This window comes from Symphalangus syndactylus, chromosome 4 (assembly GCF_028878055.3).
Source record: "Symphalangus syndactylus isolate Jambi chromosome 4, NHGRI_mSymSyn1-v2.1_pri, whole genome shotgun sequence".
Taxonomy (NCBI): Eukaryota; Metazoa; Chordata; class Mammalia; order Primates; family Hylobatidae; genus Symphalangus; species Symphalangus syndactylus.
Genome location: NC_072426.2, coordinates 164941539 through 165085717, shown reverse-complemented (window position 1 = coordinate 165085717; position 144179 = coordinate 164941539).

Sequence of the window (144179 nt, the reverse complement as noted above, 5' to 3'; positions counted from 1 at the left end):
CTATTACCCTCTTAGCGCTCCGAATCTCCACTTGCATTTTCTACAAAAAGTGTGTTTCATAACTGCTCAATCAAAAATATGTTTTATCTCTGTTAACTGAATTTACAGATCAGAAATAAGTTTCACAGAATGCATCTGTGTAGTTTTTATTTGAAGATATTCTTTTTCCCAATGTAGGCCTCTTAGCGCTTAGCATGTCCAATTGCAGTTTCTACAGAAAGAGTGTTTCAGAACGGCTCAATCAAAAGTAAGGTTCAACTCTGTTAGTTGAATGCACAGAACAGAAAGAATTTTCACAGAATGCTACTGTGTAGTTTATATTTGAATATATTCCTTTTTCCACTATTACCCTCTTAGCGCTCCGAATGTCCACTTGCATTTTCTACAGAAAGAGTGTTCAGAACTGCGCAATCAAAAGTATGGTTTAACTCTGTTAGCTTAATGAACATATCAGAAATAAGTTTCACACAATGCTTCTGTGTAGTTTTTATTTGAAGATATTATTTTTCCCAATAGAGGCCTCTTAGCGCTCAGAATGTCCAATTGCAGTTTCTACAGAAAGAGTGTTTCAGAAAGGCTCAATCAAATGTAAGGTTCAACTCTGTTAGTTGAATGCACAGAACAGAAAGTAATTTCATACAATGCTTCTGTGTAGTTTATATTTGAACATATTCTTTTTTCCACTATTACCCACTTAGCGCTACGAATGTCCAGTTGCATTTTCTACAGACAGAGTGTTTCAAAACTGCTCAATCAAAAGTATGGTTTAACTCTGTTAGCTGAATGCTCAGATCAGAAAGAAGTTTCACAGAATGCTTCTGTGTAGTTTATATTTGAATATATTCTTTTTTCCACTACTACTCTCTTAGCGCTCCAAATGTCCAGTTGCATTTTCTACAGAAAGAGTGTTCAGATCTGCTCAATCAAAAGTATGCTTTAACTCTCTTAGCTGAATGCACAGATCAGAAAGAAGTTTCACAGAATGATTCTGTGTAGTTTATATTTGGAGACATTCCTTTTTCCACTATTACCCTCTTAGCGCTCCGAATCTCCACTTGCATTTTCTACAAAAAGAGTGTTTCATAACTGCTCAATCAAAAATATGTTTTATCTCTGTTAACTGAATTTACAGATCAGAAATAAGTTTCACAGAATGCATCTGTGTAGTTTCTATTGGAAGATATTCTTTTTCCCAATGTAGGCCTCTTAGCGCTTAGCATGTCCAATTGCAGTTTCTATAGAAAGAGTGTTTCAGAACGGCTCAATCAAAAGTAAGGTTCAACTCTGTTAGTTGAATGCACAGAACAGAAAGTATTTTCACAGAATGCTACTGTGTAGTTTATATTTGAATATATTCCTTTTTCCACTATTACCCTCTTAGCGCTCCGAATGTCCACTTGCATTTTCTACAGAAAGAGTGTTTAGAACTGCGCAATCAAAAGTATGGTTTAACTCTGTTAGCTTAATGAACATATCAGAAATAAGTTTCACACAATTCTTCTGTGTAGTTTTTATATGAAGATATTATTTTTCCCAATATAGGCCTCTTAGCGCTCAGAATGTCCAATTGCAATTTCTACAGAAAGAGTGTTTCAGAAAGGCTCAATCAAAAGTCAGGTTCAACTCTGTTAGTTGAATGCACAGAACAGAAAGAAGTTTCATACAATGCTTCTGTGTAGTTTATATTTGAACATATTCTTTTTTCCACTATTACCCACTTAGCGCTACGAATGTCCAGTTGCATTTTCTTCAGACAGAGTGTTTCAAAACTGCTCAATCAAAAGTATGGTTTAACTCTGTTAGCTGAATGCTCAGATCAGAAAGAAGTTTCACAGAATGCTTCTGTGTAGTTTATATTTGAATATATTCCTTTTTCCACTACTACTCACTTAGCGCTCCAAATGTCCAGTTGCATTTTCTACAGAAAGAGTGTTCATATCTGCTCAATCAAAAGTATGGTTTAACTATGTTAGCTGAATGCACAGATCAGAAAGAAGTTTCACAGAATGATTCTGTGTAGTTTATATTTGAAGATATTCCTTTTTCCACTATTACCCTCTTAGCGCTCCGAATCTCCACTTGCATTTTCTACAAAAAGAGTGTTTCATAACTGCTCAATCAAAAATATGTTTTATCTCTGTTAACTGAATTTACAGATCAGAAATAAGTTTCACAGAATGCATCTGTGTAGTTTTTATTTGAAGATATTCTTTTTCCCAATGTAGGCCTCTTAGCGCTTAGCATGTCCAATTGCAGTTTCTACAGAAAGAGTGTTTCAGAACGGCTCAATCAAAAGTAAGGTTCAACTCTGTTAGTTGAATGCACAGAACAGAAAGAATTTTCATCAGAATGCTACTGTGTAGTTTATATTTGAATATATTCCTTTTTCCACTATTACCCTCTTAGCGCTCCGAATGTCCACTTGCATTTTCTACAGAAAGAGTGTTCAGAACTGCGCAATCAAAAGTATGGTTTAACTCTGTTAGCTTAATGAACATATCAGAAATAAGTTTCACACAATGCTTCTGTGTAGTTTTTATTTGAAGATATTATTTTTCCCAATAGAGGCCTCTTAGCGCTCAGAATGTCCAATTGCAGTTTCTACAGAAAGAGTGTTTCAGAAAGGCTCAATCAAATGTAAGGTTCAACTCTGTTAGTTGAATGCACAGAACAGAAAGTAATTTCATACAATGCTTCTGTGTAGTTTATATTTGAACATATTCTTTTTTCCACTATTACCCACTTAGCGCTACGAATGTCCAGTTGCATTTTCTACAGACAGAGTGTTTCCAAACTGCTCAATCAAAAGTATGGTTTAACTCTGTTAGCTGAATGCTCAGATCAGAAAGAAGTTTCACAGAATGCTTCTGTGTAGTTTATATTTGAATATATTCTTTTTTCCACTACTACTCTCTTAGCGCTCCCAATGTCCAGTTGCATTTTCTACAGAAAGTGTGTTCAGATCTGCTCAATCAAAAGTATGCTTTAACTCTGTTAGCTGAATGCACAGATCAGAAAGAAGTTTCACAGAATGATTCTGTGTAGTTTATATTTGGAGACATTCCTTTTTCCACTATTACCCTCTTAGCGCTCCGAATCTCCACTTGCATTTTCTACAAAAAGAGTGTTTCATAACTGCTCAATCAAAAATATGTTTTATCTCTGTTAACTGAATTTACAGATCAGAAATAAGTTTCACAGAATGCATCTGTGTAGTTTCTATTGGAAGATATTCTTTTTCCCAATGTAGGCCTCTTAGCGCTTAGCATGTCCAATTGCAGTTTCTATAGAAAGAGTGTTTCAGAACGGCTCAATCAAAAGTAAGGTTCAACTCTGTTAGTTGAATGCACAGAACAGAAAGTATTTTCACAGAATGCTACTGTGTAGTTTATATTTGAATATATTCCTTTTTCCACTATTACCCTCTTAGCGCTCCGAATGTCCACTTGAATTTTCTACAGAAAGAGTGTTTAGAACTGCGCAATCAAAAGTATGGTTTAACTCTGTTAGCTTAATGAACATATCAGAAATAAGTTTCACACAATTCTTCTGTGTAGTTTTTATTTGAAGGTATTATTTTTCCCAATAGAGGCCTCTTAGCGCTCAGAATGTCCAATTGCAGTTTCTACAGAAAGAGTGTTTCAGAAAGGCTCAATCAAAAGTCAGGTTCAACTCTGTTAGTTGAATGCACAGAACAGAAAGAAGTTTCATACAATGCTTCTGTGTAGTTTATATTTGAACATATTCTTTTTTCCACTATTACCCACTTAGCGCTACGAATGTCCAGTTGCATTTTCTTCAGACAGAGTGTTTCAAAACTGCTCAATCAAAAGTATGGTTTAACTCTGTTAGCTGAATGCTCAGATCAGAAAGAAGTTTCACAGAATGCTTCTGTGTAGTTTATATTTGAATATATTCTTTTTTCCACTACTACTCTCTTAGCGCTCCAAATGTCCAGTTGCATTTTCTACAGAAAGAGTGTTCAGATCTGCTCCATCAAAAGTATGTTTTAACTCTGTTAGCTGAATGCACAGATCAGAAAGAAGTTTCACCGAATGATTCTGTGTAGTTTATATTTGAAGACATGCCTTTTTCCACTATTACCCTCTTAGCGCTCCGAATCTCCACTTGCATTTTCTACAAAAAGTGTGTTTCATAACTGCTCAATCAAAAATATGTTTTATCTCTGTTAACTGAATTTACAGATCAGAAATAAGTTTCACAGAATGCATCTGTGTAGTTTTTATTTGAAGATATTCTTTTTCCCAATGTAGGCCTCTTAGCGCTTAGCATGTCCAATTGCAGTTTCTACAGAAAGAGTGTTTCAGAACGGCTCAATCAAAAGTAAGGTTCAACTCTGTTAGTTGAATGCACAGAACAGAAAGAATTTTCACAGAATGCTACTGTGTAGTTTATATTTGAATATATTCCTTTTTCCACTATTACCCTCTTAGCGCTCCAAATGTCCAGTTGCATTTTCTACAGAAAGAGTGTTCAGAACTGCGCAATCAAAAGTATGGTTTAACTCTGTTAGCTGAATGCACAGATCAGAAAGAAGTTTCACAGAATGATTCTGTGTAGTTTATATTTGGAGACATCCCTTTCTCCACTATTACCCTCTTAGCGCTCCGAATCTCCACTTGCATTTTCTACAGAAAGAGTGTTTCAGAACGGATCAATCAAAACTAAGGTTCAACTCTTTTAGTTGAACAAACAGAACAGAAAGAAGTTTCACACAATTCTTCTGTGTAGTTTTTATTTGTAGACATTCTTTTTCCGAATATAGGCCTCTTAGCGCTCAGAATGTCCAATTGCAGTTTCTACAGAAAGAATGTTTCAGAACGGCTCAATCAAAAGTAAGGTTCAACTCTGTTAGTTGAATGCACAGAACAGAAAGAAGTTTCATACAATGCTTCTGTGTAGGTTATATTTGAACATATTCTTTTTTCCACTATTACCCACTTAGTGCTACGAATGTCCAGTTGCATTTTCTACAGACAGAGTGTTTCAAAACTGCTCAATCAAAAGTATGGTTTAACTCTGTTAGCTGAATGCTCAGATCAGAAAGAAGTTTCACAGAATGCTTCTGTGTAGTTTATATTTGAATATATTCCTTTTTCCACTACTACGCTCTTAGCGCTCCAAATGTCCAGTTGCATTTTCTACAGAAAGAGTGTTCAGATCTGCTCAATCAAAAGTGTGGTTTAACTCTGTTAGCTGAATGCACAGATCAGAAAGAAGTTTCACCGAATGATTCTCTGTAGTTTATATTTGAAGACATTCCTTTTTCCACTATTACCCTCTTAGCGCTCCGAATCTCCACTTGCATTTTCTACAAAAAGAGTGTTTCATAACTGCCCAATCAAAAATATGTTTTATCTCTGTTAACTGAATTTACAGATCAGAAATAAGTTTCACAGAATGCATCTGTGTAGTTTTTATTTGAAGATATTCTTTTTCCCAATGAAGGCCTCTTAGCGCTTAGCATGTCCAATTGCATTTTCTACAGAAAGAGTGTTTCAGAACGGCTCAATCAAAAGTAAGGTTCAACTCTGTTAGTTGAATGCACAGAACAGAAAGAATTTTCACAGAATGCTACTGTGTAGTTTATATTTGAATATATTCCTTTTTCCACTATTACCCTCTTAGCGCTCCGAATGTCCACTTGCATTTTCTACAGAAAGAGTGTTCAGAACTGCGCAATCAAAAGTATGGTTTAACTCTGTTAGCTTAATGAACATATCAGAAATAAGTTTCACACAATGCTTCTGTGTAGTTTTTATTTAAGATATTATTTTTCCCAATAGAGGCCTCTTAGCGCTCAGAATGTCCAATTGCAGTTTCTACAGAAAGAGTGTTTCAGAAAGGCTCAATCAAAAGTCAGGTTCAACTCTGTTAGTTGAATGCACAGAACAGAAAGATGTTTCATACAATGCTTCTGTGTAGTTTATATTTGAACATATTCTTTTTTCCACTATTACCCACTTAGCGCTACGAATGTCCAGTTGCATTTTCTACAGACAGAGTGTTTCAAAACTGCTCAATCAAAAGTATGGTTTAACTCTGTTAGCTGAATGCTCAGATCAGAAAGAAGTTTCACAGAATGCTTCTGTGTAGTTTATATTTGAATATATTCCTTTTTCCACTACTACTCTCTTAGCGCTCCAAATGTCCAGTTGCATTTTCTACAGAAAGAGTGTTCAGATCTGCTCAATCAAAAGTATGGTTTAACTCTGTTAGCTGAATGCACAGATCAGAAAGAAGTTTCACAGAATGATTCTGTGTAGTTTATATTTGGAGACATTCCTTTTTCCACTATTACCCTCTTAGCGCTCCGAATCTCCACTTGCATTTTCTACAAAAAGAGTGTTTCATAACTGCTCAATCAAAAATATGTTTTATCTCTGTTAACTGAATTTACAGATCAGAAATAAGTTTCACAGAATGCATCTGTGTAGTTTTTATTTGAAGATATTCTTTTTCCCAATGTAGGCCTATTAGCGCTTAGCATGTCCAATTGCAGTTTCTACAGAAAGAGTGTTTCAGAACGGCTCAATCAAAAGTAAGGTTCAACTCTGTTAGTTGAATGCACAGAACAGAAAGAATTTTCATCAGAATGCTACTGTGTAGTTTATATTTGAATATATTCCTTTTTCCACTATTACCCTCTTAGCGCTCCGAATGTCCACTTGCATTTTCTACAGAAAGAGTGTTCAGAACTGCGCAATCAAAAGTATGGTTTAACTCTGTTAGCTTAATGAACATATCAGAAATAAGTTTCACACAATGCTTCTGTGTAGTTTTTATTTGAAGATATTATTTTTCCCAATATAGGCCTCTTAGCGCTCAGAATGTCCAATTGCAGTTTCTACAGAAAGAGTGTTTCAGAAAGGCTCAATCAAAAGTAAGGTTCAACTCTGTTAGTTGAATGCACAGAACAGAAAGAAGTTTCATACAATGCTTCTGTGTAGTTTATATTTGTACATATTCTTTTTTCCACTATTACCCACTTAGCGCTACGAATGTCCAGTTGCATTTTCTACAGACAGAGTGTTTCAAAACTGCTCAATCAAAAGTATGGTTTAACTCTGTTAGCTGAATGCACAGATCAGAAAGAAGTTTCACAGAATGATTCTGTGTAGTTTATATTTGGAGACATTCCTTTTTCCACTATTACCCTCTTAGCGCTCCGAATCTCCACTTGCATTTTCTACAAAAAGAGTGTTTCATAACTGCTCAATCAAAAATATGTTTTATCTCTGTTAACTGAATTTACAGATCAGAAATAAGTTTCACAGAATGCATCTGTGTAGTTTCTATTGGAAGATATTCTTTTTCCCAATGTAGGCCTCTTAGCGCTTAGCATGTCCAATTGCAGTTTCTATAGAAAGAGTGTTTCAGAACGGCTCAATCAAAAGTAAGGTTCAACTCTGTTAGTTGAATGCACAGAACAGAAAGTATTTTCACAGAATGCTACTGTGTAGTTTATATTTGAATATATTCCTTTTTCCACTATTACCCTCTTAGCGCTCCGAATGTCCACTTGAATTTTCTACAGAAAGAGTGTTTAGAACTGCGCAATCAAAAGTATGGTTTAACTCTGTTAGCTTAATGAACATATCAGAAATAAGTTTCACACAATTCTTCTGTGTAGTTTTTATTTGAAGATATTATTTTTCCCAATAGAGGCCTCTTAGCGCTCAGAATGTCCAATTGCAGTTTCTACAGAAGGAGTGTTTCAGAAAGGCTCAATCAAAAGTCAGGTTCAACTCTGTTAGTTGAATGCACAGAACAGAAAGAAGTTTCATACAATGCTTCTGTGTAGTTTATATTTGAACATATTCTTTTTTCCACTATTAGCCACTTAGCGCTACGAATGTCCAGTTGCATTTTCTTCAGACAGAGTGTTTCAAAACTGCTCAATCAAAAGTATGGTTTAACTCTGTTAGCTGAATGCTCAGATCAGAAAGTAGTTTCACAGAATGCTTCTGTGTAGTTTATATTTGAATATATTCCTTTTTCCACTACTACTCTCTTAGCGCTCCAAATGTCCAGTTGCATTTTCTACAGAAAGAGTGTTCAGATCTGCTCAATCAAAAGCATGGTTTAACTCTGTTAGCTGAATGCACAGATCAGAAAGAAGTTTCACAGAATGATTCTGTGTAGTTTATATTTGAAGACATTCCTTTTTCCACTATTACCCTCTTAGCGCTCCGAATCTCCACTTGCATTTTCTACAAAAAGAGTGTTTCATAACTGCTCAATCAAAAATATGTTTTATCTCTGTTAACTGAATTTACAGATCAGAAATAAGTTTCACAGAATGCATCTGTGTAGTTTTTATTTGAAGATATTCTTTTCCCAATGTAGGCCTCTTAGCGCTTAGCATGTCCACTTGCAATTTCTACAGAAAGAGTGTTTCAGAACGGCTCAATCAAAACTAAGGTTCAACTCTTTTAGTTGAACAAACAGAACAGAAATATGTTTCACACAATTCTTCTGTGTAGTTTTTATTTGTAGACATTCTTTTTCCCAATATAGGCCTCTTAGCGCTCAGAATGTCCAATTGCAGTTTCTACAGAAAGAGTGTTTCAGAACGGCTCAATCAAAAGTAAGGTTCAACTCTTTTAGTTGAATGCACAGAACAGAAAGAAGTTTCATACAATGCTTCTGTGTAGGTTATATTTGAACATATTCTTTATTCCACTATTACCCACTTAGCGCTACGAATGTCCAGTTGCATTTTCTACAGACAGAGTGTTTCAAAACTGCTCAATCAAAAGTATGGTTTAACTCTGTTAGCTGAATGCTCAGATCAGAAAGAAGTTTCACAGAATGCTTCTGTGTAGTTTATATTTGAATATATTACTTTTTCCACTACTACGCTCTTAGCGCTCCAAATGTCCAGTTGCATTTTCTACAGAAAGAGTGTTCAGATCTGCTCCATCAAAAGTATGGTTTAACTCTGTTAGCTGAATGCACAGATCAGAAAGAAGTTTCACCGAATGATTCTGTGTAGTTTATATTTGAAGACATTCCTTTTTCCACTATTACCCTCTTAGCGCTCCGAATCTCCACTTGCATTTTCTACAAAAAGTGTGTTTCATAACTGCTCAATCAAAAATATGTTTTATCTCTGTTAACTGAATTTACAGATCAGAAATAAGTTTCACAGAATGCATCTGTGTAGTTTTTATTTGAAGATATTCTTTTTCCCAATGTAGGCCTCTTAGCGCTTAGCATGTCCAATTGCAGTTTCTACAGAAAGAGTGTTTCAGAACGGCTCAATCAAAAGTAAGGTTCAACTCCGTTAGTTGAATGCACAGAACAGAAAGAATTTTCACAGAATGCTACTGTGTAGTTTATATTTGAATATATTCCTTTTTCCACTATTACCCTCTTAGCGCTCCGAATGTCCACTTGCATTTTCTACAGAAAGAGTGTTCAGAACTGCGCAATCAAAAGTATGGTTTAACTCTGTTAGCTTAATGAACATATCAGAAATAAGTTTCACACAATGCTTCTGTGTAGTTTTTATTTGAAGATATTATTTTTCCCAATAGAGGCCTCTTAGCGCTCAGAATGTCCAATTGCAGTTTCTACAGAAAGAGTGTTTCAGAAAGGCTCAATCAAATGTAAGGTTCAACTCTGTTAGTTGAATGCACAGAACAGAAAGAAATTTCATACAATGCTTCTGTGTAGTTTATATTTGAACATATTCTTTTTTCCACTATTACCCACTTAGCGCTACAAATGTCCAGTTGCATTTTCTTCAGACAGAGTGTTTCAAAACTGCTCAATCAAAAGTATGGTTTAACTCTGTTAGCTGAATGCTCAGATCAGAAAGAAGTTTCACAGAATGCTTCTGTGTAGTTTATATTTGAATATATTCCTTTTTCCACTACTACTCTCTTAGCGCTCCAAATGTCCAGTTGCATTTTCTACAGAAAGAGTGTTCAGATCTGCTCAATCAAAAGTATGGTTTAAATCTGTTAGCTGAATGCACAGATCAGAAAGTAGTTTCACAGAATGATTCTGTGTAGTTTATATTTGGAGACATTCCTTTTTCCACTATTACCCTCTTAGTGCTCCGAATCTCCACTTGCATTTTCTACAGAAAGAGTGTTTCAGAACGGCTCAATCAAAACTAAGGTTCAACTCTTTTAGTTGAACAAACAGAACAGAAAGAAGTTTCACACAATTCTTCTGTGTAGTTTTTATTTGTAGACATTCTTTTTCCCAATATAGGCCTCTTAGCGCTCAGAATGTCCAATTGCAGTTTCTACAGAAAGAGTGTTTCAGAACGGCTCAATCAAAAGAAAGGTTCAACTCTTTTAGTTGAATGCACAGAACAGAAAGAAGTTTCATACAATGCTTCTGTGTAGGTTATATTTGAACATATTCTTTTTTCCACTATTACCCACTTAGCGCTACGAATGTCCAGTTGCATTTTCTACAGACAGAGTGTTTCAAAACTGCTCAATCAAAAGTATGGTTTAACTCTGTTAGCTGAATGCTCAGATCAGAAAGAAGTTTCACAGAATGCTTCTGTGTAGTTTATATTTGAATATATTCCTTTTTCCACTACTACGCTCTTAGCGCTCCAAATGTCCAGTTGCATTTTCTACAGAAAGAGTGTTCAGATCTGCTCCATCAAAAGTATGGTTTAACTCTGTTAGCTGAATGCACAGATCAGAAAGAAGTTTCACCGAATGATTCTGTGTAGTTTATATTTGAAGACATTCCTTTTTCCACTATTACCCTCTTAGCGCTCCGAATCTCCACTTGCATTTTCTACAAAAAGTGTGTTTCATAACTGCTCAATCAAAAATATGTTTTATCTCTGTTAACTGAATTTACAGATCAGAAATAAGTTTCACAGAATGCATCTGTGTAGTTTTTATTTGAAGATATTCTTTTTCCCAATGTAGGCCTCTTAGCGCTTAGCATGTCCAATTGCAGTTTCTACAGAAAGAGTGTTTCAGAACGGCTCAATCAAAAGTAAGGTTCAACTCTGTTAGTTGAATGCACAGAACAGAAAGAATTTTCACAGAATGCTACTGTGTAGTTTATATTTGAATATATTCCTTTTTCCACTATTACCCTCTTAGCGCTCCGAATGTCCACTTGCATTTTCTACAGAAAGAGTGTTCAGAACTGCGCAATCAAAAGTATGGTTTAACTCTGTTAGCTTAATGAACATATCAGAAATAAGTTTCACACAATGCTTCTGTGTAGTTTTTATTTGAAGATATTATTTTTCCCAATAGAGGCCTCTTAGCGCTCAGAATGTCCAATTGCAGTTTCTACAGAAAGAGTGTTTCAGAAAGGCTCAATCAAATGTAAGTTTCAACTCTGTTAGTTGAATGCACAGAACAGAAAAAAATTTCATACAATGCTTCTGTGTAGTTTATATTTGAACATATTCTTTTTTCCACTATTACCCACTTAGCGCTACGAATGTCCAGTTGCATTTTCTACAGACAGAGTGTTTCAAAACTGCTCAATCAAAAGTATGGATTAACTCTGTTAGCTGAATGCTCAGATCGGAAAGAAGTTTCACAGAATGCTTCTGTGTAGTTTATATTTGAATATATTCCTTTTTCCACTACTACTCTTTTAGCGCTCCAAATGTCCAGTTGCATTTTCTACAGAAAGAGTGTTCAGATCTGCTCAATCAAAAGTATGGTTTAACTCTGTTAGCTGAATGCACAGATCAGAAAGAAGTTTCACAGAATGATTCTGTGTAGTTTATATTTGGAGACATTCCTTTTTCCACTATTACCCTCTTAGCGCTCCGAATATCCACTTGCATTTTCTACAGAAAGAGTGTTTCAGAACGGCTCAATCAAAACTAAGGTTCAACTCTTTTAGTTGAAGAAACAGAACAGAAAGAAGTTTCAGACAATTCTTCTGTGTAGTTTTTATTTGTAGACATTCTTTTTCCCAATATAGGCCTCTTAGCGCTCAGAATGTCCAATTGCAGTTTCTACAGAAAGAGTGTTTCAGAACGGCTCAATCAAAAGTAAGGTTCAACTCTGTTAGTTGAATGCACAGAACAGAAAGAAGTTTCATACAATGCTTCTGTGTAGTTTATATTTGAACATATTCTTTTTTCCACTATTACCCACTTAGCGCTACGAATGTCCAGTTGCATTTTCTACAGACAGAGTGTTTCAAAACTGCTCAATCAAAAGTATGGTTTAACTCTGTTAGCTGAATGCTCAGATCAGAAAGAAGTTTCACAGAATGCTTCTGTGTAGTTTATATTTGAATATATTCCTTTTTCCACTACTACGCTCTTAGCGCTCGAAATGTCCAGTTGCATTTTCTACAGAAAGAGTGTTCAGATCTGCTCAATCAAAAGTATGTTTTAACTCTGTTAGCTGAATGCACAGATCAGAAAGAAGTTTCACCGAATGATTCTGTGTAGTTTATATTTGAAGACATTCCTTTTTCCACTATTACCCTCTTAGCGCTCAGAATCTCCACTTGCATTTTCTACAAAAAGACTGTTTCATAACTGCTCAATCAAAAATATGTTTTATCTCTGTTAACTGAATTTACAGATCAGAAATAAGTTTCACAGAATGCATCTGTGTAGTTTTTATTTGAAGATATTCTTTTTCCCAATGTAGGCCTCTTAGCGCTTAGCATGTCCAATTGCAGTTTCTACAGAAAGAGTGTTTCAGAACGGCTCAATCAAAAGTAAGGTTCAACTCTGTTAGTTGAATGCACAGAACAGAAAGAATTTTCACAGAATGCTACTGTGTAGTTTATATTTGAATATATTCCTTTTTCCACTATTACCCTCTTAGCGCTCCGAATGTCCACTTGCATTTTCTACAGAAAGAGTGTTCAGAACTGCGCAATCAAAAGTATGGTTTAACTCTGTTAGCTTAATGAACATATCAGAAATAAGTTTCACACAATGCTTCTGTGTAGTTTTTATTTGAAGATATTATTTTTCCCAATATAGGCCTCTTAGCGCTCAGAATGTCCAATTGCACTTTCTACAGAAAGAGTGTTTCAGAAAGGCTCAATCAAAAGTAAGGTACAACTCTGTTAGTTGAATGCACAGAACAGAAAGAAGTTTCATACAATGCTTCTGTGTAGTTTATATTTGAACATATTCTTTTTTCCACTATTACCCACTTAGCGCTACGAATGTCCAGTTGCATTTTCTACAGACAGAGTGTTTCAAAACTGCTCAATCAAAAGTATGGTTTAACTCTGTTAGCTGAATGCTCAGATCAGAAAGAAGTTTCACAGAATGCTTCTGTGTAGTTTATATTTGAATATATTCCTTTTTCCACTACTACTCTCTTAGCGCTCCAAATGTCCAGTTGCATTTTCTACAGAAAGAGTGTTCAGATCTGCTCAATCAAAAGTGTGGTTTAACTCTGTTAGCTGAATGCACAGATCAGAAAGAAGTTTCACCGAATGATTCTGTGTAGTTTATATTTGGAGACATTCCTTTTCCACTATTACCCTCTTAGCGCTCCGAATCTCCACTTGCATTTTCTACAGAAAGAGTGTTTCAGAACGGCTCAATCAAAACTAAGGTTCAACTCTTTTAGTTGAACAAACAGAACAGAAAGAAGTTTCACACAATTCTTCTGTGTAGTTTTTATTTGTAGACATTCTTTTTCCCAATATTGGCCTCTTAGCGCTCAGAATGTCCAATTGCAGTTTCTACAGAAAGAGTGTTTCAGAACGGCTCAATCAAAAGTAAGGTTCAACTCTGTTAGTTGAATGCACAGAACAGAAAGAAGTTTCATACAATGCTTCTGTGTAGTTTATATTTGAACATATTCTTTTTTCCACTATTACCCACTTAGCGCTACGAATGTCCAGTTGCATTTTCTACAGACAGAGTGTTTCAAAACTGCTCAATCAAAAGTATGTTTTAACTCTGTTAGCTGAATGCTCAGATCAGAAAGAAGTTTCACAGAATGCTTCTGTGTAGTTTATATTTGAATATATTCCTTTTTCCACTACTACTCTCTTAGCGCTCCAAATGTCCAGTTGCATTTTCTACAGAAAGAGTGTTCAGATCTGCTCAATCAAAAGTATGGTTTAATTCTGTTAGCTGAATGCACAGATCAGAAAGAAGTTTCACAGAATGATTCTGTGTAGTTTATATTTGGAGACATTCCTTTTTCCACTATTACCCTCTTAGCGCTCCGAAACTCCACTTGCATTTTCTACAGAAAGAGTGTTTCAGAAGGGCTCAATCAAAACTAAAAGAGTTGAACAAACAGAACAGAAAGAAGTTTCACACTATTCTTCTGTGTAGTTTTTATTTGTAGACATTCTTTTTCCCAATATAGGCCTCTTAGCGCTCAGAATGTCCAATTGCAGTTTCTACAGAAAGAGTGTTTCAGAACGGCTCAATCAAAAGTAAGGTTCAACTCTGTTAGTTGAATGCACAGAACAGAGAGAAGTTTCATACAATGCTTCTGTGTAGTTTATATTTGAACATATTATTTTTTCCACTATTACCCACGTAGCGCTACGAATGTCCAGTTGCATTTTCTACAGACAGAGTGTTTCAAAACTGCTCAATCAAAAGTATGGTTTAACTCTGTTAGCTGAATGCTCAGATCAGAAAGAAGTTTCACAGAATGCTTCTGTGTAGTTTATATTTGAATATATTCCTTTTTCCACTACTACGCTCTTAGCGCTCCAAATGTCCAGTTGCATTTTCTACAGAAAGAGTGTTCAGATCTGCTCAATCAAAAGTATGGTTTAACTCTGTTAGCTGAATGCACAGATCAGAAAGAAGTTTCACCGAATGATTCTGTGTAGTTTATATTTGAAGACATTCCTTTTTCCACTATTACCCTCTTAGCGCTCCGAATCTCCACTTGCATTTTCTACAAAAAGAGTGTTTCATAACTGCTCAATCAAAAATATGTTTTATCTCTGTTAACTGAATTTACAGATCAGAAATAAGTTTCACAGAATGCATCTGTGTAGTTTTTATTTGAAGATATTCTTTTTCCCAATGTAGGCCTCTTAGCGCTTAGCATGTCCAATTGCAGTTTCTACAGAAAGAGTGTTTCAGAACGGCTCAATCAAAACTAAGGTTCAAATCTTTTAGTTGAACAAACAGAACAGAAAGAAGTTTCACACAATTCTTCTGTGTAGTTTTTATTTGTAGACATTCTTTTTCCCAATATTGGCCTCTTAGCGCTCAGAATGTCCAATTGCAGTTTCTACAGAAAGAGTGTTTCAGAACGGCTCAATCAAAAGTAAGGTTCAACTCTGTTAGTTGAATGCACAGAACAGAAAGGAGTTTCATACAATGCTTCTGTGTAGTTTATATTTGAACATATTCTTTTTTCCACTATTACCCACTTAGCGCTACGAATGTCCAGTTGCATTTTCTACAGACAGCGTGTTTCAAAACTGCTCAATCAAAAGTATGGTTTAACTCTGTTAGCTGAATCCTCAGATCAGAAAGAAGTTTCACAGAATGCTTCTGTGTAGTTTATATTTGAATATATTAATTTTTCCACTACTACGCTCTTAGCGCTCCAAATGTCCAGTTGCATTTTCTACAGAGTGTTCAGATCTGCTCAATCAAAAGTATGGTTTAACTCTGATAGCTGAATGCACAGATCAGAAAGAAGTTTCACAGAATTCTTCTGTGTAGTTTATATTTGAATATATTCCTTTTTCCACTACTAGTCTCTTAGGGCTCCAAATGTCCAGTTGCATTTTCTACAGAAAGAGTGTTCAGATCTGCTCAATCAAAAGTATGGTTACCTCTGTTAGCCGAATGCACAGATCAGAAAGAAGTTTCACAGAATGATTCTGTATAGTTTATATTTGGAGACATTCCTTTTTCCACTATTACCCTCTTAGCGCTCCGAATCTCCACTTGCATTTTCTACAAAAAGAGTGTTTCATAACTGCTCAATCAAAAATATGTTTTATCTCTGTTAACTGAATTTACAGATCAGAAATAAGTTTCACAGAATGCATCTGGGTAGTTTTTATTTGAAGATATTCTTTTTCCAAATGTAGGCCTCTTAGCGCTTAGCATGTCCAATTGCAGTTTCTACAGAAAGAGTGTTTCAGAACGGCTCTATCAAAAGTAAGGTTCAACTCTGTTAGTTGAATGCACAGAACAGAAAGAATTTTCACAGAATGCTACTGTGTAGTTTATATTTGAATATATTCCTTTTTCCACTATTACCCTCTTAGCGCTCCGAATGTCCACTTGCATTTTCTACAGAAAGAGTGTTCAGAACTGCGCAATCAAAAGTATGGTTTAACTCTGTTAGCTTAATGAACATATCAGAAATAAGTTTCACACAATGCTTCTGTGTAGTTTTTATTTGAAGATATTATTTTTCCCAATAGAGGCCTCTTAGCGCTCAGAATGTCCAATTGCAGTTTCTACAGAAAGAGTGTTTCAGAAAGGCACAATCAAAAGTCAGGTTCAACTCTGTTAGTTGAATGCACATAACAGAAAGAATTTTCATACAATGCTTCTGTGTAGTTTATATTTGAACATATTCTTTTTTCCACTATTACCCACTTAGCGCTACGAATCTCCAGTTGCATTTTCTACAGACAGAGTGTTTCAAAACTGCTCAATCAAAAGTATGGTTTAACTCAGTTAGCTGAATGCTCAGATCAGAAAGAAGTTTCACAGAATGCTTCTGTGTAGTTTATATTTGAATATATTCCTTTTTCCACTACTACTCTCTTAGCGCTCCAAATGTCCAGTTGCATTTTCTACAGAAAGAGTGTTCAGATCTGCTCAATCAAAAGTGTGGTTTAACTCTGTTAGCTGAATGCACAGATCAGAAAGAAGTTTCACCGAATGATTCTGTGTAGTTTATATTTGGAGACATTCCTTTTCCACTATTACCCTCTTAGCGCTCCGAATCTCCACTTGCATTTTCTACAGAAAGAGTGTTTCAGAACGGCTCAATCAAAACTAAGGTTCAACTCTTTTAGTTGAACAAACAGAACAGAAAGAAGTTTCACACAATTCTTCTGTGTAGTTTTTATTTGTAGACATTCTTTTTCCCAATATTGGCCTCTTAGCGCTCAGAATGTCCAATTGCAGTTTCTACAGAAAGAGTGTTTCAGAACGGCTCAATCAAAAGTAAGGTTCAACTCTGTTAGTTGAATGCACAGAACAGAAAGAAGTTTCATACAATGCTTCTGTGTAGTTTATATTTGAACATATTCTTTTTTCCACTATTACCCACTTAGCGCTACGAATGTCCAGTTGCATTTTCTACAGACAGAGTGTTTCAAAACTGCTCAATCAAAAGTATGTTTTAACTCTGTTAGCTGAATGCTCAGATCAGAAAGAAGTTTCACAGAATGCTTCTGTGTAGTTTATATTTGAATATATTCCTTTTTCCACTACTACTCTCTTAGCGCTCCAAATGTCCAGTTGCATTTTCTACAGAAAGAGTGTTCAGATCTGCTCAATCAAAAGTATGGTTTAATTCTGTTAGCTGAATGCACAGATCAGAAAGAAGTTTCACAGAATGATTCTGTGTAGTTTATATTTGGAGACATTCCTTTTTCCACTATTACCCTCTTAGCGCTCCGAAACTCCACTTGCATTTTCTACAGAAAGAGTGTTTCAGAAGGGCTCAATCAAAACTAAAAGAGTTGAACAAACAGAACAGAAAGAAGTTTCACACTATTCTTCTGTGTAGTTTTTATTTGTAGACATTCTTTTTCCCAATATAGGCCTCTTAGCGCTCAGAATGTCCAATTGCAGTTTCTACAGAAAGAGTGTTTCAGAACGGCTCAATCAAAAGTAAGGTTCAACTCTGTTAGTTGAATGCACAGAACAGAGAGAAGTTTCATACAATGCTTCTGTGTAGTTTATATTTGAACATATTATTTTTTCCACTATTACCCACGTAGCGCTACGAATGTCCAGTTGCATTTTCTACAGACAGAGTGTTTCAAAACTGCTCAATCAAAAGTATGGTTTAACTCTGTTAGCTGAATGCTCAGATCAGAAAGAAGTTTCACAGAATGCTTCTGTGTAGTTTATATTTGAATATATTCCTTTTTCCACTACTACGCTCTTAGCGCTCCAAATGTCCAGTTGCATTTTCTACAGAAAGAGTGTTCAGATCTGCTCAATCAAAAGTATGGTTTAACTCTGTTAGCTGAATGCACAGATCAGAAAGAAGTTTCACCGAATGATTCTGTGTAGTTTATATTTGAAGACATTCCTTTTTCCACTATTACCCTCTTAGCGCTCCGAATCTCCACTTGCATTTTCTACAAAAAGAGTGTTTCATAACTGCTCAATCAAAAATATGTTTTATCTCTGTTAACTGAATTTACAGATCAGAAATAAGTTTCACAGAATGCATCTGTGTAGTTTTTATTTGAAGATATTCTTTTTCCCAATGTAGGCCTCTTAGCGCTTAGCATGTCCAATTGCAGTTTCTACAGAAAGAGTGTTTCAGAACGGCTCAATCAAAACTAAGGTTCAAATCTTTTAGTTGAACAAACAGAACAGAAAGAAGTTTCACACAATTCTTCTGTGTAGTTTTTATTTGTAGACATTCTTTTTCCCAATATTGGCCTCTTAGCGCTCAGAATGTCCAATTGCAGTTTCTACAGAAAGAGTGTTTCAGAACGGCTCAATCAAAAGTAAGGTTCAACTCTGTTAGTTGAATGCACAGAACAGAAAGGAGTTTCATACAATGCTTCTGTGTAGTTTATATTTGAACATATTCTTTTTTCCACTATTACCCACTTAGCGCTACGAATGTCCAGTTGCATTTTCTACAGACAGCGTGTTTCAAAACTGCTCAATCAAAAGTATGGTTTAACTCTGTTAGCTGAATCCTCAGATCAGAAAGAAGTTTCACAGAATGCTTCTGTGTAGTTTATATTTGAATATATTAATTTTTCCACTACTACGCTCTTAGCGCTCCAAATGTCCAGTTGCATTTTCTACAGAGTGTTCAGATCTGCTCAATCAAAAGTATGGTTTAACTCTGATAGCTGAATGCACAGATCAGAAAGAAGTTTCACAGAATTCTTCTGTGTAGTTTATATTTGAATATATTCCTTTTTCCACTACTAGTCTCTTAGGGCTCCAAATGTCCAGTTGCATTTTCTACAGAAAGAGTGTTCAGATCTGCTCAATCAAAAGTATGGTTACCTCTGTTAGCCGAATGCACAGATCAGAAAGAAGTTTCACAGAATGATTCTGTATAGTTTATATTTGGAGACATTCCTTTTTCCACTATTACCCTCTTAGCGCTCCGAATCTCCACTTGCATTTTCTACAAAAAGAGTGTTTCATAACTGCTCAATCAAAAATATGTTTTATCTCTGTTAACTGAATTTACAGATCAGAAATAAGTTTCACAGAATGCATCTGGGTAGTTTTTATTTGAAGATATTCTTTTTCCAAATGTAGGCCTCTTAGCGCTTAGCATGTCCAATTGCAGTTTCTACAGAAAGAGTGTTTCAGAACGGCTCTATCAAAAGTAAGGTTCAACTCTGTTAGTTGAATGCACAGAACAGAAAGAATTTTCACAGAATGCTACTGTGTAGTTTATATTTGAATATATTCCTTTTTCCACTATTACCCTCTTAGCGCTCCGAATGTCCACTTGCATTTTCTACAGAAAGAGTGTTCAGAACTGCGCAATCAAAAGTATGGTTTAACTCTGTTAGCTTAATGAACATATCAGAAATAAGTTTCACACAATGCTTCTGTGTAGTTTTTATTTGAAGATATTATTTTTCCCAATAGAGGCCTCTTAGCGCTCAGAATGTCCAATTGCAGTTTCTACAGAAAGAGTGTTTCAGAAAGGCACAATCAAAAGTCAGGTTCAACTCTGTTAGTTGAATGCACATAACAGAAAGAATTTTCATACAATGCTTCTGTGTAGTTTATATTTGAACATATTCTTTTTTCCACTATTACCCACTTAGCGCTACGAATCTCCAGTTGCATTTTCTACAGACAGAGTGTTTCAAAACTGCTCAATCAAAAGTATGGTTTAACTCAGTTAGCTGAATGCTCAGATCAGAAAGAAGTTTCACAGAATGCTTCTGTGTAGTTTATATTTGAATATATTCCTTTTTCCACTACTACTCTCTTAGCGCTCCAAATGTCCAGTTGCATTTTCTACAGAAAGAGTGTTCAGATCTGCTCAATCAAAAGTGTGGTTTAACTCTGTTAGCTGAATGCACAGATCAGAAAGAAGTTTCACAGAATGATTCTGTGTAGTTTATATTTGGAGACATTCCTTTTTCCACTATTACCCTCTTAGCGCTCCGAATCTCCACTTGCATTTTCTACAGAAAGAGTGTTTCAGAACGGCTCAATCAAAACTAAGGTTCAACTCTTTTAGTTGAACAAACAGAACAGAAAGAAGTTTCACACAATTCTTCTGTGTAGTTTTTATTTGTAGACATTCTTTTTCCCAATATAGGCCTCTTAGCGCTCAGAATGTCCAATTGCAGTTTCTACAGAAAGAGTGTTTCAGAACGGCTCAATCAAAAGTTAGGTTCAACTCTGTTAGTTGAATGCACAGAACAGAAAGTATTTTCACAGAATGCTACTGTGTAGTTTATATTTGAATACATTCCTTTTTCCACTATTACCCTCTTAGCGCTCAGAATGTCCACTTGCATTTTCTACAGAAAGAGTGTTCAGAACTGCTCAATCAAAAGTTTGGTTTAACTCTGTTAGCTGAATGCACAGATCAGAAAGAAGTTTCACAGAATGATTCTGTGTAGTTTATATTTGGAGACATTCCTATTTCCACTATTACCCTCTTAGCGCTCCGAATCTCCACTTGCATTTTCTACAGAAAGAGTGTTTCAGAACGGCTCAATCGAAACTAAGGTTCAACACTTTTAGTTGAACAAACAGAACAGAAAGAAGTTTCACACAATTCTTCTGTGTAGTTTTTATTTGTAGACATTCTTTTTCCCAATATAGGCCTCTTAGCGCTCAGAATGTCCAATTGCAGTTTCTACAGAAAGAGTGTTTCAGAACGGCTCAATCAAAAGTAAGGTTCAACTCTGTTAGTTGAATGCACAGAACAGAAAGAAGTTTCATACAATGCTTCTGTGTAGTTTATATTTGGACATATTCTTTTTTCCACTATTACCCAATTAGCGCTACGAATGTCAAGTTGCATTTTCTACAGACAGAGTGTTTCAAAACTGCTCAATCAAAAGTATGGTTTAACTCTGTTAGCTGAATGCTCAGATCAGAAAGAAGTTTCACAGAATGCTTCTGTGTAGTTTATATTTGAATATATTCCTTTTTCCACTACTACGCTCTTAGCGCTCCAAATGTCCAGTTGCATTTTCTACAGAAAGAGGGTTCAGATCTGCTCAATCAAAACTATGTTTTAACTCTGTTAGCTGAATGCACAGATCAGAAAGAAGTTTCACCGAATGATTCTGTGTAGTTTATATTTGAAGACATTACTTTTTCCACAATTACCCTCTTAGCGCTCCGAATGTCCACTTGCATTTTCTACAGAAAGAGTGTCCAGAACTGCGCAATCAAAAGTATGGTTTAACTCTGTTAGCTTAATGAACATATCAGAAATAAGTTTCACACAATGCTTCTGTGTAGTTTTTATTTGAAGATATTATTTTTCCCAATATAGGCCTCTTAGCGCTCAGAATGTCCAATTGCAGTTTCTACAGAAAGAGTGTTTCAGAAAGGCTCAATCAAAAGTCAGGTTCAACTCTGTTAGTTGAATGCTCAGAACAGAAAGAAGTTTCATACAATGCTTCTGTGTAGTTTATATTTGAACATATTCATTTTTCCACTATTACCCACTTATCGCTACGAATGTCCAGTTGCATTTTCTACAGACAGAGTGTTTCAAAACTGCTCAATCAAAAGTATGGTTTAACTCTGTTAGCTGAATGCTCAGATCAGAAAGAAGTTTCACAGAATGCTTCTGTGTAGTTTATATATGAATATATTCCTTTTTCCACTACTAATCTCTTAGCGCTCCAAATGTCCAGTTGAATTTTCTACAGAAAGAGTGTTCAGATCTGCTCAATCAAAAGTATGGTTTAACTCTGTTAGCTGAATGCACAGATCAGAAAGAAGTTTCACAGAATGATTCTGTGTAGTTTATATTTGGAGACATTCCTTTTTCCACTATTACCCTCTTAGCGCTCCGAATCTCCACTTGCATTTTCTACAGAAAGAGTGTTTCAGAACGGCTCAATCGAAACTAAGGTTCAACTCTTTTAGTTGAACAAACAGAACAGAAAGAAGTTTCACACAATTCTTCTGTGTAGTTTTTATTTGTAGACATTCTTTTTCCCAATATAGGCCTCTTAGCGCTCAGAATGTCCAATTGCAGTTTCTACAGAAAGAGTGTTTCAGAACGGCTCAATCAAAAGTAAGGTTCAACTCTGTTAGTTGAATGCACAGAACAGAAAGAAGTTTCATACAATGCTTCTATGTAGTTTATATTTGGACATATTCTTTTTTCCACTATTACCCACTTAGCGCTACGAATGTCAAGTTGCATTTTCTACAGACAGAGTGTTTCAAAACTGCTCAATCAAAGTATGGTTTAACTCTGTTAGCTGAATGCTCAGATCAGAAATAAGTTTCACAGAATGCATCTGTGTAGTTTCTATTTGAAGATATTCTTTTTCACAATGTAGGCCTCTTAGCGCTTAGCATGTCCAATTGCAGTTTCTACAGAAAGAGTGTTTCAGAACGGCTCAATCAAAATTAAGGTTCAACTCTGTTAGTTGAATGCACAGAACAGAATGAATTTTCACAGAATGCTACTGTGTAGTTTATATTTGAATATATTCTTTTTTCCACTATTACCCTCTTAGCGCTCCGAATGTCCACTTGCATTTTCTACAGAAAGAGTGTTCAGAACTGCGCAATCAAAAGTATGGTTTAACTCTGTTAGCTTAATGAACATATCAGAAATAAGTTTCACACAATGCTTCTGTGTAGTTTTTATTTGAAGATATTATTTTTCCCAATATAGGCCTCTTAGCGCTCAGAATGGCCAATTGCAGTTTCTACAGAAAGAGTGTTTCAGAAAGGTTCAATCAAAAGTCAGGTTCAACTCTGTTAGTTGAATGCACAGAACAGAAAGAAGTTTCATACAATGCTTCTGTGTAGTTTATATTTGAACATATTCTTTTTTCCACTATTACCCACTTAGCGCTACGAATGTCCAGTTGCATTTTCTACAGACAGAGTGTTTCAAAACTGCTCAATCAAAAGTATGGTTTAACTCTGTTAGCTGAATGCTCAGATCAGAAAGAAGTTTCACAGAATGTTTCTGTGTAGTTTATATTTGAATATATTCCTTTTTCCAATACTACTCTCTTAGCGCTCCAAATGTCCAGTTGCATTTTCTACAGAAAGAGTGTTCAGATCTGCTCAATCAAAAGTATGGTTTAACTCTGTTAGCTGAATGCACAGATCAGAAAGAAGTTTCACCGAATGATTCTGTGTAGTTTATATTTGGAGACATTCCTTTTTCCACTATTACCCTCTTAGCGCTCCGAATCTCCACTTGCATTTTCTACAGAAAGAGTGTTTCAGAACGGCTCAATCAAAACTAAGGTTCAACTGTTTTAGTTGAACAAACAGAACAGAAAGAAGTTTCACACAATTCTTCTGTGTAGTTTTTATTTGTAGACATTCTTTTTTCCAATATAGGCCTCTTAGCGCTCAGAATGTCCAATTGCAGTTTCTACAGAAAGAGTGTTTCAGAACGGCTCAATCAAAAGTTAGTTTCAACTCTGTTAGTTGAATGCACAGAACAGAAAGAATTTTCACAGAATGCTACTGTGTAGTTTATATTTGAATATATTCATTTTTCCACTATTACCCTCTTAGCGCTCAGAATGTCCACTTGCATTTTCTACAGAAAGAGTGTTCAGAACTGCGCAATCAAAAGTATGGTTTAACTCTGTTAGCTTAATGAACATATCAGAAATAAGTTTCACACAATGCTTCTGTGTAGTTTTTATTTGAAGATATTATTTTTCCCAATAGAGGCCTCTTAGCGCTCAGAATGTCCAATTGCAGTTTCTACAGAAAGAGTGTTTCAGAACGGCTCAATCAAAAGTAAGGTTCAACTTTGTTAGTTGAATGCACAGAACAGATAGAAGTTTCATACAATGCTTCTGTGTAGTTTATATTTGAACATATTCTTTTTTCCACTATTACCCACTTAGCGCTACGAATGTCCAGTTGCATTTTCTACAGACAGAGTGTTTCAAAACTGCTCAATCAAAAGTATGGTTTAACTCTGTTAGCTGAATGCTCAGATCAGAGAGAAGTTTCACAGAATGCTTCTGTGTAGTTTATATTTGAATATATTCCTTTTTCCACTAATACGCTCTTAGCGCTCCAATTGTCCAGTTGCATTTTCTACTGAAAGAGTGTTCAGATCCGCTCAATCAAAAGTATGGTTTAATTCTGTTAGCTGAATGCACAGATCAGAAAGAAGTTTCACCGAATGATTCTTTGTAGTTTATATTTGAAGACATTCCTTTTTCCACTATTACCCTTTTAGCGCTCCGAATCTCCACTTGCATTTTCTACAAAAAGAGTGTTTCATAACTGCTCAATCAAAAATATGTTTTATCTCTGTTAACTGAATTTACAGATCAGAAATAAGTTTCACAGAATGCATCTGTGTAGTTTTTATTTGAAGATATTCTTTTTCCCAATGTAGGCCTCTTAGCGCTTAGCATGTCCAATTGCAGTTTCTACAGAAAGAGTGTTTCAGAACGGCTCAATCAAAAGTAAGGTTCAACTCTGTTAGTTGAATGCACAGAACAGAAAGAATTTTCACAGAATGCTACTGTGTAGTTTATATTTGAATATATTCCTTTTTCCACTATTACCCTCTTAGCGCTCCGAATGTCCACTTGCATTTTCTACAGAAAGAGTGTTCAGAACTGCGCAATCAAAAGTATGGTTTAACTCTGTTAGCTTAATGAACATATCAGAAATAAGTTTCACACAATGCTTCTGTGTAGTTTTTATTTGAAGATATTATTTTTCCCAATAGAGGCCTCTTAGCGCTGAGAATGTCCAATTGCAGTTTCTACAGAAAGAGTGTTTCAGAAAGGCTCAATCAAAAGTAAGGTTCAACTCTGTTAGTTGAATGCACAGAACAGAAAGGAGTTTCATACAATGCTTCTGTGTAGTTTATATTTGAACATATTCTTTTTTCCACTATTACCCACTTAGCGCTACGAATGTCCAGTTGCATTTTCTACAGACAGAGTGTTTCAAAACTGCTCAATCAAAAGTATGGTTTAACTCTGTTAGCTGAATGCTCAGATCAGAAAGAAGTTTCACAGAATGCTTCTGTGTAGTTTATATTTGAATATATTCCTTTTTCCACTACTACTCTCTTAGCGCTCCAAATGTCCAGTTGCATTTTCTACAGAAAGAGTGTTCAGATCTGCTCAATCAAAAGTATGGTTTAACTCTGTTAGCTGAATGCACAAATCAGAAAGAAGTTTCACAGAATGATTTTGTGTAGTTTATATTTCGAGACCTTCCTTTTTCCACTATTACCCTCTTAGCGCTCCGAATCTCCACTTGCATTTTCTACAGAAAGAGTGTTTCAGAACGGCTCAATCAAAACTAAGGTTCAACTCTTTTAGTTGAACAAACAGAACAGAAAGAAGTTTCACAAATTCTTCTGTGTAGTTTTTATTTGTAGACATTCTTTTTCCCAATATAGGCCTCTTAGCGCTCAGAATGTCCAATTGCAGTTTCTACAGAAAGAGTGTTTCAGAACGGCTCAATCAAAAGTAAGGTTCAACTCTGTTAGTTGAATACACAGAACAGAAAGAAGTTTCATACAATGCTTCTGTGTAGTTTATATTTGAACATATTCTTTTTTCCACTATTACCCACTTAGCGCTACGAATGTCCAGTTGCATTTTCTACAGACAGAGTGTTTCAAAACTGCTCATTCAAAAGTATGGTTTAACTCTGTTAGCTGAATGCTCAGATCAGAAATAGGTTTCAGAGAATGCTTCTGTGTAGTTTATATTTGAATATATTCCTTTTTCCACTACTACGCTCTTAGCGCTCCAAATGTCCAGTTGCATTTTTTACAGAAAGAGTGTTCAGATCTGCTCAATCAAAAGTATGGTTTAACACTGTTAGCTGCATGCACAGATCAGAAAGAAGTTTCACCGAATGATTCTGTGTAGTTTATATTTGAGGACATTCCTTTTTCCACTATTACCCTCTTAGCGCTCCGAATCTCCACTTGCATTTTCTACAAAAAGAGTGTTTCATAACTGCTCAATCTAAAATATGTTTTATCTCTGCTAACTGAATTAACAGATCAGAAATAAGTTTCACAGAATGCATCTGTGTAGTTTTTATTTGAAGATATTCTTTTTCCCAATATAGGCCTCTTAGCGCTTAGCATGTCCAATTGCAGTTTCTACAGAAAGAGTGTTTCAGAACGGCTCAATCAAAAGTAAGGTTCAACTCTGTTAGTTGAATGCACAGAACAGAAAGAATTTTCACAGAATGCTACTGTGTAGTTTATATTTGAATATATTCCTTTTTCCACTATTACCCTCTTAGCGCTGCGAATGTCCATTTGCATTTTCTACAGAAAGAGTGTTCAGAACTGCGCAATCAAAAGTATGGTTTAACTCTGTTAGCTTAATGAACATATCAGTAATAAGTTTCACACAATGCTTCTTGTAGTTTTTATTTGAAGATATTATTTTTCCCAATATAGGCCTCTTAGCGCTCAGAATGTCCAATTGCAGTTTCTACAGAAAGAGTGTTTCAGAAAGGCTCAATCAAAAGTAAGGTTCAACTGTGTTAGTTGAATGCACAGAACAGAAAGAAGTTTCATACAATGCTTCTGTGTAGTTTATATTTGAACATATTCTTTTTTCCACTATTACCCACTTAGCGCTACGAATGTCCAGTTGCATTTTCTACAGACAGAGTGTTTCAAAACTGCTCAATCACAAGTATGGTTTAACTCTGTTAGCTGAATGCTCAGATCAGAAAGAAGTTTCACAGAATGCTTCTGTGTAGTTTATATTTGAATATATTCCTTTTTCTACTACTACTCTCTTAGCGCTCCAAATGTCCAGTTGCATTTTCTACAGAAAGAGTGTTCAGATCTACTCAATCAAAAGTATGGTTTAACTCTGTTAGCTGAATGCACAGATCAGAAAGAAGTTTCACAGAATGATTCTGTGTAGTTTATATTTGGAGACATTCCTTTTCCACTATTACCCTCTTAGCGCTCCGAATCTCCACTTGCATTTTCTACAGAAAGAGTGTTTCAGAACGGCTCAATCAAAACTAAGGTTCAACTCTTTTAGTTGAACAAACAGAACAGAAAGAAGTTTCACACAATTCTTCTGTGTAGTTTTTATTTGTAGACATTCTTTTTCCCAATATAGGCCTCTTAGCGCTCAGAATGTCCAATTGCAGTTTCTACAGAAAGAGTGTTTCAGAACGGCTCAATCAAAAGTAAGGTTCAACTCTGTTAGTTGAATGCACAGAACAGAAAGAATTTTCACAGAATGCTACTGTGTAGTTTATATTTGAATATATTCCTTTTTCCACTATTACCCTCTTAGCGCTGCGAATGTCCATTTGCATTTTCTACAGAAAGAGTGTTCAGAACTGCGCAATCAAAAGTATGGTTTAACTCTGTTAGCTTAATGAACATATCAGTAATAAGTTTCACACAATGCTTCTTGTAGTTTTTATTTGAAGATATTATTTTTCCCAATATAGGCCTCTTAGCGCTCAGAATGTCCAATTGCAGTTTCTACAGAAAGAGTGTTTCAGAAAGGCTCAATCAAAAGTAAGGTTCAACTGTGTTAGTTGAATGCACAGAACAGAAAGAAGTTTCATACAATGCTTCTGTGTAGTTTATATTTGAACATATTCTTTTTTCCACTATTATCCACTTAGCGCTACGAATGTCCATTTGCATTTTCTACAGACAGAGTGTTTCAAAACTGCTCAATCACAAGTATGGTTTAACTCTGTTAGCTGAATGCTCAGATCAGAAAGAAGTTTCACAGAATGCTTCTGTGTAGTTTATATTTGAATATATTCCTTTTTCTACTACTACACTCTTAGCGCTCCAAATGTCCAGTTGCATTTTCTACAGAAAGAGTGTTCAGATCTGCTCAATCAAAAGTATGGTTTAACTCTGTTAGCTGAATGCACAGATCAGAAAGAAGTTTCACAGAATGATTCTGTGTAGTTTATATTGGGAGACATTCCTTTTCCACTATTACCCTCTTAGCGCTCCGAATCTCCACTTGCATTTTCTACAGAAAGAGTGTTTCAGAACGGCTCAATCAAAACTAAGGTTCAACTCTTTTAGTTGAACAAACAGAACAGAAAGAAGTTTCACACAATTCTTCTGTGTAGTTTTTATTTGTAGACATTCTTTTTCCCAATATAGGCCTCTTAGCGCTCAGAATGTCCAATTGCAGTTTCTACAGAAAGAGTGTTTCAGAACGGCTCAATCAAAAGTAAGGTTCAACTCTGTTAGTTGAATGCACAGAACAGAAAGAAATTTCATACAATGCTTCTGTGTAGTTTATATTTGAACATATTATTTTTTCCAGTATTACCCACTTAGCGCTACGAATGTCCAGTTGCATTTTCTACAGACAGAGTGTTTCAAAACTGCTCAATCAAATGTATGGTTTAACTCTGTTAGCTGAATGCTCAGATCAGAAAGAAGTTTCACAGAATGCTTCTGTGTAGTTTATATTTGAATATATTCCTTTTTCCACTACTACGCTCTTAGCGCTCCAAATGTCCAGTTGCATTTTCTACAGAAAGAGTGTTCAGATCTGCTCAATCAAAAGTATGGTTTAATTCTGTTAGCTGAATGCACAGAGCAGAAAGAAGTTTCACCGAATGATTCTGTGTAGTTTATATTTGAAGACATTCCTTTTTCCACTATTACCCCCTTAGCGCTCCGAATCTCCACTTGCATTTTCTTCAAAAAGAGTGTTTCATAACTGCTCAATCAAAAATATGTTTTATCTCTGTTAACTGAATTTACAGATCAGAAATAAGTTTCACAGAATGCATCTGTGTAATTTTTATTTGAAGATATTCTTTTTCCCAATGTAGGCCTCTTAGCGCTTAGCATGTCCAATTGCAGTTTCTACAGAAAGAGTGTTTCAGAACGGCTCAATCAAAAGTAAGGTTCAACGCTGTTAGTTGAATGCACAGAACAGAAAGAATTTTCACAGAATGCTACTGTGTAGTTTATATTTGAATATATTCCTTTTTCCACTATTACCCTCTTAGCGCTCCGAAAGTCCACTTGCATTATCTACAGAAAGAGTGTTCAGAACTGTGCAATCAAAAGTATGGTTTAACTCTGTTAGCTTAATGAACATATCAGAAATAAGTTTCACACAATGCTTCTGTGTAGTTTTTATTTGAAGATATTATTTTTCCCAATAGAGGCCTCTTACCGCTCAGAATGTCCAATTGCAGTTTCTACAGAAAGAGTGTTTCAGAACGGCTCAATCAAAAGTAAGGTTCAAATCTGTTAGTTGAATGCACAGAACAGAAAGAATTTTCACAGAATGCTACTGTGTAGTTTATATTTGAATATATTCCTTTTTCCACTATTACCCTCTTAGCGCTCCGAATGTCCATTTGCATTTTCTACAGAAAGAGTGTTCAGAACTGCGCAATCAAAAGTATGGTTTAACTCTGTTAGCTTAATGAACATATCAGAAATAAGTTTCACACAATGCTTCTGTGTAGTTTTTATTTGAAGATATTATTTTTCCCAATAGAGGCCTCTTAGCGCTCAGAATGTCCAATTGCAGTTTCTACAGAAAGAGTGTTTCAGAAAGGCTCAATCAAAAGTAAGTTTCAACTTTGTTAGTTGAATGCACAGAACAGAAAGAAGTTTCATACAATGCTTCTGTGTAGTTTATATTTGAACATATTCTTTTTTCCACTATTACCCACTTAGCGCTACGAATGTCCAGTTGCATTTTCTACAGACAGAGTGTTTCAAAACTGCTCAATCAAAATTATGGTTTAACTCTGTTAGCTGAATGCTCAGATCCGAAAGAAGTTTCACAGAATGCTTCTGTGTAGTTTATATTTGAGTATATTCCTTTTTCCACTAATACGCTCTTAGCGCTCCAAATGTCCAGTTGCATTTTCTACAGAAAGAGTGTTCAGATCCGCTCAATCAAAAGTATGGTTTAACTCTGTTAGCTGAATGCACAGATCAGAAAGAAGTTTCACAGAATGATTCTGTGTAGTTTATATTTGGAGACATTCCTTTTTCCACTATTACCCTCTTAGCGCTCCGAATCTCCACTTGCATTTTCTACTGAAAGAGTGTTTCAGAACGGCTCAATCAAAACTAAGGTTCAACTCTTTTAGTTGAACAAACAGAACAGAAAGAAGTTTCACACAATTCTTCTGTGTAGTTTTTATTTGTAGACATTCTTTTTCCCAATATAGGCCTCTTAGCACTCAGAATGTCCAATTGCAGTTTCTACAGAAAGAGTGTTTCAGAACGGCTCAATCAAAAGTAAGGTTCAACTCTGTTAGTTGAATGCACAGAACAGAAAGAAGTTTCATACAATGCTTCTGTGTAGTTTATATTTGAACATATTCTTTTTTCCAGTATTACCCACTTAGCGCTACGAATGTCCAGTTGCATTTTCTACAGACAGAGTGTTTCAAAACTGCTCAATCAAAAGTATGGTTTAACTCTTTTAGCTGAATGCTCAGATCAGAAAGAAGTTTCACAGAATGCTTCTGTGTAGTTTATATTTCAATATATTCCTTTTTCCACTACTACGCTCTTAGCGCTCCAAATGTCCAGTTGCATTTTCTACAGAAAGAGTGTTCAGATCTGCTCAATCAAAAGTATGGTTTAACTCTGTTTGCTGAATGCACAGATCAGAAACAAGTTTCACCGAATGATTCTGTGTAGTTTATATTTGAAGACATTCCTTTTTCCACTATTACCCTCTTAGCGCTCCGAATCTCCACTTGCATTTTCTACAAAAAGAGTGTTTCATAACTGCTCAATCAAAAATATGTTTTATCTCTGTTAACTGAATTTACAGATCAGAAATAAGTTTCACAGAATGCATCTGTGTAGTTTTTATTTGAAGATATTCTTTTTCCCAATGTAGGCCTCTTAGCGCTTAGCATGTCCAATTGCATTTTCTACAGAAAGAGTGTTTCAGAACGGCTCAATCAAAAGTAAGGTTCAACTCTGTTAGTTGAATGCACAGAACAGAAAGAATTTTCACAGAATGCTACTGTGTAGTTTATATTTGAATATATTCCTTTTTCCACTATTACCCTCTTAGCGCTCCGAATGTCCACTTGCATTTTCTACAGAAAGAGTGTTCAGAACTGCGCAATCAAAAGTATGGTTTAACTCTGTTAGCTTAATGAACATATCAGAAATAAGTTTCACACTATGCTTCTGTGTAGTTTTTATTTGAAGATATTATTTTTCCCAATATAGGCCTCTTAGCGCTCAGAATGTCCAATTGCAGTTTCTACAGAAAGAGTGTTTCAGAAAGGCTCAATCAAAAGTAAGGTTCAACTCTGTTAGTTGAATGCACAGAACAGAAAGAAGTTTCATACAATGCTTCTGTGTAGTTTATATTTGAACATATTTTTTTTCCAGTATTACCCACTTAGCGCTACGAATGTCCAGTTGCATTTTCTACAGACATAGTGTTTCAAAACTGCTCAATCAAAAGTATGGTTTAACTCTGTTAGCTGAATGCTCAGATCAGAAAGATGTTTCACAGAATGTTTCTGTGTAGTTTATATTTGAATATATTCCTTTTTCCACTACTACGCTCTTAGCGCTCAAAATGTCCAGTTGCATTTTCTACAGAAAGAGTGTTCAGATCTGCTCAATCAAAAGTATGGTTTAACTCTGTTAGCTGAATGCACAGATCAGAAAGAAGTTTCACAGAATGATTCTGTGTAGTTTATATTTGGAGACATTCCTTTTTCCACTATTACCCTCTTAGCGCTCCGAATCTCCACTTGCATTTTCTACAGAAAGAGTGTTTCAGAACGGCTCAATCAAAACTAAGGTTCAACTATTTTAGTTGAACAAACAGAACAGAAAGGAGTTTCACACAATTCTTCTGTGTAGTTTTTATTTGTAGACATTCTTTTTCCCAATATAGGCCTCTTAGCGCTCAGAATCTCCAATTGCAGTTTCTACAGAAAGAGTGTTTCAGAACGGCTCAATCAAATGTAAGGTTCAACTCTGTTAGTTGAATGCACAGAACAGAAAGAAGTTTCATACAATGCTTCTGTGTAGTTTATATTTGAACATATTCTTTTTTCCACTATTACCAACTTAGCGCTACGAATGTCCAGTTGCATTTTCTACAGACAGAGTGTTTCAAAACTGCTCAATCAAAAGTATGGTTTAACTCTGTTAGCTGAATGCTCAGATCAGAAAGAAGTTTCACAGAATGCTTCTGTGTAGTTTATATTTGAATATATTCCTTTTTCCACTACTACGCTCTTAGCGCTCCAAATGTCCAGTTGCATTTTCTACAGAAAGAGTGTTCAGATCTGCTCAATCAAAAGTATGGTTTAACTCTGTTAGCTGAATGCACAGATCAGAAAGAAGTTTCACCGAATGATTCTGTGTAGTTTATATTTGGAGACATTCCTTTTTCCACTAGTACCCTCTTAGTGCTCTGAATCTCCACTTGCATTTTCTACAAAAAGAGTGTTTCATAACTGCTCAATCAAAAATATGTTTTATCTCTGTTAACTGAATTTACAGATCAGAAATAAGTTTCACAGAATGCATCTGTGTAGTTTTTATTTGAAGATATTCTTTTTCCCAATGTAGGCCTCTTAGCGCTTAGCATGTCCAATTGCATTTTCTACAGAAAGAGTGTTTCAGAACGGCTCAATCAAAAGTAAGGTTCAACTCTGTTAGTTGAATGCACAGAACAGAAAGAATTTTCACAGAATGCTACTGTGTAGTTTATATTTGAATATATTCCTTTTTCCACTATTACCCTCTTAGCGCTCCGAATGTCCACTTGCATTTTCTACAGAAAGAGTGTTCAGAACTGCGCAATCAAAAGTATGGTTTAACTCTGTTAGCTTAATGAACATATCAGAAATAAGTTTCACACTATGCTTCTGTGTAATTTTTATTTGAAGATATTATTTTTCCCAATATAGGCCTCTTAGCGCTCAGAATGTCCAATTGCAGTTTCTACAGAAAGAGTGTTTCAGAAAGGCTCAATCAAAAGTAAGGTTCAACTCTGTTAGTTGAATGCACAGAACAGAAAGAAGTTTCATACAATGCTTATGTGTAGTTTATATTTGAACATATTTTTTTTCCAGTATTACCCACTTAGCGCTACGAATGTCCAGTTGCATTTTCTACAGACATAGTGTTTCAAAACTGCTCAATCAAAAGTATGGTTTAACTCTGTTAGCTGAATGCTCAGATCAGAAAGAAGTTTCACAGAATGCTTCTGTGTAGTTTATATTTGAATATATTCCTTTTTCCACTACTACGCTCTTAGCGCTCAAAATGTCCAGTTGCATTTTCTACAGAAAGAGTGTTCAGATCTGCTCAATCAAAAGTATGGTTTAACTCTGTTAGCTGAATGCACAGATCAGAAAGAAGTTTCACAGAATGATTCTGTGTAGTTTATATTTGGAGACATTCCTTTTTCCACTATTACCCTCTTAGCGCTCCGAATCTCCACTTGCATTTTCTACAGAAAGAGTGTTTCAGAACGGCTCAATCAAAACTAAGGTTCAACTCTTTTAGTTGAACAAACAGAACAGAAAGAAGTTTCACACAATTCTTCTGTGTAGTTTTTATTTGTAGACATTCTTTTTCCCAATATAGGCCTCTTAGCGCTCAGAATGTCCAATTGCAGTTTCTACAGAAAGAGTGTTTCAGAACGGCTCAATCAAATGTAAGGTTCAACTCTGTTAGTTGAATGCACAGAACAGAAAGAAGTTTCATACAATGCTTCTGTGTAGTTTATATTTGAACATATTCTTTTTTCCACTATTACCCACTTAGCGCTACGAATGTCCAGTTGCATTTTCTACAGACAGAGTGTTTCAAAACTGCTCAATCAAAAGTATGGTTTAACTCTGTTAGCTGAATGCTCAGATCAGAAAGAAGTTTCACAGAATGCTTCTGTGTAGTTTATATTTGAATATATTCCTTTTTCCACTACTACGCTCTTAGCGCTCCAAATGTCCAGTTGCATTTTCTACAGAAAGAGTGTTCAGATCTGCTCAATCAAAAGTATGGTTTAACTCTGTTAGCTGAATGCACAGATCAGAAAGAAGTTTCACCGAATGATTCTGTGTAGTTTATATTTGGAGACATTCCTTTTTCCACTAGTACCCTCTTAGCGCTCCGAATCTCCACTTGCATTTTCTACAAAAAGAGTGTTTCATAACTGCTCAATCAAAAATATGTTTTATCTCTGTTAACTGAATTTACAGATCAGAAATAAGTTTCACAGAATGCATCTGTGTAGTTTTTATTTGAAGATATTCTTTTTCCCAATGTAGGCCTCTTAGCGCTTAGCATGTCCAATTGCAGTTTCTACAGAAAGAGTGTTTCAGAACGGCTCAATCAAAAGTAAGGTTCAACCCTGTTAGTTGAATGCACAGAACAGAAAGAATTTTCACAGAATGCTACTGTGTAGTTTATATTTGAATATATTCCTTTTTCCACTATTACCCTCTTAGCGCTCCGAATGTCCACTTGCATTTTCTACAGAAAGAGTGTTCAGAACTGCGCAATCAAAAGTATGGTTTAACTCTGTTAGCTTAATGAACATATCAGAAATAAGTTTCACACAATGCTTCTGTGTAGTTTTTATTTGAAGATATTATTTTTCCCAATAGAGGCCTCTTAGCGCTCAGAATGTCCAATTGCAGTTTCTACAGAATGAGTGTTTCAGAAAGGCTCAATCAAAAGTAAGGTTCAACTCTGTTAGTTGAATGCACAGAACAGAAAGAAGTTTCATACAATGCTTCTGTGTAGTTTATATTTGAACATATTATTTTTTCCACTATTACCCACTTAGCGCTACGAATGTCCAGTTGCATTTTCTACAGACAGAGTGTTTCAAAACTGCTCAATCAAAAGTATGGTTTAAGTCTGTTAGCTGAATGCTCAGATCAGAAAGAAGTTTCACAGAATGCTTCTGTGTAGTTTATATTTGAAGATATTCCTTTTTCCACTACTATGCTCTTAGCGCTCCAAATGTCCAGTTGCATTTTCTACAGAAAGAGTGTTCAGATCTGCTCAATCAAAAGTATGGTTTAACTCTGTTAGCTGAACGCACAGATCAGAAAGAAGTTTCACCGAATGATTCTGTGTAGTTTATATTTGAAGACATTCCTTTTTCCACTATTACCCTCTTAGCGCTCCGAATCTCCACTTGCATTTTCTACAGAAAGAGTGTTTCAGAACGGCTCAATCAAAACTAAGGTTCAACTCTTTTAGTTGAACAAACAGAACAGAAAGAAGTTTCACACAATTCTTCTGTGTACTTTTTATTTGTAGACATTCTTTTTCCCAATATAGGCCTCTTAGCGCTCAGAATGTCCAATTGCAGTTTCTACAGAAAGAGTGTTTCAGAACGGCTCAATCAAAAGTAAGATTCAACTCTGTTAGTTGAATGCACAGAACAGAAAGAAGTTTCATACAATGCTTCTGTGTAGTTTATATTTGAACATATTCTTTTTTCCAGTATTACCCACTTAGCGCTACGAATGTCCAGTTGCATTTTCTACAGACAGAGTGTTTCAAAACTGCTCAATCAAAAGTATGGTTTAACTCTGTTAGCTGAATGCTCAGATCAGAAAGAAGTTTCACAGAATGCTTCTGTGTAGTTTATATTTGTGTATATTCCTTTTTCCACTAATACGCTCTTAGCGCTCCAAATGTCCAGTTGCATTTTCTACAGAAAGTGTGTTCAGATCCGCTCAATCAAAAGTATGGTTTAACTCTGTTAGCTGAATGCACAGATCAGAAAGAAGTTTCACCGAATAATTCTTTGTAGTTTATATTTGAAGACATTCCTTTTTCCACTATTACCCTCTTAGCGCTCCGAATCTCCACTTGCATTTTCTACAAAAAGAGTGTTTCATAACTTCTCAATCAAAAATATGTTTTATCTCTGCTAACTGAATTAACAGATCAGAAATAAGTTTCACAGAATGCATCTGTGTAGTTTTTATTTGAAGATATTCTTTTTCCCAATGTAGGCCTCTTAGCGCTTAGCATGTCCAATTGCAGTTTCTACAGAAAGAGTGTTTCAGAACGGCTCAATCAAAAGTAAGGTTCAACTCTGTTAGTTGAATGCACAGAACAGAAAGAATTTTCACAGAATGCTTCTGTGTAGTTTATATTTGAATATATTCCTTTTTCCACTATTACCCTCTTAGCGCTCCGAATGTCCACTTGCATTTTCTACAGAAAGAGTGTTCAGAACTGCGCAATCAAAAGTATGGTTTAACTCTGTTAGCTTAATGAACATATCAGAAATAAGTTTCACACAATGCTTCTGTGTAGTTTTTATTTGAAGATATTATTTTTCCCAATATAGGCCTCTTAGCGCTCAGAATGTCCAATTGCAGTTTCTACAGAAAGAGTGTTTCAGAAAGGCTCAATCAAAAGTAAGGTTCAACTCTGTTAGTTGAATGCGCAGAACAGAAAGAAGTTTCATACAATGCTTCTGTGTAGTTTATATTTGAACATATTTTTTTTCCAGTATTATCCACTTAGCACTACGAATGTCCAGTTGCATTTTCTACAGACAGAGTGTTTCAAAACTGCTCAATCAAAAGTATGGTTTATCTCTGTTAGCTGAATGCTCAGATCAGAAAGAAGTTTCACAGAATGCTTCTGTGTAGTTTATATTTGAATATATTCCTTTTTCCAGTACTACGCTCTTAGCGCTCCAAATGTCCAGTTGCATTTTCTACAGAAAGAGTGTTCAGATCTGCTCAATCAAAAGTATGGTTTAACTCTGTTAGCTGAATGCACAGATCAGAAAGAAGTTTCACAGAATGATTCTGTGTAGTTTATATTTGGAGACATTCCTTTTTCCACTATTACCCTCTTAGCGCTCCGAATCTCCACTTGCATTTTCTACAGAAAGAGTGTTTCAGAACGGCTCAATCAAAACTAAGGTTCAACTCTTTTAGTTGAACAAACAGAACAGAAAGAAGTTTCACACAATTCTTCTGTGTAGTTTTTATTTGTAGACATTCTTTTTCCCAATATATTCCTCTTAGCACTCAGAATGTCCAATTGCAGTTTCTACAGAAAGAGTGTTTCAGAACCGCTCAATCAAAAGTAAGGTTCAACTCTGTTAGTTGAATGCACAGAACAGAAAGAAGTTTCATACAATGCTTCTGTGTAGTTTATATTTGAACATATTCTTTTTTCCAGTATTACCCACTTAGCGCTACGAATGTCCAGTTGCATTTTCTACAGACAGAGTGTTTCAAAACTGCTCAATCAAAAGTATGGTTTAAATCTGTTAGCTGAATGCTCAGATCAGAAAGAAGTTTCACAGAATGCTTCTGTGTAGTTTATATTTCAATATATTCCTTTTTCCACTACTACGCTCTTAGCGCTCCAAATGTCCAGTTGCATTTTCTACAGAAAGAGTGTTCAGATCTGCTCAATCAAAAGTATGGTTTAACTCTGTTTGCTGAATGCACAGATCAGAAAGAAGTTTCACCGAATGATTCTGTGTAGTTTATATTTGAAGACATTCCTTTTTCCACTATTACCATGTTAGCGCTCCGAATCTCCACTTGCATTTTCTACAAAAAGAGTGTTTCATAACTGCTCAATCAAAAATATGTTTTATCTCTGTTAACTGAATATACAGATCAGAAATAAGTTTCACAGAATGCATCTGTGTAGTTTTTATTTGAAGATATTCTTTTTCCCAATGTAGGCCTCTTAGCGCTTAGCATGTCCAATTGCATTTTCTACAGAAAGAGTGTTTCAGAACGGCTCAATCAAAAGTAAGGTTCAACTCTGTTAGTTGAATGCACAGAACAGAAAGAATTTTCACAGAATGCTACTGTGTAGTTTATATTTGAATATATTCCTTTTTCCACTATTACCCTCTTAGCGCTCCGAATGTCCACTTGCATTTTCTACAGAAAGAGTGTTCAGAACTGCGCAATCAAAAGTATGGTTTAACTCTGTTAGCTTAATGAACATATCAGAAATAAGTTTCACACTATGCTTCTGTGTAGTTTTTATTTGAAGATATTATTTTTCCCAATATAGGCCTCTTAGCGCTCAGAATGTCCAATTGCAGTTTCTACAGAAAGAGTGTTTCAGAAAGGCTCAATCAAAAGTAAGGTTCAACTCTGTTAGTTGAATGCACAGAACAGAAAGAAGTTTCATACACTGCTTCTGTGTAGTTTATATTTGAACATATTTTTTTTCCAGTATTACCCACTTAGCGCTCCAAATGTCCAGTTGCATTTTCTACAGAAAGAGTGTTCAGATCTGCTCAATCAAAAGTATGGTTTAACTCTGTTAGCTGAATGCACAGATCAGAAAGAAGTTTCACCGAATGATTCTGTGTAGTTTATATTTGGAGACATTCCTTTTTCCACTAGTACCCTCTTTGCGCTCCGAATCTCCACTTGCATTTTCTACAAAAAGAGTGTTTCATAACTGCTCAATCAAAAATATGTTTTATCTCTGTTAACTGAATTTACAGATCGGAAATAAGTTTCACAGAATGCATCTGTGTAGTTTTTATTTGAAGATATTCTTTTTCCCAATGTATGCCTCTTAGCGCTTAGCATGTCCAATTGCAGTTTCTACAGAAAGAGTGTTTCAGAACGGCTCAATCAAAAGTAAGGTTCAACTCTGTTAGTTGAATGCACAGAACAGAAAGAATTTTCACAGAATGCTACTGTGTAGTTTATATTTGAATATATTCCTTTTTCCACTATTACCCTCTTAGCGCTCCGAATGTCCACTTGCATTTTCTACAGAAAGAGAGTTCAGAACTGCGCAATCAAAAGTATGGTTTAACTCTGTTAGCTTAATGAACATATCAGAAATAAGTTTCACACAATGCTTCTGTGTAGTTTTTATTTGAAGATATTATTTTTCCCAATAGAGGCCTCTTAGCGCTCAGAATGTCCAATTGCAGTTTCTACAGAATGAGTGTTTCAGAAAGGCTCAATCAAAAGTCAGGTTCAACTCTGTTAGTTGAATGCACAGAACAGAAAGTAGTTTCATACAATGCTTCTGTGTAGTTTATATTTGAACATATTCTTTTTTCCACTATTACCCACTTAGCGCTACGAATGTCCAGTTGCATTTTCTACAGACAGAGTGTTTCAAAACTGCTCAATCAAAAGTATGGTTTAAGTCTGTTAGCTGAATGCTCAGATCAGAAAGAAGTTTCACAGAATGCTTCTGTGTAGTTTATATTTGAAGATATTCCTTTTTCCACTACTATGCTCTTAGCGCTCCAAATGTCCAGTTGCATTTTCTACAGAAAGAGTGTTCAGATCTGCTCAATCAAAAGTATGTTTTAACTCTGTTAGCTGAACACACAGATCAGAAAGAAGTTTCACCGAATGATTCTGTGTAGTTTATATTTGAAGACATTCCTTTTTCCGCTATTACCCTCTTCGCGCTCCGAATCTCCACTTGCATTTTCTACAGAAAGAGTGTTTCAGAACGGCTCAATCAAAACTAAGGTTCAACTCTTTTAGTTGAACAAACAGAACAGAAAGAAGTTTCACACAATTCTTCTGTGTACTTTTTATTTGTAGACATTCTTTTTCCCAATATAGGCCTCTTAGCGCTCAGAATGTCCAATTGCAGTTTCAACAGAAAGAGTGTTTCAGAAAGGCTCAATCAAAAGTAAGATTCAACTCTGTTAGTTGAATGCACAGAACAGAAAGAAGTTTCATACAATGCTTCTGTGTAGTTTATATTTGAACATATTCTTTTTTCCAGTATTACCCACTTAGCGCTACGAATGTCCAGTTGCATTTTCTACAGACAGAGTGTTTAAAAACTGCTCAATCAAAAGTATGGTTTAACTCTGTTAGCTGAATGCTCAGATCAGAAAGAAGTTTCACAGAATGATTCTGTGTAGTTTATATTTGAATATATTCCTTTTTCCACTACTACGCTCTTAGCGCTCCAAATGTCCAGTTGCATTTTCTACAGAAAGAGTGTTCAGATCTGCTCAATCAAAAGTATGGTTTAACTCTGTTAGCTGAATGCACAGATCAGAAAGAAGTTTCACCGAATGATTCTGTGTAGTTTATATTTGAAGACATTCCTTTTTCCACTATTACCCTCTTAGCGCTCCGAATCTCCACTTGCATTTTCTACAAAAAGAGTGTTTCATAACTGCTCAATCAAAAATATGTTTTATCTCTGTTAACTGAATTTACAGATCAGAAATAAATTTCACAGAATGCATCTGTGTAATTTTTATTTGAAGATATTCTTTTTCCCAATGTAGGCCTCTTTGCGCTTAGCATGTCCAATTGCAGTTACTACAGAAAGAGTGTTTCAGAACGGCTCAATCAAAAGTAAGGTTCAACTCTGTTACTTGAATGCACAGAACAGAAAGTATTTTCACAGAATGCTACTGTGTAGTTTATATTTGAATATATTCCTTTTTCCACTATTACCCTCTTAGCGCTCCGAATGTCCACTTGCATTTTCTACAGAAAGAGTGTTCAGAACTGCGCAATCAAAAGTATGGTTTAACCCTGTTAGCTTAATGAACATATCAGAAATAAGTTTCACACAATGCTTCTGTGTAGTTTTTATTTGAAGATATTATTTTTCCCAATTGAGGCCTCTTAGCGCTCAGAATGTCCAATTGCAGTTTCTACAGAAAGAGTGTTTCAGAAAGGCTCAATCAAAATTAAGGTTCAACTGTGTTAGTTGAATGCACAGAACAGAAAGAAGTTTCATACCATGCTTCTGTGTAGTTTATATTTGAACATATTCTTTTTTCCACTATTACCCACTTAGCGCTACGAATGTCCTGTTGCATTTTCTACAGACAGAATGTTTCAAAACTGCTCAATCAAAAGTATGGTTTAAGTCTGTTAGCTGAATGCTCAGATCAGAAAGAAGTTTCACAGAATGCTTCTGTGTAGTTTATATTTGAATATATTCCTTTTTCCACTACTACGCTCTTAACGCTCCAAATGTCCAGTTGCATTTTCTACAGAAAGAGTGTTCAGATCTGCTCAATCAAAAGTATGGTTTAACTCTGTTAGCTGAATGCACAGATCAGAAAGAAGTTTCACAGAATGATTCTGTGTAGTTTATATTTGGAGACATTCCTTTTTCCACTATTACCCTCTTAGCGCTCCGAATCTCCACTTGCATTTTCTACAGAAAGAGTGTTTCAGAACGGCACAATCAAAACTAAGGTTCAACTCTTTTAGTTGAACAAACAGAACAGAAAGGAGTTTCACACAATTCTTCTGTGTAGTTTTTATTTGTAGACATTCTTTTTCCCAATATAGGCCTCTTAGCGCTCAGAATGTCCAATTGCAGTTTCCACAGAAAGAGTGTTTCAGAACGGCTCAATAAAAAGTAAGGTTCAACTCTGTTAGTTGAATGCACAGAACAGAAAGAAGTTTCATACAATGCTTCTGTGTAGTTTATATTTGAACATATTCATTTTCCACTATTACCCACTTAGCGCTACGAATGTCCAGTTGCATTTTCTACAGACAGAGTGTTTCAAAACTGCTCAGTCAAAAGTATGGTTTAACTCTGTTAGCTGAATGCTCAGATCAGAGAGAAGTTTCACAGAATGCTTCTGTGTAGTTTATATTTGAATATATTCCTTTTTCCACTACTACGCTCTTAGCGCTCCAAATGTCCAGTTGCATTTTCTACAGAAAGAGTGTTCTGATCTGCTGAATCAAAAGAATGGTTTAACTCTGTTAGCTGTATGCACAGATCAGAAGAAGTTTCACCGAATGATTCTGTGTAGTTTATATTTGAAGACATTCCTTTTTCCACTATTACCCTCTTAGCGCTCCGAATCTCCACTTGCATTTTCTACAAAAAGAGTGTTTCATAACTGCTCAATCAAAAATATGTTTTATCTCTGTTAACTGAATTTAGAGATCAGAAATAAGTTTCACAGAATGCATCTGTGTAGTTTTTATTTGAAGATATTCTTTTTCCCAATGTAGGCCTCTTAGCGCTTAGCATGTCCAATTGCAGTTTCTACAGAAAGAGTGTTTCAGAACGGCTCAATCAAAAGTAAGGTTCAACTCTGTTAGTTGAATGCACAGAACAGAAAGAATTTTCACAGAATGCTACTGTGTAGTTTATATTTGAATATATTCCTTTTTCCACTATTACCCTCTTAGCGCTCCGAAAGTCCACTTGCATTATCTACAGAAAGAGTGTTCAGAACTTCGCAATCAAAAGTATGGTTTAACTCTGTTAGCTTAATGAACATATCAGAAATAAGTTTCACACAATGCTTCTGTGTAGTTTTTATTTGAAGATATTATTTTTCCCAATAGAGGCCTCTTAGCGCTCAGAATGTCCAATTGCAGTTTCTACAGAAAGAGTGTTTCAGAAAGGCTCTATCAAAAGTAAGGTTCAACTCTGTTAGTTGAATGCACAGAACAGAAAGAAGTTTCATACAATGCTTCTGTGTAGTTTATATTTGAACATATTCTTTTTTCCACTATTACCCACTTAGCGCTACGAATGTCCAGTTGCATCTTCTACAGACAGAGTGTTTCAAAACTGCTCAATCAAAAGTATGGTTTAACTATGTTAGCTGAATGCTCAGATCAGATAGAAGTTTCACAGAATGCTTCTGTGTAGTTTATATTTGAATATATTCCTTTTTCCACTACTACGCTCTTAGCGCTCCAAATGTCCAGTTGCATTTTCTACAGAAAGAGTGTTCAGATCTGCTCAATCAAAAGAATGGTTTAACTCCGTTAGCTGAATGCACAGATCAGAAAGAAGTTTCACCGAATGATTCTGTGTAGTTAATATTTGAAGACATTCCTTTTTCCACTATTACCCACTTAGCGCTCCGAATCTCCACTTGCATTTTCTACAAAAAGAGTGTTTCATAACTGCTCAATCAAAAATATGTTTTATCTCTGTTAACTGAATTTACAGATCAGAAATAAGTTTCACAGAATGCATCTGTGTAGTTTTTATTTGAAGATATTCTTTTTCCCAATGTAGGCCTCTTAGCGCTTAGCATGTCCAATTGCAGTTTCTACAGAAAGAGTGTTTCAGAACGGCTCAATCAAAAGTAAGGTTCAACTCTGTTAGTTGAATGCACAGAACAGAAAGAATTTTCACAGAATGCTACTGTGTAGTTTATATTTGAATATATTCCTTTTTCCAATATTACCCTCTTAGCGCTCCGAAAGTCCACTTGCATTATCTACAGAAAGAGTGTTCAGAACTGCGCAATCAAAAGTATGGTTTAACTCTGTTAGCTTAATGAACATATCAGAAATAAGTTTCACACAATGCTTCTGTGTAGTTTTTATTTGAAGATATTAATTTTCCCAATAGAGGCCTCTTAGCGCTCAGAATGTCCAATTGCAGTTTCTACAGAAAGAGTGTTTCAGAAAAGCTCAATCAAAAGTAAGGTTCAACTCTGTTAGTTGAATGCACAGAACAGAAAGAAGTTTCATACAATGCTTCTGTGTAGTTTATATTTGAACATATTCTTTTTTCCACTATTACCCACTTAGCGCTACGAATGTCCAGTTGCATTTTCTACAGACAGAGTGTTTCAAAACTGCTCAATCAAAAGTATGGTTTAACTCTGTTAGCTGAATGCTCAGATCAGAAAGAAGTTTCACAGAATGCTTCCGTGTAGTTTATATTTGAATATATTCCATTTTCCACTACTATGCTCTTAGCGCTCCAAATGTCCAGTTGCATTTTCTACAGAAAGAGAGTTCAGATCTGCTCAATCAAAAGTATGGTTTAACTCTGTTAGCTGAATGCACAGATCAGAAAGAAGTTTCACCGAATGATTCTGTGTAGTTTATATTTGAAGACATTCCTTTTTCCACTATTACCCTCTTAGCGCTCCGAATCTCCACTTGCATTTTCTACAAAAAGAGTGTTTCATAACTGCTCAATCAAAAATATGTTTTATCTCTGTTAACTGAATTTACAGATCAGAAATAAGTTTCACAGAATGCATCTGTGTAGTTTTTATTTGAAGATATTCTTTTTCCCAATGTAGGCCTCTTAGCGCTTAGCATGTCCAATTGCAGTTTCTACAGAAAGAGTGTTTCAGAACGGCTCAATCAAAAGTAAGGTTCAACTCTGTTAGTTGAAAGCACAGAACAGAAAGAATTTTCACAGAATGCTACTGTGTAGTTTATATTTGAATATATTCCTTTTTCCACTATTACCCTCTTAGCGCTCCGAATGTCCACTTGCATTTTCTACAGAAAGAGTGTTCAGAACTGCGCAATCAAAAGTATGGTTTAACTCTGTTAGCTTAATGAACATATCAGAAATAAGTTTCACACAATGCTTCTGTGTAGTTTTTATTTGAAGATATTATTTTTCCCAATAGAGGCCTCTTAGCGCTCAGAATGTCCAATTGCAGTTTCTACAGAAAGAGTGTTTCAGAAAGGCTCAATCAAAAGTAAGGTTCAACTCTGTTAGTTGAATGCACAGAACAGAAAGAATTTTCACAGAATGCTACTGTGTAGTTTATATTTGAATATATTCTTTTTTCCAATATTAACCTCTTAGCGCTCCGAAAGTCCACTTGCATTATCTACAGAAAGAGTGTTCAGAACTTCGCAATCAAAAGTATGGTTTAACTCTGTTAGCTTAATGAACATATCAGAAATAAGTTTCACACAATGCTTCTGTGTAGTTTTTATTTGAAGTTATTATTTTTCCCAATAGAGGCCTCTTAGCGCTCAGAATGTCCAATTGCAGTTTCTACAGAAAGAGTGTTTCAGAAAGGCTCTATCAAAAGTAAGGTTCAACTCTGTTAGTTGAATGCACAGAACAGAAAGAAGTTTCATACAATGCTTCTGTGTAGTTTATATTTGAACATATTCTTTTTTCCACTATTACCCACTTAGCGCTACGAATGTCCAGTTGCATTTTCTACAGACAGAGTGTTTCAAAACTGCTCAATCAAAAGTATGGTTTAACTCTGTTAGCTGAATGCTCAGATCAGAGAGAAGTTTCACAGAATGCTTCTGTGTAGTTTATATTTGAATATATTACTTTTTCCACTACTACGCTCTTAGCGCTCCAAATGTCCAGTTGCATTTTCTACTGAAAGAGTGTTCAGATCTGCTCAATCAAAAGAATGGTTTAACTCTGTTAGCTGAATGCACAGATCAGAAAGAAGTTTCACCGAATGATTCTGTGTAGTTAATATTTGAAGACATTTCTTTTTCCAAGATTACCCTCTTAGCGCTCCGAATCTCCACTTGCATTTTCTACAAAAAGAGTGTTTCATAACTGCTCAATCAAAAATATGTTTTATCTCTGTTAACTGAATTTACAGATCAGAAATAAGTTTCACAGAATGCATCTGTGTAGTTTTTATTTGAAGATATTCTTTTTCCCAATGTAGGCCTCTTAGCGCTTAGCATGTCCAATTGCAGTTTCTACAGAAAGAGTGTTTCAGAACGGCTCAATCAAAAGTAAGGTTCAACTCTGTTAGTTGAATGCACAGAACAGAAAGAATTTTCACAGAATGCTACTGTGTAGTTTATATTTGAATATATTCCTTTTTCCACTATTACCCTCTTAGCGCTCAGAAAGTCCAATTGCATTATCTACAGAAGGAGTGTTCAGAACTGCGCAATCAAAAGTATGGTTTAACTCTGTTAGCTTAATGAACATATCAGAAATAAGTTTCACACAATGCTTCTGTGTAGTTTTTATTTGAAGATATTATTTTTCCCAATAGAGGCCTCTTAGCGCTCAGAATGTCCAATTGCAGTTTCTACAGAAAGAGTGTTTCAGAAAGGCTCAATCAAAAGTAAGGTTCAACTCTGTTAGTTGAATGCACAGAACAGAAAGAAGTTTCATACAATGCTTCTGTGTAGTTTATATTTGAACATATTCTTTTTTCCACTATTACCCACTTAGCGCTACGAATGTCCAGTTGCATTTTCTACAGACAGAGTGTTTCAAAACTGCTCAATGAAAAGTATGGTTTAACTCTGTTAGCTGAATGCTCAGATCAGAAAGAATTTTCACAGAATGCTTCTGTGTAGTTTATATTTGAATATATTCCTTTTTCCACTACTAATCTCTTAGCGCTCCAAATGTCCAGTTGCATTTTCTACAGAAAGAGTGTTCAGATCTGCTCAATCAAAAGTATGGTTTAACTCTGTTAGCTGAATGCACAGATCAGAAAGAAGTTTCACAGAATGATTCTGTGTAGTTTATATTTGGAGACATTCCCTTTTCCACTATTACCCTCTTAGCGCTCCGAATCTCCACTTGCATTTTCTACAGAAAGAGTGTTTCAGAACGGCTCAATCAAAACTAAGGTTCAACTCTTTTAGTTGAACAAACAGAACAGAAAGAAGTTTCACACAATTCTTCTGTGTAGTTTTTATTTGTAGACATTCTTTTTCCCAATATAGGCCTCTTAGCGCTCAGAATGTCCAATTGCAGTTTCTACAGAAAGAGTGTTTCAGAAGGGCTCAATCAAAAGTAAGGTTCAACTCTGTTAGTTGAATGCACAGAACAGAAAGAAGTTTCATACAATGCTTCTGTGTAGTTTATATTTGAACATATTCTTTTTTCCACTATTACCCACTTAGCGCTACGAATGTCCAGTTGCATTTTCTACAGAGAGAGTGTTTCAAAACTGCTCAATCAAAAGTATGGTTTAACTCTGTTAGCTGAATGCTCAGATCAGAAAGAAGTTTCACAGAATGCTTCTGTGTAGTTTATATTTGAATATATTCCTTTTTCCACTATTACTCTCTTAGCGCTCAAAATGTCCAGTTGCATTTTCTACAGAAAGAGTGTTCAGATCTGCTCAATCAAAAGTATGGTTTAACTCTGTTAGCTGAATGCACAGATCAGAAAGAAGTTTCACCGAATGATTCTGTGTAGTTTATATTTGAAGACATTCCTATTTCCACTATTACCCTCTTAGCGCTCCGAATCTCCACTTGCATTTTCTACAAAAAGAGTGTTTCATAACTGCTCAATCAAAAATATGTTTTATCTCTGATAACTGAATTTACAGATCAGAAATAAGTTTCACAGAATGCATCTGTGTAGTTTTTATTTGAAGATATTGTTTTTCCCAATGTAGGCCTCTTAGCGCTTAGCATGTCCAATTGCAGTTTCTACAGAAAGAGTGTTTCAGAACGGCTCAATCAAAAGTAAGGTTCAAGTCTGTTAGTTGAATGCACAGAACAGAAAGAATTCTCACAGAATGCTACTGTGTAGTTTATATTTGAATATATTCCTTTTTCCACTATTACCCTCTTAGCGCTCCGAATGTCCACTTGCATTTTCTACAGAAAGAGTGTTCAGAACTGCGCAATCAAAAGTATGGTTTAACTCTGTTAGCTTAATGAACATATCAGAAATAAGTTTCACACAATGCTTCTGTGTAGTTTTTATTTGAAGATATTATTTTTCCCAATTGAGGCCTCTTAGCGCTCAGAATGTCCAATTGCAGTTTCTACAGAAAGAGTGTTTCAGAAAGGCTCAATCAAAAGTAAGGTTCAACTGTGTTAGTTGAATGCACAGAACAGAAAGAAGTTTCATACAATGCTTCTGTGTAGTTTATATTTGAACATATTCTTTTTTCCACTATTACCCACTTAGCGCTACGAATGTCCAGTTGCATTTTCTACAGACAGAGTGTTTCAAAACTGCTCAATCAAAAGTATGGTTTAACTCTGTTAGCTGAATGCTCAGATCAGAAAGATGTTTCACAGAATGCTTCTGTGTAGTTTATATTTGAATATATTCCTTTTTCCACTACTACTCTCTTAGCGCTCCAAATGTCCAGTTGCATTATCTACAGAAAGAGTGTTCAGATCTGCTCAATCAAAAGTATGGTTTAACTCTGTTAGGTGAATGCACAGATCAGAAAAAATTTTCACAGAATGATTCTGTGTAGTTTATATTTGGAGACATTCCTTTTTCCATTATTACCCTCTTAGCGCTCCGAATCTCCACTTGCATTTTCTACAGAAAGAGTGTTTCATAACTGCTCAATCAAAAATATGTTTTATCTCTGTTAACTGAATTTACAGATCAGAAATAAGTTTCACAGAATGCATCTGTGTAGTTTTTATTTGAAGATATTCTTTTTCCCAATATAGGCCTCTTAGCGCTTAGCATGTCCAATTGCAGTTTCTACAGAAAGAGTGTTTCAGAACGGCTCAATCAAAAGTAAGGTTCAACTCTGTTAGTTGAATGCACAGAACAGAAAGAATTTTCACAGAATGCTACTGTGTAGTTTATATTTGAATATATTCCTTTTTCCACTATTACCCTCTTAAGGCTCCGAATGTCCACTTGCATTTTCTACAGAAAGAGTGTTCAGAACTGCGCAATCAAAAGTATGGTTTAACTCTGTTAGCTTAATGAATATATCAGAAATAAGTTTCACACAATGCTTCAGTGTAGTTTTTATACGAAGATATTATTTTTCCCAATATAGGCCTCTTAGCGCTCAGAATGTCCAATTGCAGTTTCTACAGAAAGAGTGTTTCAGAAAGGCTCAATCAAAAGTAAGGTTCAACTCTGTTAGTTGAATGCACAGAACAGAAAGAAGTTTCATACAATGCTTCTGTGTAGTTTATATTTGAACATATTCTTTTTTCCACTATTACCCACTTAGCGCTACGAATGTCCAGTTGCATTTTCTACAGACAGAGTGTTTCAAAACTGCTCAATCAAAAGTATGGTTTAACTCTGTTAGCTGAATGCTCAGATCAGAAAGAAGTTTCACAGAATGCTTCTGTGTAGTTTATATTTGAATATATTCCTTTTTCCACTACTACTCTCTTAGCGCTCCAAATGTCCAGTTGCATTTTCTAAAGAAAGAGTGTTCAGATCTGCTCAATCAAAAGTATGGTTTAACTCTGTTAGCTGAATGCACAGATCAGAAAGAAGTTTCACCGAATGATTCTGTGTAGTTTATATTTGAAGACATTCCTTTTTCCACTATTACCCTCTTAGCGCTCCGAATCTCCACTTGCATTTTCTAGAGAAAGAGTGTTTCAGAACGGCTCAATCAAAACTAAGGTTCAACTCTTTTAGTTGAACAAACAGAACAGAAAGAAGTTTCACACAATTCTTCTGTGTAGTTTTTATTTGTAGACATTCTTTTTCCCAATATAGGCCTCTTAGCGCTTAGAATGTCCAATTGCAGTTTCTACAGAAAGAGTGTTTCAGAACGGCTCAATCAAAAGTAAGGTTCAACTCTCTTAGTTGAATGCCCAGAACAGAAAGAAGTTTCATACAATGCTTCTGTGTAGTTTATATTTGAACATAATCTTTTTTCCACTATTACCCACTTAGCGCTACGAATGCCCAGTTGCATTTTCTACAGACAGAGTGTTTCAAAACTGCTCAATCAAAAGTAAGGTTTAACTCTGTTAGCTGAATGCTCAGATCAGAAAGAAGTTTCACAGAATGCTTCTGTGTAGTTTATATTTGAATATATTCCTTTTTCCACTACTACGCTCTTAGCGCTCCAAATGTCCAGTTGCATTTTTTACAGAAAGAGTGTTCAGATCTGCTCAATCAAAAGTATGGTTTAACTCTGTTAGCTGAATGCACAGATCAGAAAGAAGTTACACCGAATGATTCTGTGTAGTTTATATTTGAAGACATTCCTTTTTCCACTATTACCCTCTTAGCGCTCCGAATCTCCACTTGCATTTTCTACAAAAAGAGTGTTTCATAACTGCTCAATCAAAAATATGTTTTATCTCTGTTAAGTGAATTTACAGATCAGAAATAAGTTTCACAGAATGCATCTGTGTAGTTTTTATTTGAAGATATTCTTTTTCCCAATGTAGGCCTCTTAGCGCTTAGCATGTCCAATTGCAGTTTCTACAGAAAGAGTGTTTCAGAACGGCTCAATCAAAAGTAAGGTTCAACTCTGTTAGTTGAATGCACAGAACAGAAAGAATTTTCACAGAATGCTACTGTGTAGTTTATATTTGAATATATTCATTTTTCCACTCTTACCATCTTAGCGCTCCGAATGTACACTTGCATTTTCTACAGAAAGAGTGTTCAGAACTGCGCAATCAAAAGTATGGTTTAACTCTGTTAGCTTAATGAACATATCAGAAATAAGTTTCACACAATGCTTCTGTGTAGTTTTTATTTGAAGATATTATTTTCCCAATAGAGGCCTCTTAGCGCTCAGAATGTCCAATTGCAGTTTCTACAGAAAGAGTGTTTCAGAAAGGCTCAATCAAAAGTAAGGTTCAACTCTGTTAGTTGAATGCACAGAACAGAAAGTAGTTTCATACAATGCTTCTGTGTAGTTTATATTTGAACATATTCTTTTTTCCACTATTACCCACTTAGCGCTACGAATGTCCAGTTGCATTTTCTACAGACAGAGTGTTTCAAAACTGCTCAATCAAAAGTATGGTTTAACTCTGTTAGCTGAATGCTCAGATCAGAAAGAAGTTTCACAGAATGCTTCTGTGTAGTTTATATTTGAATATATTCCTTTTTCCACTACTACTCTCTTAGCGCTCCAAATGTCCAGTTGCATTTTCTACAGAAAGAGTGTTCAGATCTGCTCAATCAAAAGTATGGTTTAACTCTGTTAGCTGAATGCACAGATCAGAAAGAAGTTTCACCGAATGATTCTGTGTAGTTTATATTTGGAGACATTCCTTTTTCCACTATTACCCTCTTAGCGCTCCGAATCTCCACTTGCATTTTCTACAGAAAGAGTGTTTCAGAACGGCTCAATCAAAACTAAGGTTCAACTCTTTTAGTTGAACAAACAGAACAGAAAGAAGTTTCACACAATTCTTCTGTGTAGTTTTTATTTGTAGACATTCTTTTTGCCAATATAGGCCTCTTAGCGCTCAGAATGTCCAATTGCAGTTTCTACAGAAAGAGTGTTTCAGAACGGCTCAATCAAAAGTAAGGTTCAACTCTGTTAGTTGAATGCACAGAACAGAAAGAAGTTTCATACAATGCTTCTGTGTAGTTTATATTTGAACATATTCTTTTTTCCACTATTACCCACTTAGTGCTACGAATGTCCAGTTGCATTTTCTACAGACAGAGTGTTTCAAAACTGCTCAATCAAAAGTATGGCTTAAATCTTTTAGCTGAATGCTCAGATCAGAAAGAAGTTTCACAGAATGCTTCTGTGTAGTTTATATTTGAATATATTCCTTTTTCCACTACTACTCTCTTAGCGCTCCAATTGTCCAGTTTCATTTTCTACAGAAAGAGTGTTCAGATCTGCTCAATCAAAAGTATGGTTTAACTCTGTTAGCTGAATGCACAGGTCAGAAAGAAGTTTCACAGGATGATTCTGTGTAGTTTATATTTGGAGACATTCCTTTTTCCACTATTACCCTCTTAGCGCTCCGAATCTCCACTTGCATTTTCTACAGAAAGAGTGTTTCAGAACGGCTCAATCAAAACTAAGGTTCAACTCTTTTAGTTGAACAAACAGAACAGAAAGTAGTTTCACACAATTCTTCTGTGTAGTTTTTATTTGAAGATATTATTTTTCCCAATAGAGGCCTCTTAGCGCTCAGAATGTCCAATTGCAGTTTCTACAGAAAGAGTGTTTCAGAAAGGGTCAATCAAAAGTCAGGTTCAACTCTGTTAGTTGAATGCACAGAACAGAAAGAAGTTTCATACAATGCTTCTGTGTAGTTTATATTTGAACATATTCTTTTTTCCACTATTACCCACTTAGCGCTACGAATGTCCAGTTGCATTTTCTTCAGACAGAGTGTTTCAAAACTGCTCAATCAAAAGTATGGTTTAACTCTGTTAGCTGAATGCTCAGATCAGAAAGAAGTTTCACAGAATGCTTCTGTGTAGTTTATATTTGAATATATTCCTTTTTCCACTACTACTCTCTTAGCGCTCCAAATGTCCAGTTGCATTTTCTACAGAAAGAGTGTTCAGATCTGCTCAATCAAAAGTATGGTTTAACTCTGTTAGCTGAATGCACAGATCAGAAAGAAGTTTCACAGAATGATTCTGTGTAGTTTATATTTGAAGACATTCCTTTTTCCACTATTACCCTCTTAGCGCTCCGAATCTCCACTTGCATTTTCTACAAAAAGAGTGTTTCATAACTGCTCAATCAAAAATATGTTTTATCTCTGTTAACTGAATTTACAGATCAGAAATAAGTTTCACAGAATGCATCTGTGTAGTTTTTATTTGAAGATATTCTTTTTCCCAATGTAGGCCTCTTAGCGCTTAGCATGTCCAATTGCAGTTTCTACAGAAAGAGTGTTTCAGAACGGCTCAATCAAAAGTAAGGTTCAACTCTGTTAGTTGAATGCACAGAACAGAAAGAATTTTCACAGAATGCTACTGTGTAGTTTATATTTGAATAAATTCCTTTTTCCACTATTACCCTCTTAAGGCTCCGAATGTCCACTTGCATTTTCTACAGAAAGAGTGTTCAGAACTGCGCAATCAAAAGTATGGTTTAACTCTGTTAGCTTAATGAACATAATAGAAATAAGTTTCACACAATGCTTCTGTGTAGTTTTTATTCGAAGATATTATTTTTCCCAATATAGGCCTCTTAGCGCTCAGAGTGTCCAATTGCAGTTTCTACAGAAAGAGTGTTTCAGAAAGGCTCAATGAAAAGTAAGGTTCAACTCTGTTAGTTGAATGCACAGAACAGAAAGAAGTTTCATACAATGCTTCTGTGTAGTTTATATTTGAACATATTCTTTTTTCCACTGTTACCCACTTAGCGCTACGAATGTCCAGTTGCATTTTCTACAGACAGAGTGTTTCAGAACTGCTCAATCAAAAGTATGGTTTAACTCTGTTAGCTGAATGCTCAGATCAGAAAGAAGTTTCACAGAATGCTTCTGTGTAGTTTATATTTTAATATATTCCTTTTTCCACTACTACTCTCTTAGCGCTCCAAATGTCCAGTTGCATTTTCTACAGAAAGAGTGTTCAGATCTGCTCAATCAAAAGTATGGTTTAACTCTGTTAGCTGAATGTACAGATCAGAAAGAAGTTTCACCGAATGATTCTGTGTAGTTTATATTTGGAGACATTCCTTTTTCCACTATTACCCTCTTAGCGCTCCGAATCTCCACTTGCATTTTCTACAGAAAGAGTGTTTCAGAACGGCTCAATCAAAACTAAGGTTCAACTCTTTTAGTTGAACAAACAGAACAGAAAGAAGTTTCACACAATTCTTCTGTGTAGTTTTTATTTGTAGACATTCTTTTTCCCAATATAGGCCTCTTAGCGCTCAGAATGTCCAATTGCAGTTTCTACAGAAAGAGTGTTTCAGAACGGCTCAATCAAAAGTAAGGTTCAACTCTGTTAGTTGAATGCCCAGAACAGAAAGAAGTTTCATACAATGCTTCTGTGTAGTTTATATTTGAACATATTCTTTTTTCCACTATTACCCACTTAGCGCTACGAATGCCCAGTTGCATTTTCTACAGACAGAGTGTTTCAAAACTGCTCAATCAAAAGTAAGTTTTAACTCTGTTAGCTGAATGCTCAGATCAGAAAGAAGTTTCACAGAATGCTTCTGTGTAGTTTATATTTGAATATATTCCTTTTTCCACTACTACGCTCTTAGCGCTCCAAATGTCCAGTTGCATTTTTTACAGAAAGAGTGTTCAGATCTGCTCAATCAAAAGTATGGTTTAACTCTGTTAGCTGAATGCACAGATCAGAAAGAAGTTTCACCGAATGATTCTGTGTAGTTTATATTTGAAGACATTCCTTTTTCCACTATTACCCTCTTAGCGCTCCGAATCTCCACTTGCATTTTCTACAAAAAGAGTGTTTCATAACTGCTCAATCAAAAATATGTTTTATCTCTGTTAAGTGAATTTACAGATCAGAAATAAGTTTCACAGAATGCATCTGTGTAGTTTTTATTTGAAGATATTCTTTTTCCCAATGTAGGCCTCTTAGCGCTTAGCATGTCCAATTGCAGTTTCTACAGAAAGAGTGTTTCAGAACGGCTCAATCAAAAGTAAGGTTCAACTCTGTTAGTTGAATGCACAGAACAGAAAGAATTTTCACAGAATGCTACTGTGTAGTTTATATTTGAATATATTCATTTTTCCACTCTTACCATCTTAGCGCTCCGAATGTACACTTGCATTTTCTACAGAAAGAGTGTTCAGAACTGCGCAATCAAAAGTATGGTTTAACTCTGTTAGCTTAATGAACATATCAGAAATAAGTTTCACACAATGCTTCTGTGTAGTTTTTATTTGAAGATATTATTTTCCCAATAGAGGCCTCTTAGCGCTCAGAATGTCCAATTGCAGTTTCTACAGAAAGAGTGTTTCAGAAAGGCTCAATCAAAAGTAAGGTTCAACTCTGTTAGTTGAATGCACAGAACAGAAAGTAGTTTCATACAATGCTTCTGTGTAGTTTATATTTGAACATATTCTTTTTTCCACTATTACCCACTTAGCGCTACGAATGTCCAGTTGCATTTTCTACAGACAGAGTGTTTCAAAACTGCTCAATCAAAAGTATGGTTTAACTCTGTTAGCTGAATGCTCAGATCAGAAAGAAGTTTCACAGAATGCTTCTGTGTAGTTTATATTTGAATATATTCCTTTTTCCACTACTACTCTCTTAGCGCTCCAAATGTCCAGTTGCATTTTCTATAGAAAGAGTGTTCAGATCTGCTCAATCAAAAGTATGGTTTAAATCTGTTAGCTGAATGCACAGATCAGAAAGAAGTTTCACCGAATGATTCTGTGTAGTTTATATTTGAAGACATTCCTTTTTCCACTATTACCCTCTTAGCGCTCCAAATCTCCACTTGCATTTTCAACAAAAAGAGTGTTTCATAACTGCTCAATCAAAAATATGTTTTATCTCTGTTAACTGAATTTACAGATCAGAAATAAGTTTCACAGAATGCATCTGTGTAGTTTTTATTTGAAGATATTCTTTTTCCCAATGTAGGCCTCTTAGCGCTTAGCATGTCCAATTGCAGTTTCTACAGAAAGAGTGTTTCAGAACGGCTCAATCAAAAGTAAGGTTCAACTCTGTTAGTTGAATGCACAGAACAGAAAGAATTTTCACAGAATGCTACTGTGTAGTTTATATTTGAATATATTCCTTTTTCCACTATTACCCTCTTAGCGCTCCGAATGTCCACTTGCATTTTCTACAGTAAGAGTGTTCAGAACTGTGCAATCAAAAGTATGGTTTAACTCTGTTAGCTTAATGAACATATCAGAAATAAGTTTCACACAATGCTTCTGTGTAGTTTTTATTTGAAGATATTATATTTCCTAATATAGGCCTCTTAGCGCTCAGAATGTCCAATTGCAGTTTCTACAGAAAGAGTGTTTCAGAAAGGCTCAATCAGAAGTAAGGTTCAACTCTGTTAGTTGAATGCACAGAACAGAAAGAAGTTTCATACAATGCTTCTGTGTAGTTTATAATTGAACATATTCTTTTTTCCACTATTACCCACTTAGCGCTACGAATGTCCAGTTGCATTTTCTACAGACAGAGTGTTTCAAAACTGCTCAATCAAAAGTATGGTTTAACTCTGTTAGCTGAATGCTCAGATCAGAAAGAAGTTTCACAGAATGCTTCTGTGTAGTTTATATTTGAATATATTCCTTTTTCCACTACTACTCTCTTAGCGCTCCAAATGTCCAGTTGCATTTTCTACAGAAAGAGTGTTCAGATCTGCTCAATCAAAAGTATGGTTTAACTCTGTTAGGTGAATGCACAGATCAGAAAAAATTTTCACAGAATGATTCTGTGTAGTTTATATTTGGAGACACTCCTTTTTCCACTATTACCCTCTTAGCGCTCCGAATCTCCACTTGCATTTTCTACAGAAAGAGTGTTTCATAACTGCTCAATCAAAAATATGTTTTATCTCTGTTAACTGAATTTACAGATCAGAAATAAGTTTCACAGAATGCATCTGTGTAGTTTTTATTTGAAGATATTCTTTTTCCCAATATAGGCCTCTTAGCGCTTAGCATGTCCAATTGAGGTTTCTACAGAAAGAGTGTTTCAGAACGGCTCAATCAAAAGTAAGGTTCAACTCTGTTAGTTGAATGCACAGAACAGAAAGAATTTTCACAGAATGCTACTGTGTAGTTTATATTTGAATATATTCCTTTTTCCACTATTACCCTCTTAAGGCTCCGAATGTCCACTTGCATTTTCTACAGAAAGAGTGTTCAGAACTGCGCAATCAAAAGTATGGTTTAACTCTGTTAGCTTAATGAATATATCAGAAATAAGTTTCACACAATGCTTCAGTGTAGTTTTTATACGAAGATATTATTTTTCCCAATATAGGCCTCTTAGCGCTCAGAATGTCCAATTGCAGTTTCTACAGAAAGAGTGTTTCAGAAAGGCTCAATCAAAAGTAAGGTTCAACTCTGTTAGTTGAATGCACAGAACAGAAAGAAGTTTCATACATTGCTTCTGTGTAGTTTATATTTGAACATATTCTTTTTTCCACTATTACCCACTTAGCGCTACGAATGTCCAGTTGCATTTTCTACAGACAGAGTGTTTCAAAACTGCTCAATCAAAAGTATGGTTTAACTCTGTTAGCTGAATGCTCAGATCAGAAAGAAGTTTCACAGAATGCTTCTGTGTAGTTTATATTTGAATATATTCCTTTTTCCACTACTACTCTCTTAGCGCTCCAAATGTCCAGTTGCATTTTCTAAAGAAAGAGTGTTCAGATCTGCTCAATCAAAAGTATGGTTTAACTCTGTTAGCTGAATGCACAGATCAGAAAGAAGTTTCACCGAATGATTCTGTGTAGTTTATATTTGAAGACATTCCTTTTTCCACTATTACCCTCTTAGCGCTCCGAATCTCCACTTGCATTTTCTACAGAAAGAGTGTTTCAGAACGGCTCAATCAAAACTAAGGTTCAACTCTTTTAGTTGAACAAACAGAACAGAAAGAAGTTTCACACAATTCTTCTGTGTAGTTTTTATTTGTAGACATTCTTTTTCCCAATATAGGCCTCTTAGCGCTCAGAATGTCCAATTGCAGTTTCTACAGAAAGAGTGTTTCAGAACGGCTCAATCAAAAGTAAGGTTCAAATCTGTTAGTTGAATGCCCAGAACAGAAAGAAGTTTCATACAATGCTTCTGTGTAGTTTATATTTGAACATATTCTTTTTTCCACTATTACGCACTTAGCGCTACGAATGCCCAGTTGCATTTTCTACAGACAGAGTGTTTCAAAACTGCTCAATCAAAAGTAAGGTTTAACTCTGTTAGCTGAATGCTCAGATCAGAAAGAAGTTTCACAGAATGCTTCTGTGTAGTTTATATTTGAATATATTCCTTTTTCCACTACTACGCTCTTAGCGCTCCAAATGTCCAGTTGCATTTTTTACAGAAAGAGTGTTCAGATCTGCTCAATCAAAAGTATGGTTTAACTCTGTTAGCTGAATGCACAGATCAGAAAGAAGTTTCACCGAATGATTCTGTGTAGTTTATATTTGAAGACATTCCTTTTTCCACTATTACCCTCTTAGCGCTCCGAATCTCCACTTGCATTTTCTACAAAAAGAGTGTTTCATAACTGCTCAATCAAAAATATGTTTTATCTCTGTTAAGTGAATTTACAGATCAGAAATAAGTTTCACAGAATGCATCTGTGTAGTTTTTATTTGAAGATATTCTTTTTCCCAATGTAGGCCTCTTAGCGCTTAGCATGTCCAATTGCAGTTTCTACAGAAAGAGTGTTTCAGAACGGCTCAATGAAAAGTAAGGTTCAACTCTGTTAGTTGAATGCACAGAACAGAAAGAATTTTCACAGAATGCTACTGTGTAGTTTATATTTGAATATATTCATTTTTCCACTCTTACCATCTTAGCGCTCCGAATGTACACTTGCATTTTCTACAGAAAGAGTGTTCAGAACTGCGCAATCAAAAGTATGGTTTAACTCTGTTAGCTTAATGAACATATCAGAAATAAGTTTCACACAATGCTTCTGTGTAGTTTTTATTTGAAGATATTATTTTCCCAATAGAGGCCTCTTAGCGCTCAGAATGTCCAATTGCAGTTTCTACAGAAAGAGTGTTTCAGAAAGGCTCAATCAAAAGTAAGGTTCAACTCTGTTAGTTGAATGCACAGAACAGAAAGTAGTTTCATACAATGCTTCTGTGTAGTTTATATTTGAACATATTCTTTTTTCCTCTATTACCCACTTAGCGCTACGAATGTCCAGTTGCATTTTCTACAGACAGAGTGTTTCAAAACTGCTCAATCAAAAGTATGGTTTAACTCTGTTAGCTGAATGCTCAGATCAGAAAGAAGTTTCACAGAATGCTTCTGTGTAGTTTATATTTGAATATATTCCTTTTTCCACTACTACTCTCTTAGCGCTCCAAATGTCCAGTTGCATTTTCTACAGAAAGAGTGTTCAGATGTGCTCAATCAAAAGTATGGTTTAAATCTGTTAGCTGAATGCACAGATCAGAAAGAAGTTTCACAGAATGATTCTGTGTAGTTTATATTTGGAGACATTCCTTTTTCCACTATTACCCTCTTAGCGCTCCGAATCTCCACTTGCATTTTCTACAGAAAGAGTGTTTCATAACTGCTCAATCAAAAATATGTTTTATCTCTGTTAACTGAATTTACAGATCAGAAATAAGTTTCACAGAATGCATCTGTGTAGTTTTTATTTGAAGATATTCTTTTTCCCAATATAGGCCTCTTAGCGCTTAGCATGTCCAATTGCAGTTTCTACAGAAAGAGTGTTTCAGAACGGCTCAATCAAAAGTAAGGTTCAACTCTGTTAGTTGAATGCACAGAACAGAAAGAATTTTCACAGAATGCTACTGTGTAGTTTATATTTGAATAAATTCCTTTTTCCACTATTACCCTCTTAAGGCTCCGAATGTCCACTTGCATTTTCTACAGAAAGAGTGTTCAGAACTGCGCAATCAAAAGTATGGTTTAACTCTGTTAGCTTAATGAACATAATAGAAATAAGTTTCACACAATGCTTCTGTGTAGTTTTTATTCGAAGATATTATTTTTCCCAATATAGGCCTCTTAGCGCTCAGAATGTCCAATTGCAGTTTCTACAGAAAGAGTGTTTCAGAAAGGCTCAATGAAAAGTAAGGTTCAAATCTGTTAGTTGAATGCACAGAACAGAAAGAAGTTTCATACAATGCTTCTGTGTAGTTTATATTTGAACATATTCTTTTTTCCACTGTTACAAACTTAGCGCTACGAATGTCCAGTTGCATTTTCTACAGACAGAGTGTTTCAGAACTGCTCAATCCAAAGTATGGTTTAACTCTGTTAGCTGAATGCTCAGATCAGAAAGAAGTTTCACAGAATGCTTCTGTGTAGTTTATATTTTAATATATTCCTTTTTCCACTACTACTCTCTTAGCGCTCCAAATGTCCAGTTGCATTTTCTACAGAAAGAGTGTTCAGATCTGCTCAATCAAAAGTATGGTTTAACTCTGTTAGCTGAATGCACAGATCAGAAAGAAGTTTCACCGAATGATTCTGTGTAGTTTATATTTGGAGACATTCCTTTTTCCACTATTACCCTCTTAGCGCTCCGAATCTCCACTTGCATTTTCTACAGAAAGAGTGTTTCAGAACGGCTCAATCAAAACTAAGGTTCAACTCTTTTAGTTGAACAAACAGAACAGAAAGAAGTTTCACACAATTCTTCTGTGTAGTTTTTATTTGTAGACATTCTTTTTGCCAATATAGGCCTCTTAGCGCTCAGAATGTCCAATTGCAGTTTCTACAGAAAGAGTGTTTCAGAACGGCTCAATCAAAAGTAAGGTTCAACTCTGTTAGTTGAATGCACAGAACAGAAAGAAGTTTCATACAATGCTTCTGTGTAGTTTATATTTGAACATATTCTTTTTTCCACTATTACCCACTTAGTGCTACGAATGTCCAGTTGCATTTTCTACAGACAGAGTGTTTCAAAACTGCTCAATCAAAAGTATGGCTTAACTCTTTTAGCTGAATGCTCAGATCAGAAAGAAGTTTCACAGAATGCTTCTGTGTAGTTTATATTTGAATATATTCCTTTTTCCACTACTACTCTCTTAGCGCTCCAATTGTCCAGTTGCATTTTCTACAGAAAGAGTGTTCAGATCTGCTCAATCAAAAGTATGGTTTAACTCTGTTAGCTGAATGCACAGATCAGAAAGAAGTTTCACAGGATGATTCTGTGTAGTTTATATTTGGAGACATTCCTTTTTCCACTATTACCCTCTTAGCGCTCCGAATCTCCACTTGCATTTTCTACAGAAAGAGTGTTTCAGAACGGCTCAATCAAAACTAAGGTTGAACTCTTTTAGTTGAACAAACAGAACAGAAAGAAGTTTCACACAATTCTTCTGTGTAGTTTTTATTTGAAGATATTATTTTTCCCAATAGAGGCCTCTTAGCGCTCAGAATGTCCAATTGCAGTTTCTACAGAAAGAGTGTTTCAGAAAGGCTCAATCAAAAGTCAGGTTCAACTCTGTTAGTTGAATGCACAGAACAGAAAGAAGTTTCATACAATGCTTCTGTGTAGTTTATATTTGAACATATTCTTTTTTCCACTATTACCCACTTAGCGCTACGAATGTCCAGTTGCATTTTCTTCAGACAGAGTGTTTCAAAACTGCTCAATCAAAAGTATGGTTTAACTCTGTTAGCTGAATGCTCAGATCAGAAAGAAGTTTCACAGAATGCTTCTGTGTAGTTTATATTTGAATATATTCCTTTTTCCACTACTACTCTCTTAGCGCTCCAAATGTCCAGTTGCATTTTCTACAGAAAGAGTGTTCAGATCTGCTCAATCAAAAGTATGGTTTAACTCTGTTAGCTGAATGCACAGATCAGAAAGAAGTTTCACAGAATGATTCTGTGTAGTTTATATTTGAAGACATTCCTTTTTCCACTATTACCCTCTTAGCGCTCCGAATCTCCACTTGCATTTTCTACAAAAAGAGTGTTTCATAACTGCTCAATCAAAAATATGTTTTATCTCTGTTAACTGAATTTACAGATCAGAAATAAGTTTCACAGAATGCATCTGTGTAGTTTTTATTTGAAGATATTCTTTTTCCCAATGTAGGCCTCTTAGCGCTTAGCATGTCCAATTGCAGTTTCTACAGAAAGAGTGTTTCAGAACGGCTCAATCAAAAGTAAGGTTCAACTCTGTTAGTTGAATGCACAGAACAGAAAGAATTTTCACAGAATGCTACTGTGTAGTTTATATTTGAATAAATTCCTTTTTCCACTATTACCCTCTTAAGGCTCCGAATGTCCACTTGCATTTTCTACAGAAAGAGTGTTCAGAACTGCGCAATCAAAAGTATGGTTTAACTCTGTTAGCTTAATGAACATAATAGAAATAAGTTTCACACAATGCTTCTGTGTAGTTTTTATTCGAAGATATTATTTTTCCCAATATAGGCCTCTTAGCGCTCAGAATGTCCAATTGCAGTTTCTACAGAAAGAGTGTTTCAGAAAGGCTCAATGAAAAGTAAGGTTCAACTCTGTTAGTTGAATGCACAGAACAGAAAGAAGTTTCATACAATGCTTCTGTGTAGTTTATATTTGAACATATTCTTTTTTCCACTGTTACCCACTTAGCGCTACGAATGTCCGGTTGCATTTTCTACAGACAGAGTGTTTCAGAACTGCTCAATCAAAAGTATGGTTTAACTCTGTTAGCTGAATGCTCAGATCAGAAAGAAGTTTCACAGAATGCTTCTGTGTAGTTTATATTTTAATATATTCCTTTTTCCACTACTACTCTCTTAGCGCTCCAAATGTCCAGTTGCATTTTCTACAGAAAGAGTGTTCAGATCTGCTCAATCAAAAGTATGGTTTAACTCTGTTAGCTGAATGCACAGATCAGAAAGAAGTTTCACCGAATGATTCTGTGTAGTTTATATTTGGAGACATTCCTTTTTCCACTATTACCCTCTTAGCGCTCCGAATCTCCACTTGCATTTTCTACAGAAAGAGTGTTTCAGAACGGCTCAATCAAAACTAAGGTTCAACTCTTTTAGTTGAACAAACAGAACAGAAAGAAGTTTCACACAATTCTTCTGTGTAGTTTTTATTTGTAGACATTCTTTTTGCCAATATAGGCCTCTTAGCGCTCAGAATGTCCAATTGCAGTTTCTACAGAAAGAGTGTTTCAGAACGGCTCAATCAAAAGTAAGGTTCAACTCTGTTAGTTGAATGCACAGAACAGAAAGAAGTTTCATACAATGCTTCTGTGTAGTTTATATTTGAACATATTCTTTTTTCCACTATTACCCACTTAGTGCTACGAATGTCCAGTTGCATTTTCTACAGACAGAGTGTTTCAAAACTGCTCAATCAAAAGTATGGCTTAACTCTTTTAGCTGAATGCTCAGATCAGAAAGAAGTTTCACAGAATGCTTCTGTGTAGTTTATATTTGAATATATTCCTTTTTCCACTACTACTCTCTTAGCGCTCCAATTGTCCAGTTGCATTTTCTACAGAAAGAGTGTTCAGATCTGCTCAATCAAAAGTATGGTTTAACTCTGTTAGCTGAATGCACAGATCAGAAAGAAGTTTCACAGGATGATTCTGTGTAGTTTATATTTGGAGACATTCCTTTTTCCACTATTACCCTCTTAGCGCTCCGAATCTCCACTTGCATTTTCTACAGAAAGAGTGTTTCAGAACGGCTCAATCAAAACTAAGGTTCAACTCTTTTAGTTGAACAAACAGAACAGAAAGAAGTTTCACACAATTCTTCTGTGTAGTTTTTATTTGTAGACATTCTTTTTCCCAATATAGGCCTGTTAGCGCTCAGAATGTCCAATTGCAGTTTCTACAGAAAGAGTGTTTCAGAACGGCTCAATCAAAAGTAAGGTTCAACTCTGTTAGTTGAATGCACAGAACAGAAAGAAGTTTCATACAATGTTTCTGTGTAGTTTATATTTGAACATACTCTTTTTTCCACTATTACCCACTTAGCGCTACGAATGTCCAGTTGCATTTTCTACAGACAGAGTGTTTCAAAACTGCTCAATCAAAAGTATGGTTTAACTCTGTTAGCTGAATGCTCAGATCAGAAAGAAGTTTCACAGAATGCTTCTGTGTAGTTTATATTTGAATATATTCCTTTTTCCACTACTACGCACTTAGCGCTCCAAATGTCCAGTTGCATTTTCTACAGAAAGAGTGTTCAGATGTGCTCAATCAAAAGTATGGTTTAATTCTGTTAGCTGAATGCACAGATCAGAAAGAAGTTTCACCGAATGATTCTGTGTAGTTTATATTTGAAGACATTCCTTTTTCCACTATTACCCTCTTAGCTCTCCGAATCTCCACTTGCATTTTCTACAAAAAGTGTGTTTCATAACTGCTCAATCAAAAATATGTTTTATCTCTGTTAACTGAATTTACAGATCAGAAGTAAGTTTCACAGAATGCATCTGTGTAGTTTTTATTTGAAGATATTCTTTTTCCCAATGTAGGCCTCTTAGCGCTTAGCATGTCCAATTGCAGTTTCTACAGAAAGAGTGTTTCAGAACGGCTCAATCAAAAGTAAGGTTCAAATCTGTTAGTTGAATGCACAGAACAGAAAGTGTTTTCACAGAATGCTACTGTGTAGTTTATATTTGAATATATTCCTTTTTCCACTATTACACTCTTAGCGCTCCGAATGTCCACTTGCATTTTCTACAGAAAGAGTGTTCAGAACTACGCAATGAAAAGTATGGTTTAACTCTGTTAGCTTAATGAACATATCAGTAATAAGTTTCACACAATGCTTCTGTGTAGTTTTTATTTGAAGATATTATTTTTCCCAATAGAGGCCTCTTAGCGCTCAGAATGTCCAATTGCAGTTTCTACAGAAAGAGTGTTTCAGAAAGGCTCAATCAAAAGTAAGGTTCAACTCTGTTAGTTGAATGCACAGAACAGAAAGAAGTTTCATACAATGCTTCTGTGTAGTTTATATTTGAACATATTCTTTTTTCCACTATTACCCACTTAGCGCTACGAATGTCCAGTTGCATTTTCTACAGACAGAGTGTTTCAAAACTGCTCAATCAAAAGTAGGGTTTAACTCTGTTAGCTGAATGCTCAGATCAGAAAGAAGTTTCACAGAATGCTTCTGTGTAGTTTATATTTGAATATATTCCTTTTTCCACTACTACTCTCTTAGCGCTCGAAATGTCCAGTTTCATTTTCTACAGAAAGAGTGTTCAGATCTGCTCAATCAAAAGTATGGTTTAACTCTGTTAGCTGAATGCACAGATCAGAAAGAAGTTTCACAAAATGATTCTGTGTAGTTTATATTTGGAGACATTCCTTTTTCCACTATTACCCTCTTAGCGCTCCGAATCTCCACTTGCATTTTCTACAAAAAGACTGTTTCATAACTGCTCAATCAAAAATATGTTTTATCTCTGTTAACTGAATTTACAGATCAGAAATAAGTTTCACAGAATGCATCTGTGTAGTTTTTATTTGAAGATATTCTTTTTCCCAATGTAGGCCTCTTAGCGCTTAGCATGTCCAATTGCATTTTCTACAGAAAGAGTGTTTCAGAACGGCTCAATCAAAACTAAGGTTCAACTCTTTTAGTTGAACAAACAGAACGAAAGAAGTTTCACACAATTCTTCTGTGTAGTTTTTATTTGTAGACATTCTTTTTCCCAATATAGGCCTCCTAGCGCTCAGAATGTCCAATTGCAGTTTCTACAGAAAGAGTGTTTCAGAACGGCTCAATCAAAAGTAAGGTTCAACTCTGTTAGTTGAATGCACAGAACAGAAAGAAGTTTCATACAATGCTTCTGTGTAGTTTATATTTGAACATATTCTTTTTTCCACTATTACCCACTTAGCGCTACGAATGTCCAGTTGCATTTTCTACAGACAGTGTGTTTCAAAACTGCTCAATCAAAAGTATGGTTTAACTCTGTTAGCTGAATGCTCAGATCAGAAAGAAGTTTCACAGAATGCTTCTGTGTAGTTTATATTTGAATATATTCCTTTTTCCACTACTACGCTCTTAGCGCTCCAAATGTCCAGTTGCATTTTCTACAGAAAGAGTGTTCAGATCTGCTCAATCAAAAGTATGCTTTAACTCTGTTAGCTGAATGCACAGATCAGAAGGAAATTTCACCGAATGATTCTGTGTAATTTATATTTGAAGACATTCCTTTTTCCACTATTACCCTCTTAGCGCTCCGAATCTCCACTTGCATTTTCTACAAAAAGAGTGTTTCATAACTGCTCAATCAAAAATATGTTTTATCTCTGTTAACTGAATTTACAGATCAGAAATAAGTTTCACAGAATGCATCCGTGTAGTTTTTATTTGAAGATATTCTTTTTCCCAATGTAGGCCTCTTAGCGCTTAGCATGTCCAATTGCAGTTTCTACAGAAAGAGTGTTTCAGAACGGCTCAATCAAAAGTAAGGTTCAACTCTGTTAGTTGAATGCACAGAACAGAAAGAATTTTCACAGAATGCTATTGTGTAGTTTATATTTGAATATACTCCTTTTTCCACTATTACCCTCTTAGCGCTCCGAATGTCCACTTGCATTTTCTACAGAAAGAGTGTTCAGAACTGCGCAATCAAAAGTATGGTTTAACTCTGTTAGCTTAATGAACATATCAGAAATAAGTTTCACACAATGCTTCTGTGTAGTTTTTATTTGAAGATATTATTTTTCCCAATAGAGGCCTCTTAGCGCTCAGAATGTCCAATTGCAGTTTCTACAGAAAGAGTGTTTCAGAAAGGCTCAATCAAAAGTAAGGTTCAACTCTGTTAGTTGAATGCACAGAACAGAAAGAAGTTTCATACAATGCTTCTGTGTAGTTTATATTTGAACATATTCTTTTTTCCACTATTACCCACTTAGCGCTACGAATGTCCAGTTGCATTTTCTACAGACAGAGTGTTTCAAAACTGCTCAATCAAAAGTATGGTTTAACTCTGTTAGCTGAATGATCAGATCAGAAATTAGTTTCACAGAATGCTTCTGTGTAGTTTATATTTGAATATATTCCTTTTTGCACTACTACCCTCTTAGCGCTCCAAATGTCCAGTTGTATTTTCTACAGAAAGAGTGTTCAGAACTGATCAATCAAATGTATGATTTAACTCTGTTAGCTGAATGCACAGATCAGAAAAAGTGTCACAGAATGCTTCTGTGTAGTTTTTATTTGAAGATATTCTTTTTCCCAATATAGGCCTCTTATCGCTCAGATTGTCCAATTGAATTTTCTACAGAAAGAGTGTTTCAGAATGGCTCTATCAAAAGTAAGGTTCAACTCTGTTATTTGAATGCACAGAACAGAAAGTAGTTTCACAGAATGCTTGTCTGTAGTTCTTATTTGACGATATTACTTTTTCCACTATTACCCTCTTAGAGCTCCGAATGTCCACTTGCATTTTCTACAGAAAGAGTGTTCAGAACTGCTCAATCAAAAGAATGGTTTAACTCTGTTAGTTGAATGCACAGATCAGAAAGAAGTTTCACAGAATTCTTCTGTGTAGTTTTTATTTGAAGATATTCCTTTTACCAATATAGGACTCTTAGCGTTCAGAATTTCCAATTGCAGTATCTACGGAAAGAGAGTTTCAGAACTGGTCAATCAAAAGTAAGGTTCAATATTGTTAGTTGAATGCAAGGAACAGAAAGAAGTTCTACAGAATGCTTCTGTGTAGTTTATATTTGAAGTTATTCCTTTTTCCTCTATTACCCTCTTAGCGCTCCGAATCACCACTTGCATTTTCTACAGAAAGAGTGTTTCAGAACGGCTCAATCAAAAGTAAGGTTCAACTCTTTTAGTTGAATGCACAGAAAAGAAAGGAGTTTCACAGAATGCTTCTGTTTAGTATTTAGTTGAAGATATTCCTTTTTCGACTATTACCCTCTTAGCGTTCCGAATGTCCACTGGCAGTTTCTACACAAAGAGTGTTTCAGAACAGCTCCTTCAAAAGTAAGGCTCAACTCTGTTAGTTTAATGTAGAGAACAGAAAGCAGTTTCAGAGAATGCTTCTGTGTAGTTTTTATTTGGGGATATTCCTTTTTCCACTATTACAATCTTAGCGCTCCTAATGTCCACTTGCATTTCCTACAGAAACAGTGTTTAATAACTGCTCAATCAAAAGTATGGTTTAACTCTGTTAGCTGAATGCACAGATCAGAAATAAGTTTCACAGAATTCTTCTGAGTAGTTTTTATTTGGAGATATTCTTTTTCCCAATATAGGCCACTTAGCGCTCAGAATGTCCAATTGCAGTTTCTACAGAATGAGTGTTTCAGGACGGCTCAATCAAAAGTAAGGTTCAACTCTGTTAGTTGAATGCACAGAACAGAAAGAAGTTTCACAGAATTCTTCTGTGTAGTTTATATTTGAATATATTCCTTTTTCCTGTATTACCTTCTTAGTGCTCCGAATGTCCACTTGCATTTTCTTCAGAAAGAGTGTTCATAATGGCTCAATCAAAAGTATGGTTTTACTCTGTTAGTTGAATGCACATATCAGAAATAAGTTTCACAGAATGCTTCTGTGTAGTATTTAGCTGAAGATATTCCTTTTTCGACTTTTATCCTCTTAGCTCTCCGAATGTCCAATTTCAGTTTCTACACAAAGAGTGTTTCGGAACTGCTCCTTCAAAAGTAAGGCTCAACTCTGTTAGTTGAATGCAGAGAACAGAAAGAAGTTGCAGAGAACAGAAAGAAATTTCACAGAATGCTTCTGTTTACTTTATATTTGAATATATTCCTTTTTCCACTACTACCCTCTTAGCGCTGCAAATGTCCAGTTGCATTTTCTACAGAAAGAGTGTTCAGATCTGCTCAATCAAAAGTACGGTTTAACTCTGTTAGCTGAATGCACAGATCAGAAAGATGTTTCACAGAATGATTCTGTGTAGTTTATATTTGAAGATATTCCTTTCTGTTCTCTGCATTAAAATCAATCAAAAAATTATATTGAAATTGAAATACTGAATTTTATACTAAAGACAAGGCATACAACTGAAAATGAAATTTTCCAGGTGAAAATTTCCAAATCATAAATATGTAGGGACAAAAAACTTTATTTATAAAGAAAAAGATAATTCTAATTAATTGATGATTCAAAGGTTTACAACTTTAAAAGTAAATATTATCTTTGAAGTAAAGTCCATTTAAATTATTTATGCCGCCAAAATTTTAGTAATTGTATATGTATATCATGTAAACTTTTTCGAGAAAGATGGAATTGGAAATGTTAGAGTATTATGCGGAAAAAGTCACCTAAAGGAAAAAATTATCTCCTCATGAAATATTACTTTAGCCACTTTGACAGGTGTAGGTAAAAGAACACTTAATGCACATCAATATGATTAGGAGATGCGCGCTTAGAAATACGTTATCATTGAAAAGAGAATTGTATTATCAGGTTTGCAGGGGCCCTTCTTATCCTTCATATTTATGTAACTTTGTCATCTATAGAAAGATTATAAGAATTTTAAAAATAGCTGATAGTTAAGAAACATCACCATAACACTGTGCTGAATGCATAATAAAACATTTCCCTTCTCTCTAAAAGCCTTTTAAAATTATGTACCATAATCAGTATGGCCAGCAGAGGGTCATTTCCATGTTCAAGTTCCTCTGTTTCTCGAGGGTGAGAATCCTTCTATAGTCTTCTGAGGGTGACACTGTAGTGTTTTCTTAGCCTGATTATTTTTATCTATTTTTTCCGATCCTTTCCTTTGTATATTTACATTTTACATATTGAAAGTTATTTTTTCAAATATTTTATATGCAAATTTACAAAGTACAACGACTGTACATTAAAATAACTTATTTATGCCATATGGAAGATTAAATATAATTTTACAATATCTAATATTGATTGTTTAGTTTCTAATCATTGATACTTGACATGATTTTTCCCAGCATACCTCAAAATATTCTTCAAAATCCTGCGAATTAATTCCTGTAACACTTCTGAGGTGTATTAATAAGCTAGAGATGTAAAGAAGATTTGCAGAGAAAATTAGGTTCCCAAATTAGAAATTTTGTCCCACTATCGACTAGAAACCTCTTGAAATGATCAAAAACAATAATAATGCATGTCATAGAGGAAAACAAATAAGGCTGCTGCAGCATGACTACCTCTGTGACTTCATACAAGTTACGTGTGGGTCCCTACTTCTGTGACCTCAGACAAGTTACGTGTGGGTCCGCACTTATTTTCTTCATCTCTAATAAATATTTGACAAATCTCATTTTCAAAAGTCTTTTAAGGCCTATCCACCTTTATTTTTCAGATGGAGTTTTGCTCTCATTGCCCAGGCTGCAGTGCAATGTCATGGTCTCGGCTCACACAACCTCCGACTCCCGGGTTCATGTGATTCTCCTGCCTCCACCTCCTGAGTAGCTGGGATTACAGGTGTGCAACACAACGCCCAGCTAATTTTTTGTATTTTTAGTAGAGATGGGGTTTCACCATGTTGGTCAGGCTGGTCTTGAACTCCCGACCTCAGGTGATCTGCACGCCTCGGCCTCTCAAAGTGCTGGGATTACAGGCATGAGCAACCGCGGCCTGTGAGGGCTTTCTACTTTTAAGATGTCAGGACGTATAGCCTGGGAGGTAAATGGTAGTATATATATACATATATATATATATATATGTATATATATATACACACACACACTGTATATATATACATATATACGGTATATTATACTATATATACATATATACTGAATATTATACTCTATATATACATATCTACTGTATATTATATGTATATATATATACACATACACACATACACACATGAGACAGAGAGAAGAGATAGACAATTTCATGTGAAAATATAAACTGTTAACATAATATTTTGCTTCTCTGAGGAATATTTAGCATTGTTCTCAATCTTCTCTGCAGAATTTAAGCATTTTTCTCAGAACTCACCAGATAGAATGAGGGAGGGGCCATATGATACGAGCCAGAGATGAAGGGAGAACAATAGAGAGGGTGCTTTGGGAAAAATAGTACAGTAAGGCTAGGGAATACTTCTCTCCAACAAAAAGACCAAGGTCACAGCTGTATCTCTTCAGAAGCCAAACTTTCTTTTAAAATGTCAATTTCCATCTATTTCTTGCTTCACAGACATTCCATTCATTGCTGGATTTCAAATAAAGCCTTTCCATGTGCAACCTTTCTATAGAAAAAGAGAAATATGGGGGACAGTACAGTCTAAGAAGTGATTAAGAATATCTAGTGGACTTTCCCAGACTGTAAATCTTTACATATATCTGAGCCTAATGAGGTGATTTATTGTGCTATAATGCACAGTGAACTATACAGATGCTTCTTTTTGATCATGCTGCAGAATGGAACTAAATACTAAATACCAAATAGCACTCCCATGATTCTTATACATGTCATTCATATGGCATATTTATGCTTTTTTATATAGCAATTCTTATTCTTAGCTCTTAGGCAATTACGGAATCTTTTTGTCATTTTAATAATCATGCTCCATTTGAGTTATGCAAGGTAGAAATTCTAAGTAGAAAATCTTGTTTTTATTGAAAGTTTTTAGTAAACATTTTGGAAAAAGTCTGTTTTTTGATGCTACTTCTGCACGCTTTCTCAACATGATATTACTTGGTATTGTCCTTGTTAACCATAGTACACCATATTCTGCAAATGTTAGAGAGGGTTAAAAATCAGTCATGTATAAGTAAAGCTAATGAAATAGAAAGGAAACCATATTTAGGAAATGGAAGGCAGAAGCAAATGTATTAACCGTGAGTTAGAAACGGTTTAGTCTTTGGAATGAAGCAGCAAGAGTTTAAAAATCTGGTTTGTGATTCACTAGCTTTGTGACCTTGGAGAATTACTTCAGATTTCTGAGTATCAGTTTAGTAGGTGATATCAATTGCAACTTCGCAGAAATATCACAAGTATTAAATAAAGGACTTAGTATCTGGGAGAGCATAGAAAATTACTAATAGTTACATTTTTGTTAATATTACCGTTATTATTATCATACGTATAGTATTTTCTTTCACTGACAATGCATTTAGGACATAAGGAGAACTATAGAACAGTGCTTCTCCAACTTAAATGCAGAGCATGAATCACCTGGAGTTTTGTCAAAATGCGAATTCTGACTCAGTAGCCCTGCAAACTAAGGAAATCTTGATAATGCTGGTGCTGCTAGTTCACCAACAGACCACACGTTTTGCAACAGCTATATAGAATGTCCTGTTTCTTTTTTTAATCACAAAACATGGCAAGCTCTAAAATAAAGCAGAATAACAGATTTAAATGTTAATACTCATGTCCTCAATTTATAATTTCTCCCTCCCTAACAATGGTATAATTCTGATTAAAAATTAGCAAAGAAAAAAATGGAAATTAATCTTCCTATGTTTATTCTTTTAACAAATTCTGTGTGATTACTACTGGGTTACTTGCTGTAGGAAATAGAAAAATTGCTTTGACATAGATCCTCAAGAATCTGTCCCACTACAAGCTTATTTTTGTAGGAAGCTAAAAGATTTATATAAATAACCGTAATTAAAGAGACAAATGAAGAAGTGCAATGAAAGACGTAGGGAAAGTGCTAGAGGAGTTCGGGGTGGAGGAAAATTATCCTATAATAATATCTATGCGTAACATTATGCTATCTTCCCTAACCAGCGCTTGACCAGATTGTCACAGTGAACTTTGGTCCTTTCTTATATCTTAGTTTTGGTTCCCACATCCTTCTGTTTGGGGAAGTTCTTGTTTTCCTCATGTAATGACAACAACACTTAAACAATGTATACTAGATAAAAGGAACTATATTGCTTTATTTACATAGTTAATTTAATTTGTACAATGAACTATGAAGTAATCAGCATTATTTCCTTCATTTTACATATGAGAAAATGGAGAATCAGCGACATTGAATCATCTCAAGTTTCTAAAATATCCACTCTCACCAGGCTGTTTACCCTGTTTTTGTCTGTATGCTGCTATAACAAAATGCCACAGATTGAGTAATTCATAAAAAACAGAAATGTATTTCTCACAGTTCTGGGGCTGAGAAGTCCGAAATCAAGGCAGTGGAGATTTGGCAGTTGGTCCCGAGGTGGCACCTTCTTGCTTCGTCTTCACGTGACAAAAGTGGGCAAAAACGGACAATGTAACGACATGGCAGAAGAGACTGAGGAGCCCGGCATTCCTCTAAAGCATCTTTTACGAGGACGTTTATCTCATTCATGAGGGTGGATCCTTCTTCATTTAATCACTTAACCAAAAGCCCCATCTCTTGATGTCATTGTCCTGGGATTTTAGTTTCAACATACAAACTTTGGATGGGCACATAGGTTCAAATCATAGCACCCTCCAAATTATAATGCCTCTCTCATGCCTGTTCTCCTTGAAGTACCCTCTGGTTTTGCTCTCTTCATTCTTGCCATCACAGTTAACCCTTCAGTTCCATTTCTTTAAGTAATCTCTAAATTTGTAAGATGGTTCCATCTTTTTTTTTTGTATATGGCAGTCTCTCAAACATATTTGTCATATGAACTAAGCAGGTAAATATGTAAATGCCAGCTAAATTTTAGTGAATGATATAATGGCCTAAAGTTGTATCTACCCTTCAGCCAAATATATTTACTTTTAGTAGCAATCTCCTGTCATATACAAAGTCACGACTCTAGGGGTAAACATTTTAGCCTGTGGGTAAGATGTAAAGCAGTGGTATGTTATAGTGACAACTCACTGTCATAGCACTGGGACATGCTCCTCTATCTGCTACAAATTGAATCAACAAAATATATATGATTTTGTCAGATTTAAATGTATGCTCCTGTTAGTAAAATAAAAGTATGGGAAAACTTTACGGAGTAGATTTAATAGAAATGTTTTCCTGAGTTATCTGCCTTCTTTATTTTTATGTTATGCTTTAAGTCTATGGTCAATGTATAGAGCTATGATTGATGTGCTTTTCCAATTCTGTTCAGATCAGACAGGTTAATTTTCTTCTTTTAAATCTTCTTGAATTTTGTCTAACACTTTTTGTTCCAATTTCTTACTAGATTATACTCCCTTCCCTAACTGCTTCATGATTACTTATACACAAACAATATTATGATATTGACACATTGAATTCATTTTAGGTGATGATTTTGGTCATAAACATGAGCAGGTTGTGAAGTGTTTCAGCCATCCCAGGGCATGGCTGTCAGTCCCTTGTCTAATGTTTCAAAAAAATCTTGAATTTGTGATGATGCTGTGATGGTCCCTCAGATATTCTTACACACATCTTTGCCCCTTGTTCCCTCTAACTTTCCTCTTCTGATAAAAAAGCAAACACTGCCAAGCTCAAATGGAATTACATTTGGATGCAAGTGTCACTATGCAATGGTTGCCAATAAAAGTACACAAGGAATTTCATTATGGTGAATTAAAGGCAAACAGACTTCAGAGAAATGAGCACGAACATGAAAATGGCGCATGGTACGCGGATCTCACTGGAAAGTCATTCGGTACACAATGTTTTCACTAGAAAAATCCATTAGCTTTAGCTAGAAATTGAAATTACTTTGTAGGAAATCAGAATAAAATATGTGAAAACATCATATTCTGTGCAAGATTAATACCACGCCTGGTGTTGAAAGGTTTGTGGTCTTGCTTCGACGATGCTAAAAGGTCAGAAACCACAAAGATGCATATGTGTTGTCGTTTGCACAGTTACTAATTTTTCTCATTATTTCCATAATGCGATGTGCTGTTTCAACAGAGAAACCCTCTGGAGAGTGGCTTGCACTGTTTTCAGGCAGCTCTTTTGCTTTCATGTTTTGGCCTTGGCCAGGGAATTCAGACAGACTTTTCAGTTATTTTCGACAAGAATGTATTCATTGATTGTTTTAAATAATAATAAATAGATTTTAAAATTACTGTACATTACTGCACTTTAAACGCCATGAGGTCAAGGACTCTAAAGTCTGGACATCATTGTATACCCTACATCTTGCACAAGGTTTAGAAAAAATGGCATGGACACCTATTTTTTGAATCAATAAATGAATACATAAAAGAATTCCAAACTCTAGTCCAAGGTTTTAGATTAATAATGTATTAAAATGCGTAAAATTTATAGACAAAACTCTTCTTATTTAGAAGTTTATTCTTTAGTTGGAGAGATAAAATATATGCACATAAAAGCTTAAGGAAAAATAATAAGGGTTTTGAAGTACTTACTATGTGAAAAATTTAGCATAAATCTTACATCCATTTATTTAACACATTTTATACGTTGCATTATTTATATATAGTGCTGATTGGTAGAATTCATATGTGAACGGAACTATAAAAATTTTGAGGATAAGCACTAGAAACACAGAATAAATAGAGTGTTAACATGCAAAACACAGAAATACTTAAATTGACTAGGTGAAAGAAAAGATTTCTGGTTCCATGTACACTGATTATTGAGGGATGAGTATGACATTATTATGCCAGAATCAATAAATATTTTAAATAGGGAGAAAACTATAATTATATATCTTTGTGTTCAACAGGAGTAGCAGTACTGATAAAGTAGAAGTTTGTTATACCTTTTTTATAGTCTTTTAAAGTTGTTTATAAATAAAATCTACTCTTAGTTAATTAATGGTTGATGTTCATTGAAGTGTTTTCAAATTTTTGACCTCTGAATTGCCTTGTACATATGGAGAAATAAAGCTTGCCTAGCGTAATTTCTTGAGTGGAGAATGAATGATCTGGATAGATTTGTTGACAATATGTCTGTACTTATTTTATTAATTCTTTAATCTTCATGAAGAAAAATATAAAAGTCATATTCTAGTATTTTATACCATGGAAAAAATGTCTTATCCTTTTCCTAAGGAAAAATACATCATGACACAAAAGTAAAGTTAATTAAATTACTTACTTTATTAATTAACTGTCTATTATTTCTATGGGTTGAAGTAAATTTGATACTCAATGCTATTTAATCTAATTCTAAAAGCTTGAATGAGTAATGATTTTTTCATGTAAGGTTAGTTGAAATAAATTATCACTGATTTTCAGATTTAATATTAATTAGCTATTGCATATTCTTAATGGGAAATAAGTGTTTAAAAAGCCCTTTTTGGTTGCGAAAAGACCACGCCCATTGTAGACTTCTTAGAATACATCACATCTGGCCTCCTTTTTAGAGTGGGGAATTCAACTCATAAGTGGCTGGACATTGATTCTGAACATTTTGAACATTATTTGCCTGTCTTCACTCATACTGGTTGCTGTTCTTTTATAAGTAATCACCATGTTTAGCATGCACTTGAACTATTGTTACTTAGGGTGCTTGACTATTTACAAGTCTCACTAGGATTCTAGGTATTCATTAGTCTCGTGGTGTGTATTTGCTGATGGTCCTATTATCTTTGTTGGTTCAGTTACACAGTACCATCCAAGATGCTGCAACACATTATACACAGGCTATGGGTTGTGGGAGCTACAGATTTCAGTTATTATTTAGGCTCAGAAACTTAGAATCTCTGCAAGGTTGGACATGATCCTTAGTCTTGTTTTAAGACCGTCTTGTTTTAAAAGTTAAACCCAAATTCTTAAAATATAGAATAGGGGTGCTAGTAGTGCTCACAGAATTGTAGTAAAGATCAGCTGGGAAAGAAGAGCCTATTAAACAGAGCCTGGTATTTAATAAGTATCAGCTGCCTTCAATTAGGAATCTGTGTTGTCATGATTAGAAGATTGCTGGTTTATTTTACAGATCTGTAAGTATAGCCAAAATATGTCAAAATAACCACCAGAAAGAATCATATACCGTCCCTTGAACATTTCATCCCTAGAATCTAGCCAGATTAGCATCTCTATACTGGCAATACTGTTAACACAGATTGTGCTCAAACCCCTCATTGACTTTTCAGCACCTGTAAATTACTGGAGATTTAGGAAGAAGTCTGGGGTTATGGCTTAGTTAAGCTGAGTGGCCAGAAAGTGTGAGATGCTGGATGCCTCCTCCAGTTCATTTCTCCAGCGGCCGCACCAGGCGTATCCATAGCTCCGCTCCCGGGAGCTCGTCTCCGGCGTGGGGTGTGTGCGCACCCCTGGCCGGGCGGAGCCTGGAGCCTGCTCATTAGCAGCGCGGGCAGCTCGTGCGCCCGCAGGAGGGAGGCGGAAGCACAGCCCTGAGCCGCCAGCAGGAGGAGGGAGCGCGGCGGCTGCAGGCAGGGGAGGGAGAGGAAAGAACGGAGGGACGGTTCCCGGACAGAGCGGGAGGAATCGGGGAGCGGCCAGTCCAGGGGGAGCTGCTCCGCTGCGCTGCGCTCGTTATTCACAGGACGCGGCGGCGCTTCCCGGGGCCGCTTCCCGGTCCCCTGGGTGGAGGCTGCCATCTAAACCTGACTCCAGGTGAGTTCCCCAAAGAGGCGAAGCGAGGGGTCTCGAACCAGAGACTTGGAACTGGCGAGGCTGCTCGGCTCCCCAAGCGCTGCTGCCTTGACATTTCCCGATTCACGGGAGGTTTTGGGGGCGGCTGCACAGGCTGGAGGGGCGGATGGGCGGTTGCGATCCTCAGCCGGCGTGGGGGCGTTCGGGAGGAATTAGCTTCAGTGAACGGGGTTTTAGGAGATGTCCGCAAGGCACGCGCTATGTACGCGTTTCTAGACGAGCTTTTGAGACAGAAATTTGGCTTCCCGGATGCCCGTTTTGGCCTTCTGTCCTTCCTTTTGCTTGCCTCATGCCCAATTTTCCAAGCCGAGGAAAGGACTGGAAGGGCGTGGAAGTAGGAGGTCTGGGCACAGCATTCGGCAGGGCAGCCCTGGTCTCCAAGTTTGGGGGTGGGGGGTGGGACTCTTTTCCTTTCAGCCTAATTTACCAGGGGAAAACCCGCAGAGCACCTTGAGGTGCCTTTGCTCCGCACCCTCCATAAGCTTATTAGAGGGAACTTGAGGCTCGCTAGACAACCTGTGACAGGTGACGGCAATTTAGCTTAAAAGCCATGTTGGTTCACTTCGTCTCCTCTTTATCCTTTGTTGCAAAATTGATACCTTTTTGGATTTCTTTAACAGCACAAAGTTTAAGTGGCCGGCTGACAGGAAATATTTCTTTTGAAAATGCTATGAGAAAAGTGATGAGTTAACGTTGAGAGAAAGGCAACTTTATTTTCTCGGAAGAACTTTGGGGAAAGAGATTGATAGGGAAATTCTGGGCATGAAATTATGGACATTTCCCACAGAACTTCCTTCATTTATTTATTTTTTTACATTTCCTTCATTTTTTTTTTAATCGTGTGTGTGTGTATCAGAGAGACAAAATTCGTTGGAGGTATTAGGACTTTATTTGGTTTAGAAGTTTCTTTCTTACTAATAGCACTAATTTGTGATCTTCATGATTATAAGAATTTACTAAGTGTTTTGCTTTTAGGTGTTTTGGGTCTGTTTTTTAAAAAAATTCAATACTTACTTTGTGGGCCTTGCTGAATACCTCTCAATAAAATCGGTGGGCATACAGTTAGTGACATGACCCCTGTGGATTTAATAGCAGGTAAGTATACAAATGATAAGTTTAGGAAATAAATGTCAGAATCAACATTTAGGTGTGAAATTGAAATATCTTTCAAATATTTACCAAACTCTCTTATAGGATCCAATGTCATTTTATGGTCAAGAGAGCTTAAAGGTTTCTCAGATTGAGATATATGTATCTACTTTGTTAATCCAAATGTAATGTTTTATTTTGTTCTTTAATGACTGTTTGAATTCAACAAATAAAACTTGCATATTTAATGTAAGGTTCTTTCACATATATTACTTCTCCAATTTTTAATATAAATTTAAGGAGAAAAGCAATATTCCATTTTGTAGATGAAGAGACTGTGTCACAGAAGTATTACTTTACCTAGATTTCTGTAATTATTATGTTATAAACTTAGAAATTACATATTATTCTGGAACATATAAAATATATGAATGTTATAAACCATAAGAATTCAGACCTATGCTATTTAACTTCAAGTTTAGTTCTTTACCCAAACAATTGCATGACTACATTGAGACTACTGAAGTAATTATATATGAACACGCTATACGAAAAAATACTTAAAACATTTCTTATTTTTGTCGTTTCTCTTTGATATAAAATATACTATAATTTAATGGAGTTATATTCCATATTTAGATGCTCCTAACTTCCAAATAACACCTAAACTCCTAAAAACTTACCTGTGTCCTTCTTAATAGAAGTGGCTTGACCGGGAGACCCAATTTTTACTAAGAATATTCTTGGGATAATTTATGTCTTATAATCAAGATAAAGACAGGCCACATTTAGTTGTATTTTTAAACCACTTAGTGTGAAGTTGCAACGCAGACATAACTTGCTTTCAGGCTACACTGCCAGCTTTGCAGTGAATAGTCTTTAAGATTCCGTGGAAACATTGGCAGATATAGCTAATGTCTATCTGATGTAGGATTTATGAGAAAAGGAGAGGTAGAAACTGAATGCTCTTATATTTCATATGTGACCACATTCATAAAACTTTATTGATAAGTACTTTGTTGTCTGACACGGGCTGATACAAATAGGCTTCTTCAAGAGTTGAGGAAGAAAACTAAATCCCTATAATACAGCCTTTTTCCTCCTTTTCTTTCTTAAGCGGTAATAGTTGATCCTAGCTTTTGTGTGTCTATGCATGCTCAATACAGTTAGGGGTATAAGGAGAAGTTAAGCAAGAATATTGAATGCTAGCTAGGAAAGTTTTTGGAGTCTCAAATACTTTGGAACGATTTTTCACATTATATACATAAAATTCCTAGTTACATTTGGGAACTAAGTATATTATACACAACTTTGCATCTGATTACAGGATTCCCTGTACATTTATAGCTCAGGTATTCTGGAAAGAGTCAAGATAATTAGTTTTATGGCTCTTGCCCGTGTGACCTGTTTCTTTCTGGTCCTGATATTAAAAGGATGACTTAAATTTTCTGGAATGTCAAAATTTTCTCTTCCCTTGGATCCTACAAAATACTTCAAGCAGTGTATGTGTGATACTCGCTGTCATTCCAACATTTCCAATCCTCCTGAGAATGCTAAACAATGCCCTAGATTTCTTCCTTTGTAATTCTTTCAGATAGAGGGTTAGCTGAGTTAGGAAGAAAGGAGAGAGGGAGAGAAGAAGAGAGATGACATTTTATCCCTCAGGAAAGAACAAGACCAATTGTATTCCTAATTTAGAAATATTATTCTACAAACATTCCTGAACAAGAGGGCTTTGCATATACATTAAAGCAGAATACCTAGTCAACTTCTAGTTATGCCATGTAGTGAAATGGAAGTAAGATGAGCAGGCCGAGATCATTTTTGTTGGAGAACTGAGACCACATGAAATAGGTAACAGAGTTACCCCAACTGGGGGGCAAGAGGACTTGAAAGTTTCCTCCATAAATTTGCAGTTAGTACAGGGCTGCTCCAGTGATCAGAGTCATGAATGCCCTAGAGTGTCTGTATAACCCTGTACACAGGCTGAGACAGCTCTAACGGCCCAGAAAAGCCTCTGGACAGAATCACTGCACCCTTGGACATTGTCCGACCGCATGTATGAGAATAGTGAGTGCTGAGGAGTTGTGGGTAGCTCGGTACAACTCTTGCTAAAGGAGTGTCATCAACATTCATTGCTGAAAGTGAATTTTTTCATTCACATATGTGATGCCTATTAGGTCATGATTTCTTGGATACCAATTTGTACAAGATATGAATTAATTTTTGAACATCCTTTCTTAAAAGTACCATGTTCATATAGTTGCTCATTTTAATATGAGTAGTTCAGATGGGACATAATAGAGTAAGGAAATGATTGAACATCCTAAGATCTAGTGTATATACCTTTGTTCATGATGAGATTCATCCCCTGTCCCCCTTTGTAGTGACACTGATGGCATAAGGAGTATTAGATGAAATTTAATGCAGAAAACAATGGGATATATGAATGGTAGATATGGTTGACAACCACCATTTTCACTGAAGTTGTTTCAAAGCAAAGAAATTTGGGATAAATTCATTTTATTTGCTCCTGAAGGGTAATTAGGAATAAGTAGGAATTGTGAAGAGGCTGTAGTGTTGACATTAAGAGAAGTTTTTGATTCTTAAAATAGGATATATTACACAAGAGTGAACAAACAGAAGATACTGAACAAATATTCTGTCATAAGTAAGTGATGGATTATTCGGACTTGTTGAACTATGTTTTTAAATGTATTATTTAAATATTTAAATATTATTAAAACCTTAAATAATATTTAAATATTATAAAAGTTGTAGAAAATTATGTTTTCAATACAAATATACACTTATAAGCTATATTGTAGATATGGGAGTAAACAATGCAATTTTTTTTAACTGAGTGAAAAATTTAGTTTTTTAAAATTCCAAATGGAGCTAACAGCTTAGTGTGATACATATTTTGAATTTCAAAATTTGTAACCAAATAGGACAAATGTGTTGAACTGTACTTTTCTTGAAGAACCGTGATAAGAATGAGCGGTGAAAAAATTACAGCATACTTACCAGGGATCAAATACTTGCTTAGGGTTAATAAGAAAAATCTCAGCAAACGCTAGAAATGAGGTACACGATCTATCAGAGACCCATGATTAAAGTGGTATCTTGTTAGGTATATGAGCTTGAAAAGAAACGGCATAGCTTCACTTTACCCCAGTTGCTTCTTTTGTAAAACGGGGAGACTAAGAGTGTGGTAACTCAAAATCCTTTGTTAATGATTTTCTTCTTAGAACAGTGCCAGGTCCAATTAGGATTAGATTGCTATTTTTATTATTGATATTTGCCCTAGTTCTGCCTTTTATTGACTGTGTGAAATTGGTGAAGATCCCTTTCTGAAGCTTTGTTTCTTACCTACAAGCTGGGAATAGAATACTTGCTATGAAGAGTGGTTGTTAGTACATTAGAAAGGCTGGATATTTGTTGATATAAGGGGCTCAGCGCATGGTAGAAATTTGATAGCATTTTTTTCTTGCCCTCCCATGTATTACTGTGGAGACATCCCACATATTATGTCCAAGTTTTTATTTTCCCCTCAAATGCAATGTCAAGCACAAAACATTCCCATCTCCCAATTCTCTTCTGATGTTCTACAACCATTAAAGTATAGAAAACTAGAATGAGTGTTTTTATAACTTTTGCTGTACTTAAGCATGTGGAGAGAAGAGCGCTAGATCACAGGACACACTTTGATAGGAAAAGGGAAATATTTACACTGCAAACAACTTTCTCCTCATGCTTAACAGTTTTATGCTGTCATTCTGTCAGCACCAAGTGAGATTTTTCTATTTAAATAGTTTTCTATTTGTGGTATGATAATTCATGTATGGACTTCATGTAACTAACATAAATATAATGGATGGTTGAGAAGTGGTTTATTTTTACCAAGAGGAAAAAATGTGTACACGATTTTTTAAAATATTGCTTTGAAAATATTTAAAATTAATTTTGATTCAGTTGGTGGAAGATAGCGTCACAAATTCACTGCTAGTGGTATTCTTGAGAAGTAATGTTTGAATTTTCTAGGTATTGTCCCCAGACTGGCTTAAAAGAATTTAATTTTAGATGTAAATTTTCTGCTTAACATGGAAGATTTTCCCTGAAAATATTAGCTTCATCAGATACATAGTTGCTTAGGGGTAGCTGCATGGAATTATGGGAAGAGTGAAATAGAAAAAAATTTTCATGTCTAAGTTATACATACTGGTGTAATCATATTGATTGGATGATAATGATAATTACAGCAATAATGTGATTGAAAGGGTAAGCAAGTAACATATACTACAGTTACTAATATAATCCTGTGATTGAGTTTACCACTTCGTTTCTCTTTCCTGGAAACCCTTAAGTTTGTCACTATTGCACTTTATTTCCTTTGCTTATTGTAGTGGTGTATTAGTTGTATTACTGCTGCTATAACAAATTACGACACATTTACATAACTTAACACATATTTATTGTCTTGCAGTTTGAAAGGTCAGAAGTCCAAAATCACTTTAATATGGCTAAGTCAATGTGTCTGCAGTGTGGGTTCCTTCTGGAGGTGCTGAGGGGAGAATCCATTCTCTTGCATTTTCTGCTTCTGGTGGCACCTGTCTTCATTGTCTTTTCCCCATTCCTCCATTTTCAAGGTGCGTTGCTTTTATTTCTGTTTCTGTCTCCGCGCTGTCTCCTCCTTTAACTTTGAGTCCTTCTCTCCACTTCATCTAAGGACTCCTGTGATTACTTTGGACTCACGTGGATGATCTGGGATAATCACCTTGTCTCCAGATCCTTAAATGAATCGTATCTACAAGTCCTTTGGCTGTGTAAGGCAGCACATTCCCAGGGCCGGGAGATTAGGTGAAGAACATCTTTTGGGACTATTATGCAGCCTATCACAAGTGGTAATATCACTTTTATGCCTTGAGACCCTGAAATTAATGTACTTGCTTACGCATGGAAAAACAATGTATCTGTGGGGGTAACAGTTTATTTTTGAACCATTAGAAGGTATTGATGGGGAAGTTTTCATCTGACAACAGATACTGATAAATTAAATACCCTTAGATTTGTCAAAACTAGCTTTAGTAAAATATAAGTAAAAGTATTTGCACTGCTAGGGTCAAAAATATTAATTAAACCCATTATTTATCAAGGCCAAGTCCTGGATTAGTTAGGTTTAAATTAACCTAGAACATTATCTTCCATAGTGCTTAATTGTGAAGCTTAGTTCTTGTTGACAAAAGCTCATCCATATAAGAAAGCATCGAAAGGTTGGTGTTTTTTTAACCTTTGCAGAATATAACTTTTCAAAGGGATGTTAGACAGTAGTTCCATCACAATTGATGCAGTTCACAGACATTCTTTGTGAATATTTTATCTCATGAGTTATATCTATGACACTAATCATAGACTTCTAGAAGAAATTTAGCAATGGTCATGTCAGCCTTTCAAATCTTTCTGTAACCTAGAAGAGGATCATTGCATAAGATAGATTCATTTTCCCCTTTATTCCATTGTTGCCAGAGAGAACTTGAAATGCCCTGTTCAAATTAATTTAATGCAAATGAATTCTTGCTGCCTCACAAGTAGTTTGTCCTTCATTTTTCTTAAAATTAGATTGAAAATGGATGTGACCTGCTTTACTGGTTGTTGTGCAGGAAGCGTTGTCCTTCCTGAAAGCTCCCTCAGTTGTCAAAATGAAGCCATTAAGAGTAAAGTAAATTATATTATCTGATCATAGTATCACAATTGACCTTAAAACAATAAATTTTATAATCAGTGCAAATTGCTGAATAGTGTTTGCAGTTGTAGAAATTTCAAAGGAAACCCTGGTTGAGATACAAAGCTGCTATAATCATTTTTAAAATCTTTGTTTTTCTTTTACTTTGGAACAGTAGTGCAGTAAGTACTTTTGCCTTATTGTTCTCTCTGCCTTCCAGAAACCCTCATTCAAATATTCTAAGTTTTTAAGTCTTTTTCATTTCTTTTAATATTGTAACATTTAACAATGTCAAAGAAAGTATAATTTTTCTGGAAATCAAGCTAAAAATAAAGAGAAGCCGATGTAAATGAACATCAAATTAACAAGATTGATTAGGAAAAGTAATTTTTGAAAAGGGCCCAAAATCCCTTTGCACATAAATGCAAAAGAATTTAGTGAAAGAAGGTGAAACTGGAGTAAAGAACTCTACGGATGCGTAAGTAACTCTTAATAAGAATGAGTAACGTACATGCATATCTTTAGCTCCCAGTTTCAGAGATACAGTAGTTGTACAACAAATGGTCCTTTCCTGCTCTTAAGGAAGCCTCTCCTCCTCCAGCCATGCCATTCCTCAGAGCAAGCTCTTCCACTGAGTTTTCAGCAACCATAAGTAAGAAGGATGGTACGATAGGCTGCGTGTACATATGGCCCTCATTAGCAGGCCAACTGTTCCTTTTGCCCACCCACATCACTGGGGACATATGGCGTTACTTTGACTGTTGAAACAAGTGTGTGTGGACATATCTTGGTATGAGTAAAAGACTGTTGATTGTCTTTCTCTTGTCGCTCGTGCAACCGTCTCCTTGTGGAGATCGTATTATCCATAACACTAGATTTGAGGATGATAAATGACGTTGTTATTATTAACTGAATTTGCCTCTCTAGTTTGATCACAAAACCAGCGAATGTTTGCTTATGGAACATGTAAAGCTTATAGAAGACGGAAAGCTTACAGAAAGAAATGATGGCTTTTCTAAGCATAAGAGTCAGGTCTTTTTCAATCAAAAACTAACTCATTCAAAAATTCAAGAGTTCTGTAAAACCAGAACAGCAGAGGTTTCAGAAATGCTATTGAGATCATTTATTATAAAATAGCCATTAATGAAATGTAATAGTGAGTCTGTTGTTGTGACTATGTGGAGAAATGAATGAGAAAATATAAGATAGGCTGGAATGAAGAGAGTCATCGGATCCCAGCATAATTCATTTTGTATAGTTCACAGTATTGTAACTTTAAAAAATTATGAATTTTTTCAGTACTGTGAATTCTGAATTTGCAATATGAGGCTTTTCAATCCTTGCAACAAGTGTGTATTTTTCAGTGGTTCTAGAATTATCGGGGCTTTCGAGCTGCTTCTGATAAGAAGGCAAGGCTAGAGGACTTGTGTTGAGGTGGCATTTGCACAGGACTTTAGATAACATACATCGATGATGTAGAGAGAAGAGCGGGTGATGTTGCTGTGGATTATAGGGGAAAGGCACCTTTTGCTCCCTCTGCTGACCTCTTTGTGTATTCAGCTGTGTAGCATATTTCTTGTATAATTACATAGTAATTTCACACACTACATTAAGAAAATCTGAACAATTTTTACTAAACTCATGTTTTCTAAATATTAAGTAAATAAAACCAATATTTGGCTAGGTAACATTTATAAAAACAGGATTTCTAGATAGATGATGATAAATTTTCATCTATATCTATAGAGCTGATAAATTTTCAAAACCCTTTGAATATCACTTGTACTACAAAGTCTCGTTTCAGTTTCAGTGCCATGGCACATTGATTAATCACCACTAAAGCGGTACATGAAATATTTGGCAATATAGGTATTTGGTAATGGTGATTGATGCACAGAATACGGCACCATTATTATGCACTGGCCTTGAGAACTTTAGTTTTCATCTTCGATCACCTGATAGAGAACAAACTAACAGCTTTTTTCTTTCACCTTGCTGGAGAATAAACTAACAACTTCAAATTATCTGATCCATCCAAAAACTTATTTCCGTGAAACTCACTGATTTATTTATTATTTCGTGGGGATCACTATTATTTGCTGTAGTAAAATATCAAATGATCGATGTTTTATACCAACATGGCAGCTCACATGGTAGGCAACAGAATGAAAACAAACAGGTTTACTACCAAGAATTATACTATATTGCTTTTATTGACAGAAAAAGCATACAGATAATTTTATTCAGAGATTTTATGTGAATTATTTTGATAAGTGTACACATATATTTATAACTGACCTTTCTTTGTCAAGTGTGTGCCCACACACGTATTCATACTAAATCAATCTTAGAGATCTTATCCAAAGATTGAATTTCTTAAAGTGACTGTTCCAAATATGTATAATTTATGGCAAAAAAGTCACAAAATGGCAATACAAGGAGGCATAAAACTGAAGATAAAGGGGGAGATGATGGTTAAAAACACCTGTAAATGAATAATTGATTTTGATTTAAATTCTTTTTAGTTCTTAGCTGATGAAATGAATATAAATGAAATTATTATGCAAAACACCTCTATTTGTTGTATATGCATGTACATATATGTGTTACAAATACAAAACTGATAGGATATTATTTAACATATATTCACACTCATAATGTGCATATATGTACAAAATGAAAATGAGTGCTTGTTTTATATGTATGTATACACACACATACACATATTGCATACTTTCATTTTTTAAAATTTTACTTTAAGTTCTGGGATACATGTGCTGAACATGCAGGTTTGTTACATAGGTATACTTGTGCCATGGTAATTTGCTGCACCCATCAACCCGTCATCTAGGTTTTAAGCTCCACATGCATTAGCTATTTGTCCTAATGCTCTCCCTCCCCTTTCCCCACACCCACCTACAGACCCCAGTGTGTGATGTTCCTCTCCCTGTGTCAACATGTTCTCATTGTTGAGCACCCACTTATGAGTGAGAACATGCAGTGTTTGGTTTTCTGTTCCTGTGTTAGTTTGCTGAGGATGATGGTTTCCAGCTTCATCCATATCCCCGCAAAGGACGTGAACTCATCCTTTTTTATGGCTGTGTAGTATTCCATGGTGAATATGTGCCACATTTTCTTCATCCAGTCTATCATTGATGGGCATTATGTTGGTTCCAAGTCTTTGCTATTGTAAATAGTCCCATGATAAACATATATGTACATGTGTCTTTAGAGTAGAATGATGTATAATCCTTTGGTATGTACCCAGTAATGGGATTGCTGGGTCAAATGGTATTTCTGGTTTTATATCCTTGAGGAATCACCACATTGTATTCCACAATGGTTGAACTATTTTACAAGCCCACCAACAGTGTAAAAGTGTTCCTATTTCTCTGCATCTTCTCCAGCATCTGCTGTTTCCAGAATTTTTAATGATCACCATTCTAACTGGTGTGAGATGGTATGTCATTGTGGTTTTGATTTGCATTTCTCTAATGAACAGTGATAATGAGCTTTTTTCATATGTTTATTGGCCATATACATATCTTCTTTTGAGGAGTGTCTGTTCATATCCTTTGCCCACTTTTTGATGGGGTTGTTTGTTTTTTTTTTCTTGTAAATTTGTTTAAGTTCCTTCTAGATTCTGGATATTAGACCTTTGTCAGATGGATAGATTGCAAAAATTTTCTCATATTTTGTAGGTTGCCTGTTCACTCTTGTGATAGTTTATTTTACTGAGCAGAAGCTCTTTAGTTTGATTAGATTCCATCTGTCAATTTTGGCTGTTGTTTCAAGTGCTGTTGGTGATTTAGTCATGAAGTCTTTGCCCACACCTATGTCCTGAATCATATTGCCTAGGTTTTCTTCTAGGGTTTTTATAGTTTTAGGTTTTACATTTATGTTTTTAATCCACCTTGAGTTAATTCTTTTATAAGGTATAATGAAGGGGTCTAGTTTCTCTTTTCTGCATATGGCTACCCAGTTTTCCCAGCGCCATTAATTACATAGGGAATCCTTTCCCCATTGCTTGCTTTTGTCAGGTTTGTTGAAGATCAGATTGTTGTAGATGTGTGGTGTTATTTCTGAGGCCTCTATTCTGTTTCATTGGTCTATATATCTGTTTTGGTATTAGCACCATGCTGTTTTGGTTACTTTAGCTTTGTAATATAGTTTGAAGTCAGGCAGCGTCATGCCTCCAGCTTTGTTCTTTTTGCTTAGGTTAGCCTTGGCTCCACAGGCTCTTTTTTGCTTCCATATGAAATTTAACATAGTTTTTTTCTAGTTCTGTGAAGAAAGTCAATGGTAGCTTGATGGGAATAGCATTGAATCTATAAATTACTTTGGGCAATATGGCCATTTTCATGATATTGAGTCTTCCTATCCATGAGGATGGAGTGTTTCTCTATATGTTTGTGTCCTGTCATTTCCTTGAGCTCTGGTTTGTAGTTTTCTTTGAAGAGGTCCTTCACATCCCTTGTAGGTTGTATTCCTAGGTATTTTGTTTTCTTTATAGCAATTGTGAATGGGAGTTTACTAATGATTTGGCTCTCTGCTTGTCTGTTATTGGTATATAAGAATGATTGTGATTTTTGCACATTAATTTTATATCCTGAGACTTTGCCAAAGTTGCTTATCAGGTTAAGGAATTTTTGGGCTGAGGTGGTGGCGTTTTGTAAATATACAATCATGTCATCTGCAGACAGAGACAATTTGATTTCCTCTCTTCCTATTTGCATGCTTTTATTTCTTTCTCTTACTCGATTGCCCTGGCCAGAACTTCCAATACTATGTTGATAAGAGTGGGGAGAGAGGGCATCCTACTCTTGGGCCAGTTTTCAAAGGTAATGCTTCCAGCTTTCGGCCATTTAGCATGATATTAGCTATGCATTTGTCATAAATAGCTCTTATTTTTGTGAGATATGTTCCATCAATACCTAGTTTATTGAGAGTTTTTAGTATGAGGGGTGTTGAATTTTATTGAAGGCCTTTTCTGCATCTATTGAGATAATCATGTGGTTTTTGTCATTGGTTCTGTTTATGTGATGGATTATGTTTATTGATTTGCATATGTTGAACCAGCCTTTCATGCCAGGCATGAAGCCAACTTGATCGTGGTGGATAAGTTTTTGATGTGCTGCTGGATTCTCTTGCCAGTATTTTATTCAGGATTTTCGCATCGATGTTCATCAGTGATATTGGCCTGAAATTTTCTTTTTCTATTGGGTCTCCGCCAGGTTTTGGAATCAGAGTGATGCTGGCCTCATAAAATGATTTAGGGAGGAGTCTTTCTTTTTCTATTGTTCAGAATAGTTTCAGAAGGAATGGTACCAGCTCCTCTTTGTACCTCTGGTAGAACTCGGCTGTGAAGACATCTGGTCCTGGGCTTTTTTTGGTTGGTAGGCTAGTAATTACTGAGTCAATTTCAGAACTTGTTATTGGTCTATTCAGGGATTTGACTTCTTCCTGCTTTAGTCTTGGGAGGGTGTATGTGTCCAGGACTTTATCCATTTCTTCTAGATTTTCTAGTTTATTTGTGTAGAGGTGTTTACAGTATTCTCTAATAATAGTTTGTATTTCTGTGGGATCAGTGGTGATATCCCCTTTATCGTTTTTTAATGTGTCTATTTGATCTTTCTCTCTTTTCTTCCTTGTTAGTCTGGCTACCGGTCTATCTATTTTGTTAATCTTTTCAAAAAACCCACTCCTAGATTCATTGATTTTTTTTTGAAGGTTTTTTTGTGTTTCTCTCCCATTCGGTTCTGCTGTGATCTTAGTTATTTCTTGTTTTATACTAGGTTTTTAATGTGTTTTCCATTGCTTCTTTTGATTGTGATGTTAGGGTGTCTATTTTAGATCTTTCCCACTTTCTAATGTGGACATTTAATGCTGTAAATTTCCCTCTAAACACTGTTTTAACTGTATCCCAGAAATTCTGATATGTTGTGTCTTTGTTCTCATTGGTTTCAAAGAACTTATTTATTTCTGCCTTAATTTTGCTATTTACCCAGTAGTCATTCATAAGCAGGTTGTTCAGTTTCCATGTAGTTGTGCAGTTTTGAGTGAGCTTCTTAATTCTGAGTTCTAATTTGATTACACTGTGGTGTGAGAGATTGTTTGTTATGATTTTCATTCTTTTGCATTTGCTGAGGAGTGTTTTACTTCCAATTATGTGGTTGATTTTAGAATAAGTGCTATGTGGTGCTGAGAAGAATGTATATTCTGTTGATTTGGGGTGGAGAGTTCTGTAGGTATCTATTAGGTCCACTTGGACCAGAGCTGAGTTCAAGTCTGAATATCCTTGTTAATTTCCTTTCTTGTTGATCTGTCTAATATTGATAGTGGGTTGTTAAAGTTTCCCACTATTATTGTGTGGGAGTCTAAGTCTCCTTGTAGGTCTCTAGGAACTCGTTTTATGAATCCTGGTGCTCCTGTATTTGGCATATATATATATTTAGGATACTTAGCTCTTCTTGTTGCATTGATCCCTTTACTACTATGTAATGCCCTTCTTTGTCCTTTTTTATCCTTGTTGGTTTAAAGTCTGTTTTATTAGAGACTAGGATTGCAACTCCTGCTTTTTTTTTCTTTCTTTCCATTTGCTTGGTAAATATTCCTCCATCCCTTTATTTTGAGCCTATGTGTGACCTTGCAAGTGAGATGTGTCTCCTGAATACAGCACACCTGTGGGTATTGACTCTTTATCCAATTTGCCAGTGTATGTCTTTTAATTGGGGCATTTAGCTCATTTATATTTACCGTTAATATTGTTATGTGTGAATTTGGTCCTGTCATCATGATGTTAGCTGGTTATTCTGCACATTAGTTGAAGCAGTTTCTTCCTAGTTTCATTGGTTTATATATTTTGGTGTGTTTTTGCAGAGGCTGGTACTGGTTTTTCCTTTCCATGTTTAGTGCTTCCTTTAGGAGCTCTTGGAAGGCAGGTCTGATGGTGACTAAATCTGTCAGCATCTGCTTGTCTGTAAAGGATTTTATTTCTCATTCACTTATGAAGCTTAGTTTGGCTGGTTATGAAATTCCATATGTACATCATGGAAACGAGTGCATGTGATACACACACACACACACACGCACACACATTGCATACTTTCATTTTTGTGTCCATTTCTTTTCTGATTTTATCAGCAGCCAACTAAAGGAAATAGAAAAAAAAATTGGTAATTCGATCTTTCATGTTCTGCATCTTCCAGCTTCACAACTTATAGTTTTCTATTTTTATTGTTATTGTGATCAGAATGAAAATGTATACAATAGAATCAGAATCAGGTCAGAATCAACAAAAATACTATAATGTTTGTACATGCTTTCGATGCAGTTTGTCTCTGCACAGGGTGTGTGTGTTTCTATGCACATGTGCATGTACACAAGTGTGTAAATAAGTGTTTTATTCATGATGGAGAAAGGCTGGTCAAAATGATTCTGAATGAGATAGCACCACTACAGCAGATAATCAGGTCTCTATCAATAAAACAAGTCATTAAACATGTTTCTAAGCATCTACTCAGTATCTGGCACAATGTTAAGTAGTGTAAATATAATCATTAGCAAAATTCAGCTTCTACCCTCAATGGTATATGTGTAGAACAAATTGGTAAAGCTGGAGTACATTTCAGGACCAAAAACAGTTTCTGTGTAGTTCCCACTTCATCAAGACCATGTTGTATACCTCTCATACACTTAAGCCATAGGGAAGCAATTATTCCATCCATCCTTTTACAGGGTAGTGGTGGGGAAGAAGAGCTGACTGTCATGCTTGAATTCACATAATTTCATAATTAAATAATTTCATGTTACATAATCTCGATAAACCTAAAATCCAATATATGATAAAGATAGTGTTTCAAATCAGTGGATAAGTGATAAACAGTTCATAAAATGGTGTTCAGATAATTGGCTATATGTATTTTATAGTTGCACAAAGGTATAATATGTCATTAATAAATATTAATTCCATAGTGGATGTCAAATACACTTTTCCAAAATATAAAGAAAAAATACCATAGACAAATATCACTTGCAACATTACGGTTAAAATTAAATATCCAAACATAGCCCTAACCAATAACAGAAAATTTAAAAAAAAATTTATGGATTGGAATTTGTTAAAATATAAAACTTTTCTTTTTCAGAGGATACAATGAATATGTGTAAAAAGCAAATATCAAATCAGCAACAAGTGCTTGCAGTTCACTTGACATATTTAAAATATGAGTAGTTCCAACAAATCATAAATAAATGATTAGTAGTCCAATAAAAAAAAGACAAAGTACATTGACAGGAAACTGTATGAAACTCATGAACACTAAATGTCTTAGATTCTCTATTGTTAAACAAAATGCAAAAACAATAGAGAACATTATGAATATGGAGTTAATATTTAACAAAATTATTTTATCCATGTTATAAGTAAACATTTACATCCAAAAACCCTTGTTTTCTCTGAAAGTTGTCACTTATGAGTCTATTTTGAAAATGTTTAAAGAATAGTAATTAATTAACTTTAATAAATAGGTACTCCTATTGAGGGAAAACAGACATTTCCATAATTTTTCTTCTGTTTCTAATCTAGTAGATGGTAGGAAAATAATGACAATTGCATATTCATACCTGGAGAATATGCATTCCATTTCTTTTAAACTTTTGCATTCTCAAAACTATATTGATACCTCAAAGCATACCCTTTGCTGTTGAAAACAGCCTTTCAAGTATAAAGACACACACATCACTTTCCTTAAATCTTATATAAGGCAAGGGCCTAGATTCCTATCAGAAAATGTATTTCAAGAATGCTTTTTTAGTAGTTCCTGTGGCCTTATCTTATAGAGGAAGGTTTTTTTTTAAACATACACACAGTATTTGATGCACATTTTTATTGGAAAGAGCTTTTATTTCCTTAAATGTTTTGTTGTCTAAGTGTGAAAAGTATCCTGCAGTGGAATTTAGTGGCACAGATGCTTATTGTGATAGATGAGATGAACTTGCTTCCCTAAGCATGCATGGTCATGAAATGCATCTGGCTTCTGTACGTAAAAGTCAGTTATGTTCCCAAATGTGTCTCTGCATTTACACAGACGTTTAGGGGCAGACACCCTACTGTTCCCTCAAAAGGCGGCTCTGCTTAATTATGAAGTTCAAGTTAGACCAGAAGTTGGAAAATACTAAATTCCACATTGCAGACAGAGCCTGAGCAGGTGATGTCACCACTGCATTCTAAGGTGGCAAGTCCTCAGAGAAGTCACTTATCACCTTACCATGGAGAAAAATAACCGTGTCCAGAACACAAGAGGATGCTTTTAGGTAGCGTACAATCAAGTGTGCAAACCTGTGCAATACATACCAGATGAAATCCAGTTCAGAGGCTCAGGAAAACAAACAAATGAGGATATGCTTTAAAAAATAGGACTTAATATAAACAGTCGTGAGAGTAAAACTATTGCTAAGCACATAGGAAACATAAACCAGGCTTTCAGGAAGGAGTTTGGCACATGTGTGCACTGGTAGGAGGTGTAATGTGCAGAAATCCGGCCTTTTGTGGCATAGCAACTAAAGTTCCTTTTCTATTGTCCAGACAACCTTAAATATTCCTTTATGCAGTACTATTTTAAAAAGGCCATCTACTGTGCACAATGTGTTAGCATCAAGGACATGAAATTTATCTGGAATATACCAAAACTTTAATCAATAGACTAGGACCAAAGCTTTTAAAAACAGGTTTTCGTAGATAAATCATTATAAGTTATTATTTCCTCGCCATAGGTAAGGCATGATAGATAACTTTACTTTTTCTCAGTCACTTAGTGTGTAGGTAGAATAATGACCCTTAGCAGGATGACCTTTTGAATGTGTTGTTAGGCAGCATGGAAGCATTATGGTTAGAGGTGGAATTAAGATTGCTAATCACCTCACCTTAAACTGGAGCGATTATCCTGAATTATCTAGGTGGGCCCACTGTAGTCACAAAGAACCTTCAGACAGGAAGGCGGAGAGATCAGAGTGAGCAGAAGAGCTTGGGTAAACTGGAGCCGAGGCTGAAGTGATGTGCTGTGTCCAAGATGTGCAGAGGCCAAGAGCTCAGGGATACATGTGACCCCTCAAACCTGGTGAATTCTCTCCTGGAATCTCTAGACAAAATATACACTTGATGATACCTTGATTTTAGCACACTAAGACCCATTTTGGACTTCTGACCCCCAGAAGTATAAAGAAAAAAAATGTGTTGTTTTAAGCCTCTGAGTTTATGTTAATTTACTGTAACAGCAGTAAGAAACTAACACAGTAAGACGGCTTTTATTTTTATGTGATGTATAGAATTAAATTGGATATGCTAGGAAATATTGGAAATTTATTGATTTATTTTTTTGTCTGAGCTGGAGTCTGGCTCTGTCGCCCAGGCTGGAGTGCAGTGGCGCGATCTCGGCTCACTGCATGCTCTGCCTCCCGGGTTCCCGCCATTCTCCTGCCTCAGCCTCCCGAGTAGCTGGGACTACAGGCGCCGCCACCACGCCGGCTAATTTTCTGTATTTTTAGTAGAGACGGGGTTTCACCGTGGTCTCGATCTCCTGACCTCGTGATCCGCCCGCCTCGGCCTCCCAAAGTGCTGGGATTACAAGTGTGAGCCACCGCGCCCGGCCAGGAATTTATTTTCTTAATATAGTTCTTCATATTAGAATAATGAGAACCATCGAGTAATGAAGTGTTCTATTTTGTGAAGGATGATTATATAAACAGTACGAAGGTTAAAAACCGGGCGGGACCGGCTGGGCACAATGGCTCGTTCATGTAATCCCAGCACTTTGGGAGGCTGGGGCAGGTGGATCTCTTGAGCCCAGGAGTCTCAGATCAGCCTGGGCAACATGTGAAACCCCATCTCCACAAAAATACAAAAACCAGGCAGACGTGGTGGCGGCGCCTGTGGTCCCAGCCACTCAGGAGGCTGCGGTGGAAGGATCGGAGCCCGGCAGGTGCAGGCTGCGGTGGACCGTGATTATGCCACTGCGCTCCAGTCTGGGTGACAGAGTGAGACCTTGTCTCCATTAAATAAATAGATAAATAAATATATATATAAGTAAAAGAGGAGGGTGTCTTTTGAAGGCTATTAAAGTCGTCTAAGTGTCCTCTGATTATATGAGGCTGGAATGGTGCATGGAATGTTGTGTTGAATAACCTGATACAGTCTCTGAAACTATAGAAGCATTAGTAATTTTAGCCTGAGAGTGCTATAATCTGGGATAATTTGGTCCAATACTTCCAGAGAGGGTTGAAGTTTTGAGATAGCTGGAGTTATTTCAGTTGAAGACCTGAATATGAGGCAACTGGATACTCAATTACAATTCAATTTCTACTCTTTATATAAGGTAGAAATGGGTAACATGTGGGACACTGTGTTAAAAGTAATGCAGCCATAGTGTAGTGGTAGAAGCAGATGAAAAGTACTATCATAGTCGTATAGATGAGGTACTGGAAAGAAGCAGAGTTGAAAAATTGGAGATAAATGTCAGTTTTCCAGAGCCATGGGATGAAAACCAAACAGGATTACAACAGATTCAATTCACTCAAGATGTCTAACTTGGTAATAGGTCAGAAAACTCAATTTGTCGTATTTTCTTAAAAGTACACAAAAATGTTCCTTTTGATAAAACACGTGTAGTGCACCTTCGGATTTGATTTTTCTTTATGTTCTGTAAACTGCTCACAGTAAAACAGAAAAAAAGTCTGACAAATATGATGGTCCTTAAATATTGTAGGAGTATGATGCTTCTCCAAAGAATAGAGGTTTTCCTAGGAAGGCCCTAAGCAAGGAATCAAGTTTCCTTTTGCAAGAAATAAAATTCTCAAAAGTTCCCTGCACCTTGGAAAGGCTCTGGTTGAAATTAATAGCACAACGTTATTTATTTAAATTTTAACTTTTAAGTTCAGGGGTACAAGTGTAGGTTTGTTACAGAGGTAAGCTTATGCCGTGGGATTGGTTGTACAGTTTATTTCATCACCCAGATATTAAGCCTAATATCCATTAGTTGTTTTTCCTGATCCTCATAGCAAATATTACCCCCATAAAGTTTTATGGTTACTTTTTTCTTATCTTCTGATTAATGCCATTAGATTCACCAATTGAAATTATTTTTCAGTAGTTTAATTCCCTCTAGAAGGTTTAAAAAATGTTTCCGAATTTCCTAAGTCTTCTTTCTTTGTTAGTCTTCTAAAAAGCTATATTCAATAGAATTCATGTGCTTAGGTACAGTTTCACTAAAAGCGTATCTTCAACATTTGATCTGTTTAAAAGTTCTTAAGGTGTTAAGGAACATTAGGTATCAGAGTTTATGGCATTTGATTAATCTGAATAAATCTTGGCATCAAATTGAATTCAGCAAAAGTAACAGTGATAAATCAGAGAGCAATATTTGAAATGTCTCCAGGAAACATTTTAAAACAATTTTTAAGTTCACTAATTTGAGTCATTACACTTGGCCCTAATATGGTAGATTTTAAGTGAAGCTCAGTCGAACCTGGCAGATATCATATACAAACTTTTAATAGTCCTAACAATTCCTGTACCTCATTTGGATAAAGATTATTTCCAGAGCATCAGTGCTTTGACCAGAAAGGCATTTATTATTCTGTAACACTTTTCTTGAGAAATTAGCATGATTCATCATTTGAGTACGCTCTCTCAGATAAGATTCTAATATTTGGGTGTGAATAAAACTTCAGGGCATTGAAAACAGCTGGAAGATAGACAATAGGGTGATCATCCTCTCTTGTCATTCTCTATCAAGGTCCTCTTTAATTATTGGCCTAAACAGCTATAACTTTATGGTGAAAACAAACCGCTCGGATATAGCGTTAAAGGTTGAAATAATGAATTATACATAAATCGATTTAGTTCAGTTATATTCTGTTGAATTGGGAGAACATCGAATTTTTAAATTTCTCTGCATTTCTTGAAGTTAGGAATAAAAGCTGGGGTGGGGTCTCCTGAAATAATGAGGTCTAGAATAATTTCTGTTAAATTTACTTTTTAGTAGGATAAGTCTACTAAAATCAATATGAATGGAACCTTCAATGTACCACTGAAGATAATTAATCTTTGAGAGGTTAAGTAACCATTACAAGGTAATTTACCTAATTAGCAACTAAACCAACCAAATTTTAGATTTCTTAACTTTAAGACTATTGCTCACATAGTCACGTAAAGTATATCTTCCACATAGTCACAGGCAATCACAAGCTAACACGAGCAGTTAGCACAAAATAGATGTTCCACATAGAATGCAGAACAAAAAAAGACACTTTAAAAATCCTTTTCCCTTTTCCAAATTCATATTTAAAAAGTTTCTTGTGGAATTTCCCAAATGCCAGCATGGCCACATATAATACAGATTGATACTCAGACCTCTAATGAGAAACAGTTAGAATTATGCTAAACAAGGAACATTCTATATTGATTTCACAAATTCTCCTCTTTCCACTTATAGTTTCTCATAAAATGTAACATGTTTGTCTCGTGTGGAGTCTGTATAGAAAAAGTGTGATAACTGAAGATATAGACACACAGGTGTATGTATGTCTGTGTGTTCCTGTGTATTATAGCCTTTCTTTAATGGTTTTCTCTTTATATTTATATATATATATATATATATATATATATATATATATATATATATATATATACTTTAAGTTCTAGGACACATGTGCACAACGTGCAGGTTTGTTACATATGTATACATGTGCCATGTTGGTGTGCTGCACCCAGTAACTCATCATTTACATTAGGTATATCTCCAAATGCTGTCCCTCCCCCTCACCCCACCCCATGACAGGCCCCGGAGTGTGATGTTCCCCTTCCTGGGTCCATGTGTTCTCATTGTTCAATTCACACCTATGAGTGAGAACATGCAGCGTTTGGTTTTTTTTGTCCTTGTGATAGTTTGCTGAGAATTATGGTTTCCAGCTTCATCCATGTGTCTACAAAGGACATGAACTCATCCTTTTTTATGGCTGCATAGTATTCCATGGTGTATATGTGCCACATTTTCTTTTTTTTTTATTATACTTTAGGTTTTAGGGTACATATGCACAATGTGCAGGTTTGTTACATATGTATCCAGCCACATTTTCTTAATCCAGTCTATCATCGTTGGACGTTTGGGTTGGTTCCAAGTCTTTGCTATTGTGAATAGTGCCACAATAAACATACGTGTGCATGTGTCTTTATAGCAGCATGACTTATAATCCTTTGGGTATATATACATATATATATAAAAAAACTATATATATATATTTTGGGGACGGAGTTTCTCTCTGTCACCCAGCTGGAGTGCAGTGGCGCGATCTCGGCTCACTGCAAGCTCCGCCTCCCGGGTTCACACCATTCTCCTGCCTCAGCCTCCAGAGTAGCTGGGACTACAGGTGCCCGCCACCATGCCCGGCTAATTTTTTGCATTTTTAGTACAGACGGGGTTTCACCGTGTTAGCCAGGATGGTCTCGATCTCCTGACCTCATGATCCACCCTCCTCGGCCTCCCAAAGTGCTGGGATTACAGGCATGAACCACCGCGCCAGGTCTCTATTTAAGTTAGCTCTGTCCAGGGCAAACCAGCATTTCAAAGATACAAACTGTTTTTGCAAAAAACAGGTATACACCTATCCATAGTGCAGACATTATGTCTACTTATTTCTCTCTAAATAGATCTTTCATTTTAACAAGTACTTCACCTTCACAAAATTTAGTTGAGTCAGTGAACTCTTATCCAGATGCTATATCTTGGCCAGATTATCAAGAATTAAGCCTCACAGATAGGCTGTTTCCATTTCCTTTAACAAAGTTTATCAGTCCTGAGTTACTTCTTGATTTCTTGCCAGTGGCATATAATGATGACTCAGCCAAGTCAGTTCCCAGAGTTGGACTCTTTTTTTTCTTATACACAGGAAACTTCTTTTCCAAGAATACTTGTTCCAGTTGCTCACAATCTTCATAGTTGATGATTATAGAATGATCTATGTACTTTCAATGTACCTTCAAAAATGAGATCTGCAGCTGGATAAGACGTGTGTGTGTGTGTGTGTGTGTGTGTGTGTCTTAGTAGACTTAAACCGTTCATTGAATAAGAAGCCTAGTTGATAGTGTAAGGTGAGAGTTAGAAGAACAGGGAATTATTTGGTTTAAGGAATTGTGAAGAAATGTGCTATGCCATTAAAATTTTTCTCTACTTTTGTGTTAAATCTTAATTTTGTGCAGAATTTACTAAGCTGCAGGAAACTGTCAAAATTGACTCTTGCTAAGTTCCATATTGGTTTGTAATTATCTTAAAACAAAAGTTGGTTGATACTAAAGTGCAGTTTTTCCTCTAGCTTTCATAAATTGAGACAGGTCTTTTTCTCACCCTCCACATACCTATGGCTGGAAGCCGAGGTGGTTGTTCTTGGTTCCCGTTACAACTTCTAGACTGTTAATTTCTCCGCTCCTTGCAAATTAGACTGTTCCTTTGAAACTCAAACCCCTTGGAAATATCGGCCATGCCCCTTTGGTATTACCATCATCAACAGACCTCCCTCCTGGGCACTCTGGTCTTATTTTTTTTTTTTTTTGAGATGGAGTCTTGCTCTGTCACCCATGCTGGAGTGTAATGGTGTGATCTCGGCTCACTGCAACCTCCTCCTCCCGGTTTCAAGTGATTCTCCTGCCTCAGGTTCCTGAGTAACTGGGATTACAGGTGCATACCACCACACCCAGCTAATTTTTGTATTTTTGGTAGAGACGGGGTTTCGCCATGTTGGCCAGGCTGGTCTCGAACTCCTGACCTCAGGTGATATGCCTGCCTCAGCCCCCCAAAGTTCTGGGATTACAGGCATGATCCACTGCACCTGGCCTCTTGCCATTTATTTAAGGCTGTAGATCTTTTGCTCAATATCATCTTCAGGCAAGTTCAGCCATCATTTTAGTGGCTCAGCTTTCACGTGAAAGGACCAGTACAAACCTCGGTTCCCCGTTTTTTGACATCTTTATTTCCATTACTTTTTTTCTTTCCTCCACTTTATTGTCATCAAATCTGAAACATTTTCTATAAGGGTATATACCACCAGGATCTAGATGCAAATATTCTGCCTCCTGGACATCACTCCTTGCCAGCTCGTTGGCCCAGATGTCCTCATTCCTACAACCCTTCATTTTCACTGAGACTCTTCTTAGGACACAGCTGCTGCTGCTCCCTCACGATCCATCCGTACTCTCTTGCTTTCAGTTTCCACGTTTTCCTCCTCAAATGCCATAGTTCATTTTTAGCATTCCCTTGCAACTACCCTGAGCTTCATTTTCCCACAATTTATTTGTTTCTGTTTCTCTTCCCAAATTTTAAATATTGATGTTTCTAAGGGTTCTGTCCTAATTGCTCTTCTTTTCTCTCCACACACATACTCTCTCTAAGCTCTAAACACTACTAAACAGCTCATAATTTCCAGTCTTAGAGTTTGGCCCAGACCTTTATTCTGGGAGTTGATGATTTACATGACAATAGCACTCGAATAATTCAGAGGTAACATGTCCTGGTTTCCCACATGTCAGTAAGTGGCACTGCCAGCCATGCTAGACGCTTATAAGTCATTTTTGGCCCTTCCTCAATATTCTGTCAATATCCAATTCAACATTCATTTAAAAAATATTTTGGTTCCAAATACATCTGTAATTTCCTCCACCTCTTTTGATTTCCAATGTCCCCAGCCTAGCCAGAGCCACATATTTTCTTACCTATGCTTATTTTCTTAGGTCATCCTTAGTCAACCTACTTTAATTCTTAATCTCCTACACCCTGTTAGCTACAGAGAAACCAAAGTGATCTCTTAACATGTCTTTCAGTTTCCAACTCTCCCACTTTTCTGGTGTACTTGGACTAAGATTTATGTTCCTCATCATTACTAATGAAGACCTGTACTGTTTCACATATCCTTCTCTTTCAGCCACGTCTCACATTAGTCTTTCTCCCTTCTGTACTTCATCCAGATTCCTACTTTTCAGTTTTTCATTTCATCCAATTCACAGGTTTCTTCTACATGCCAAGATCTTGCTCATATATTAGGGTCCATGAACACTGGGGGTTTTTCCTAAAAGACGAATCTTTCTGTAGTGTATGAAAAGCTAACTCTTTTTATTCTCAGGTCTTACCTTAAATATTCTCACTTGAAAGAAGTGGTTAGAATCTGTATAATCCAAATTAATATTTCTTTTTTTCTTTTTCTTTTCAGACAGGGTCTTGCTGTGTCACCCAGGCTGGAGTGCAGTGGCACAATCTTGGCTCACTGAAACCTCTGCCTCCTGGGTTCAAGCAGTTTTCCTTTCTCAGCCTCCTGAGTAGCTGGGACTACAAGCGCACACCACTACACCCGGCTAACTTTTTTATTTTTAGTAGAGATGGGGTTTTGCCATGTTGATCAGACTGGTCTGAAACTCCTGGACTGAAGTGATCCATCCGCCTTGGCCTCCCAAAATGCTGGGATTACAGGCATAAGCCACCACGCCCGGCCCAAATTAATATATCTATATCTAAAAATTATATGTATGAATCTTATATAATCTGAATTAAGATTGTATCTAATGTTCGCCCCAAAACCCTTGTTGTATATTCAGTCCCTTGCTTCACTTTGCATGTGAACACATTTTGTAATAATCTCTTCTCTTTGCTCAGTTGGGTTTCTGTGCCTGTCTTCGTCTTCAGAATTGAAACCCTGGGAGTACAGGACTGTGGCTTTCTTATTCACCACTGCAGCTCCGTAACTAAGAGAGCATCTGATACATATGTGTGAAGGGAATTGGTTAAATATAGACCACTATGTCCAGTGGAGTCCACAGCCTATTCACTTCATGTAGTTTCCAAGAAACAAAGGCTTCTCAACATATATTAATGAATGAGATATGGGCCAGGATATCTGGTCTGGCTGGAGATGGCTTAACTTTGAGTTCACTTGAGAGGGTATCAGTGTGAGCAGGGATGCTTTCACTCACTTCAAGAATTGCATGGTGTTTAGGGGGAAGAATCACCCTGCTTCTCTGGAGAGACATGAGGGCTCTGTGGCTCCTGTGGGCTCTCAAACTGTTGGAAGATGACTGCTAAACCTGAGTTTTCAGGTCTCCTAGTTATATTCATTTAAACTTATAGATGATTTGTCACTATTTTAAGTTGTTTTTCACTGAAAATTCAGTCTGAATATAGAGCCTTATTTCATTCAGAACAGAAAGAATGGGTTACGGTGAAATCTGTTTATCTATAATTTTTAAGTAAGTACAATTTTATAAACCAGTTATTCCTAACTTGAGAGGCCTGGAGGATTTATTACAATGTGTATTTCAGGGCCACATCTGCAGAAGTTTTGATACAACATTTCCTTACTAATCCCCCTGACAGCACATTTTAGCAGGCATCCTGTGTTATTGAGAAGCAGAACGTTTAGCCACCACACTTTGGGAGAGAGAAGTGCATGTTGTGTTACCATTTAAAGATGCCTGGTTCTTGTGGGGCAAATTGGCAAATGATTTATCTGAACTAATGGCAGAGTGGAATTTTAATATTTTAGGGTTTTCAGGAATCTTAGAGCTGTTTTCATTTGTCTCATACATAGAGCCTGAACCTTGAAGACATTAATGAATTTGTCACAGAAATTAAATTGGGCCAAAATTTACATTTCCAACCCATGTCTGTGCTCTTCATTCTAAAGCACAATGGCCTAGAGTCATATTTTAACCTCTAACTTTTATCTTATTAAAAAATAAAATAAAATAAATAATTGTAAATACATGCATGTATTATACCTATATATACAATTTATATACATTACAATATTAATTTGAACTACACATGACATCACTAGTAAAGGCCAGTTACAGTTTAGACTGAGATAAGCCCTGTGAGAATTTACTAAGATCAAAAAGACTCCTTTTAATAGTGACTCAGTGGCACCTACTCTAAGGACAAAGGCTCCAGTATGTATCCTAATCTAAGTTATTACTGAATGTGAGTCCTGTGATAGCTTCTAATGAAAATTTCCCATTGGAAAAAATCAATGTTAATAACTGGAACTCGAGAGCTGTAATGGGTTCTGCTGTGTTTTTCGGGCTTAGACTGTGTGCTATAATATGCTAAGAAGAGGAGTTGATGACCTGTGAGCTCTGGTCACTTCCTGATCTCATTTGATTCTTTGGTCTTTAGTTTTAAAAGGGTGATCAGAGAGGTTGCTTTATAATGGAGAAGTTGAACAAAAGGACCATCAACCTGCAGGCTCACTGGCACAGCGCAAGTTTCACCGGATAAGCATTTCAGTAAAGAGGACTATTGCCAACAGCAATACTTGCAAGGAAGCTTTGTTCCAGAGAGGATTTTTGTTTTTAAAGAAGCTGCTAGAAAAACTGACACTAGAAGCTAACTAGAGTCACTCTTTCTAGATATCAATGAAATTGTAAGTCTGAAGACATTACTTACCTAGATACAGAAATGGACTTTATTTAAGAACCAACTTTATACATATCTAATATACCTAGGCTTGTTGATCAAGTTGGCTGGCTGGGGAAGAATAAGACCATCTAGAAGATCCACATGATGAGAGAAAGCATTCGGGGAGGGCAGACAGATACTTGATGCTGGCCACAGATAGAACCCAGAGACGCTCTGTGATTGAAGTGGTTCTAATACCTAGAAGCTTCGATTTGCTCTTATAACGTGTTCTAAAGCCATTTAATTCAAGACTACCCTTCCTGGTTGGTACCTGTAGATGTAATGCATCTCCTAAGGTATTACTCTAGGCTCCATCGGACAGAACAACTACATGGAGGTAGGTGGTGGAGCCTCCGGACTCCACGACACATTTCACAGTGCTGTTTACTCCAAAACACTGGCCTAATTGAACTAATGTAGCTATTGGGTAAGACGAGAAGTAATACACGAACATTCTTAAAGTCTGTTCTCTTTTGCCTTGTGACCTTAAACATTTGAAAGACCAAGATGAACACTATTGAATAGAATTGTGTTTCCATCGTCATAACTAACCTGAAAGCCTAAGTTTTACCTCTTTCACTGCACATCCGATCTATTTTATGGGCAGAAGAGCACAATGGGCTCAGCTATCCAGGCTTTAGGAGTTATTTTAATCTTTAAAGAACAATAGACACAAGTAAAAGTACATACATAAAGTAGGTATTTTATATTTAATTTTTATTTTCATATGCATGAAAAGGGTGTTCCAAAAAAAGATTAGAGAAGTCCATGGCATGTCTTTCTGGTTAATGTTACTTTATTTTTTGGTTCATCTACCATACTACTTACAAGTTACTTGATTTTGTTCATGGAAAATTATTTTAAATGAATTGATTTTACTTTTCATCAGCACAGTTGTTGACTAATACCAAAGTTAGTTAGAAGGTTATGATTTTTGTATTTATAGAATGGCAGGGGCAGCATTTAGATAATACATCATAGTAACTTGGCATTTATGAAATATTAGTTTTCCATAAACATGAACTCAGAGAGGAAGGTTACAATTTTTTAAATTATAATAACATTTTGAAAAGCATCTGTCCTTTAAAATGTTACTGAAATATATATTGGAACTGGTGTTTTAGATGCCAGTCCTTCCTGAAGAGTGTTTTGAGATTTTTTTCAAATACTGCCTCAGTTCTATATAAAATAGAAAAAATTCTGCCTTGTAAAATGACTACTGGATGTAGGTAAGAAGAAGTTAAGGAAATATTACATAAAAATAGATTTGCAAAGGTAATTTGCTGGAGGATTATTTACACTTTGATGAGTGGATCTGGATATTTTGATACTAAGTGAAAGTGGTTCCACTGGAATTAGAAGGGAACAGAGATCTGCAAGCAGGAGTGAAAAGAATGTGTGTAAGCCGGGCACGGTGGCTCATGCCTGACCTCAGGTGAGCCGCCCACTTCAGCCTCCCAAAGTGCTGGGATGACACGCTTGTTAAGTGGTACTCTAATTAATCAGTAACTTAAACCTCAAAAGAGATTCATTATGTACACAAAATTAATCTTGTGTAATCAAGTGTATAAGTAAAATTAATTGAAGAAATCAAAAAACGCACGGTGGCTGACACCTGTAATCTCAGTGCTTTCGGAAGTCCAGGTGGGAGGATCCCTTGACTTAAGGAGGCTCAGACCAGTCAAGCAACACGGTGGGACCCATCTCTGTAAAAAAATTAGCCGGGGATGGTGGTGCGTGCCTGTAGTCCGAGCTACTTGAGAGGCCGAGGCAAAAGTATCGCTTGAGCCTAGGACTTGGAGTCTGCAGTGAGCTATGATCACACCACTGACTCCAGCCAGAGCAACAGAGGGAGACAATGAGAACACGTGGACACAGGAAGGGGAACATCACACTCTGGGGACTGTGGTGGGGTGGGGGGAGGGGGCAGGGACAGCATTAGGAGATACACCTAATGCTAAATGACGAGTTAATGGGTGCAGCACATCAACATGGCACATGGATACATATGTAACAAACCTGCACATTGTGCACATGTACCCCAAAACTCAAAGTATAATAATAAATAAATAATAAACCACAAAACACTTGTAATTCCACATCCAGATATATAAACCACAGGAATACTTAGATAAACACACGCTATACACACATATAGTATATATATGATAAAATATATTTGTATGTTCAACTTGGGAAAGGTTGATGATTTTAGAAACAAACTAATAATTCTTTTGCCTTGTGCTCTAATGATTTTCAATATGAAGATGTATTTGGGATCAAATACATGAGGCTCCACATACAAGACATCTTTCTTTCCCCTCTTCTCAGCACCATTTTTTTGGCTGATTATTGGACTACAACTGGGAGATCTAGAACTAAATTCCTGCTTAGTGTTTACTTGTTCAGAGCATAGGCTTTGAAATCGTCCTGTTTTGCCTCAGTCTCCACAGTGGTACCTACTAACCTCATGACTAGGGGATCGTGTAGCATTTCTCTAAGCCTTGTTTTCTTAGCTGTGAAGTGGTAAATTTTGGAAGTGCTTTGTTCATAGGATTTCTGTGAAAACTGAATTGGGTAAAGAATGTAAGGCATTTAGCACAGTAAAATAACCTGGATTACAGTAACTTTTCCAGGAGTGTTTATTAGTACTTAAACTGTCATTGTCATCAAAATTCTGTTTTTACATATGAACTTAGAAATGTCATTGTAACCTTCTCAACTCATTTGGTCATTTAAAATGGAGAGGTTGAGTTAGGTGTTTCTTAAATTTCTCTTTAGCTCTGATACTATGAGTCTGACGTTAAGTAATGCAAAGTTGGTAATTAAATCTTCCCCTTTCGTGATGTAGGAGAAAGGCATAAAAAATTTCTGGGTGACTGGATTCCCTTGCAAGTTTATTAGAATTGTAATTACATAGCATTTTGAATAAAGCATTCATTCTGGAAATCATTAAGTTTATTTTTCTTAACTCCGTTATTTTGTCAACTGTGGAAAAATTGGGATTTAGGAGTAACCTCTGATTTAAAATTCCACCTACTAACCATTTAAATTGTAGTCTTGTAATTTCCTAACTTTAGTCTTGAAGGTGTTTCTCATTCTTATGCGTTATTATACTGTATTATATATTTATGCAACATAAAATTTATAGTTTTAACTATTGCACATGTTTACATATGAAAGGTGTAATTTTGAACTTATCATTATTAAATTTGCTAGTTTTGCTTCACTATTCATTTTGGACACTTATCCATATTAGTACATGCAACTCAAGTTTATTCTTTTGAGCTACTGTATATCATTCAAATGTATGAATAAATAACCTTGCTTTGGTGGACATTTAAGTATTTTCATGTATCAGTATGAAAAGCAGTTTCAAAATGAACATTCAAATATACATTGTCATATATGTGTATAATATTTGTATATATGAAGGTTCCTGTGGGTCATATATCTGAAATCAAAATTACAAGTGTTTTGTACCTTCTATAATTAATTTTACTCTCAATTTTAAGTAAACAAGATTAGTTTTTGCACATGATGCATCTCTTTATTCAGTTAAAATTACTGACATAATTAGAATACCACTTAAAACTTGAGAATATTTTCAAGGGTATTTATGCAAAACTTACATAAATGTGTTGAAAAGTCCTTTTGTATATATGTAGAGATTACATGGTATGTTAAATTCATCAATTTGCCTAAATATCAAGTTATACTTAAGTAGTGTCCATACACCATGCTTTTGCTTGACTGAACTCCAATATGTATATCGGGAGTACTTTTTAACATTCATAGGTTAAGTGGCCTGTTTTGGAAAATGATATTAAAAATGGAATTCAGATGAATGCTTAAAGATTAAAAATGAATGAGCTTTCGTATTAATCATCAATATGACAACCCTAAAGGGAAGCATGATTTTCAAATGTACCTCCTTGTAGGCAGGATAATTCAGAAATGCACAGTGCATATTAGATATGGGATTTGAGTCGTAGTGTATTTCTCTAAGAATGTAATTTATTGTACTTTCACATCCACCCCACTGAATATGCAGAGTTTAAGATGCAATGGCCAGAAGACACGAGCGTGTCACTAGAAGGATGTGGACGTGGGCTCCGGGGCTGTTGATGATGACGGTGGTGTTTTGGGGTCATCTGGGGAATGGACAAGGCCAAGGTAAGTGCAAGGATTTTCTAATTCTTTGCGAGTTGGATGCGAATTTCACTTTGTGATGAAATTATGTTTAGTGTTTGGTTTGATGTTTAAGCAATTTGTTACAATCTTCCGTCAGGTTTTTGTTACAGGGTATTGTAATATCTCTGCAGTTAAATTGAAATAGAATTAAGTGTGAGTAAATGCATCAAAATTGAAGCCATGTTTCTGAAATTGGCTTTTCTCTGTTGTAATTGATGATATGTATATATATGTGAGGTATTATGAGGCCATATATATGCGTGTGTCTCTGTTGCATTTGGTGACATGTATATATATGTGAGGTATTACGAGGCCATATAAATTCGAGTGTGTGGGTTTTGGGTGGGTGGGTGTGCCTGTGAGTTTGTGTATGTGGTATTTTACAGGAACACGTAGCATATAAAGTTGTTGTGATTTTGAAGAAAAGTTTTTGGACGTTTGTCTGTTTAGGGTTTTTATGTTTTTGGATGTTTGTCTCTTTAGGGTTTTTATGTTTAACATTTTAAAATTTCAAGAACCTATTCTTAAAGGATGTGATGTTCTTTAGAAATTAAATGAAAAATGTGACGTTTCTCGTTCTTCTGCCAAGGGTATTTAGGGGAAATTAATGAGAGAGTGGAGCTGCAAGGTTGTGGCATCCTGAAATGTCAGTTGGAGAGTAGAAAAGGGCCATAGATTTTGGAATAAGGCTTTCAATACTGATTTCATCAATAGCTGTATGGAGTGGTTTGTGCCAAATCTAGTATCTGTGAATGTATTTTGTGATAAGTATTGTATTATTTTTGGAGGTGTGTTGCCTGCTCATATACAAATTGCAATTCTGTACTTTATGTGATAAAACATCCTGACACCCCTGAAATTTTCTTTTCCTTTCGGGGCAAGTATATTCAGCATTGATTTTCTGCATTTTCAAGGCTTGAAATGAAATCTGTGAGCAGGAAGTTTACAGAGTTATTTCAAGGGATAGATATATTTCTCCAGATAAAATTGAAAGTGTGCAGTGTTATTATATAATTGTGATGAAGTTGAGCTTTGCTAGTTTGGAGTATCTAATAAAGTTTAACACTTTTTAAAAGATCCTTCAAAAAGATCAGTTTTCTTGCCATATGTAATATTGTTCAATGAAGATTTGAAATGAAATAGATATTTTTTCAAAACCACAAATGCATCTGTGCCTTTGTATATGAACAGTTGTATATACATGTAAGCAGATAATACATTTTGTTAATTAAGATCAGCTTTGATTTTAATTTTTCTTTCCTGTCATTCAGAATTTGTATTTGCATCTAATAGAATTCTCATTTTTCTTTTGTGATAAAACTAATGTAAAATATATTCAATACACATAGTAGTTTTTTTCACCAAAGGTCTAAAACAAGAATATGTAGACAGTAGCTACGTTGGATTTCTTTGGCTATAAGAGTTGTCTATTTCTCTGGTGATGTGTAGAATTACTAAAATGCAGCATGACAACTGTTTCTCTGTAATAGTGATCCAACATGACATGTAGTATTACACAGGGTTGCTAATACCTTCCTCCGACCATCATTTCCAGTAATTGTGGCTTGTTTTAGATGAGGAATAGGTTATTAGATATTTAAAATATTTGAGAAAAATAGGTATCTTCTCTCTTATTTACCCAAACCCTTTTATTTACTCAATATTGATGGCTCAAGTATTCTATCTTTCACTAGGGACCATCATTTATTAAAAAATGGCCTGAAATCAATTCCAAGTCTAGCTGTAGTGAAGCTTCTAGTGGGAAATGCAAGTTAAGTAATTTGTTTTCTTTCTAAAAGGATAAATTAAAATAGACAATGATTCAAAGAACAAAACAACTTAATAGAAAACATAATGGAATGCTTTGATACTATGATTCAGGGAATTTTGCTTCCTTAGTGGTAGCTAGATTGAGTGAAGGAGATTGCTTAGGTATAATGAGCAAATCTTATAATTGCAAGTATAACCCAAGATGCATATCATCATTTAGCTCAATAAGCCTCATTAAATATTAAATATTACCTTTTAACTTTTATGCAATTAAGCAGAATTTAAAAATAAAAGTTTTAAAAATTAAAGTTTTTATTACTAAGTATCTTTTAAAATACAAATCTCACAGCTCCTTATTGTCAAGAAAAGAACACATGAAAATTTATAAATAAGGTTTTCTCTCTATTAAATTTACAGTCTTGCATTAAATATTGGTTATTGGGACCCACCATATCCATGATTATGATTAAGTATCAATGAAAGATGACTCTTGCAGCAAATATGCATGCAAATGTTTTAAGATTATTTTCACATTATTTCACATAATTTCTTAAGCATAATAGGATAAGTAAATTATACTTTCTACACAAGCTCTTCATATTTATGAATAGACCATGTTCTAAATTTTTCAATCATTGGGGAATCCCAATGTCATATTTATGAATGGACCATGTTCTAAATGTTTCAGTCATTGGGGAATCCCAATGTCATATTTATGAATGGACCATGTTCTAAAAGTTTCAGTCATTGGGGAATCCCAGTGTCGTATTTATGAATGGACCATGTTCTAAATGTTTCAGTCATTGGGGAATCCCAGTGTCGTATTTATGAGTGGACCATGTTCTAAATGTTTCAGTCATTGGGGAATCCCAGTGTCGTATTTATGAATGGACCATGTTCAAAATGTTTCAGTCATTGGGGAATCCCAGTGTCGTATTTATGAATCGACCATGTTCTAAATGTTTCAGTCATTGAGGAATCTTCCTAGAGAAACCGTGTGAGAAATTGTAGCTAAGCTCACAAACGGAAGACAAAAATCGATTTAACGAGGAATGTAGATTAATGTCATAGTATTATCGCGACTGTGTGCAACCACTACTTATAAACAATGATATAAGAAATGCAATCTGAAATCTGAATTCTAAATAGGAATGTAGTGCCATTATCCCTCTGGGACCCTTAGGGTCAAAATAAGATAAAAGTGATGAATGGTGGGTTGGAAGTCAGTCAGTGATCCTTGTCAAATTTTTGTATCTGTCAAGAAAAGCATCTGCTTGAGGACATCCATTTTCCTACTTCTGAGTTACAGAATAATAGGTACTTATCCTGAATGTGACATTCCCTGACGTGGACTCTGTCTTTGCTGCTTAGGTGGTGTGTGCATGAGAAAGTGCTTAACATCTGAAAACGGAGACAATCCTTAGAGAAAGATATATATGAATTTTAAAAGGAAATATACCTACGATGGAAATAAAACAAATAGCATAAATATCTAGCTGTATTTGGTCTTTTTGGTAACTATTACAATATATACATTTTCAAACAACTAAGTTCAGCACTGACTTTGGGAGAATCTAGATAAAACTGAACTGACATATAATAAGCATTGGTGTAATTAATAGCACAGCGGGCAGAACCATGGGGGTATTTCCTGAGGAAGAGGGACTATAGAGAGGCAAAAGAAAACCCAGCTCATTCTGGGGAGTGCCAGGAGCAGTTATTATATTCAGAACTGAGAACTTATTTCTAACTCACCAACCCATAGTTCTGGCTGAAGTGCAGTGGTGCAGTCGTAGCTCATTCTCAGCCCCAAACTCCTGGGTTCATATGGTCCTCTCATCTCAGCCTCCTGGTAGCTATGACCACAGGTGTGCACTACTTTGTCCAGCCAGTTTATTTTATATTTTATTTTCATTTCATTTGTAAAGACTGGGTCTTGCTATGTTGCCCAGGCAGGTCACAAACTCCTATCCTCAAGCAGTCCTCTAACCTAGGCCTCCCAAAGTACTGACATTACAGGCATGAGCCATTGCATCTGGCTCAAAAATATTTCTGTCCTAATGGCTTTAACAAAGAAGTGCCGTTTTGGGGATATATACAATGGTGTGCTGCTTGGGAGTGACAAAAAAATAATTATAAGAAGAATGGAACGAATATGTCAGTATGTTTTCAAAAGCAAGTTAGCCCAAGTTTTTAAACAAGCATAATTTTAGGGTTTTTGTAACTAACTTAGGGTTTAAATGTAGCAAAAATTTTAAACATTATCATGAATACACAGAAAATTTTAATCAATTTGGTTTCCATGATGAATTTACATGCTTAAATTCCTAATTTCAATTTGCTGCTAGATATGAGAAAGTTTGAGATTTTGAAGAAGCAAGTGGTTCTTACAAATGTAGCAAACTTAAATTTTGAGGACAATTTAATTTAACTTCCATTTTTATGACCAGATTTTGGGTCAGCTGTTAAGCATTCAAAAAATAAAATCTGATAATATCTGGCAATTCCAATTTTCAGTTTTATTGATCTTCACCATGAAATAATATATAAGCTAAGGGGCAAAATTTTGGAAAAGCAGATCACTTTGTTGTCCTATTTAGCAAGTTCTCAAATTATGCCATCTTGGAATCATTACAAGTAATTATACGAAGACAGTATCTTGTGTTTTGTATTTCATTGTTACACATCCAATTGTTCTCTAGAGATATCAGAGAAAACCCACTCAAGAAGGGAAGGTTAGATAAACAGCCCTCTCTCTCTCTCTCTCTGTCTTTGCCTCCATTTGGTTCCTTATGTTCATTTCTCAGTGCATTTCAGTTACTTTTATTGTTCCCTTCATTTTCTCTTTCATTCCAGAAGTTTAAGTGATTGCATAATTCTTTTGACAGCTGAAAGTAGTATCCGACTTTGAATGAAAGGTTTACAGCTACAGCTTTTCAATTAGAAAATCTCAGATCATGTGATCTATGAGTTTTAATATCTTAGGATCTCGACCAGTAAGGAATAATCACTTTGAAAAACCTTGATGCTACCTAGAGTTTGTGTTTTGTGAGGTTGCTTGGTAAATTATTTTCCTTTGATAATTGAATATTGCTTCAAGAGAGGTGAGCTCAGACGTTTGGCAATGAATATTGAATGTGTATTCCAAGAGACATGACCTTAAAATATCATCAAGCTAAGTAGTAGTGAAATTGAACTCTGCTGTATAATAGAAGTCAGTGTTTCTTACATCTTTGTGATATATAAATATTTTTACATTGTGGTAGATAATAATTTGTATGGGAACATTTAATTGAATTTAATTTATCCTATGGCAGAATTATGTTGCATAGGTCATTTTAGTTTTTGATTTAAGCATCTTAAAATTACAAATGCAAATATTCAACACGTAAAACCCACATGAATACACACTCCCAAACATTTGAAATCCTAACAGTCATTTCCAACAGCTTTTTCCTACAAAAGAAGTCAGCTCTTCTTAGAGAAGACATGCATTCCCATAGCTTGAGAGGTGCACACTATAAGGTAAACAGAGAAAGGATTACAGCAGTTTAAGTATACCAGCGGATTTACTTTATAGACAATAGACTTTTGAATTACTTGTCTTCAAAATTTGGTTTCTTGAGAAAATTATCTGTGTAGATTAATCATGCATTTCAGATACTTTCCAGACATCTGAATGTTGTTTTCTTAAAAGTAGCCAGCACGCCTTTTTATGCAGTCTGCATGGGAGATAGTAAGAGATGTGTATGCTGTATATCTACTAGTAGAGATTTGTTTATGAGTGCTTCCTTAAAAAATTATTTTTTCTGAAGAAAGGGATTTCTTTTTTATAATTTAGATTAGATGATTTTAAATGTTTTTAGGTTTTAACCTCTCTGATCATCAGGGTCATTGCCATGGAAAAAATGCAAGTTATAGCATATTTCATTTTTATAAGGAAAGAAGTTGATAATTTAGACTTTTTTCTTTTACTAAATTGAATTACATCACTCAATATTTGGATGGCATTAATTCACAATAGCAACAAAAAAATCTTACTATTCAACAAAATAAAGTATGATTTCCTTCACATTTAACTTAATTTGTTCTTTAAAACATCTCCTAACGAAGGTTTTCTCATCCTCTGAAGCTGAATTTATTTAGGAAAAAATATTTTAAACACCATCCCAAGTGATATAACTATTTTTATTGAGCTTTGATGTTCTATTTGAACATATTTGAAGACTGTACAAGCACTCAATTTAGAATTAAGATTTTATTTGGAGATTTTGGTTGTATTTGAAATCTGTTGTGGAATTAAACATGAAGAATACGTCAATTTACTAGATGTCATTGTCTATGACACATTTTAGTCTTATCTTTCTGCCTATATGTAAAGAGGAATAGAAATAATTGGTATAAACAGGAAAAAAGAAGTAAAGTGGTAGGATCAGATGTGAGAAATATATAAGCTAAGATACTCTTTTTTTGTTTGTTTGTTTTTTGTTTTTGTGAGACAGAGTCTTGCTCTGTTGCCCAGGCTGGAGTGCAGTGACACAATCTTGGCTCACTGCGGCCTCCACCTCCCAGGCTCAATGGTTCTCCTGCCTCAGCCTCCTGTGTAGCTGGGATTACAGGTACGCATCACCACACCCGGCTAATTTTTGGATTTTTAGTAGAGACTAGGTTTGACCATGTTGGCTAGGCTAGTCTCAAACTCCTGACTTCAGTTGATCCGCCCACTTCAGCCTCCCAAAATTCTGGGATTTCAAGTGTGAGCCACCAGGGCCAGCCTAAGCTAAGATATTCTAGAAGCTATTAATAGTAAAATATAATGTAAATTGTTTAAAATTAATCTGTATATGAAATTTTTTCTAGGACTTTCCTGCCAGAAAAGTAGGAATAGAATGGCAAAAGGAACGAGGTTCCTTCTACAAGTAGGCACACATCCTATTTCACTTTATCCTGTGATCAGTCTCATAACCATCTCCTGGTGTGAAGTGCTAAAACTGTGCTTTAAGAATAACTTAAGTCCTTTATGTACAAACTAAAGTATGAGAGCCTGAACCTTGGAAACCAAGAGATTCCAAAAAGCCTTATGTGTGAGACTGGGTGCCACAGATCTTGGCAGAAATTACTGCTTATTCTTAATTCTTATTGTTCCTTTCTAGCACTTCAATTTATAATGCCAATATCTACCTCAGCCTAAAGACAAGCTCTAGAATCACTTGTGTTACTTATTACATTTCTTTTAAAAAACTCATGAATTGCACATGAATTTCAAAGTTGCCAACTGAGATTCCAAGGACTTAAAAAAGAAAAAACGTGGCACCTTTCCATTATAAAGGCTGTACGCAGTCTTCATAGTGTTTGTCTTTAAGGGACAACATGCCTCATCCATCAGCAACTTTTCTTCCTTAAATCATCATATCTTGCCTAAAAAGGTTTTCTGAAAACTAAGATTTGCAGATTGTTATATCACATCTTAATCTACGTATCAACTTTAGCATTATCAAAGCATGAACTGTTCTGGGTTTTCATAGTTAATTGTGTTTGTGGTAATAACTGGGATGCAATTGTTTTTCTTCTGATGATTTTGTACTTGCTTTTCTTATGGTAACTTCTGATGCTTGTTTGTAAGATCTTCCTCTCTTTTCTCCATCTGGTTATCTTCTTACCTTCTGTCCTTTAACTCAGATGTCACCCACACTGTGTGTCTTTCTGGATTGCTTCTTATTTAACTGTTGCTTCTCATAGTTTACATACCTCCTCCTGTACCACACTATCAACATTTCTCAAGCTGCACTATATGCTGGGTTGTGTCTTTATTTATTTATAAGTTCCTTGATAATTCGGACTATATATTAGTATATTCAAAAAATACTTATGAAGTGTTTACTTTGGGTCAGGAATTATTGAGTGAAGGAAATTGACCAAAACTCTGCCATCATGAAGCTCGCATTCTAACTTAGGGAGACAGATAACAGACAATGAGCCACATAAATATGCAAAGTATCGTAAGTTAGATGGTGAAAAGTAATCCTGGATGGGGATCAGATAATTTTGATAGGATAATTTTTAACTGGGTAGTCAAGAAAGGCCGCACAGAGAAGATGGCAATTGGAAGAACAAGGTGGTGAGAACTGCTGAGTCTGGAGCAAACACACAATTTGGAGCAGTAGAAGATTCCAGAAGTAACAGTATAGAGGCGAAGAAGTGGGAATTGTGTGGAGTCTTTTACTTGCTGTTGTAATGACCTTGGCTATGCTTTGAAGTGAGGTGGAAAGTTGGCAGGGACCTTAGTTTTCTTTTTAATAATTCACTATGAATTTTGAACGGTCACTATTATAGACTCAATAATTTTGCTTTATTACTCTTGCAATTGACTACAAAAGAGCGTATTGAAGAAATGTTAAATTCTAATTTAAACTGATTGAAATAGGTTTTTATCTTTTTATGTTTCTCATCACTGAATATCTCATTTTTAATTAGTTTTAAAGCATTCTAAGATAGTGAGCCAATGCAATTTAGCATAATGCATAACTTATTATTCATCAGATTTAGGTATTTAACCGAGGATGCTAATTAGGAAAGTAACTTGTTCTGTTGGATGATTTTGATAAAGCTACTTTCAAATGATTATCACATCCATTGATGTCATATTAAGTTGTGTTTCTGGAAACCAAATTTAGGCAGTGGTAATGAGTTAATATCTCTAAGTGGATACCTTTTATCTCTACAGTCAAGGATACTTGAAAGTGGAAAAACATACTGGCTTCAAGTCTTGGGAACTAGGACTTACCGGAAATGTGTGTGTTTTTTTTGTTTCCTGGTGGAATTGTCTTCTCGGAAAGATGGTGTTTCCTTTTCAATAGGAAAAAATTGATCCTATGCTGCTTTACTTTAATGCTTTGCTTTTGTCAAAATAGTGTTTTCTTAGGAAAATTAACCTATCATAATATAATGAAAAGAGAAATGCTGAAGACACAAAATGATGTCCATGTTAATATTGAGTAGGAAGCATCAAGGGACATGAGAAGAGGGAAGCGAAGAGAGGGAGAAGAGAAATTTATAGTGTAACAACAATTAGTAAAAAGGATTAGCATATACATGTAGTCAATAAGTCAATAAATGGCTGTTTATAGAAAGCCTACCAGGCACTAGGGGATATAGCAGTGAAGAAGGCAAAGACACAATTGGCTATACTGTAGTGAGGAGGGAAAGAGGAGGAAGACATACAAATACCTAAAAAAAGCAATGGTGTGAAGGGCTATAAAGTACACTACTACGAAGAAGATTACATGTGATAACATGGCTGAGTAAAACTGTCAAGGAGGAAGGCACTGATCTGGCTGTAGGTATTTCAGAGCATTTTTCTCTCTGAGGAGGTAATATTTCATTTGAGAGTTGAGTGAAGACAAAGAGGAAGGTACTTTGAAGATCTGGGGTGCTCTGAGCAGAAAGAAGGGCAGATATAAAGATTCTGTAATTTAAAAAGAGAGCTTGATAGTTTCTTACAAAGAAAAGAAGGCCGGTTTGGCTGGAATGTCCATGAAGGAAGAGCATGGAGAGAGATTACATGAGTGTTCTCAGGGACCAAATCTAGATCTTATATCAAAATGTGAATATAAATTAACTACATTGAAAAGTCTATGATGGATGTGTGATACGATGAGGTTAGCTCTTAGGAGGGTGTACTATTGTGGAAGGGTACAGTAGTGAAGGAAGGGGGTTCATTTAGCTGACTATTGCACCTGTCCAGTTGAAGGATGATGGTAGTTGGGATTATGAGTGTAGCAATAAAGTTGGAGAAAATCAGTTGAGATTGGAAGTTGATTTGAAGATGATTGAATTTACTGAGCAAGAATTATATCAAGGTATTTGGATTTAGGGACATGGGGGATTATGGTCACTTTTAGTGATATGGCAAAGTCTTGATGACATGAGGCAGTTTGCAAGTGACAGAGGTGTGGGTAGGTGCGTATGTGTGATTGATTTTACATTTTTTAATCTTAAATTAAGACGCTAGTTAGAATCCAAGTGGAGACATCAAGTAGGCACTGAGAAGTTGACTTGGCTAGAGATGTGAGTTAGATCATCGTAGCCTATAGAGCATGCCTAAAGTCATGAATCTAGGTGAGGGGTTGGAAAACTATTATAGCCCATGAGCCAGATCTGGTCTGCCACCTATTTTTGTATGGCTCATGAGTTATAAGTACGTGTGGCATTTATAAGTCTAAAATGTAAAATACAGGGAAATTTTTCAGCAGGGAAAGTTCCATAAATTTGCCTCTTGGCAACACAAAGCCTGCAATATTTACTATCTGGCTCTTTGTCAAAAATGTTACTGACTCCTGATCTGGATGAAACCCTGTGAGGAGAGAGTGTTGACAGAAGAGAGAGAAGCATCACAGTGGAAATTAAAATTATGTCAACTGAAGTGTGTAGGGTAGAGAATTTAAGCCTGAGTATAACAGTAAGAGATTAAAATAACAGTAAATTCATTATCAGCGTGATCAATGAAACCTTTGGGGGCAAAGAGGAACTATCTTCGTCACACCTTTCACTCACTCATAGAAAGATCTTAGGCAGGAAATATAACTTGTTTGAAGATCTGAGATAAGGCTAATGTAGTTTGGACAAAGAAAGCCAATGGGAGGATGACATTACATCTGGCCAAAGATTTAGGGAAGAGCCAAATACTTCAGGCTTTTTAAAGTGATCTTTAGATAAAGAGGAGGTCATCAAGGCATTCCGAATTTGGAGGATCAAATCACATCTGATGGAAAAAATCTGGCTGTATGTGCATCTAGGATGTAAGGAAGCCAACATGGATGTGAAGTTAAAATTTTCCATTGCAAATAATAAAATGAAGGCCCCAGGTAGCCTTGGCAAGGGCAGATTTGGTATAAAATCCTTATTGGAATGGGCTTAAGCAGTAACGGGAATACGGATCTAGCTGTTGTGTTTAGTGGAATTTTATCAGTCTTTTTGTTGTGTATGATATATAGATGGTCAAAATAAGGAACTTCTACATTTTCGGTTTTTGTTTTATTTTAATTGAGATTTGAATTAAAAATAAGAAACTTTTATTTTGAAACTTGGAGACTGTGTTTAAAAAGTATAGAGTAGGGCTAGAAAAAAACCTAAAACTCTCCTGATGAGGAGAGTGCTAATCGTGACTCTAATAATAATAAAATACTTTTCTGATAATTTTTTGTGTGTTTCATTATTTATATATGTATGGGAAGTTGTACCCTAGCCACATGCCAATTCACCTGGTGAACTTGCTCTTCAACGTGGCACAAATATTTCCTTCTATCTTTAGCCTTCCGGGGTTTCTCACATGGACTATTGGCTCTTCCTACATGAACCTGCTGGTAGTACCCTGTAGGAGACATGCTACTCCATGACAACAGGCACCACGCTATAGGGGAATTAACATACCTGTCAATCACTATCTCTAGAATGTGGCCTTTCATGAGCCCTGAGATTTCATACTGTTTCTCTGAGCTGTAACAATATTTATATTGAAAAAATAAACATGTTCTTCTATCTTTAATATTTTATATCTTATAATTTGAATATCCCATTTTCATTATACTACTTAGCTGCTAAGTTATGTTATAAAAACAAGTTTTAATTCTCTGCAAACACCTTCAAATCTAATCCTTACCGGTGAAGACTGATGTCTGGTTAACATCTGTTAGGACATTTATTTCCATACAGTATTTATAGCGCCTTTTTGTTATTGATTGGTATGATAAATGTGTAACTCTTACACAAAGACAAAATTTTTAGATTTTTGTATTTAAAATACTGGTTATCAAAAGAAAAACCCAGATGTTATTTGTTTATGTTTCTGCTTGAGGTACTGAATCTATTTCAAGTCATATTTCTCAGTATTGATATACTTAATTTTGCTGAAATAATAACACACTAACTTTAGCTACTTTTTTTCTCAGTGTATCTCCTTGTCGCTCACCATTTCCGCCTCATTTCACTTCTCATCTTTATTTCTTTTTCTTTGGTCTTCTTTTACTTTAGGGATTCTTTCAATTTAGAAGTGTTCTTGTTTTCTGTTAATTACTATTCTTCTTGGATGTACACAGTTATCCTTTTCCATTTCATTTGTGAATTCATCTCAGAGGCATTTTGTATGTGCCTTTTACTCATAGCTTCTCAGAAGTCCCTTTCGAGGTTACTGATTTAACATGTCATGTACTATAAGGTTTGCATGGCATGGTGGCAGCTGACTTTGGTCTTTACAAGGATTGAAATGTTCACTCAACATGGATTGGTAGAATTTATTTTTTCCTTAAACATTTCATCGCCTTGTAAACAAACAAAAGCAAACCCAAGACTCAAAACTGACATTACTATTGGTGCCCCTGGAAATAGCTACCTTCTCACTAAAGTAGATTTTGTCATCCAACTTTATGTGTTGTTGAACACACATGGTGCTGTATGAGCACTCACTCACTAGTCTAGAAAACATTGCTGTGACCAGTTACCAGAAAAATAAATTCAGATTGCTCTTCACCTTCCACAGATGACCCTTCTGAAAGCCATTTGAATTCATTATAAATTATAGTTATATTAGTGTGACTTTAATTCACTTGTAATCTGAACTTTATGTGCAATGCATTTTTTCCCGTGTTTAATCATTTTTGAATGCTAAATCATTTGCAAACAAATGGCTTGTCCTTGAGAAAGAATTTAAGGCTGAAAGTACATTAAGTGCCATCTGGGTATCTGTGTCAATGGTTTTGTCACTACAAATGTGTGTGTGTGTGCATATCACCTACTTTATCACATTTATTTGATAAAATTGATATGCAATCTCTAAATCATTGTGTCTCCAACTTGTGTTATGCCACAAATACAAATTTTTGTCCTAAAGTTGATGGTACCCTTTGTAAAACTAGAAGTTCTCATTTGTGCAAAGGAAGGAAAAATAAAACAAGAAACAAATTCAATAAAAAAATTAAAGGTCAGATTTCTTTTATAGCTGCTGAATTCCTTTCTTTCCTTTCCATCATCCTCACATTCCCAAATCTCAACAAAGTTAAGAAATTAAAACACACATCATGAGATCATATGTTCACCTTGTTCAGGAACTGAAGGATTACATATACAAGACTATACCTTAATAAGTAGAGGGAGAAATATGAAGATATGAATAGAATATGAAAATTTATTATAATGCAGTTGTATTCTAAAGTGTTTCCTAGGCAGGCTAAGAGTATGTTGCCAGGAAATTTTAAGAGACCCACTCCATTATATAGAAGAGGATGTGTGTAGATCTCTTAATTCTGAAATGTTTAGAACTGAGTACAACAGGTCTTTGAATAACGACGTTTCATTCAATGTCATTTCATTATGATGTTGATGAGAAAAAACAAATTGATTCCAATTGGGGTTCACTGTCTGTGTAGAGCTTATGTATTCTCCCCATGTCTGCATTGATATTCTCTGGATGCTCCAGTTTCCTCTCACTTCCCAAGGCTGTGCATGTGAGGTTGATTGACGTGTCTATGTGGTCCCAGTCTGAGTAACTGTGGGTATGTGTGAGTGCACCTGCAATGCGACGGCACCCTGTCCAGGGCTGGTTCCCACATTGCGTCCTGAGCTGACAGGATAGGCTGCGGTCAACTGCAACCCTAAACTGAAATAAGTAGGTAAATAATGATTTTACTAGCTTTTATTAATCTTAAACGTATGAATAGCTGAAATTTATTTCAGCATTTAATATTAGAAGTGTTTTGATCTTTATTTACAAGTTTGTTGACGTTTTAGTTACCAAAAGCCATAGAAGCTGAACTCTTTTGATGTCAACCTATGGTAAAATGGGTTTCGCTGACTGTATTTTTGTACCAATTAACCATCCCCAATTTATCCCTCCGTATGCGTGTATCAAAACATCACGTGACCATAAATATATATACCTATGACCAGTTTTCAAGCACCTGTCAATGATGTTAAGTGAAGACTTATTGTAGTCCTTTTTTGGCATAACGAAAATGTGTGTGTTTTGTTCAAGATTGGAAAAGTTCTTTGTGTAAAGAACTAGACAGTAAATATTATAGGCTTTGCTGGCCATATGTAGTCTCTGTCTCTCCTTCATCTACTCATTCTTCTTCTCCCCTTCCTTCTCCTTCTTTAAACACTTCCAAAATGCCAAAACAATTTTTAGCTCTCAGCCATATGAAGCAAGCCATTGATTAAATTTGGCTTGTAGGCCCATAAGGTGTGAATTCCTTTACATCATCAGAATGCTGCATATATATGAAATGTTATCTATGAGAAATTAATGGGGCTCCCAGCAGAGAGAAATTAGCCTAAGTTAAGTTTGGGCTTTGGAATTCAGGGGAATGCCATGCACAAAAATGCTCTGCTTTTAAAACTAGTTACTAACAGTCCATTTCTGATATCAGAAATACATGAAAACTACCAATTGAACGGACATTATTCACTACTTTAGTGCTGCTACTCCTGTGTGGTGGAAAAAGAATCCAGAAAGTTTTCCTTTCCATTTGAACATTCATGCAATAAAAATTTCCAAATCTTTTTTTGAACAAATTTTTATCTTATAGCTCTCTTGTGTACTTTATAAGTACGTTTTGCTGCTTATTCTCAGTAACTGTATTGAAACAATCTGTTTTCCTTTATCAATCAAAATAAAATAAGAAATTTAGCTTAATACTAATATTAAGCTGAAGTGCAAGATATATGAAAAAGAGAGAAAAGAAGCAGGATAAACTGACCTTTTGATAACTGCAGAGGACAGCAGATCAAAGACTGGACTTTAACGTCTGACATTTTCAGAATCTATCACAGTAAGTCCACTGGGTCCAGAAATAGGTTTTAATCCTAGATTGAAATGACAATGCTGTCATGACATTGAGTTTGATGGAAAAAGTGAAGTTAAAGTTTTTCTCAATATTTTTTTAAAATCAATGATTGATTTAACTATAAAATGGACTGATTCTGAAGAACTCATTCTGACGTTGGAGGTGAAAATGCTTTTACTCTAATCATTAAAATCAATTTCTCTAGATATCTGACTTTATTCTGCTTTATAACATAAAGAATGAAAGTATATTTATTAATGAAGTGTAATCTAGCAAAGTGGCATAAGCATAATTATGAGTCACTTACTAAAGTTGTGTGTTTTTTTCCATTGCATGAAAACCCTGCCTTGTTTTAATTTTTATTGACTCTTTAAAAGCAATTTTAGGTTTGTAGAAAGAAGTGAATAAGCATTCACACGTCATCCTCAGCCTCTACCCCAATTTCCCCGATTTTTAACATCTTGCAATAGTGTGGTACATTTGTTATAGTTGATGAGTCAATATTGGTACATTACTATTGACTAAAGTATGTAGTTTGTATTAGAGTTTACTCCTTGTCTTATGAATTCTATAGGTTTTGTCAAATGTGTAATGACAAATAATCCTCATTACAGTGTCATACAGAATAATGGATTCACTCTCCTAAAATTCTTCCTTGCTCCATCCGTTCATCGTTTCCTCTACTAATTTATGTAGAAGATAAATTAGTAGATTGAGTTGATGGTTATAGCAGTTTAAAGCACAGATAGAAAACTAGATTGACCTGCCTACCCAGACTGTGCTTCTCACTCTCACTGTGCCCTTTCTTAACCTTTGGAAATGCTTTTATTCATATATAAAATAGGCTATAACTTCATATAGTTGTATTACAAAAAGTTAATGCACAGAAAAAGACTTGTGCTAGGTATATGGTTTCTTCTCAGTTAAATGGAAGCCATTGCGTGTGTTTGTCAATAGAATTCGTCATACTTTATCTCACATATCTTTACGTCATTGTTGGCACATGACATGTTTAGACTGCACAAATCTCCTCCAAATCCCTAATAGCCACTGATCTCTTTACTGTCTCCATAGTTTTGCTTTCTCCAGAAGGTCATGTAGTTGAATCATACGGTATGTAGACTTTTCAGACTGGCTTCTTTCACTTGGCAATATGCATTTAAAGGTTCCTGTGTGTCTTCTGTAGCTTGACAGAATACTATTCCATTGCCTGGATATACCACAGTTTATTTTTCCATTCACTTCCTGAAGGACATTTCGATTTTAGTGATCATGAATAAGGCTCCTGTAACATTCATGGGAAGAAGGCTTTTGTGTGCATGTAAGTTTTCAAATCCTTTAAGTAAATACCGGGAATGTAATTGCTGGGTTGTGTGGTAGGAGTATGTTTAGTTTTATAAGAAACTGCCAAACTGACTGCCAAAGTAGCTGTACTATTCTGCATTCTCACAAGCAATGAATAAAAGTTCCTGTTTCTCCTCACATTTGCCAGCTTTTGGTATCATCAGACTTTTGGATATTGGTCATTTTAATAGTCATGTAATAATATCTCACGGTTGCTGTGACTTGCAGTTCCCTAATGATACATGACTAGTAACTTCAAAATCCCCATTTGACAGCTGTATTTAGACCTTTGGACTATTTTTTAAATGAGTTGTTTTCTTTCTTATTTTCGAGTTCTCTGTATACTTTAAATACCAGTAATTTATCTGATATGTTTTGAAAATGTTTTGAATATGTTTTGAAAAAATTTTCTCCCAACCTGTGGCTTTTGTTTTCATTCTAAGCACAGTTTGAATAACAAAAGTCTTTAATTTTAATGATGCTCAATTTCTCAATTTTTTCTTTGTCTAACCCAATAAATCAGAAAGCTTTTTATCATTTCACATGACTTAATATTCAGGCAAGGTCTATATAGGCCCCTTTCAAACAGTCATAAAGTTTAGAAGCTCTGACCTCACAAACAATAACAACGACAACATAGAAACAAAAATGACAGCTTTTGATGTTGTCTCAGTAATTTCTCAATTCAAGAACAGATTACTGAGCTTTATAAGCAATACGTATAGATATCAATTTCACAGTAAAATACCTTATGATATTTATCAAATCACCTTAGTTTTGGTCACTTATTACTATTAGACTAAAATGTAATTTGTCAGACATGAGAAATCCTTTGGAGTATTTTTTAGAGAACCAAGTATTTGTTTTAGCCTTTTCAGTTCTTCTCTTGCTGTTTCTCCAGTATAGTCATTCCAATTGTCTCTATAGATGTATTAATACCAGGTACATAGTAAACACAATTATCTCCCACGTGTACCCCAACCCCCTTCCCTGTTCATGCAGTGAACATAAAGGAAGCAGGTCAAAAGGAAGCAGGTCATGTACCCTGTGATGTGCTGGGTTGTAAGGAAAGGTACACAATTAATGTACCATGTCTGAGTTTTCTTCTTCTCTGTATTTGTTCCATTTAATGCATGTATGTTTTTTATTCCTTAGGCCTCTCCAGTCCTAACACACTCAGGGATACTTGATACAGCTATAAGGCTGTGTCTTTATCAGGTACCTTTGGGTTACCCCCGGCCAGGGGTGGGAAATAGAGGAAGTGAATGTCTGTATCCTCATTAAGTATCACACAGAGCAGAAACATAAAGAAGCCTGTGCCATGAATGGGTCTCTTCTTTCTCCAAAAACCACCTACCCCTTCAACTCCCACTGCTTAAAGGAAAATCTTGTATTAGTCTCCCCATTTTCTCCTCAAACTTGCTTTAGCAAAGCAGTTCCTAAACCTCTGTTAATGTATGTCCCCACCCCTAACTCAACACACAGTCTCATGTCACATCACAGAAAAGAAGTTCAAAACAAAACAAAACAAAGCCACAGTCTTATAAGAAAAATAGGTAAGTTTTACAAAAGTTGTGTACTGTATCTCTGCTTTGAATTTTGTCATTGGCCAAGGATAGTAAAACTCTTGGAAAACTATAAAACAGGAACTTACGTAATATGTTTTACCCAAGATTTTTCAAACATTTTTGGAAGGATACTTATTAACATCTTGCAGAGGTAATGTTACATGAAAAACTTAGCATAAGACCAATCAGGTATTCTATGCAATAATGCAGATATATGAAAAAATAATATAATGAAATAAATGACTTTTCAAAAGGTATTGATCCTAGATCCACATTCTTTTTTTGGTTCAGGTGAGGCAATTAGAATGTGAAAAAAAGAAGCATAGAACAACTGTCTAATGAGAGGGACGAATGCTCCTGGGTGGAAAGTTATTAGAAGATAAATTAGTAGATTGACCCTTTTGCTGTCTACGCAGGTTTTTTTTTTTTTTGCTAGTACCAATAGAAACAAATTCATTTTATGGTTTGTGTCACTGGAAATGTATAACTTAGTGGTAGCTGTATAGCAAACTTTGAATATGTAATAATAAGAGATTAGATGTAGGTTTAATATCATTATTTAATTTATTTGCTTGAATACCAGTGAGGAATTTCCACTTAAGCTCTCGTTTTCCAGATGAGTGTTTAATTGAATTCCAGAATTCATTTTGAAATAGAACTTTGTGTAGAATATGAATTTCTTTGCAAGAAGAATCATTTGTACACTTGGGTTTGAGAGCAGTTTAATGTCAATATAACTTCTTTCCAGGCTTTCATTTCCTACTTTTTGATATGGGAATAATCTCATGGCGTGATTGTGAAAGTCTTAAAAGATAATGTTTGGGGGGAGGGGAAGGGATAGCAATAGGAGATATACCTAATGTTAAATGATGAGTTAATGGGTGCAGCACACCTACATGGCACATGTATACATCTGTAACAAACCTCCACGTTGTGCACATGTACCCTAAAACATAAAGTGTAATAAAAAAAGATAATGTTTGCAAAGATACTCTGTGCACTCAAAGCGTGCTCTATGAACTTCATTGCCGTTCACATTTTGGGTTTATGAGGCTTCCATTTGCTGGCAATTGAAATGTGACTCTGAGTTAGATGCCGTGGTGTGGGAGATGATGTTTATTGGAGTTTAAAGCACAGATAGACAACTAGATTGTCCTGCCCACCCAGACTGTGCTTCTCACTCTCACCGTGCCCTTTCTTAACCTTTGGAAACACCTTTATTTATATATAAAATAGTTTCATATACTATTTTATACTATATACTTCATATAGTTGTATTATGAAAAGTTAATGCACAGAAAAAGACTTGTGCTAGGTATACGGTTTCTTCTCAATTAAATGGAAGCTATTGCCTGTATTTGTCAATGGAATTCATCATACTTTATCTCACATATTCAGTGCTTTACATCATTTTTGGCACATGGTATGTTTAGACTGTGCAAGGGTTAATTACGCCAAATTTATCTATCTACAGTTAATATAGCCCAAGGTACCTTGTTTAGCTGAGCCAAAGTTTGCATTTATTAAAAATGTAAATTTATCTTGAAGTGATGCCTGATCTCACAGAACTATGGGTTCCAATCTCTAAATCACTGTGATCAGTAGTAAAACTATGTACTCTGTGTCTGTCCTACTAGCTATATTGCCGGAATCTGGAGCATGACTTTTGGGTCTTTCTGTAATGCCTTACCTCTCATCAAAATTCACAAAATTCACAAGACCTGCTCTCTGGATTGTGAGACTTTTGCATTACAAAGAAAAAGGTACTGTCCTAATGGCATTCCAAAGCCATTTGAAATGAGTTGCTGTCGTTTCCAGGGAGTCATTTTTGTGTTGGTTATCATTACTTTACCATTACCTTTTAATTTGGAAATGTTAAAATCCATTGCCATGCTCCTTGGAATATAAAGATCATATAGGGTCATTGACATGAGTCTGAAAGTATCAGTCACTGGAGACCTTCTAGTGGGATGATGTTGTTAATATTGCTGGTATTCTATTCTTCACGTTTCCTCCAGTAAAATGTAAAGTGACCAAAATATAAGCGTCACGCAGGCAAAGATTCTTTTATTTGTTCAACGAACACTGCTTTCACAGAGTAGTCAGTTAATATTCACTACTAGAATGCATGTTGAATGGCAGCTCTTTTATTTGCCATTAGCGTTGGCCCACTTGATAGCAGTTGGACAAAAAAATTGGACAAAGTGTGTTGATCTTTTATGAAAAAATAGATATCTCTTTCTTTCTTTCATTGTTGCGTTTTCTCTGGACAAGTTGATACACACTGTAGACCTGATGTTATTTTAGGGATACAGTTGAAGTTACTAGATACTTTAGAGTTTATTTAATTATAATATGAAGCTTTGAGATTCTGTTTCATTATTAAATAATTTATTTTATGATAGTGTTGCTTAACTTAGTGTGCAAGGCCTACAAATAAACCTAATAAATATCTTACAAACTACCTTAAAATAAATCTAACATTTTTTACTGAAATATTTTTAAACATGTTGAAGTTGGAATGCCAGGTAATTGTATACATACACACACACACATTTTCTTTTGGTTTCTTTGTTCCTATTATTGAAATTCCTATGCTAATAACCATATCAATTTATGAAACTCATTTTGAGAAAAAAGGCCTAAAATACAACTCATTTTTAAAATGATTTTCTCTTAATTTATAATGTCATACTTTAATAAAATAGGGTAGGGCAATTTTGTATAAATATTTATGCTAAGTTTTCTACATAAGTTACTGCATGTAGTCTAGTTTTTAATAGAAGGGTTTTCTTTTTCTTCAGTATCCACTTTAAAGTCAATGACATTTAGTGTTTTTTACTTTACAGTTCTAAGTTACTTATGCTTAAAAAGACATCTGACTTTTAAGTTACTGTCCAACTTGATTGTTATCTCTCTGTATCTTATCGATGTGTTCTTGAAAGTAGTTAGATTTTGAAAGACATTACTAAGAGGGCTTTTTCTCATCTTTGGAGAGTAACTTGGGGTAAACGGTTGTCTTTCGTCTTTGTCCTCCTCTCTACCCACAACTCCCCATCCCAGATCATTAGCTGAACTTGTGTGCTCAGGTTAATGTTCTGTTTCACCTTTCTTGTCAAATTGCTAGATACAACTCTCTTCAGTTATATACTGTACAAACAGAATCTCATCTTTTTAATCTCTCTCTTTTAAACAAATGTGTTCACGCTCAGATTTGTTGTCATTTAGAACAGGACTTCCTATTAGAAATATAATAATTTTCCTTCATGTTGTATCTTCAATACAAAAAAAAAAACAGAAAAACACGTATCAATGGTTTGCATGTGTCATGCTGATAGTTGGAGGGCAACTGATATTAGAAAAAGTGACACTATATTTCTGAACACAAACCTTGTTTCATCTTAGAATTTGGTGTTGAACCAATTGTGTACCTCATAGCAATAAACTTTAATGAGTTGTTAATATGTGATTAACTGCCTTGGCCAAACTCAAAATCTTATTCACACATACAATACACACAGAGAACTTATTTTTATTTGTTCAGTCACTCCTTTAGTCCTTCATTTATTTCACAAACATTCATTGACACTTACGTGGCAGCACTCTTATAAGAATAGAATATACCCTGTTAAATCAGACATGATACTTGCTTTTGTGGAGCTTATGCTTTAATGGAGAAACAGAAAGTCAAGCAAAAACTCAAACTATATAACTTTAAATTGGATATGTGCTAATGAAGGAAAATGTGGCAGTGTAAGAAAAAATAATAGGGAGTTAAAGGATAAATAGGAGTTTGGTGGATGAAATTTATGAAGGGCTGAAGATTTCAAACAAAAGAAACTGATGCAGGAGGGTGCAGCTTTGGAGTCAAGAATGAAGTTCTAGGAGATAGCAAGGAAATGGTGGGAGAGGAGGTCAAAGTAGGTAGGATTTTATATATTATCAATGGGAAAATATTGAACAACCCTAAGCAGAAAGGCAATGATAGGGGGTCAAAGTAGGTAGGATTTTATATATTATCAATGGGAAAATATTGAACAACCCTAAGCAGAAAGGCAATGATAGGAGGTCAAAGTAGGTAGGATTTTATATATTATCAATGGGAAAATATTGAACAACCCTAAGCAGAAAGACAATGATATATATTCATCTTCATTACAAATTCATATATCTTTAGTAGACCTGTTTTCAGGCAAAATTTCATGAGAGAATAGTAACAAAGAGAAAAAAAGTGGTGTTCTCAGATTATCTCTAACTCACCTGATGACTTTAAGCTAAATGACCTCAACATTTTGTGAGGCTTTTCCTTCTTATAAAGTAAGGAGTTTAGATGAGGTGAGGTGTCCAATTTCATTTAGCTTCAATTTCCTGTAATTTGACGGCTGTCAAGTCATGCTTTGATTTGTTCTGTTTGTGAGCCAGAGTAACTTTAAGGCAGTATATTAACTAGGAGAACTATTTCTTTACTTTTAAACTTCAAAATTATGATGACATAAGTATTTTAAAGAGCATTTAGAAAGTAGACAAATGAAAAATTTTTAACATTTTGGAATGCTTCTTGTATTTCTTTTTGAAACCTAGGTTTTTGGTGGTAGTGTTGATATTTATTTTTGCCAAACTAACCATTCCATGTAATTTTGTAGCATTTTGGGTTGATGACCACCGTAAGTCTAGTATTCCCATATGTGTTAAAATTTATCTTTACAATTAATATATTTTCACTGAATTATTTAATTAAAAATTAAACTACGATTTCTAATACATGTTCAGTGAGATATTATTAGGCATTACCTGAAAGGGATTTCTGGAGAAAGAAAGAATTTCTGGTTAAAAAGAGTTGAGCAGGTTTTCCTAGAGCGATTCTCTTGGTCTCTAGGATGGTGCTACAGCATAAAATATCCTCCTAATTTACTTCACAAATTAGCCCTTAGATTTCATGAATTACTTATAATTTTTTTTGTAGACCACAGTTTCTTTGCTCTTCAGTATTACACTTGCTTATGTGAGTTTCTAAAACTAAGTTTAATTTTGGAAATTCTTAATTTTATATTTATATTTTGAATTGTGTTTAAAATTAAGTTTAGTAAAAAGCTAGGTTTTTATTTCTACCTACAAATTCAGTGTCCCATCAATAGAAAAAAATTCTCAATAATATTTTAAAGTTACTTACTTTAGTCTTTGTCATTAAAGAATAAAATTTACCAGGCAGAAATGCCCCAGAAGCTACCTATGGAGGAAATATAAATATTATTATTACCTACTAATAGTAATATACAAAATAGTCAATTATGTGTATAGAAGTTAAATATATATAAAAGTTAAATATTTATAAATGATACAGGACTCACGTGTTTGTATTCTCTGACTGCTGTGCAGTCACAGTCTGATAAATTGATAAACAGAGTTTGCAGTAAAGAAGGAGTTTAATGATTGCAGGACAGCTGAGTGAGGAGATGCGAGCACCCTCAAATCTGTCTTTCCAGAGAGTACTTGGTTGGGGTGAAGGGATTGTAGAGGACCAGGGGCTGGATAAATGGGGTCACTGACTGGTTTGGGTTAGGGGGATTAAATCTTAAATCACCAGGATATAGAAACTTCACCCTTTAGTGAGTCAGCTTCTCCTGGAGCCCTTCGGAGGAGCTGATGTCAGTAGTTTCACTGGTATGTAGGATCTGAAAGAATACCTCAGAGAGAAAACAACATTTCACAATGCTCAAGTTGTTATCTATGAGTAGTTAAGTTAAGGGATGAATATTCTGATATATGTAAGTCATCAATTCTGATATATGTAAATCATCTATTCTGATATATGTAAATCATCAGTTCTGATATATGTAAATCATCAGTTCTGATATATGTAAATCATCTATTCTGATATATGTAAATCATCTATTCAGATATATGTAAATCATCACTACTCACTATGCTGCATGATCCTTGACAAATTTTCTGATTTCCTTGTATTATTAAGTAATAGCTGCATTCTTTTAGGATACTATTTCATGATCAGCACTCTTCCTTCAGGCTCTACATAAAAATTATATAAGACTACTAAATCAGTTTATGATCTAATTATGTCATTTCTTTATTTGTCTATTATTTGCCACTGTAACTCAATTGTTCAAAGATTCAATGTAGGAGTCATATAATTCAGCCTGATTAATATAAGTATTTGCTCTAAATGACATTGGAAATATATATATCCATTATAGCTCATTTTAGCACATATGTTAATATTTCTGTTGCAGGATTCACTCAGTTATATCCTCATTAAATGTTGGTACACTTCGAAGATATCAAATGATATCAAATCAGCAATACTGAGCAGCTAGCTACATTTATGAATTTCTTATTTGCTAGTTGAAGTTACTTATATTTGTTACAATCTGGGAAGCTCTTAAAAATATAATTATGCCTTTAAATATATCTCTGCAAAAAAAACTTTTGGAAAGAATTTCTTTGGTGTCTCTGAGAACTGTGAAGTCTTAAGTCTGAACGGAATTAAAGGCATTTGTATTCATCCATTCTTTTTTTTTTTTTCCTGAGACGGAGTCTCGCTCTGTCGCCCAGGCTGGAGTGCAGTGGTGCAATCTCGGCTCACTGCAAGCTCCGCCTCCCGGGTTCACACAATTCTCCTGCCTCAGCCTCCCGAGTAGCTGGGACTACAGTTGTCCGCAACCACGCCTGGCTAATTTTTTTTTTTTGCATTTTTAGTAGAGACGGGGTTTCACCCTGTTAGCCAGGATGGTCTCGATCTCCTGACCTCGTGATCTGCCTGCCTCGGCCTCCCAAAGTGCTGGGATTACAGGCCTGAGCCACTGCACCTGGCAAGTGGTGTCTTTTCACTTAGTTTAAGTTTACTCAGTGATGAGGATATGAACATTTTTCTAATTGGCATTCACTTCCATAACTGTGAACTCTACCCAGTGACCAGTATCTGTGATGGTATTAAGTACCACCTGTTCAAGCTATTTATGTGTTGTAAATTAGTCCCTAATACCCCCTGTTTCCAAAGTCTTATGACATCTAAGATGAAATGATAATAGATAATTTCATTAATTTATAAAACTCTGACTGAAGATGGGAGAAAGATGTCTAAACTAATTCTTTAGATTATATTTATCAAGAACCAGACAGATTCTAATCATTCTACATGTACATTAAATATATTGAATTAGATTTCTCTTCTAACCTTTACAATAAATGCTATATGAGCTTGTGTGTTTATTTAGCTCCTGGAAAATATTAGCTCTAATCTCCCCTATTTCATGCTATTTATGTTTTAAACCTCGTTTCTGAATGTGCTTTGTTAATTTGAATTTTATTGGCCTAAACAAATTTTTTCTTATAATCAACATAAATTACATCGCCATAACTCATATGAAGTTTTCTTCCCTCCCTCAGAAAGTTGTGACCAAACAGGATTTTAATACATTGCAGTTTTTGTAGAACTCCTCTACCAACAATTTCATAGCTAGTTAACTGTTTAAATGCACACTTACTGTGCTAATGGTTGGAGAATAAGAGGTCAAGATGGTGGCTTTTACAAGGAACACATATTTCTGAGCTTATGGCCTGCAAAGCTGAGATAAATTTTAAGAGAGAGAAAAATATCCTAAGTATTTATATATTTAATTATGTTATATTTGAAGTCACATATTTAGGAAATGAAAGTAGGTGTTTTCAAACAATGTCAGTTTCTATCAGCATGCAGCAGGGGTATCCCTCTCCATGCACAGATGCACAGAAACGAGAGAAAAATTAAGTACTAAATTCTAGTGACTATTATAGGATGGTGCAAGTTTCAAGACATGTGAAAGAAAACACAAACTAAAATAATTAGTGAGGACTGTGATGTCCGATAAGGCAAGCAATGAATTCTCTCTTAGCCTCATCTTCTTCATTTGTAAAATTGTTAAATATTTTGCATGACTTCTTCATACTCAGACTTTAATTGTGGTTGGCTTAGAACTCTTTCTCTTTCAACATTGTCTTCATTTCTCCACCGTTTTACTAAATCTTAGTCGTGACTGTTGATATGTCCTCAAGTATCATATACGCACCACGTTCCTTGGAGGTGGTGGTAGAGTGTAGTGAATAGTCAAACAGGTTCTGGGTTTAAATCCTGCATCCTCTGCTTTCTAGCTGTGTGATTTGGGTCAGGCTAGTTGCTATCTGAGCCTCATTTTCCTCATCTGATTGTTTTAAAGACAAAATAGTATATAAGACAAAAGAGTTAAACAATATGTGAAAATATTCCAGCCTCTGACACATCGAAATTCTCAAGAAATATTTACTGTTCTCAGAACAATATTCTATTCTATTCACAATAACAATTGTTACAATTTTTATGCCTGTTCTAAGTTAAAATCTCTACAAGTCCAAGGGTTAATCAAGAAACATTAAATGTCCCACAAATAATTATTTCTATTTAACATAATTTAATTTTAAAACAGTTTTAGGTTCACAGCAAAACTGAGCATTGAAGTGTAAAAGCTTTAAGATAATTTTTTGCCCTTTCAGTATTTAATTTATTTTATTTAGACCTGATTAATTATAAAATTATTTTTCCTTAGCCATGAGAATTCAATATTACGTTATAAAGATATTTCAACTGGAAAGCTTTTTTTTTTTTTTTTTTTTTGAGATGGAATCTGGCTCTGTCGCCCAGGCTGGAGTGCAGGGGCACGATCTCGGCTCACTGCAAGCTCCACCTCCCGGGTTCACCCTGTTCTCCTGCCTCAGCCTCCCTAGTAGCTGGGACTACAGGCGCCTGCCACCATGCCTGGCTAATTTTTTGTATTTTTAGTAGAGATGGTATTTCACCATGTTAGCCAGGATGGTCTCGATCTGCTGACCTCTTGATCCACCCACCTCGGGCTCCCAAAGTTAATTTTTGAATATATTTCAGATTTTGCTCTAGCATATTTAATGAGATATTAATGTCACTATACAATCTAAATTTTGGCATATCATTTTATGTCCCTCAGCATTTAAAAATCCTTTGTCATTATAGCTTGTACTCTCTGTCTTTTAATAGTGAAGTTAATCTATTCATACTAAATATGATTTTGACACATATGGATATATTTCTGCATCTTTAATAAAATTTCACTGTATTTTTACTTCTTTACTTTTTTCGTTTGTTTTCTGCTTTTCATTGACTTGATTGCATATTTTTCGGGGGTGTGTTGTTTGTATATTTCCTTTTCCATTTAATCTGTGTCGCTTTTCATTGCTCTTTAGTTATTAAATGTTGAACAAAGTGCATTAGCACTAATGAAGCACAAGGTTGCATTAGCAAAGTACAACTTGAAACAATCATCTCCTTCTACCTGAACAATTTAAAGGCTGTAGAAAATTTTAGATATGATCATCTCTTCCAGTTTTTATATTATTGCAATTTGTAAATATAATTATGTATTGTTTTTTAAATTCCAAGCTAAATAGTCATTATCCTTAATGTTATTATTGCTGTTACTTTGGTTATTGATTATTTAGATACACCAACGTGTTTTCAAGTTTCTGTATAACTCAGTGCCACTTAGATCTCACTCTTTTCTTCTCATTGAAGCATATATTTTGGTGCTCTTTGGTATGTAAACTCAATCATTTATTTGAATATGTGTGTGTGTGTATGTGGCAGGGTCTCAGGCTGTCACCCAGGCTGCAGTGCTGTGGTGCAATCATGGTTCACTGCAGCCTTGACTTTCTGGGCTCAAGCAGGTCTCCCACCTCAGCCTCTTGGGTAACTGGGACTACAGGCATTTGCCACCATGCCCACACCAGGCTAATTGTTTGTATTTTTAGTAGAAATGAAGTTTCACTATCTTGTCCAGGCTGGTCTTGAACTCTTGAGCTCAAGCAGTCTGCTCTCCCGAGCCTCCCAAAGTGCTGAGATTACACGCATGAACAACCATGGCTGTCCTGAAAATTATCTTATTTTATATATCTTACTCTTAATAATTTAGAAAGGTTTAAAATAATAGATTGATGGATATTTTCTCTTAGCACTTTGAAGAGTTTAAAATCATAGGTTGATGGAAATTTTCTCTTAGCACTATTGTCTTTTATAATTTCAAGATGCTTTCATTTTAAATTATGAGTAGAAAACAGAAATTACCTAAAAGGGCACAATTACTAGACTGACAGTGTTATGGGTTGAATTGTGTACCTTCAGCAAATAATGAGGCGGTAATTCCAGTAGCTGTGAATGTGACCTTGTATGGAAATACAGCCTTTGCAGATGACCAAGTCAGGATGAAGTCATTAGGATGGGCCCAATCCAATATGACTCTGTAGTTACAAAAAGGAGAAATGTGGACACAGGGAAAGATAGGTATACAGAGAAGGCGATGTGAAGACACAGGAAGAATGCCATTGATAAGCCAAGCGATATGGTCTGTCTTAGCTCCTGTAACTCCCATGTGTTGTGGGAGGGATTTGGGGGAGGTAATTGAATCATGGTTGTAGTTTCCGTAACTCCCATGTGTTGTGGGAGGGATCTGGTGAGAGATCATTGAATCACGGGGTGGTTTTCCCCATACTGTTCTTGTGGTGGTGAATGAGTCTCACAAGATCTGTTGGTTTGATAAGGGGTCTCCTCTTTGCTTGGTTCTCATTCTCTCTTGCCTGCTGCCATGTGAAATGAGCCTTTCGTCTTCTGCCATGACTATGAGGCCTTCCCAGCACATGGAACTGTGAGTTCATTAAACCTCTTTTTCTGTATAAATTATCCAGTCTCTGGTATGTCTTCATGAGCAGCAGGAGAACAGACTAAAACACCAAGAAACACACAAAGCTGCATGACATAAGGAGAGAGACTTCTCTGGAATAGCTTTTTCCTTGTGGCTCTCAGAAGGAGCCACCTTTTCAACACCATGATTTTAGACTTCTGCCTTCCAGAACTCTGAGACAGTACACTTATGGTTAAGCCACCCACTGTGCGCTGTTTTGTTAGGGCAGTCCCAGGAAACTACTACAGATACAAATCGTAAACAGAAACAAGAGCCAGGAGAAACCAGAACCTTCAACCCTCTATGCAGTACTCTGTCCTTTCTTTCTGGAGGTTTTCAGAAGGAATTTCAAGGATTCGGCAGGGGGTTGGTAGACCATGCTGGGCCCACTGTGTCCCATTCCTGCCAGATTCCTGCGGGAACTGCACGGTTTACTAGGTTACACTTTCTTTTCTGTTTATGGCTTCTCAGGATGCACACTTGACCCTATGCCCTCTCTTAATCCTGGCAACCCCCCATACTCTGCCTAAATAAATACCAGTGGACATAACTACCGACATGCCAAAGTCCTCAACATCTCATATTCCATGGAAGAGTACATAGACGGGCTCTTTATACTGTCATAGATTATACCAGCCGGGTATCCAAGTGATGTCAACAGGGCCCCAGTGTTTTTTAGACATTTTAATAAAAATTTCTTTTTAAAAAATCAGATTTTGCTATAGAGTCAGGCTTATAATCCCTATGTTCTTTTCTTGACAGTATGTTTTTCCAAAAGAATCCTCAGCCATCCACATAAAAACAGTTTCCATATATGCGAACTGGAAATTTTTATAACTGGTAGAAACAGACTAAAAACTGGACTTTCAAAAAATATAGTTGGCCTTTCCTGTGTACGAGCTCTGCATTCACAGATTCAACCAACTATGGATAGAAAATATAGTATTCCCAGATTGGGCAGCCCAAGGATGCAGAGGGCTCAGTTTTAATTTTCCCAGGTTATACAGGACCAATATTGGAATTTTAGCATTTCTGGATTTTGGCATCCATCAGGGTTCTAGAACTAATCTCTCACGGAGAACGTGGAACCACTGTATATACCAATGGCAAATAAGCAGTGAAAATTTGCTTAACGCCACTAGTCATTAGGAAAATGCAATTAAAACTGCAATGAGATGCTCTATACAGCTACTAGGACGGCTATAATCAAATCACAGAAGACGGAGTACTGATGAGGATATGTAGAAACATCAATGGTATAGTTGCTTTGGATAACAATAGGGAAGTTTCTTTTAAATTTAAATATACATTTATCATATGACTCAACTGTCAATTCCTGGATGTTTACCCAAGAGAAATAAAAGCATGTTCATACAGAGACCCATTTGCTAATGTTTATAGCAACTTTATTTGCATGGCCTTAAACTAGAAATAATCCAGAGGCCCATGTATTAGTAAAGGTATAATCAAATGGAACACTAGTTTGCGATAAAAAAATACAATATAGACATATGTAACAGCATGAATAAATCTCCAACGCATTAAGTAAACTCAATAAAAAACAATCAAAGCTACATAGTATATGATTCAATTTTTGTGACATTATTTAATAGCCAAAACTGTAGCCACCCAAATCTGAGTGGGGTAGACAGGGGCTAGGTGTCAGGTTGGGGGCGAGGACTGATTACAAAGGGGCACCAGGTAACATAGTACTTTAGGTTGCTGTAACAGAATATCATAGACTGGGTAGTTTATAAACAACCAAAATTTATTTTTCACAGTTTTCGTGACCAGAAGTTCAAATTCACGTTACTGACAGATTCAGTGCCTGGTAATGACTCACTTCCTGATTCAGAGGTGGCTGTCATTCTTTTGTCTCCTCACATTGTAGAAGGACGGGATATCTCCAGGGTCTCTTATAAAAAGCACTAACTCCTTTGATTAAGTCTCTGTTCTTATGATCTAATCACCTTCCAAAGCCTCCAACTCGCAATACCATTATATTGGGTATTAGATTTCAGCATAAAATTTCAGAAGAATATAAAAATTGAATCTATAGAACAAGGGAATTTTTAGGATGAAACGTCTCCATTGAAGTGGTTGTTACACTACTGTAAACATTTGTCAAAATTCATCAAAATGAACACTTAGAAAATGCTGTTATATATCATTATCGTTTGGCTGTGTCCCTCCAAAAGGCATGTGTTGGAACATAATCCAATGAACCACTGTTGGGAGGTGGGGCCCAATGGGAGGTGTTTAGGTCATGAAGGCTGAAGCCTTGTGAACAGATTCATGCTGATTTAAAATAACTTAAAGCTGGGAGTTCAATCTCTTGCTGTCTCACCTTCCACCATGAGATGACACAGAAAGAAGGTCCTCACCAGACACTTGCCTTTGCATCTTGGATTTTCCAGTTTCCAGAACCATGAAGAATCTCTACAAATTGCCCAGTCTCTTATATTCCATTATAGCAGCACAGACTGAATGTAACTATACATGTATTGCATTTGAATGAATATTAGTAAGAAATTAAACATTCACCACAATAAAGGGATCTTTGAATGAGCACTGGGTCCCTCTGAGCAAGGCCATGGACAGATGTTATGTAAGAGAAAGGACTGGATCAGAACTTTGAGAGCAGAAAGCATCAAATATTCTACAGCTTGAGCCTTCTGTAATGGTAGCAGTAGGAACTGAAGATTCCTATGTTTTTGTTATCTTAGATGGTGAATTGGACTCCACTAATGGAGGGGCTTAAGATATCAGCAGCCATTTATTTTGTATAAACAGTTGTGCAAAATGAATGTGCCAATAAACCATAACAAAATAAATTGGGAGAGCTTCAAATCTAATCCACCTTTTAGGAAGTCTATGATGGATAGACTTGACCTACAGAATCTATGCACACTTTTGATAAGCCAATAATTTCCTCTCTATATAGATACCCCTAATTCAGGCTTCAGGGGCTAAAAAGTGTTCCCAGAGTTGCAACAAAATCATCAATACTTGAACAATATAACACACACTACAAGATTCCTTACTTTGAATGTTGAATATGTGTAGATATAGATACTAACAGAAGAAATTAAAGTTTGGCAGCTTTTGAAAGTGTAGTCATTCAAATATGTAAGGCACTGTTTGATGACACAACTAAAAATAAAGTTTTCATATTTCTTTTTTCAGTATTTTACATAATCTAGGGAGATATAAACTTCTGGCTAACAAAAAAATAAATGTTTGCTTAGGAAACAAGACTCCCAGACTTAAAAATCGTTACAAAAATACATATGTGACCAGCTATGTTTGGTTTCTCCGTTGTCTTTTGTTTGCATTCTAATTTTTCCAGCTTGAAGTATCTTGTCCTTACTCATTTTTAGACATCCAATACAGAGGTAATATTTATTTATTCAGTATTTGTCACTTTGAGAGTACTATGTTTTCTCAGATGTGAATCATCAAGTTGTTCTTGAATATTATACATTTCATTTTCAGGGTAGGATAAACTTTGTACCGATTATATTTGAATTTGTTACTTGAAGTGGAAATTGTATGTGATAGCAGAAAGGCTGAGTGCTTTGAAATGAGTAATACTGGATAGTGAAATATTGGTTAAAATTCTGGATCTTCCAGTGATAGCTGCCATCAAGGACACATTTCTTATCATTTTTAGCCTTAAGTCACTCACTTTGAACATGGAAATAATAAACACATTTTACAAAGTTATACTGGTGTGATGAGATCAGCATTCAGTAAAGGGAAGCTGATACGACTGTCAGTCAACGGATTCATCTAGCTATTTACCTACCGTTCTTTTGTTTTCCTCTCTGCAGCCAAAAGATTTAAGTTCAAATTCTGGATTGACAGTTTATTACATCTGTGACTTTTAGCAAATTATGTACTTTGCAGTCTAAAATTTCACATTTATAATGTATGATATTATTATTAAAGAGTCTATAAGAATCCAGTTTAGTGCCTGAAATATAGTAGGTGCTCATTTAATGACAGCTACTATTTCAACTTTTAGACATCACTATTACTACAAAACTGGCTTTGATATTTTACCTTTCTAAAATTTATTTTTTTGCTTCCTAAAATGCAGACTGTCCTACATCCAAACTATATTGGAAATTAAATATTTTAACGGAAAATAAAAATCACACACAGGTCAAGTAAGTTATAGTGGTTTTGAACAAAAGGCATACAATTTCTTTTTAAAAAAATATAAAAAGTACTAAAGCTATGTTCAACACGAATATACTTATATGTGTATTATATACATGCTGGAAATATCAGTTTTTAAGGGACTACATAGCAGCTACATGTTTTGATAATTGACATTATTCAGCAAATTATTCTAATACAGGAAGTATGTCAAATGATGAGTTCAGTATAACATTTTTATCTGCATTGCTTTGTTACTTTTGTGCATTACTATTAAATGCATTGTTATATGTTGCTGTAAGTTGTATTATTGCATATTAAAATCATTCTTAGATAAAATAAAAATCAACAAGGTCATTTGCACAGCTCGAGAAAATGTTTTTATCATACAGAGATTACGCATTTTTCTTTTAGCACTTTTTTTGCATGAAATCAATTGTTTCAGGGTTTTTTTTTTTAAAAAAAACACATCTTCCAGGTAAAGTAAATATTTTCACTTTTAGCTACACATGGATATCCTCCATTATTTATGTTGTCATATACTTATCTTAGTAAAAGTTTGCCTAAAAATAACTGCTTATCCAAAGTGTACTTATGTTAAGTGTAGATATATTTTGAGTAAATAAAAAGCAGGTATTGTTTTCAGAGATAATCTTAAAAATGCTTTATCATGAATCTGGAGGTTAAATAGCTGGAAATGAAATCCAGAAGTAAATGATACCACTTGTAAACATACCTCTGACATTAGGAGTATACAGGAAATTATGACAAGTATCTGTTATCATAGATAAGTAAGGGTATCCCATGGGTAACTAAAAATGAGCATATTTAATGGGAGCCAAGTTTCGTATTTTTAAAAGACATGGAGAAATTTATTTTATAAGAAAAATCTGTTTAAAATGGAAAATCTTTGTAAAAAAACTACTCTTTTTAAAATCCTTTGCTAATGGCCTTCTTGAACTTTATCTTAATGTATATAAGAATTCTTCAAAAGTCACATTATATAATTAATTAAGGATACTAGAGAAAATTAGATACTGCAATGTGTCAACAATGTTTAGAACTGATGTTAAATAAGTCTGGGTGCAGTGCCTCACTCCTGTAATCCCAGCACTTTCGTAGGCGGGTCACCTGAGGTCAGGAGTTGAAGACCAGCTTGGCCAACATGGTGATACCCCAACTCTACTAAAAATATGCAAATTACCTGGGTGTGGTGGTGGATACCTCTAGTTACAACTACTCTGGGAGGCTGAGGCAGGAGAATTGCTTGAACCTGGGAGGTGGAGGTTACAGTGAGCCGAGATCACGCCACTGCACTCCAGCCTGAGAGACAGAGCAAGACTGTTAAAAAAAAAAAAGAAAAAATATCGCTGCTAAATACGTTTCTGGCTATTACTAATTTCTATTTGTGATGGTCTAGTTTGTGCTTTTCTTTTTAATAAAGACTTGTTTTTTAAAAGAAAGCACAGTGATCTGGATGATGTCTTATGGTAAAGCCTTGGGGTAAACTCCAAAGGGTAAGTATTAGCAGTGTCGATGCCACCTCATTACGGTAACCACAATACCACATTTAAAGTGAAAAAAAAAATCAGACTTTTCTGAAGTGTCTTGCAAATTCAAATCCTTTCTATGATGGCAAATAAAACAGGAATTTGGAGCACCAAACTTGCCCCTTCCTCTGCAATAAAGTAAACAAAAGTTTCAAACATGTTTTAGAATGAATTCCTAATTTTATACATCAAATGACCACCCTCTCATCACATTGAATACCTATGGTAAGAAATTAGAATTCTCTCTCTCATCCTTCCTTGTTAGTGTAGGGTAGAAGGGATTTTTTTTTCTCATCCATCACTAGGTTCATGGCTGAAGCACCTATAACAAAAGGCAGTTTAACAACAGAAAAGCATACATATTTATTTAATGTAAATTTTATGTGACATGTGGACCTTCAGAAATGAAGACCCAAAGAAATGGCGAAATCTATGTATATTTATGCTTAGGTTGGATGGGGAGTAGACAGTCATGAGGAAGCATGATTGAACAGAAGGAGTATGATCTAATGGTAATAAGCTGGGGGAACTTAGCAAGGCCTGTTTGTTCATATTATTTTCTGTGTCCCAGTGTGACATTCCTTGTCTCCAGATATGAGGCACATGAGGCTCTTATCACATACTTCAGAGGAAGATCAGATTCTTTTTTTATTTTTTTTTTTGAGACAGAGTCTCGCTCTGTCGCCCAGGCTGGAGGGCAGTGGCGTGATCTCCGCTCACTGCAAGCTCCACCTCCCGGGTTCACACCGTTTTCCTACCTCAGCCTCCCGAGTAGCTGGGACTACAGGTGCCACCACCACACCCGGATAATTTTTTGTATTTTTAGTAGAGACGAGGTTTCACCGTGTTAGCCAGGATGGTCTCAATCTCCTGACCTCGTGATCCACCCACCTCGGCGTCCCAAAGTGCTGGGATTACAGGAGTGAGCCACCGCACCCAGCTGAAGATCAGATTCTTTTACAGCTTGCTTCAGAGAAGAAGGATTGGAGAAGGTCAGAGACCTTTCTCCTTTGTGATTTTCTCAAATGTGAAGGTGCCATCTTCTGGGGTAGCACGTTCTGAACCCAATGCTCTGGGGTAGCGTGTTTCTATTTGTAGAATATCAAGAGAATGGTGTTGCATCTTTCAGAAAACCCAGTCTAGAAAATCTTAGGAATGAAATATACAACCTAATTTTATACATTTTTCTAATTTCTATTTATGGTTAATATTTGAAGAAACATTCCCTCATGCATATAGAGTTTTAATTTAATGTAAGTGGATAATATACATAATAATGCTGGTTGCAAAGATTTTGTGTTCCAGAAGAGTTCAATAATATTTTCCTTAAAGGTTGGCGTGGAAGAAGAAAATTTATTTCCAACATTTTAATCTTTGACTCTGCATTAGCCATTTTCAAGTAGATAAATTAATTTTTTTCACTTGAGTTATTTACTGAAAATTGGTGAACTTAATTGCTGAAAAGCTTTAGCTTTTGCTGTTTTTTTTTCGCTAATCATTGATTCAGTGATTACTATTTCTTTTCTATTTTCTTTATATGTACTGTAATTTCTCAATGGCATTCAAGAAACCCAGGAAAGCACATTGAAAGTGGAATTATTTGAGCTGGACATATACTTGTGCATTAAAAAATTCTCCAAATATGTCTTTAAAACTTAATTAAAAATGTCAACTTAGAAACTTAATGTGCCTGGGGCTTAGTCCAGAGGACAGTGGTATCAGCTGAAACAGGAAGATAATGGAAGGGGATTTGAACTTTATGATAAGGACTCCTGGTCAGTTTAAGAAAGACAATGGCAGGATCAGAATATACGTTACTGCCTGCTGTGTATATGCAGCAATAGTGGTTATACCTGGTTCTTTGTCTCCAAATCAGAGCACAGGCCCAACAAGAACAATCCTCGGTCCACTTATGAAGGAGGCTTATCCACTCAGTTGGAGGTATGGTTTCCCTGCATATTGCTGCCAACTTCCTGTCACTGCCCCAGAGGTTTAGAATTAGCATTAATGACCTTCAAACAGCTTAATTTCCCCAGAGTCATTGAACACAGCTAGTTGGCCCTACTAGGCTGAAAGCCATATGGCATCAATTGTAAATGTTTTGCTACCATTTCCCAACATAACCACCTGCCTGATTTACTGTTTGCTGGATACTCACCTTGAATGTGAATATGTCCACATAAATTTTTTCTTTAAATTAAGAAATGTAGTTTAAAATTATGATTCATTTTATCCTATTAAGATGTTGAAGGGGGATGCTGAAGAAGATTCACATTGTCAGTTTTGTATAAATCCACTTGTTTGAGAAAAGTGTTGAAATGAAATTAACAAAACCATCACATAAATATAAACGTGTAGATTGTTAAAATTACAGTTTTAGGAAATTTGCAACATAAAGTACAAGGTAAATAAATATCTCATTTTGAACTCACATATTTAGTACAAATTATTGCCCAAAATACATCCTAGGGCTTGGGGATAATTAGAAAAGAGAAGACCCCCAGAGCTATAAATCATTAAAAAACCAGATAGCTTAACTTCAAAATGCATTTTATTTTTTTTAGTCTTGGGTTTCAAGATAAAACCTTGAAGAAAACTGTAGAAGCCTTTTCTCTTAGCCATAAAATAGACTCCATATCCCTCCCTTTCCTACCATGTATACTCCCTTCACATTTATCTAATTGTATGCTGTCGTCTATATGCCTTCTTAGAAGTTGCAGGGGCTAATCTTGAGTCTGACAAAGGAAGCTTGGAGACTCAGCTGCAAAATTCCCAAGATTATTTCAAGGTGGCTGGCTAGTCAACAACCCCGCCATTGTTGAGATGCTGCCAGCTCGTGATTCAGGAGGACTGAGACACAAAATAGCCACCAGAGCAAGACACACAGACATTGTACTCAGCACAATTTTGCGCGCCTTCCTTATCAATTTTTCCACACTTAAACTCCTACCCTCACCC